This window comes from Hemitrygon akajei, chromosome 8 (assembly GCF_048418815.1).
Source record: "Hemitrygon akajei chromosome 8, sHemAka1.3, whole genome shotgun sequence".
NCBI classification, from domain to species: domain Eukaryota; kingdom Metazoa; phylum Chordata; class Chondrichthyes; order Myliobatiformes; family Dasyatidae; genus Hemitrygon; species Hemitrygon akajei.
Genome location: NC_133131.1, coordinates 137,867,920 through 137,999,684, shown reverse-complemented (window position 1 = coordinate 137,999,684; position 131,765 = coordinate 137,867,920). Strand labels below are relative to the sequence as shown.

The 131,765-nt window shown below is 41.4% G+C and overlaps 1 protein-coding gene across 4 annotated transcripts; it reads right to left on the bottom strand.

Annotated features, from left to right (window-relative positions):
* Positions 1–20,565: 20,565 nt before the first annotated feature.
* LOC140732296 (phthioceranic/hydroxyphthioceranic acid synthase-like) lies at positions 20,566–122,625 on the bottom strand. 4 transcript variants are annotated; one of them, XM_073054717.1, is made up of 11 exons: positions 121,054–122,625; positions 81,173–81,403; positions 59,600–59,862; positions 49,500–49,651; positions 42,251–44,720; positions 42,009–42,081; positions 33,968–34,121; positions 33,144–33,304; positions 31,441–31,644; positions 28,132–28,313; positions 20,566–28,021 (listed from the first exon to the last, which is right to left on the bottom strand). In XM_073054717.1, the coding sequence occupies exons 6-11, from the start codon at positions 42,073–42,075 to the stop codon at positions 22,526–22,528; spliced, it is 6,264 nt and encodes a 2,087-aa protein (XP_072910818.1). In that variant the 5' UTR covers positions 42,076–42,081; positions 42,251–44,720; positions 49,500–49,651; positions 59,600–59,862; positions 81,173–81,403; positions 121,054–122,625; the 3' UTR covers positions 20,566–22,525. The 4 variants fall into 4 exon arrangements, with proteins under 4 accessions (XP_072910818.1, XP_072910817.1, XP_072910819.1 ...); XM_073054716.1 differs by lacking the exon at positions 59,600–59,862; XM_073054718.1 differs by lacking the exons at positions 42,251–44,720; positions 59,600–59,862.
* Between the last annotated feature and the right edge of the window lie 9,140 nt (positions 122,626–131,765).

The following is a 131,765-nucleotide window of genomic DNA, read 5'->3' as shown; positions in this document are numbered from 1 at the left end:
TCCACAACTTTCTGCAGTTTCTTGTGGTCATGTACAGAGCAATTGTCAAACCAAGCTGTTATACATCCAGACAGAATGCTTTCTAAGGTGTATCAATAAAAATTGGTTAGAGTTAAAGGGGACGTGCCAAATTCTTTTAGCCTCCTGTGGAAGTAGAGACATTGGGGAGGTTTCTTATCTGTGTCATCGACATGGTTGGACCAGGACGGGCTATTGGAGATGTTCATTCCTAGGAACTTGGAGCTCTCAGCCCACTCAACATTGACACTGTCAATATACTAGAAGCACGTGTGCTGCACTTCTTCCTGAAGAAGATGTTCACAACTTTAAAAATTTAATAATATGTTTCTTTTGAATTCTTCATGAACTGTGAGCAGTGTGATTCAGAATGAAAAAGACAGAATTCTCCAAATGGTATTAAGGATGCCTACTATAAAATCATGGTTTGTCATCTTCCAGAGTATCCATTATTTCAAACAAATATGATCACCGACCAGGATGATGCAATTGATCATTCACTTCCCAAATGCTGTAATGTAGGGCACCTATGCCCCACGTTCAGCCCCAAGGTGGTATGGAGCTGGTAGAAGTTTCTCCATCATCATGCCAGCTTTGTAAGCAACAGAACAATACCTGAATTGAGTGCCATGATTATATTTGAAGATAAAGGTTGGCTTTATTAGTCAATCATACAGTCAAATTCATTGTTTTGCATCAATGGTCAACACAGTCTGAGGATGTGCTGGGGGCAGCCTCAGGTGTCAACACGCTTCCATTGCCAATATGACATGCCCATGATTTACTAATCCTAATATGTACATCTTTGGAATGTGTGAGGAAACCCACGCGATTACGGGAGAACATACACACTCTTTATAGATGGAAGCAGGAATTGTGGTCATGTGCAGAGCAATTGTCAAATTACTGATTACTGATCACTAGTGCTGTAAAGTAATTTGCATCTAATGACTGTGGAGGGTCATTGTGACACCATTTGTCTAACTTTTTCCCTGAAGTATATATTTTTTTTCATGCTGTTTAGTCAGTTTGTCACTATTCATTTCAACCAAGATTCAATGGTGGAACTGGCTTTTCAGATCTCTTATTCCAAAGAAGTGCCACTTATCAGTACTTCAGCTGCAACAAAAAAGACCCAATTACCTGTGCGCTGCTCCTTTGGTGTAACTACCTCCCCAAAGCTACTATCTATAAACACCTCATTCTCCCGAATGATCCGGAGGTCATCCAGCTCCTGCTCCAGTTCTGTAACGCGGTTTGTTAGGAGCTGCAGCTGGATGCACTTCTTGCAGGTGTCGTTGTCACAGACACCAGTGGTTTCCCTGACTTCCCACATCCTGCTAGAGGAGCATTCCAACATATTGTCTGGCACTCTCTCTGCTCTAAATGAGCAAAACAAAACTTACCGGAACCTACCCTCGCCTCTGCCTGTTCACGCCAAAGCCTGTTGAGCCAAAGCCGTCCCACTCTGACTCAGTCCACTCCGACGATGGCCGCTGTATATGGCGGTCTTTTTTTAAACCTTTGGCATGCTACGTCACATGCCTGCGCAGTCTACCCTCTTTTCCCCGATAAGTAAAAAAGGCTTCTCTCCGAGATGTCTTTAGTCCTTCACTCTCAGCCTCTTGCTTTGATTTAAGAAAGAGTGAGTTCAGCTGCAGGTTTTTAATTCAACTGTGGGAACATTGATTTTCAGGGCTCCCTGAAACCTGCCAATGATACTAGGAACTGAATATTATTATTATCTGGAGCTGAAAGTTTGATCGTCTAAAGCAGGGGTGGCCAACCTTTTACATTCCATGCATCAATTTTTTCACGCACGAGTTCAGATGTGCCATACAACTCTTGTACCCCCATTCAATTCTTGTAAAAATATGTTAAAAAAGACATATTTAGCATTTTTACATGATATATTGATTTAATATAATAACAAGATAAACATTACTTACCTTAATGAGACTTTTAACAAATATATTTTGTCTTCTTTTGATTTCTTCCTTTTTCTTAATCACATATTCTTTCCGTAACTCAGCCCCAAGCACTAGCTTCAGTTTTCCTTCTATTTCAGTCGGATGTTGTGTTTTATAGTGAGTATTAAGATCATGCTTTTTTCGCCTGTTTTCTCGGCTGAAAAAACAGCACCAAGACAACACCGGAGGACAGCGCCTTCAAGTGCAGTCGTTGCATCCGAAAACTGTCACTCCCGTGTGGGCCTCTACAGCCACAACAGACGCTGCTCTACCAACACAGACTGAAGCAAGACTTTCCAGGCACAGATCCATGGTCTCGCGAGACTAACAGATGCCATCAATCAATAATCAATAAGATCATATCTTCTATTATGTGAGAAAGTGTTTTCACAAATCATGTACAATGGTTTTCCTGATGGACCCGCTATAAATAAGAACTCATTTTCCCCACTGTTCATTGAATTCATGCTTACTATCACTTTCTGCTTTTCTTTTGCTCATTTTCTTTTGCACTGTGATGGGTAACTGAATGTAAAAACAAAGTGTAATTTTCGAAAAAGTACAAAACTGCAAATGTTCACAAAGGACGAACAAAGCACAACTCCATAGCACACGAGTGTCAATTGTAAGCTGACTGGCAAAAACCTGCGACGCACCGCTGGTGCAGACGCCTGGCGCCTCAGGATCAAACAAATATCAAACGTGTATTGAACAGTTATGGAACGACTGCAGAACAGAAGTCCTTCTTATCTAGTTTGACTCATTGAACATTTTTTTAAAAATTGAAAACAGATTAATATGAAAGAAGATAACATTCACTTAGGGATGCGCACGAAGTAATAAAATCGCTAAAAAATAATTGCTAAGTTTTAGATTTCTTTTCAGTAAAACCCATTTCTAGCTCTAAGGTACTTGAATTCCTGTTATAGATTTTTTTTCTACAAATCAGTTTTTGGTTAATACTCTTTGCATGAGTAAGCTTACTTTTTTATTATTATCACTGGGGTGCAATGCGCCACTTTTGGCTCATGCGCCATAGGTTGGCCATCCCTGGTCTAAAGCAATTAATCCTGCGCTTGAGGGACTTTGTAAATAGTTTCCTTTATGGGAACTTTGTTGGTTCTTTCCCCAGTAAATTTTGCAGAAAGTTTTGTTCTCACTTTACTTGACTGCAATAGCTCTGGTCTCTTCATTAACTTGTATGCATCTTATGTGTTGCACATACAGCAAAATGCATTGGGAGGTGGAAGTGGAATAGGAAAGGGAAGATGCATCCAGTGTCAGAAGAGCAATGCACATAGTTGCATTTACTGCTGGGGATACAATGTGGAATTCACTCACCTTTCAACCAGACCATATAATGAAGCCCACGTTTGACTTTTGTCCTTCCATCAAATAAAACAATTCCCAGAAAAATTCCTGCATACCCCCAATGATCAGTGCCAGACTAGGATTTCCAGAAACCACTGAAGTATAAATCACAATAGCCATTCACTAAGTAATTACTGCAGGTAAGGAAATATTTGATTCAAACAATGGTAACTTGACAAACTAACATATGCAATTACTTGAGTTCTCAAACCTTTCCAAGAAGTGATAATTCAGTGCTTAATATTTAATTTGAATAATATATTCTGGTATTGTTCCTGAATCCCTAACACCATGGTGAAAAGTGCACTTCACTTTTCTCATTCACAAATACTCAAAGAGGAGTCATAGACAATGACTTACTTTTACTGGCATAACAAAAGGAAAGGTCAAAGTGACTCCAACAGAATAGATTAGATACAGTTTCCACTGCAACCAGAAATTCGTGGTCAAATGCTGCAGTCAAATTGCGCACAGAAGTGGTCTCCATAAGCCGCAAACTGTAGGAGCAAAAATACACCATTCAGTCACATCTGATACTTTTTCAACCCATTTTCCTGCCTTCTCCCAGTAACCTTTAGACCATACCATAAGATATGTGCATAACCTCTGTGCCTTAAATATACCCATGACTTGACCTCCACAGATTCACCACTGCCTGGCTAAAGAAACTTCTCCCCATCTCTGTTCTAAATGGACATCCCTCTATTCTGAGGTTGTTTCTTCTAGACTCCCCCACTATAGGAAACATCCTTTCTACATTCACTCCATCAAGGTGTTTAAACATTCAATAGATTTCAGTGAGTTACCTCTTATTCTTCTGAATTCCAGTGAGTAGAGACCTAAATCCATAAAACACTCCTCATATGATACGCCTTTCAAATTGTTCAGCTGCCAATTTGCCTAAATTAACATCATTTTGGTCATTTGCACAGTGAATGCCCTATAATGCAGACTAATCAAGAGGAAATACTCCTTTCATATTTCTACATTCTACCCATCGGTATCCCAGAACAGTGAGTTGCCAATCATGCCTACCCAAGTCAAATCAAGTCAACTTTTATTGTCATTTTGACCATAACTGCTGGTACAGTGCATAGTAAAAATGAGACAATGTTTTTCAGGACCATGGTTTACATGACACAGTACAAAAAACTAGACTGAACTACGTAATTAAAAAAAACACAAAGAAAGCTACACTAGACTACAGACCTACACTGGACTGCATAAAGTGCACAAAAAAGAGGCATTACAATAAATAATAAACAGGACAGTAGGGCAAGGTGTCAGTCTAGGCTTCTGGTCCAGGAGTCTGATAGCTTGGGGGAAGAAACTGTTACATAGTCTGGTCGTGAGAGCCCGAATGCTTTGGAGCCTTTTCCCAGATGGCAGGAGGGAGAAGAGATTGTATGAGGGGTGCATGGGGTCCTTCATAATGCTGTTTCCTTTGCGGATGCAGCGTGTAGTGTAAATGTCCGTGATGGCAGGAAGAGAGACCCCGATGATCTTCTCAGCTGACCTCACTATCCACTGCAGGGACTTGCGATCCAAGATGGTGCAATTTCTGAACCAGGCAGTGATGCAGTTGCTCAGGATGCTCTCAATACAACCCCTGTAGAATGTGATGAAGATGGGGGGTGGGAGATGAACTTTCCTCAGCCTTCGCAAAAAGTAGAGATGCTGCTGGGCTTTCTTTGCTATGGAGCTGGTGTTGAGGGACCAGGTGAGATTCTCTGTCAGGTGAACACCAAGAAATTTAGTGCTGTTTACAATCTCTAATGAGGAGCCGTCGATGTTCAGTGGGGAGTGGTCGCTCCGTGCCCTCCTAAAGTCAACAACCATCTCTTTTGTTTTGTTCACATTAAGAGACAGGTTGTTGGCTCTGTACCAGTCCATTAGCCGCTGCACCTCCTCTCTGTAAGCTGACTCGTCGTTCTTGCTGATGAGACCCACCACGGTCGTGTCATCGGCGAACTTGATGATATGGTTCGACCTGTGTGTTGCAGCACAGTCGTGGGTCAGCAGAGTGAACAGCAGTGGACTGAGCACACAGCCCTGGGGGGCCCCCATGCTCAGTGTGATGGTGTTGGAGATGCTGCTCCCCATCCGGACTGACTGAGGTCTCCCAGTCAGGAAGTCTAGGATCCAGTTGAGTTATTCCTCAGTCATGTTTCTGTAATAATTGTAATATCCATACTCTGAGTTCGTCTGTCTTACCTCCGGGCTTCTTGCATTAAAATAAATGCAAGTTAATCTATCAGGTCTTCCTCATTTCCTGCCTATTCTAGCTACTGAACTTGCAAGGAATATCTTTGCAACAATTTTTCCATTTGCCACAGTTTTCCACATCTATTCTCTCGACTTGCCCCAGACTACATTAAACCTTTCCAAGTAGTATTAGCAGATCTCCCCTCCAGAATAATACTCCCCCTTTAGTTCAGATACAACACTACCCACTTGTACAGGTCCATTGTAATTACCCTCGAGCCTACAACTGTGGCATCTTTGGTTGATAGTGGTGTCTCAGGTAGATAGAGTCATACCAAATGCTTTTGGAAGGGTGAGGCCCAATTTGGAGTACTGTCTGCAGTCTTGGTCACCTACCAACAGGTCAGATGTCAATAATGTTGACAGAGTGCAGAGAAAATTTACAATGATGTTGCCAGGACTAGAGAACCTGAGTTATAAGGAAAGGTTGAATAGTTTTGGACTTTATTCCCTAGAGTGTAGAAGATTGAAGGGAGATTTGATAGAGGTATACAAAACTATGAGGTGTATAGATTGGGGAAATGCAAGAAGGCTTTTTCCACTGAGGCTGGGTGAGACTAGAACTAGGTGCAGCTCCGAAAGGAGAGAAGGACGCACCCACTAACCGCAGCTGCCATTTACTCTTGCCCACATTGCACAAGAATATGTGGATCCCAGATCGGCCTCTACAGCCACCAATAGACAACTCCATAGGAGGACATCTTACTTGACACGAATGATCATAATACAGTTACAAAGGAGAAGGTGCTTGAGAAACTGAAAGGTCTGAAAGTAGATGGGCTACACCGCAGGGTTCTGAAAGAGGTAGCTGAAGAGATTATGAAGGCATTAGTAGTGATCTTCAATAATTACTAGATTCTGAAATAGTTCAGGAGGACCAGAGAATACAAATGTTGCTTCACACTTTAAGAAGGGAGGGAGGAAAAAACTGGAAATTATACCGTAGGCCAGTTAGTCTAACTTCAGTGATTAGTAAGATTTTGAAGTTCGTTATTAAGGATGAGTTTTTGGGGTACTTGGAGGCATATGTTAAAATAGGCTGAAGTCAAGATGGTTTCTTTAAGGGTACATCTTTCATGATAGATCTGTTGTAATTTTTTGAGGAAATAACAGGCAGGACAGGTAAAGGTGTCCCCACCAAGAAGGCCTCAAAGCCCTCCACTACTTTCTTGACAATAGACCTCACCAGTTCCCCAACACCACCACACTCCTCCGGTTGGCAGAATTGGTACTCACACTTAATAACTTCTCTTTTGGCTCTTCCCACTTTCTTCAGACCAAGGGTGTAGCTATGGGCACTTGCATAGGCCCCAGCTATGCTTGCCTCTTCGTGGGTTATGTGGAACAGTCTACGCTTCAAATCTATACTGGTACTGCTCCCCAACTTTTCCTTCGCTACATTGACGACTACATTGGTGCTGCTTCCTGCACCCATGCTGAGCTCGTCAATTTTGTCGACTTTGCCTCTAACTTCCACCCAACCTCAAATTCACTTGGTCCATCTCGGACACTTCTCTCCCCTTTCTCGATCTCTCAGTCTCCATCTCTGGAGACAGACTGTCCACTGACATCTTCTATAAACCAACGGACTCTCATAACTACCTCGACTATACCTCTTCCCAACCTGACAAATGTAAAAATGCTATTCACTATTCCCAGTTCCTCCATCTCCGTCACATCAGCTCCCAGGATGATACTTTCCATTCCAGGACATCTCAAATTTCTTCAAGGATCGTGGTTTCCCTTCTGCCATCATCAATGCTGCCCTCACCTGCATCTCCTCCATTTCCTGCACTTAGGCCCTCATCCCATCCTCCTGTCACCACAACAGGGACAGGGTTCCCCTGATCCTCACCTACCACCCCACCAGCCTCCAGATCCAGCATATTATACTCCGCAACTTCCGCCACCTTCAACAGGACCCCACCACTAAGCACATCTTTCCCTCTCTACCCCTCTCCGCTTTTCGCAGGAATCTTTCCCTCCGCGACTGCCTGGTCCACACGACCCTCCCCACAGATCTCCCACCTGGTACTTACCCTGCAAACGGAAATGCTACACCTGCCCCTACACCCCCTCTCTTACCACCATTCAGGGCACCAAACAGTCCTTCCAGGTGAGGCAACTCTTCACTTGTGAGCCTGTTGGGGTCATCTATTGCATCCGGTGCTCCCGGTGCGGCCTGCTCTACATTGGCGAGACCCGACGCAGGTTGGGGGACCGCTTCGTCGAGCACCTCTGCTCCGTCCGCCACAACAGACAGGATCTCCCGGTTGCCACCCACTTCAACTCTGCTTCACATTCCCATTCGGATATGTCCATACATGGCGTCCTCTACTGGCATGATGAGGCAAAACTCAGGTTGGAGGAGCAACACCTCATATACCGTCTGGGTAGTCTCCAGCCCCTTGGTCTGAACATCGAATTCTCCAACTTCCGATAATTCCCTTCCCCCATCCCACTTTCACTCTGTCTCTTCTTCCAGCTGCCTGTCACCTCTCTCATGATTCTGCCTTCTTTTACTACCCATAGTGCTTTCCCCTTAGATTCCTTCTTCACCTCTCCGGCCTGTCCCCTCCCTGCCTCCCCTCCCCCACCCCTTGATCTTTCCTCTGATTGGTTTTTCACTTGGCACCCACCCACCTTCTCCTTCCCACCCTCCCCCCCTTCTTTATAGGGTCCCACCCCCTCTTTCTTCAGTCCTGACGAAGGGTCTCGGCCCAAAACTTTGACTGCTCATTTCCATGGATGCTGCCAGACCTGTTGAGTTCCTCCAGTGTGTTGTACATGTTGGTTTGACCACAGCATCTGCAGTGTACTTTGTGAGTTAGTGGATGTTGTTTATTTGGATTTTCAGAAGGTGTTTTATAAGGTGCCACATGTGATAAGAACCTATAGTATTACAGAAAAGACCGTAGAATAGATAGAGGATTGACTAACTGGCAGGAGGCAAATGGGTATAAAGAGCACCTTTTCTTGTTGGCTGCTGATGATAGTGGTGTTCCATAGGGGTCGGTGTTGGGACCGCTTCTTTTCACATTATACGTCAATGATTTGGATGATGGAATTAAAGGCTTTAAGGCCAAGTTTGCTGATGATACAAAAATAGGTGGTGAGCCAGGTCGTGTTGATGAAGCAGAGAGTCTGCAGAAGGATTTAGACAGATTAGAAGAATAGGCAAGAAAGTGGCAGATGGAATACAGTGTAGGGTAAATGTATGGTCATGCACTTTAGTGGAAGGAATAAAGGCTCAGGCTATTTTCTACATAGTGAGCAAATTCAGAAATCAGAGGTGCAAAGGGACTCATGAGTTCTTGTACTAGATTCCCCAAAGGTTAATTTGCAAATTGACTCAGTGGTAAGGAAGGTAAATGCAATATTAATATTCATTTTAAGAGGACCAGAATATAAAAGCAAAGATGCAACACTAAAGCTTTATAAGGGATTGGATAGACAGTACTTGGAGCATTGTGAGCAGTTTTGGGTGCTTTATCTGAAAAGAAAGATGTGCTAGCATTGGAGAGGGTACATAGGAGGTTCACGAAAAGGATTCCAGGAATTAAAGGTAATACTTTGAGGAGCATTTGATGGTTCAGGCCTGTACTCATTGGAGTTTAGAAGAATGGTGGGGTGGACTGGAGGTGGTGAGTTGGGGGTGTCTGATTGAAACCTATTGAATTTTGAAAAGTCTAGGTTGTCTGGACAAGGAGAGGATGTTTTCTGTAGAAGGTGTTTCTAGGACCAGAGTGCTCAGCCTTAGAATAGAGTGACATCCCTTTATAACAGAAATGAGGAGTAATCTCTTCAGCCAAAGAATGGTGCATTTGTGGAATTTATTGCCACAATCATTGAGCATATTTAAAGCAGAGGTTAATAGGTTCTTGATTCGTAAGGATGTTAAATGTTACAAAGAAAAGGTAAGAGAATGGGGTTGAGAGGGATAATAAAACACCCATGTTGAAATGGTGGAACAGTCTCAATGGGCTAATTATTGCATTATTACAATTGTCTATCTCCATTATTATGACCTGAATGAGGAATATCAGTGCTCAAGGTGATTTGGAATGAGGATGATAGGGGCATGGATTTTCAATGTACAGCAATTTCTTGAAATTCATTCAGAATTAGTAAGATTTTTAAATTATATTTTAGACTGATACAAACATTCACAAATGTATATGTATTTTGGATTCCAGACCTAACCAATTCCCCTCTACCACCACTCTCCTCCGTCTAGCGGAATTAGTTCTTACTCTCAATAATTTCACCTTTGGCTCCTCCCACTTCCTTCAAACCAAGGGTGTAGCCATTGGCACCCGTATGGGTCCCAGTTATGCCTGCCTTTTTGTTGGCTTTGTGGAACAGTCCATATTCCAAGGCTATACCGGTATCCGTTCCCCTCTTTTCCTTCGCTACATCGACGACTGTATTGGCGCTGCCTCCTGCACGCATGCTGAGCTCGTTGACTTCATTGACTTTGCCTCCAATTTTCACCCTGCCCTCAAATTTACCTGGTCCATTTCCGACACCTCCCTCCCCTTTCCTGATCTTTCTGTCTCCATCTCTGGAGATGGCTTATCTACTGTTATCTACTATAAGTCTACAGACTCTCACAGCTACCTGGACTATTCCTCTTCCCACCCTGTCTCTTGCAAAAATGCTATCCCCTTCTCACAATTCCTCTGTCTCTGCTGCATCTGCTCTCAGGATGAGGTTTTTCATTCCAGGATGAAGGAGATGTCTTCCTTTTTTAAACAAAGGGGCTTCCCTTCTTCCACCATCAACTCTGCTCTCAAATGCATCTCTCCCATTTCCTGCACATCTACCCTCACCCCATCCGCCCGCCACCCCACTCGGGATAGGGTTCCCCTTGTCCTCACCTACCACCCCACCAGCCTCCAGGTCCAACGTATAATTCTCCGTAACTTCCGCCACCTCCAACGGGATCCCACTACCCAGCACATCTTTCCCTCCCCCCCTCTTTCTGCTTTCCGCAGGGATCACTCCCTACGTGACTCCCTTGTCCACCCGTTCACCCCCCCCCATCCCTTCCCACCGATCTCCCTCCTGGCACTTATCTTTGTAAGTGGAACAAGTGCTACACCTGCCCTTACACTTCCTCCCTCACCACCATTCAGGGCCCCAGACAGTCCTTCCAGGTGAGGCGACACTTCACCTGTGAGTCGGCTGGTGTGGTATACTGCGTCCGGTGCTCCTGGTGTGGACTTCTATATATTGGTGAGACCCGACGCAGACTGGGAGACCGTTTCGCTGAACACCTACGCTCAGTCCGCCAGAGAAAGCAGGATCTCCCAATGGCCACACATTTTAATTCCACGTCCCATTCCCATTCTGATATGTCTATCCATGGCCTCCTCTACTGTCAAGATGAAGCTACACTCAGGTTGGAGGAACAACACCTTATATACCAGCTGGGTAGCCTCCAACCTGATGGCATGAACATTGACTTCTCTAATTTCCATTAATGCCCCTCCTCCCCTTCTTACCCCATCCCTGACATATTTAGTTGTTTGCCTGTTCTCCATCTCCCTCTGGTGCTTCCCCCCCCCCACTCCTTTCTTTCTCCTGAGGCCTCCCGTCCCATGATCCTTTCCCTTCTCCAGCTCTGTATCACTTTCGCCAATCACCTTTCCAGCTCTTAGCTTCATCCCACCCCCTCCGGTCTTCTCCTATCTTTTCGCATTTCCCCCTCCCCCCACTACTTTCAAATCTCTTATTGTCTTTCCTTTCAGTTAGTCCTGATGAAGGGTCTCAGCCCGAAACGTCGACAGTGCTTCTCCTTATAGATGCTGCCTGGCCTGCTGTGTTCCACCAGCATTTTGTGTGTGTTGTTTGAATTTCCAGCATCTGCAGATTTCCTCGTGTATGTATTTAAACATTTTGGGTTTACTTTGTAGTCAAGAAAACTACTTTTGTAAAATGTTTAACAATAATTTCAGAGCAATGTTTCAACCAGTGTGTGATATTTGGTAAAATATTAGGTGATGAGTACTATTTAAAGCATTTTGTAATATTGTGTAATTTACAGTATGGATGGTAATAACAGAAATATCTGAATAACATCTCATCATGTGATCATGCTTGTATATAAGAAAGAATATTACCAACACAAAGATTCTGCAGATTCTCGAAATCCAGAGCAACACACACAAAATTGAGTAACTAAGCAAGTCAGGTAGCATCTATGGAGAGGAATAAAGAGTCAACATTTCAGGCTGATACCCTTTATCAGGACTGGAAAGGAAGGGGGAAGAAGCCAGAATAAGAAGGTGTGGAGAGGGGAGGGAGTATGAGCTGGAAGGTGAAAAGTGAAGCCACATGAAGGGGAAGTTAGGTGAATGGGGAGGGGGGGGGGTGAAGTGAAAAGGGGGGAGGACACAGACAGATTAGGAGAATGGGCAAGAAAGTGGCAAGTGAAATGCAATGTTGGAAAATGCATGGTCATTCACTTTGGTAGTAGAAATAAATGTGCAGACTATTTTCTAAATAGGGAGAAAATCCAGGGTCTGAGATGCAGAGGGCCTTGGGAGTCCTTGTGCAGAACACCCTGAAGGTTAACTTGCAGGTTGAGGCAATGGTGAGAAAGACAAATGCAATGTTAGCATTCTTTTCAAGAGGTCTAGAATACAAGAGCAAGGAGGTGATGCTGAGGCTTAACAAGGCACTGGTGAGGCCTCACTTTGAATATTGTGAACAGTTTTCAGCCGTCATCTTAGTAAAGATGTGCTGGCATTGGAGAGGGTCCAGATGAGGTTCACAAGGATAATTCCAGGAATGAAAGGGTTATTATACAAGGAACATTTGATGGCTTTGGGTCTGTACTCACTGGAATTCAGAAGGTTGAGGGGGGATCTGACTGAAACCTTTTGAATGTTGAAAGGCCTAGACAGAGTAGATGTGGAAAGGATGTTTCCCATGGTGGGAGAGTTTGGGACAAGAAGGTTCAGCTACAGGATAGAGAGGTGCCCTTTCAAAACAGATGTGAGCAGAAATTTCTTTAGCCAAAGGGTTGTGAATCTGTGGCATTTGTTGCCACGTGCAGCTGTGGAGGCCAGGCATTGGCTGTATTTAAAGTAGAGATTGATAGGTTCTTGATTGGACATGGCATCAAAGGTTACGGGGAGAAGGCCGGGAACTGGGGCTGAGGAGGAGATTAAAAAAAAGGATCAGCCATGATAGAATGGTGGAGCAGACTCGATGGGCCAGATGGCCTAATTCTGCTATATGAATTATAGGGAATGGACCATGGAAAAAGGGAACAAGAAGGAACATCAGAGGGCAATGATTGGATGCTGATGAGAAGGGTTAAAAGGGGAGCCAGAATAGGGAATGGAAAATGAGAGAAAGGGAGAGAGGAGAAATTACCAAAAGTCAGAGAAATTGATGTTTATTGGTCAGGTTGGAGGCTACTCAGACAGAATCACTTCATTGCCAGTATGCGAAACATAATGAATTGATTGAGGTTCAGTACCAAGCATAAAACACAGGACAATACCATAACAGACAACACAATCAACAATTAGTGCAAAGGTCAATAATCAAATTTAAATAAAAACAAACATATAAACAGACTATCACCAGAACAATAAGAGCAGGAATAACCATTTAACAGATATGCAGGGACAGTTAGGACATTACAGTTGAATGAGAAACTGGATAGTGTCACTCCTCCAACCTGACAGTGGCCTCATGTGGCAGTAAAGGTTGCCATGGACTGACATATCAGAATGGGAATGGGCAGTGGAATTGAAATGGTTGGCCATCAGGAAATCCTCCCTATTGTGGATGGAACGATGTGCTTGATGAAGTTTTTCCTCAATCTACCTTCGGTCTCATCGATATAGAGGAGGCCACACTGGAACCACAGGAAGTAAATTGTGACTACCTTGCAAATTACATGTACAAGAAACCCATTCATAATTCAAATGGCACTGCATGATTTTAAAATGTCTGTACTATAGATAGATAGAAATGGAAAAGCATTCAATGCTAGAGAATTAACACTTTTTTAAATTGATTTTTAAATGCATTTTCTACAACACTACAAATAAAAAAAACCCAAAACAAAGTAGAAAATTAGTACAGTGCAAGATAAACATACAATAGTAATATAATACAAAATAAGATAATTGAGAAAGCACCCAAATTGAAGTCATGTAAAGTTAGTATCCTCCCCAAGCCCCACAACAAAAAAAACTCCAGACCAACCAAAACAAAATGTAGAAAATATAAATCAGAACATTCAAACCCCCAAAACTGTAAATACACTTGAAAACAGAAGATAATAATGCCTACTACCAAAAAAAGAGCTGAAAGCAAGGGACTGAAAAAAAAACTTAATTAAGAGGAAAATTATGAAAATACTCAATAAAAGGTCCCCAGACCTTATGAAACTTTATATCCGAATTAGGAATTGAATAATGGATTTTTTAAAGTTCTAAACAGGACATGATATCGTTAAGCCATTGAGCATGCGTGGGCGGGGCAACATCTCTCCATCTAAGGAGGATTAGACGTCTAGCCAAGAGAGAAGCAAAAGATAATATTCGACATTTAGTCAAACTCAAGCGTATATCTGTCTCACCCAAGAAACCAAACAGAGCAATTAAAGGGTTAGGTTCTAAGTGGTGATTCAGAATACAGGATAAAGTTATAAAAACATCTTTCCAAAATTTCTCTAAGCTAGGACAGGTCCAGTACATATAAATAAGAGAAGCCTTGCCCCTTTTGCATTTATCACAAAGAGGACTAATATTAGGGTAAAATCGAGATAATTTAGATTTGGACCTATGGGCTCTGTGAACAATCTTAAACTGTAAAAGGCAGTGGCGAGCACAAAGAGAGGTTGAATTAATCGATTTGAGAATCGAGTCCCAAATCTCACCAGATAAAGGGATATTTAAGTCATTCTCCCAAGCCATTCTAATTTTATCCACAGGGGCACGTCGTAAGGATACTAATTTATCATGGATAAAGGATATTAAGCCTTTACCCAGTGGATTAATAGAAAGAAAGAAATCCATAGCATTTTTCTCAGGCATTTCAGGGAAGTTGGGAATTAAAGGATTGATAAAGTGTCTGATTTGGAGATATCTAAAGAAATGGGCATTAGGAAGATTGAACTTAGCAGAGAGCTGTTGAAAGGATGCAAAACGATTATCGATAAAAAGATCTTCAAAATGTCTAATGCCCTTCCTATACCAATCATAGAATGTTGAATCATACATAGTAGGTAAAAAAAAAGATGATTATGTAAGATAGGACTAGAAAGGGAAAAACCATAAAAACCATAAAATTTCCTAAACTGGGCCTATATTCGCAAAGTATGTCTAACAAGAGGATTAACAATTATTCTAGACAAAATACTAGGGAGTGCAGAACCAAGAAGTGCAGAAATAGATAGATCTTTAGTGGAATTCAGCTCCATTGCTACCCAATTAGGGCACTCAGATTGGCTATGAAAAAAAGACCAAAAGATAGTGCAACGAATGTTAGCTGCCCAGTAGTATAAACGAAAATTAGGTCAGGCCATGTCACCCTCTTTTTTAGATTTTTGAGGATAAACTTTATTAATTCTAAAACGCTTATTCTTCCACAGATAGGACAAAATAATAGAGTCTAAGGAATCAAAAAAGGTTTTAGAAATAAAAATTGGGATAGATTGAAATAAGTATAAAAATTTAGGGAGAACGTACATTTTACCAACATTAATATGACCTACCAAGGACATAGATAGAGGTGACCATTGTGACAGACTCTGTTTTGTAGTGTATAAAATTTTCACGAAAAAGATCTTTAAACTTCCTTGTAACTGTAATACCAAGGTAAGTAAATTGATTATGAACTACTTTAAAAGGGAGTTCACAGAATGCTAATACTTGTGCTTCTTTATTAATTGGGAAAAGTTCACTCTTATGTAAATTAAGTTTATAGCCAGAAAACTGGCTAAATTGATCAAGAAGTGAAAACATTGGAGGTAAGGATGTGGACGGATTTGAAAGAAAAGTAATAGATCATCAGCATAAAGAGAAACTTTATGCTCAACACCCCCCCCCCCCAAATCCCGGTCAATTCAGGACAGCTTTGGAATGCTATCGCCAGAGGTTCTACAGCCAAATCAAAAAGAAAGGGACTTAAAGGGCATCCTTGATGGGTGCTACGTTTGAGGTTAAATAACTGGGATTGCTGAGAATTAGTTAAAACAGAGGCGGTAGGACATAGATACAGCAATTTGATCCAAGAGATAAAACTTTGACCAAAGTCAAATTTTTCTAAAATTGCAAAGAGGTAGTTCCACTCTATACGATCAAATGCTTTCTCTGCATCGAGAGAAATAACGCATTCAGGAATCCCAGCTGAAGGTGAATATAAAATATTAAATAAACACCGAATGTTAAAAAAAGAAGACGGTTTTTAATAAAACCAGTTTGATCATCAGAAATAATAGAGGGTATAACAGTTTCTAATCTATGAGCCAAGACTTTGACCAAGATTTTAACATCAACATTAAGCAAAGAGATCGGCCTGTACGAGGAACACTCTGTTGGGTCTTTACCCTTTTTTAATAAAAGAATAATACATGCCTCATTAAATGAGGGTGGCAATTTACCATAGTTAAACGTGTCAGATATTACTGAGAGTAACTGAGGAGAAAGGAGTGAAGAGAATGATTTATAAAATTCTACAGGGAACCCATCAGGTCCAGGAGATTTGCCTGAAGACAATGCAGAAATTGCAAAAGATATTTCTTCTGATGATATAGGCTCATTAAGTTTTGCTTTAAAATCAGATGAAAGCGAAGGAATATTCAGAGTATTTAAGAAAAGATCAACAGAAATATTCTCATTCAGAGATTCAGAGGAATAAAGCCGACAGTAAAACTTTTTTAAATACGTCATTGATTTCTGAGTGATCCGATGTAATATCCCCGTTCTCCTTCCGGATCTTTGTGATATGTTGTTTAGCTTTAGAATGTCTCAACTGATTAACTAGAAATTTACAGATTTGTCACCATGAATATAAAAGCGACTCTTAATTTCAAGAAGTTGACATTCAACAGGTTGAGTAGAAAGAAGGTCAAATTTAGTTTGAAGTTCTACACGCTTCTTATATAATTCAGGGTTATTCATTTGAGCATACAATTGATCTAATTCTTTAATCTGATTAATTAGGTCTAATCGATCTATACGGGACTTTCTGTTAAGATTTGCTGTATATGAGATTATTTGACCCCTCAAATATGCTTTCATGGCATCCCAGACAATCTGGGATGACATTTCAGATGACGTATTAGTGTTTAAATAAAAAGTTATCTGATCCTTAATAAATTTTAGAAAATCATCTGGTAAGATGGCGATTGTTTAGTCGCTTCAAACTTTTGCTCCGTTGTACTTCCTATTTTCGCACTATGTGTCTCCCTTTTTAAACCTTAGTTCGTTATTTTATTTGCTTTCTTTTATCTGCCTGCGAATATGTCTATCTTATAATAACTACAAAAAGTACTAAACTCAGGAAAAAAGAAACTTCCACGGCTCTGTCGGCTGAGATTCTCTCTATCCTGGAACAGCATCGACAAGATACTCTAACGGATATCAAGACTGAATATAGAGCTTCTATCAGTCAGCTGGAGTCAAAATTGGATCAGATTAATGCCAGAGTGGATGACCATGCTGAACATCCATCTCGCATCGACCTAAACTCTGAAGGTTTAGAATGCCATGTTCAACAGCTAGAAACTCTCTGCTCCAACCTAACAGAAAAAAAACAGTAAACTTACTTCCAAAATGGTGGATCTTGAAAATCGGAGCAGATGCTGCAATCTGCAAATTCTTGGTTTGCCGGAGGCCACCGTAAAGGGCTCTTCCATTGAATTTTTCTCTTCTTTTCTCTGTGAGATTTTCAGGAAAGAATTTCTCCCGACTCCACCTGAGCTAGAAAGGGCTCACAGAATTTATGTTCCTCGTGCCATTTTGGGTTCTAGACCACGGCCAATTATTTTATGTTTTCATTGATATCAGGTGAAAAACTGTTTGATTATGGAAGCATGCCGCAGAGGTACTTTGATTTTTCAAAATACAACTATTCGTTTCGTGGAAGATTATGCCCCCCCAGGTTCTGAAGATGCGTGCTGAGTTCAAAGGCGTAATGAAAATGCTTTTTGATCGTGGATTCAAACCTTCTCTTCGTAACCCAGCCGATCTTCGAATTACACTTACTACTGGAGAATATAAGTGGTTTAAATCAGTGAAGGAGGCTGAGTTGTTTGTTGGAAATCTTCCAGCCATCTTGGCTTCTTCGGACCCGGTTTGATTTTCTAAAATGGCTGATAAGTACTTATTGAATTAAAGTTTTTTTTGCGAACTCAGACTCTACTTGAATAATTCAGACATTAACTATTGAGATTCTAAGGGTTCTAGTTAGTCTCTCCCTGGACTTGGTGCGATTTTCTTAAATAGATGATTTAAATTTAATGTTTCCCTGCGGACTTTAGATTTTACTTGTGTAATTTATTCTACTTCTGAATAACTTTAACTATAGAGAACTACAATTGGTCTTAATTTGTTTTGGAGGCTTGGAGTTTCTTATTGAAGGCCTCCCTGTTGATTTAAGGTATAAGATTTGAATTTTTTAAAAACGGCTGATATGTATTCTCTTTACATTTATAATTTCCCCCTTCCCCCCCTTTTATTTTTTCTTTCAATTTTTCATAGTTTCTCGCAGGTAGGTTAGTTTTTTTTGGATTTTTTTTGTATTAAGTTTTATACCTTTTCTGACGAAGTTGTTCCTATTTGTAATTTTGCTCTCTAGTGCATAAATTAGCTAGTATTTGCTATATTATCTATACAGAGCCTATGTCAATGATACGGAACTGGAAGTTATTTTTGGGGTAACATTTTTTTTTGTAGAGCTAGCTGCTTTTTTGGGTAGCCATCTAGTTTTGGGTTGCGAGGGTGGGGTGGATTCTCTAGTTCCAACACTATTTACTGTTTTTTCTGTTTTCCCTTGTTATTCAGGACATGTTTCTGCTCTGATTTTACTGATTTATGTTTATATTTTTGCTCCCAGACTGCTATTGCAATGTTTGATTTTATGTATGCCTACTACCTTTTATGTACTAACAATTGATAATGGTTAATACACCTAAATTTGTGAGCTGGAATGTAAAGGGATTGAATCATCCTGTTAAAAGAAGGAAGGTCTTCTCCCAAATTAAGCAACTCAAAGCTGACATTGCTTTCCTTCAAGAAACTCATATTCGTAGTTTTGATAATTCTCGGCTTTTGTCAAAACGGGTGGGTCAGCATTTTCATTCATACTTCCCGGCCAAAGCTAGGGGGTTTCCATCCTTATTAATTCAAATATTCCTTTTGAACTCCATAATAAGATATCTGACACAAATGTCAGATTTGACAGACACAAATGGCCGTTTTATTATCGTTTCTGGTAAATTATATAATACTAAAGTTGTACTAGCAAACCTGTATGCTCCCAATTTTGACGATGTTAATTTGTTTGAATGTTTTTTCTCCTCACTACCAGATTTAAATTCATATTCTCTTATACTGGGTGGCGACTTTAATTGCTGGTTAGATCCCAATTTGGATCGATCGTCCCCTGTTACTAGATCACCTACTAAATCTGCTTTAGCTATTCACTCTTTTCTTTCTAATTATGGTATCTCTGATATATGGCATTTACTTCATCCTACTGAGAGAGATTATTCCTTTTTTTCACATGTTCACCATACCTTTACTAGAATTGACTATTTTAAAATTGATAATCAACTTATTTAATTTGTCCATTCTTGTGACTATCAGAGTATACTGATTTCTGACCATGCTCCAATTATTTTGTCTCTAAATTTTCCTGGTCTCCCTCAGAGGAATAAACATTGGCGTTTTAACCCGACTTTATTATCGGACGATGATTTTCTAAAATTTACACTCTTCTTAAAAAAAGATTTAATTAGTTTTTACAATGAAAAAAGAACCCATAAAGAAGAAGTTTGTACAGTGAAAAACAAAGGTATCAAATGCAGTTCATAATGGTTAAAAATAAGAGCATCCATGGTAGAATCATATATAGTTAGTTACTACCCCCCCCCCATAGCCTGACTCCAAGCCAACCTTACAATATATAGAAAAGTTAAACAGAACTTTTATCACCACAGAGCTGTATTTATAAAAAGAAGGTATATTATCTACTACCTGGACTATAATATGTTTACACATCAAAAACTGTAAATCTTAACTGAAAGAAGCTGGAAGTAAGGGATTTATATGCAAAGGAAAAAAAGAAGGGATGGACCTTTAATCTAAGCTGGAATTATGAAAATATTTAAGAAAAGGTCCCCACACCCTTTGGAACTTTATGTCTGAATTAAGGAGTGAATAATGTATCTTTTCAAGATCTAAACAAGACATAATATCTCTGAGCCATTGTACTCACCATTGCTTGTTACAGTTTAAGGCCGTACTCAGGGCTCATATGTCTAAACCTAAATTATCGAGTATCTATCCAGACATTAGCCCCTGTTGCGACAAGTGTAAAGAGGGTGAGGCTTCCCTTATTCATATGAATTGGATTTTCCCTGGCTTGGAGAAATACTGGAGAGATGTCTTTCTAACTTTATCCCATATACTTAATTACTATTTGGAACTTAGTCCTCTGATTGCTCTTTCCGGCACCTTGGGAGGGGTTGACATGCATCTGAGTCCAATTAAATGTCGCGCAGTGTCTTTTACCTCTCTTTTGGCCAGACTTCTTTGGTGGAGAGATGCTGCCCCACCCACTCATGATCAATGGCTCAGAGAATTAACACTCTTGATGTACCATTTCAATAGCTAATATTCAGAATAGCTTACTTGGTTCTTAAAGTGCAATTCATTTTGTAAAATGGATGCCACAAGAATTGACAATGTTTAAAGTTAATCAAGAACAACATATTTATTATTTTCCACTATTAAATAGAACATAGAATTCTACAGCACATTGCAGGCCCTTCTGCCTACACTGTTGTGCCAACCATGCAACCTACTCTAGAAACTGCCTAGAATTTCCCTAGAAGAAAAATTTTCCTCTATTTTTCTAAGCTCCATGTACCTATCTAAGAGGCTCTTAAAAGACCCTATAGTATCCACTTCCACCACTGCCACTGGCAGTCCATTCCTTTCTTTCTTTTTCAATCTTTTTATTAATATTAATAATATGAACAAAATACAATTGATATATTAATAAAGGGATTACAAACATACAAATTCCCATTGCACATGAAAGAATACATAAGCAATGATTACAGTATAAATGAGTTTTCCCAAAACATGAACCATACAGTATATGAACAAGGTAAATCTAAGTATTTCATAATATATGGTATAAAAAAAACAGAAAAAAGAAAAAAAATGTTTGCAAAATTAACTGAACTACTAATCTAATAGCTAATAAAGAAGAAAAAAGAAGCAAAAAAAAAAGAAAAAAAAGAAAGAAAAACTAGAAAAAGAATTAAAAAAGGGCTGTTTATAATATCTCACAAGAATACATAATCATCCGTGTCATCAACTCCGATCCTCTCAACATAAATAAGATTAAAGCTGGAAAATCAAATAAGCTTGGAACAGGGTCATATTACATCATATGAAAATATTGAATAAATGGTCTCCATATCTTTTCAAATTTAATAGAAGTATCGAATACACCACTTCTAATTTTTTCTAAATTTAAACATAACATAGTTTGAGAAAACCAATGAAATACAGTGGGAGGATTAATTTCCTTCCAATTCAGCAAAATAGATCTTCTAGCCATCAGAGTGAGAAATGCAATCATTCGACAGGCGGAAGAAGATAAATGAAGTGAGTCCATCATTGGTAAACCAAAAATTGCGGTAATAGGATGGGGTTGTAAATCGATGTTCAATACCGCAAAGATAATATCAAAAATATCTTTCCAATATTTTTTCAAAAGCGGACATGACCAAAACATATGAGTTAAAGATGCGGTTTCAAATTGACATCTATCACAAATAGGATTTATATAAGAATAAAAATGAGCAGTGCATTCCACTCATCCACCACTCTCTGTGTGAAAAACTTACTCCTGACATCCCCTCGGTACCTGTTTCCAAGTAAGTTAAAACTATGTCCCTCATGTTGGCCATTTCAGCCCTGGGAAAAAGCCTCTGGCTATCAAGACGATCAATGCCCCTCAGCATCTTATACACCTCTGTCAGGTCACCTCTCATCCTCCGTCACTCCAAAGAGAAAAGGCCAAGTTCACTCAACCTATTCTCATAAGTTTACCCTCCAATCCAGGCAACATCCTTGTAAATCTCCTCTGCACTCTCTCTATAATATTCACATCCTTCCTGTAGTGAGATGACCAGAAATTAACACAGTACTCCAAGTGAGGTCTGGCCAAGGTGTTATATAGCTGTAACATTACCTCACAGCTTTTGAACGCAATCCCACGGTTGATGAATGCCAACACACCATATGCCTTCTTAACAACATGATCAACCTGTGCAGCAGCTTTGAGTGTCCTATGGACATGGACCTCAAGATCTCTCAGATCCTCCACACTGTCAGACTCTTACTATTACTATTATATTCTGAGAGTCTTACCATTAATAAACTTAAACATAAACTGAAAATTTTCAGAATCACAAAACTGTTGTAACATTAGAAGCACTTAAAGTTTATCTGGGCATCATAGAAAACATAATCAGTGGTAATGCCAAAAATGGATACTATTTTAGGCTCAAGTAGAAATTTATCATTTCAGTCGTCAGTGTAAACATTTATAATTGTCTTAATACATGGTGATTTCATCTGGCTTAACATTTTAAGGCTTATGCATATCAGATTTGTTTCTACACACTGAGTCTAGCCAAAACTGTGCTTTTCAAGCAGAGTCACGACAGTACTTACTGTTGTTTTTGGATCAAGAAATGTCACTAATGGCAAATTAATATTTTTTTCCTCATAAATACGATTTTGCACTGTCATACTCAGCATGGAATCAAGACCAAAGCTGGAAAGGTAAGTTTCTTTAGTGAACTCTGTAGGATCAGCATTGCTGACATCACTCAACAATTCAATAACATACTCCTCGGGAGTCTTTTGTGAATTATTGGGTAAATCTGCCATTGGATTGATCTGTGATTTACTGATTTCATCCTTCATAAGGGTATAAAATCGTGTTTTGACTGCTGGATTTTGAGAAATAACGTTAATATACAAACTGGAGAAATTAAATTTACAGAGAGCAAGCTGTGGATTGTTTTGTATGAGGGACTGTTCAAGGCATTGGTTAATTTCTGAAATTTCCAAAATCATTATCCCCTTTGATTCCAGAAATCTTTGGATGCTATCCTTATTGAGTAATAGGCCAAGGTTCAGTGCACCCCAGTTGATAGACTGCCCTACCAGTCCCTGATTTCTCCTGTAATGCACAAAACTGTCAAGAAAAGAGTTTGCTGCAGAATAGTTTGCCTGGGCAGAATTCCCAATGAATGATGCAATTGATGAGTAGCAGACAAAGTAATCCAGTGGGAAGAATTTTGTTGTACTGTGAAGATTCAGAACTCCTGCAATCTTTGGATCCAAAACTTTAGCGAACAATGATTTATTTAGAGCTGGCATGAGGGCATCCTGTAATACAACAGCACTGTGAAACACTCCTTTAATTGGAATCTTTGGGGAGGAATGAAGGAAACGACGGATAGCTAACTCAACATTTGACAAGTTTGAGACATCACATGCACTGCTAGTTACAATTGTTCCAAACTGTTCCCTGAGTTTATTAAATTCTTCTTGCTTCTCAGCAGTTGGAATGCTTCGTGACAAAATAATGACATATCCTCCCCCATGTTTAGCAATAAAATTTACTGTCTCAAAGCCAAGTCCTGAAAGTCCCCCTGTCACAATATATGCTGCATCTCTATGAAAAAGTTGTTTGTGACTGTGGTACACGGGTATCTCTGAAATCTTATCATTTGTATTCAGATCCACAACTGAGACAGCTTTGCAGGTGAAGTAGGAGTCTTCCCCACGTTCACCTACAGCACCGGTCACTGAGTGAAAACTAATCCTTGGAAAATCAAGCCGTTTCCTCTGTAACCACAACGATCTCATCCACTTATAAACATCATCAGCAGATTTTTTCAGATAACACTTTTTCAGTATGTTAGTTACCTTCAAGAAATGAATTTGAACATTTTCCTTTTCATAACCAAGAATGTTCTCACAAGTTTCAAATGCCTGGTTGTTGTCAAAGAGAACAACAACATAGCCAGCAGAAGAGTTGTTAACAACCCTTGTGACTAGAGCTGCTTTAACAGGTGGCAGGAAAAGCAATGCATCGGAATGAGGATATCCTTGTGAAAAGTCACTAGGTTCTGTTTGAACCTGTACTTTCCAGCCCAGTGACTCAGCTGTCAGAGACAACACTTTACTGAAACAAGATTCTGAGCTGGAGGACAGAATTGACAAGCACTTGTGATGCTTAGGAGAAGGTAAAATGTTATGGAGTATTTCCCAGGCAAGTATGAAGTATGAGACACAGGGTGTCTGCTTCAGAAATGGAATGTTACTGCTTTGGAAACAAACGGATGCAGGAAGACTCACTGTTGAAAATGCAGCAACGGGGTAGCACATAACCACATGATCTCCTACTTTGCAGGACTTCACATCTTTGCTGACTGCTGTGACTGTACCACTGAAGTCCAGAGCAATTAGCTCATGTCCTTTAGTTGCAGTTGTGTTCCAGTACAATGTCTGTCCAAAGTTCACAGCAGAGACACTGACTGGAAAATAATCTGAAGAATGAATGCACATTGCATCAATTTTAACATAAACTGTTTGTTTTACAGGCTCCATCATTTTCCATTCTTGTGGCTTTGCGTGAAAATCTACAACTTTGTAAGGATTCATTGTGTGGAAAGTTACATTTTCATAACCAGAGTACGGTACAAAGCTGAAAATATTGTTGGAATTTATATTAGCTGCTCGTTTGACAAATGAAACATGTACCTTTCCTAGTCGAATCATTACTTCAGGGTAATTATGAGGCAGGCTGATTACGTTAGCTAAAACTGCAATATCTGCCTCATTAGCAGAGCCAATGTCTATCAGCTGAAAAGCAATCTCTTGAAGTTCTACAAGGCATGATCTGGTCATTCCCCATAAGGCAAAACCTGCAGTGATTTGATCCACTGCAGTTGCAGACGTCCTGTAGGTGATTGTTCGAACAGACTTTGAGGATTTTTTTCCTTGGACCAGTAGAAGTATTTGTCGATAGACCTCACAGCAGGTGCTGACATGGTCCACTACTGCTTTACTGTTCTGGTTAGTTATGTTTTTCACGCCCCACAAGAACAACACTTCATCAAAGCTGTTCAAATCAGTCACATTGTACTGTCGCAAAATCTGTGTGACTTCTCTATCCATCAAGGTCTCTGGATCCTGGTAAGGAACGTAAAAGGACTGCTTATGCAGGTGCTTTTGCAGACCTTTAGCAATCCCAATGTTGTCAGCAAATACTAATGATCTTGGTGTAGAACGACTATCAACTTCTTTTGCAAGCTGATCAATTTCCTCCCAAGTATTTTCATAGGAAATGTCATTAAATCCTGTGGAATTGCCTTGCCCAAGGAATGTAATTCTGACATTTTTTAATTCAGCAATTACTGTGCCCTTTCTATCTGTAAATGCCCCAGAAACTTCATAAAATTCTGCAGTGTTTTTATAGGTCCTCATGTATATTATCATTTCCTGTTGCATTGGTTGACATACCACCAAACTCCCAATGGAAGTTGGGAACCCTACTCTCAAGCCTGACATTTTCATTGCCAGAATAGCAACCATTTGCATGTAGTAATCTGAGATAACTGGATGAATGCAATATTCATGCATCTGTGGGATGAGTTCATCTGGTACTGTAACATATGTTATAGCTTCCTGTAGTTCATCTGAGCAGAACACATCTCCAAGGTTTCTGAAGACTGAACTATACTGAAAGCCTAAAGAGGAGATAGTTACATAGATATTTTCTGCCTTTATCCTTTCATTAGCTCTTTGCAAAATATGGTCAATTGAAAGAATATTTTCTTCAACCATGCATTCCATGCTTTGGTGAACTTCTCCTTTTGCGTAAGAGACAGTTGATGCCATAACAGTAAATTCAGTCACTTTGTCTTTCCTGTTAAGATGGACCTTGAGCTCTGTTGAGTTTGGCTGCACAATACAGGGATTCAAGAAAGTAATACTCAATTGGCAAAACCTGAGGGGTATCTTTGGTTTAATACTTGCCAAGGTAGATGCTAATGCAAGCTCAACGTGCATGGAGCCAGGTAATATTGGCACTCCGTTGTTCTTGTGCTCCAACAGGTACGGTGCTTTTGTTAATGTGAGGTTGTAGTCATACTCCTTGCCATCTCTGCTTGAACTACTGAGAAGAGGATGTGTTATGGATGACACTTCTTTGTCACCATGCCTAAAATCTTCAAAATTAATGTTAGGCTTAGTGTGATCAAACTTATAACATGGATACAATGTTGGAAAAATCTCACATTTCTCAAAGATATTTTGCCAATTAGGATTGTATCCCATTTGGAAAAGCCCTGACAAAACTGAAAGCAGGGTTTCATAATCTCTTTGTGGCTGCACTGCAGGGAAAACCTGAGCCCCATTTCCTACAATGTCTTGAATGTATCTTTGTAAGGCCCTTCTAGGTCCTATTTCAATAAACACAGCATCTTTTACCTCCGCAACAGCAGCTCTAACGGCTTGTTCAAAAAGAACAGGTTTTTCTATGTTTCTGGACCAATACTTCCCTGTCACACAGTCATTTCCCACAACCAACTTTCCAGTAACAGTGGAAATTACTTTAACTTTTGTTTCATGTTTCTCTAAGTTAGTGATACTCTCTTCCACTTGGTTTAATATTGGTTCCATCAAATGACTGTGATATGCTGCAGGGACATCCAGAAAGCGAAGGAATACATTTTTGTCACCAAATGAACTCTGTAAATCTGTATGCAATCTGTCTATTGCATCGGCATCTCCTGACACTGTGCATGACGAGGGACTATTGAATGCAGCAATGCAGAGTCTCCCTGAATAGGAATCAAGCTTATCTGACACTTTTTTCACAGGCAAATTACTAACCACCAACATTTTCCCTCCTGTTACTGTTGATTGTAAAGCACTTCTGTGGTAAAGCACCTTTACAGCATCTTGTAATGAAAGTATTCCAGCACAATATACTGCAGCTACTTCCCCAACTGAGTGTCCAATGACAATGTCAGGCTCAATTCCCCAAAACTTCAGAAGAGTCACTATTGCTACTTGGATGCCAAAGAGTATTGGCTGTGCTACGTCTGGTTTTGTGAAGTCATCACAGTCATTCTCTATTAACTCCATTAAGTTGATGTCTGTGTATTGTTGGAGCATCCTGTCTATCTCATTGATCTGTGCCCTGAACCTCGGTTCTATTTGTAGAAGCTGTTTGCACATACCTTGATATAAAACACCGTTGCCACAAAACACAAATATCAATTTAACATCAGCTTTGGTCTGAGCCACTTCACTATCTACAGCTGATCTAAGCTGCTGTTGGAGATGCCCAAGGGAAGAAGCAATAAATGCTTTCCTGTATCTGTAATTCTTATGGCTTCTTCTACATGCAGATGTGTACGCCAGGTTGTGAAGAATTACATCTTCACTTTCCCTTATTTGGTTACTTGTATCCTTTATCATCATTCTCACTGAATTCTGGGAGACAGCGGAAAGCACAAATATTTCAAATGGTTTTGATACAGAGTTTTGACCAGAATCTTGCTTGAAATGCCTTACAACTACATGAGCATTTGTCCCTCCAAATCCAAATGAGTTGATCCCTGCCATCTTCCCTTTCTCCCCGTTTCCTTCCCAGTTCACCACACTAGTTGGAATATGTAGGTTCAAAGCTTTTGTATTGATGCTCGAGTTCTCCTTGGAGTAGTGGAGTGATGGTACAATCTTTCCATGATGCATCATGAGGAGAACTTTAATTAAACCTGCAGCTCCTGCGGCTGATTCTGTGTGACCAATGTTTCCTTTGACTGACCCCATTGTAAGTGGAGGGAAATCTGAGTGTCTGGATTGTGCAATAACACTTGATATGCTGGCTGCTTCAGTCGGATCACCAGCTGGTGTTCCGGTTCCATGAGCCTCCACGTACTGAATCTGTGAAGGGTCAACACTTCTGGGGTAGATGCTCCTCAGTAATTCTTCTTGCTGCTTTTGGGAGGGTCTGGTGATAGGTGTGACTGCTCTGCCATCCTGATTGATTGCACTACGGACTATTACACCCCAAATATGGTCGTGGTCCTTCTGAGCCTGTTGATAGGATTAATGAGTATGTCAATATTAAAGAAATAGTTTTCCAATAAACACCAATATTTAAATACACTTTGTAGATTTAAAAAGAATCTGATTAAATGTGTTACCTTTGTGAGCGGCTTTAACAGCAAAATGCCACAACCTTCACCTCTTCCGTACCCATTGGCTTTGTTGGAAAATGGTTTGCTCATTCCATCTGGAGATATCATTTTTGCTTTGCTGAGTGCTACGTTGATTCTCGGCTCAATAATACAGCTCACACCCCCACAAACTGCCATCTCACAATCACCTGAGACACAAATGGGAATTTGAACAGAGTCCATGTGAATCAAAATGTACAAGGAAAGGTTTGAATAAAATAATTTGTGATAAAAAATTGTTGAAGAACAGTTCAGACCCTTAACAGTGTTGCTGAGCAGAATGATCATGAGGTCCAAGTTTATACCTCCTTGAAAGTGGCTTCACAGTTCAATCCGGAGGTTGAGAAGTCTTATGTAATACTGACTTTTATTAGTTGTGGCACTGAGTTCAAAAGTCAAGAGGTATATAGCAACTTTATAGAACTCTGGTTGAACCACTTTCTGAGCATTTATACAGTTCTGGTCACCCTAAGACTGGAAGGATGTTGAGGCTTTGGAGAAGTTTACCGGAGGATGCTGCCTGGTTCAGAGGGCATATGCAATCATGTGAGGCTGGACAAACTTGGATTCCTTTCTCTGGAGCGGTGGAGGCTGAGAGGAGATCTGGTAGAGGCATAGATAGAGGAGACAGGGAGTATCTTTTTCCCAGGTTAGAAATGTCTAATACCAGAGTGCTTACGTTGAACGTGAGAGAGGTTAAATTCAAAGGGGATTTGACTCGCGACCAGTCTGGACATTGGAAGTTTTTTGGTGAGGGGATTTCTCTCTGGTCCACTGGTGAGTAGAAAAGGGAGTAGTGGGTTGCTGCAGCAAAAGGGAGTTTTGACCAGCTATGACAATAGAAACCCCAGGCAGGATAGTGGATTGTTCCTCTTGCGGCATGTGGGAAAACAGAGTCCCTAATCATTATAACTGTGTGAAATGCATCCAGCTGCAGCTTCTAACAAACCATGTTAAGGAGTTGGAGCTGGAACTGGATGAACTCCAGATCATTCGGGAGGCTGAAGGGGTGATAGATACGATATATAGAGAGGTAGTTACAGCCAAGGTACAGGACGTATGAGACTGGCTTACAGTCAGGAAGGGGAAAGTAGTTAAGGACCCAGTGCAGAGTACCCCTGTGGCCAACCCCCTCAGCAGCAAGTATATCACTTTGGATACTGTTGGTGGTGTTGACCTAATAGAGGAAAGTCACAGTGGTCAGGTCTCTAACACTGGGTCTGTCTCTGTGACTCAGATGGGAAGTGGGGAGCAAAGACACGCTCTGGTGATAGGGGATTTGTTAGTTAGGGGAACAGACAGGAGGTCTGTGAGCGAGAATGAGATTCCCAGATGGTATTTTGCCTCCTGCGTGCCAGGGTCTGGGATACCTTGGACCAAGTCCTCAGCATTCTTTAAACTGGAGGGTGAACAGACAGAAGTCGTTATCCATGTAGGTACCAATGTTCTGCATAGGGAGTTCAGGGATTTTGGTGCTAAGTTAAAGGGCAGGAGCTCTAGGGTTGTGATCTGACGATTGCTACCCATGCCGCGTGATAGTGAGGCCAGAACTAGGAAGATTATGCAGCTTAATACATGTCTAAAGAGTGTAGGAGGGAGTACAGAAGATTTTTGGATCATTCAGTTCTCTTCCAGGGAAGGGATGGTTTGCGCCTGTACTGGAGGGGGACTAATAACCTAGTGGGAAGGTTTGTTAATGTTGCAAATTGGGGTTTAAACAAGAGTTGCAGGGAGATGGGAACCAGAATGCTAGAACAGTTAGTGGAGAGATTGTGGAGGAAGATGTTAGGAAGACTTCAGACCAAGTTAGGATTCAAAGAGTTGAGCATGGTGTGACTAGTGTCCTGAGCTGCCTATATTTCAATGTAAGAAGTATCATAGGAAAGGTGGATAATCGTGCTACAGATGAGGTAACTGGTTTATAGAGGCAATGTGTAGCAAGGAGAGGCTGTTGATAGGGCAAAATTGCCATCAACAGGATGAATTGCAATGTAACTGTTGAATCATCATGGATAGAGCTAAGGAACTGCAAGGGTAAAAAGATCCTGATGGGAGTGGTATACAGACCCCCAAACAGTAGAAAGGATGTTGGCTACAAATTACAACCGGAGATAGAAAATGCATGCCAAAAGGGCAATGTTACAATAATCATTGGAGACTTCAGTATGCAGGTAGATTGGGAAAATCAGGTTGGTGCTAGATTTCATGAGGGGGAATTTCTAGAGTGCCTATGTGATGGCTTTTTAGAGCAGCTCATGGTTGAACCCACTAGGGAATTAGCTATTCTGGATTGACCATAAGACCATATGATTTGGAGCAGAATTAGGCGATTTAGCCCATCAAGTTGGTTCCGCCATTTCAGCATGGCTGATCCAATTTTCGTCTCAGCCCCAACCTCCTGCCTACTCTCCATATCCCTTCATGCCCTGACCAATCAAGAATCTATCAACCTCAGCTTTAAATATACATAAAGATTTGGCTTCCACAGCAGCCTGTGGCAAAGAATTCCACAGATTCACCACTCTCTGACTAAAGAAATTCCTCCTCATCTCTGTTCCAAAAGGACAACCCTGTATTCTGAGGCTGTGCCCTTGGGTCTTAGACTCTCTCACCATAGGAAACATCCTCTCCACAGCCATTCTATCAAGACCTTACACCATTCAATAGATTTCAATGAGGTAACCCCACAATCCTCTGAATTCTAGTGAACGCAGGACCAGAGCCATCAAGCACTCTTCGTATGACAAGCCATTCCATCCTGGAATCTTTTCATGAAACTTTGAAACCGTCTCCAGTTATAGTACATCCTTTCTAAGATAAGGGGCCCAGACCTGCTCACAATACTGTAAGTAAGGCCCCACCAGTAAAGATCAACATTACATCCATGCTTTTATATTCTAGTCATCTTGAAATGATTGCTAACGCTGCATTTGCCTTCCTCACCACAGACTCAATCTGCAAATTAACCTTCAGGGAATTCTGTACAAGGACTCCTAAGTCCCTTTCGATCTCTAAATGGAGAGAAAATACTTAAAAGTTAAGGTGCAAAGTGACTTGAGGTTGGTGGCAGTGGATGGGAGATCCCCAGAGCTAATAAGGTCAGTGATGGTGTGGGAGACAATGGCCTGGTGTCAATTGACTGAAGCAGTTTGGTAAGACTCCATTCAACTTTCTTCAGATGGAGCTAAGTGAAGCTACAGTATGAACAATTAAATTTATTTCATCCATTATCGTAACAAGAGTAAAAGTAACAGAACAAAAAAAAATCCCTTGTACCTTGCTTGATAGCCTGAGCAGCATAATGTAAAGCAACAAGCGATGAAGAGCACGCTGTATCAATAGCCAGTGATGGTCCGGTAAGGTTGAAAACAAAAGAAATCCTATTTGCCGCAATACTCATTGCTGACCCTGTCCCGTTATAATGGGTGATTTTGTTAGCGTCACTGTTTGAAATCCCCTCAAAATCACGATTCATGAGACCTAAAGAGAAGACAATGTTAAAGTGTCAAATGAAAATTGCATATACGTTTGCACAGGTTATGCAATGTATCACACTGTGTAGAAATTCCAACACTCATTGGGAATCACTAATAAAATTACTTCCATAATCAAGCAACACACACAAAATGCTTGTGGAATGCAGTAGGCCAGGCAGCATCTATAGGAAGAAGGAAGAAGTACAGTTGATGTTTTGGGCCGAGACCCTTTGTCAGGACTAACTGAAAGAAAAGATATTAAGAGATTTGAAAGTATGAGGGGGAGGGTGAGATCCAAAATTTTAGGAGAAGACAGGGGGGGAGGGGTGAAGCTAAGAGCTGGAAAAGTGATAGGCAAAAGGGACACAGAGCTGGAGAAGGGAAAGGATCATGGGATGGGAGGCCTAGGGAGAAAGAAAGCGGGAGGGGAGCACCAGAGGGAGATGGAGAACAGGCAAAAAGTGATTGTGACAGGGGCAGAGAGAGAGAGAGAGAAAAAAATGGAGGGGGGAATAAATAAATAAATAAGGAATGGGGTAAGAAGGGGAGTAGGTGCACTAACAGAAGTTAGAGAAATCAATGTTCATGCCATGAAGTTGGAGGCTACCCAGATGGAATATAAAGTGTTGTTTCTCCAACCTGAGTGTGGCTTCATCTTGACAGTAGAGGAAGCCATGGATAGACATATCAGAATGGGAATGGGACATGCAATTAAAATGTGTGGCCACTGGGAGATCCTGCTTTCTCTGGCGGACAGAGTGTAGGTGTTCAGCGAAATGGTCTCCCAATCTGCGTTGGGTCTCTGTCCACCAGAGACAGGTCTCCATTTCAATTCTGGCCCTCTCTTGCACACTTTCCATCAGCCTCATAAAATACAGACAACTGCTAAAGAAATGGCAAGTTGCCACCCCTTGTGCCACAAGGTGCCAAAAGGAACATCAACAACATCTCTGAAGATCTATACTGGGTCAGAAGACATGCCAGTGGATATATTTCATGAGGAGTTTGAGGAGACTTGGTATGTCACTGAAGCTTCTAACAAATTTCTGCAAATGGAGAGCATTCTGACTAGTCCCATCATCATCTGCTATGGAGGTACCAATGCATAGGATGAGAAAAAGCTGCATAGGGTTGCAAACTCAGTCAGTTCCAATATGGATAATCACCTCCCCACGATCAAGGACATCTCCAAAAGGCAGCCTCAAGAAGGCATCATTCATCATGAATGACTTGCATCAACCAAGACACGCCCTCTTCTCATTGCTACTATCAATGAGGAGATTCAGGAGCCTGAAGACACACACTCAATATTTTAGGAACAGCCTCATCCCTTCCACCATCAGATTTCCGAAGAGTCCCTGAACCATCAACTTCACAATTTTTGCACTATTTATATTTTTATATACAGTATACTCTTATTGTAGCTGAAATACAAATAATGAAACAAGTTTGAGGGTTTAAACAACTCACTCTGGTTTACATTGTCTGGCAATGTCTACTCACCAATAAAAACACCTGTTTTACTCCCACTGATGTTTTCCATGGGCATCCCTGCATTCTCAAACACTTTGTACGTGCACTCCAACAGAAGTTTCTGCTGTGGGTCCATACTATTGGCCTCTGTTTGACTTATGTTAAAGAGCTTGTGATCAAATTCATTAAACCTGTTAGTTAAACAGAAAGTCTGTGTTAACTGCCAGCTGGTGATATTCTGCGGTGCTCAGCTGTTCATGTACTGTAACTCCATCTGATGATTTTTGAAGAAAACAGAAGTTATGAAGGTCACCTAAACAGAAGTTTACTACAGCTGGTTCTTCTGCTGATTTTTTACATTCTGGAAAAGTTTTAGTGAAATTCATCTGCAATTAATCTGCTTGAAAATTATTTTAATAGAGAAATGTAAAGTTATGCATTATTTTAAAAGTTTGATCAATGAGAAGCAATAAAGTAAGGCCAGCATAATTTGAGGGCAAATGTCAGATCAGAGGTATTTCACTTAAATGTCATTTATAGTCAGGCTGAAAATGACTTATATTTGTTTCCAGTACCGTTGTCTCTCTAACTTTGCTTTAACTCACTACTTTAACCAACCTTCGCTGATTCAACCGTTCTGCACCGATTGTTCCATCCACTTCCTTACTGGTAGATTCTACTGATGACTTTCACCTCTGATTCATGGTTAAAATCTTTGTATAGCATTGTGATGGTGATTTACTTGTGAATTCAAATAGACCTCAAGAATATTCCATCACTCAAAATTGATTTATAATTATTAATATTTTGATCATTCAGTTTGTCATTTTGTGAAATGCTTCATACTTCATTACCCTTCAATTAAACTTGCTCGTTTTGTGATCATTTTTCCTGTTTTGTTGTCGTCAGTATCATGCCAGAAGTTTGTATCAAAACGATTTGCTGGAATATCATCCACACAATTTCTTCCCTCGAGAAGGACTTTCCAGAAATTATCAATGCCTTCTCCTGGAATATAAAGAAAAAACTTTTAGATAATAACCATTTTGTAATTGATGAGCCAGGATATAATTGCTCATCCTTAGTTGCCTTTGAGGAGGTGGTGGTGAGCTGTCTTCTTGAATCACTGCAGTTCTTCAGGTATGGGTATACTCAAAATGAGTCATTGTTTGAATAGTGAGTGAGACCGTGACATTGTACAGGGAAGGAGTCATTTGAAAACAACTTTTGTCAGGAGTGAGTCATTGTTTGAAGTAGCAAGTGAGAGAGAGAGAGACATCTTACAGGGCAGGAGCCGTTTGAAAGCATCAAGTCTCATCAGGAGTGATTCTTATTTGAGCCAATAAGTAGAAGGGACATGTAAGTGGAGTGGGCATTGTCAGAGCAGCCATTGTTAGGGTGGTCTGGCTTCAGCTCTACAGGCTTTGATAAGAAAGGGCATAGACTAGAAGTGCTGAGTCATTTGGAGTCATTTAGTTGGTTGTAGAGCATAAGCTTAAGGAGTTAGAGCCAAAGGTGTAACAAGTATAGGCAAGACGATTGTTAAGCCTGTGGAATGCTCCTGTATGATGTGAGATTTCAAATTACCTAATGGTCTCCCTGATGACTACATCTGTAGGAAGTGCTCCCAACTTCAGCTCTTGACTGATAAGGTCAAGGAAATTGAGCTAGAGCTGGATGTTCTCAGGACCATTTGGGAGGGTGAAAATCTCATAGAAGACTTTTATTGTGGTGGTCACACCCAGAGTTCAAGCTTTAGATAGTAGATGGTGACCACCAGGCGATGTAAGCAGACAGTGCAGGGTTCCCCAGTGGCCAGTCCCCTCAGCAACAAGTATACCCCTTTGGATACTGCTGGGGGGGTGACCTACCATGGCACAACAGCACCAGCCAGGCCAGTGGCACAGCGTCCAGCTCTGAGGATCAGCAGGCCTCTGAGGCTAAAGTCAGGCAGAATGATCGTGACAAGAGACACGAAAATTAGGGATTCTTTGGCTGTGTGTAAAAGACACCAGAAGAGGGATTTTGTAGAATGCTGATGAGGTGGTTTTTTAGAGCAGCTTGTGGTAGGGAAAAGCATTTGGGAAAATATCATTCTGGATTTGGTGTGGTGTAATGACCCAGATTTGATTGGGGGAGCTTAAGGTACAGGAACCCTTAGGAACTGGTGATCGTAATATATTGGAATTTACCCCACTGTTTGAGAGGGAGGAGATAAAGTCAGACATATTAGTACTACAGTGGAGTAAAGGGAATTACAGCGACATGAGAAAGAAACTGGCCAAATTTGATTGGAAGGGGACTGTATCAGGGATGCACACAGAACAGCAATGTTGCAAGGACAAGGGTGAGGATGAACCCAAGTGCAGGACACAGTCATGGAGGCAGAGTCGTGAGGCATTAGCACCATTGTAAACGGGGAACCGGTACCCAGGAGAGTCTTTACACGGAGACAAGTTTTATGTAGAGTAACCAGGAAATGATACAGAGCTTAGAACTGACAGTCCTAAGGAATCAGGAAATGAGGTTTACTCACACTAGAGTCAACCAACGAACTGGCAAAGCTTGGCTATGACGCCCGAGTTTTATCCTATGTTCGCTAATGGGAACCAGGTGCACTGTAATTAATGGAACTAGCAATCATTGGGAATGAAGCAACAGGAATCAAGGCACAATCAATGAGATAATAGCAAGATGGAGAGTTGCCAGACGGGACCATGACAAGCAATGGTTGGGGTTTCTGGGAAAAATTGGAAGGTGCACGATGGTTACATCACAAAGATGAAGAAGTACTCTAAAGGGAGGATGAGGCAACCATGGCTGACAAGGGAAGTCAAAGACAGTATGAAAACAAAAGAGAGGGCATACAATATAGCGAAAAATAGTTGGAAATCAGAGGATTCATAAGCTTTTAAAGCCAACAGAAGGGAACTAAAAGAAGCCACAAGGTGAGAAAAGATAAAATATGAAGGTAAGTTAGCCAACAATATAAACGAGGATACCAAAAGTATTTTCAGATACATAAAGAGTAAAAGACCGACAAAAGTGGACCATTGGAAATTGATACTGCAGAGTTAGTAATGGGAGACAGAGAAGTGGCAGATGAATGTAATAAGTATTTTGCAACAGTCTTCACTGTGGAAGACATTAGCAGTATGTCAGACAGTGTCAGGGGGCAGAAGTGAGTGCAGTTGCTATTACTAGAGAGAAGGTGCTTGGGAAGCTGAAAGGTCTGAAGGTAGATAACTCACCTGGATTAGGTGAACAACATCACAGGATTCTGACAGAGGTAGCTATAGAGATTGTGGAGGCAATAGTAATGATCTTTCAAGAATCACTAGATTCTGGAATGGTTCCGGAGAACTGAAAAATTGCAATTGTCACTCCTCTTGAAGAAGGGAGGGAGGCAAAAAAAAGGAAAGTATAGGCCAGTTAGACTGACCTCAGTGGTTGGGAAGATGTTGGAGCATGTTATTAAGGATGAGGTTTCAGTATACTTGGATGCACGTGATAAAATAACCCAAAGTCAGCATGGTTTCTTTAACAGGAAATATTGCCTGACAAATCTGTTGGAAATCTTTGAGGAAATAAACAATCAGGATAGACAAAGTAAGTGGATGTTGTTTACTTCGATTTTCAGAAGGCCTTTGACAAGGTGCCACATGTAAGGTGTTTCAAAAGATAAGAGCCCATGGTATTGCATGAAAGATACTGACATGGGTAGAATATTGACTAACTGCCAGGATGCAAAAGGTAGGAATAAAAGAGGCCTTTCCTGACTGGCTGCCGGTGGTGTCAGTATATGGATTATTTTTTTCATGTTCTATGTTGGTGATTTGGATAATGGAATTAATGGCTTTCTGGCTAACTTTGCAGATGATACAAAGATAGAAGTAGGGACAGATAGTGTTGAGGAAGCACGGTCTCTGCGGAGGACTTATACAGACTGGGAGAAGGCCCAAAGAAGTGCCAGATGGAATATAGTGTATGGAAGTTATTCCTGTTGGTGTAAGGAATAAAATCAGAGGTGCAAAGGGACCTCGGAGTCCTTCTGCAGGATTCCCTAAAGATTAACTTGAAGGTTGAGTCAGTGGTGAGGAAGGCAAATGAATTATTAGCATTCATTTTGAGAGAACTAGAATATAAGTGTAAGGATGTAATGCTCAGATTTTAGAAGGCATTGGTCAGACCAGACTTGGAGTATTGTGAGCAGCTTTTGGCCCTTTATCTGAGAAAAGATGTGCTGGAATTGGAGGGATTCAGAGGAGGTTCATGAGAATGAATCCTGGAATAAAATGGTTAATATATGACAAACACGAGAAAATCTGCAGACACTGGAGATCCAAAGCAACCTACACAAAATGCTGGAGGAACTCATGTCAGGCAGCATCTTTGGACAAGAGTAAACAGTCAATGTTCCGGGCAGAGACCCGACATCAGGAGTGTTATCAGAAAGAAGGCATGGCATCACCTCTTCTGCCTTAGACATTAGTGCGGATTCAGCATGTCATCTAAAAATTCAAAAACTTCTATAGATAAAAGAGGAGGGTATCCTGACTGGTTGCATCATGGCCTGGTAAGGAACAGAAAAGACAGCAGAATGTGGCTGTCACAGCTCAGTCCATCACAGACAAAGCCCACCCTAGAATTGAATACATTTACAAAGAGTGCTGTCTAAGAAAGCAGTGAAGATTATTGAAGACCCCCACCATCCAGTCCATGCCCTCTTCTCACTGCTACCATTATGCTGGATATACAGAAGCCTTAAGGCCCACATCAACATTTATTGCCCTACAAGCACCAGGCTCAAGAACCGGCACAGATAACTTCAATCACCACCACTCTGAACCTACAGTCTCATTTTCAAAACTCTTTACAACTCATGTTCACAGTATTATTTTTTTATGTGCACAGTTTGTCTTCTTTTGCACATTGATTCTTTGTTAGTCTTTGTTTTTCCCTTATTAATGCATGCAATGAAATGAATCTCAATGTAATACATGGTAAAATGTACATACTTTAATAATATATTTATTTTGAAACATAAGCGGGGTTTCATTGATAGTGGACTGGTCTTTGCCTGCAGATTTCAGGTTCTGGTTTCACACCAGATAACTGAGCACAGAAGTCTCAGCTGGTATTTCCAGGAAATGTCACAGCACTAGGAATATTGTTTTGGGATATGATGTTAAACTTAGGCTCTAATTGCTCTCTCAATCAGCCACAAAATGTCTGACCGGCTGAGTTTCTCCAGCATCTTGTGGGTGTTGCTTTGGATTTCCAGCATCTACAGAATTTCTTGAGCTCCTGAATGTACAGATTATGTGTGACAAAATATGGATCTTGCATGTGAATATGGAGGTGCTGCTACTTGCCACAATGCATTATGATTTAAAACCCCAGCTGTCCATGACCTCATAAATAAAAAAATGAAAACTGATTCAACATATGTTCATGTGAAAATGGCAAACCACCAGCTTTATTAATAATAGCCCAACCAAGAGTTTTCCAGTGAAAGCGGGGATTGATATGGTAACTGCTCTGCCCAAGGACACAAGAGAATTGTGGACACAGCTTAGTAGATCACGAAAAACAATCTCCCCTCCATGGATGCTGTCTAAACCTGTTCACTACCCTACGGAAGCCAACAGAATAAACGATCCCTCCCACCCCAGACATTCTCTCCTCTTCCCTTCCAATGGGCAAAAGATATAAAAGTTTGAAAACAGGTACCACCAGGCTGAAGGACACTTTCTATACCACCATTGAATGATTATTGAACGGACCTTTGGATGAAATTGACCTCACAATCTACACCATCATTTGCCCTGCACCTTATTGGCTTCTTGCAATGCACTTTATCTGTGACCGTAACACTTTATTCTGCATTCTGTTGTTGATTTTCTAACTCATATGCACTTTCTCCCTGTGATTGTGTGGGCTTTATTGACAGGCTTCAGTTTCTGTCCAAAGCATGTGAGATAACACACACAAATGCTGGAGGAACTCAGCAGGCCAGGCAGTATCTATGGAAAAGAGTATGGTGGACATTTCAGGCCAACCCCTTTTTAGGACTAATCAGGACCACAGGATGTGTGTGGGGTTGTAGGCTCATTAGTTATTACAAATAACCCCCAGAGTAAGTGGGAGAGAACAGATTACATGGAAAATTGACAGAGGAATAGACCATAAGAGCATAAGACATAGGAGCATACTTAGGCCGTTTAGCCCATTGAGTCTGCTCCGCCATTCCATCACAGCATGGCTGATCCTGGATCCCACTCAATCCCATACATCTGCCTTCTCACCATATCGCTTGATCCCTGGACCAATCAAGAATCTATCAACTTCTGCTTTAAATATACCCACAAACTTGGACTCCACTGCAGCCTATGGCAGAACATTCCATAGATTCACCACTCTTTGGTTAGAAAAATTCCTCCTTACTTCTGTTCTAAAAGGTCGCCCCTCAATTTTGAGGTTGTGCCCTCTAATTCTGGATGCCTCCACTAGAAGGAACATCCTCTCCACATCCACCTATTCCTTTCAACATTCCGTAGGTTTCAGTGAGATCGCCACGCATTCTTCTAAATTCCAGTGAGTACAGGCCCAAAACTGCCAAACCATCCTCATATGTTAACCCTTCATTCTGGGAATCATTCTTGTGAACCTCCTCTGGACTCTCTCCATTGACAATATATCCTTTCTGAGATACGGGGCCCAAAATTGTTGACAATACTTTAAGTGCGGCCTGACTGATGTCTTATAAAGCTTCAGCATTATCTCCTTGCTTTTATATTCTATTCCCCTTGAAATAAATGCCAACATTGCATTTGTATTTTTTTTTACCACAGAATCAACCTATGAATTAACCTTTTGTTAGTCTTGTATGAGAACTCCCAAGTTGCTTTGTACCACTGATGTTTGAATTATCTCCCCATTTAGATAATATTCTGCACTACTATTCCTTTTACCAAATTGCATCATCATACATTTCTCAACACTATATTTCATCTGCCACTTTTTTGCCCATTCTTCCAATTTGTCTAAGTCCTGCTGCAATCATATGCTTCCTCAGCACTACCTACTGCCTCACCTATCTTCGTATCCTGCACAGACTTTGCCAAAAAGCCATCAATTCCACTACCTAAATCATTGTAAAACAATGTGAGAAGTGGCGGTCCCAATACTAACTCCCGAAGAACATCATTAGTCAACCAGAAAAGTTGCCTTTTATTCCCACTCACTGCCTCCTGCCTGTCAGCCATTCCTCTATCCATGCCAGTATATTTCTTGCAACACTATAGGATTTTATCTTGTTAAGCAGCCTCATGTGAGGCACCTTATCAAATGCCTTCTGAGAATCTAAGTAAATGACATCCACTGCTTCTCCTTTGTCCATCCTGCTTGTTACTTCCTTGAAGTATTACAGAAACCATGATGACTTTGACTTATTTGATCATTAGTCTCCAAGTATTCCAAAACCTCACCCTTAATAATGGACTCCACCACTTTCCCAACCATTGAGATTTGTATAACTGGCCTATAACTTCCTCTCCTTTGTCTTCCTCCCTTCTTAAAGGGCAGAGTGACATTGGCAATTTTCCAGTCCTCCAGGACCATGCCAGAATCAAGTGATTCTTGAAACATTATGACCAATGCATCAGTTATCTCTTCAGCATCCTCTGTCAGGATTCTGGCATGTAGTCCATCTCACCCAGGTGACTTATTCACCTTAAGAACTTTGAGTTTGCCCAGCACTATTCCCTTTGTAAGAGCAATGGCACTCACTGCTGTTTACTTACACTCATGGACCTCTGGCATACAACTACATGTCTGCCACAGTAAAGACTGAAGCAAAGTACTTATTAAGTTCATTGGCCATTTCTTTGTCCCCCATTACTACCTCACCAGCATAATTTTCCAGTGGTCCAATATCAACAATCATCTTCCTTTTACTCTTCATATATCTGAAAAAAAACTTTTAGTATCCTGCTTTTTTTTTTGGCTAGTTTGCCCTCATATTTATTCTTTTCCTTTCTTATAGCTTTTTTATTGCCTTTTGTTGGATTTTTAAAACTTTCCAATCATCCAACTTCCCTCTCACTTTACTACCTTATATGCCCTTTCCTTGGCTTTTATGCAGTCCTTAACTTACCTTGTCAGCTATGGTTGTGTAGCCCTGCCGATTGAGAACTTCTCCTGTGGCAGATATGTATCCTGTACTTTGTGAACTTCAGCCATCTCTTGTTCTGCTGTCACCCCCACCAGTATCCCCCTCCAATCCACCTGGGCAAACTCCTCACCCATGCCCTTTATTCCATTCTGATGCTGATACATGTGACTCATGCTACTCCCTGTCAAACTGCAGTACGAATTGAATCATATTATGATCATTGCCTCCTAGGGTTCATTTACATTAAGCTGACTGATTAGATCTAGGTTAATACTCAACACCCAATCTCAGATAGCCATTCCCCAAGTAGGTGCAAGCACATTTCGCTCTAAAAAGCCATCCCATAGGCGTTCAACAAATTCCCTCTCATAGAGCAGACAGAATGTATCTGCTGTATGAGCCAACACGTTTGATGGGCCAAATGGCCTTCTTATATGATAGGAGATATTGGAAAATTATGGTGCCTATCCTATTTTCAGCATATAAAGAGGCCCAGGCTTGGATATAGCTGGGGTGATAGGTGAAGCGATAAATTAAAGCGATAGTAAACAGACGTCTCATTGTAGATATATAATTCATATTTGATTTTTCTTTTCTGTTTTCCATGAATGGGCAGATCTTTTATGTTCAAACATAATAAAGGGAAAAGTTACCCTTATTTGTCAGTCTTATACAGACAGTTTCCTAAAAGTTTAGTTTTCAATCTTTATTGGTCTTACCTCCAGGAAAATTACATCCTATTCCAACAATAGCTATATCTTCATCGTTGTTTCCCATTTTTGGCATTCAAGCCTGTTATTAAAATGAGAATGAAACAAAATATATCTCTTTATCATATTCAGTGATCACTTGTAGTTTTTTGGAAACAAATAGCATTGTCAGAAAGACAACATATCCTTTTTTTGAATCACTCATTTACCAACAGCAGAATTATAAAAATAAATGGTTGTTTATACACTACCTGGTTGTGTCAAAAATATGTTGTGTGCTTCATTAATGATAAGAGAAAAAAAAGCTGTTATCCTTTTGCAATGAATTCAGATAAAAATCCCTGCCAGTTCATTAGTCACTGGAAATTAAACATTTAACCTTTTTATATTTGTGTCATAAAAATCACTATTTGAATGATCAACAATCATCTAAAATGGAAAGTATTGGAAAGACTGAAGTAAATTAAAAAATAATAAATTCTTAATTTCTGTTCTTGTGCAAAAAAAGCAAAATTAGTGCATTCTCTGTTAAGTACATGTGAAGTGTTTGCAATTAGTTAATTAAAGCAATTTAGGCATTAGCTTCAAAGTTGTGTTGCTTACAAGAAAATGGAAACCATTTATAAGTTAAAAATTGCCTAGAATAAACACTGGTTTTTATTGGTCATTTTAGAAAGCAAAACACACCCTTTATGTAAAGCCACTTGGTGAGACTAAGGTATGCTGAATAAGATATGAAGTATTTTTTTTGTTTTTTGCACTTGACGATAATCTGAAGGAGTAACTTGTAGAAGCCAACTGATTTATAGAATCCAGAAGCCACTGTTCAACAGGATCTGTGACAACTGAACCTGATCAACAATGGTTTGATTCATCATGTAGCTCAATGTATAAAACAACTCACACTTCCAGTAAAGGATTCACTGTAATTCATACCTTGTTAGCTATAAAATAGTGCAAGCTGGTTAGAGCCAAAAGTCACAACAGCCTAAGCAGGTTCATGTAAATGGAGTGGAATTTATGTAATTGTCTCAATTGGTGATTCATCATCTCAGGTTTAAACCATCATTATTTGTTGGATATAAAATCATTAAAATTAATACACCTTTCATTTGAAGTTATGAAAATGAAGAGATTTTATTTTCTCTGCACTTACGAGAAAGACCCTTGGGCAAACCGCTCAGGCTCATCTGACAAAGCTGAAAATTCAATCATTCAGTCACCAATAACCGCAAACAAGTTCTTTCAAAAATTATTTAATATAAGGTTGTTGAACTAATCTTTACAGAAACATTTGGTGGAAATACTTTCAAATAGGATGATAAGAAATGTTTTACTTTTAAGTGAGAAATGTTACTTATCTCATTTCTATCTCTCGTTTCTCTCATTTGTTTTGAGAAAATTTTGGGATTTCCCTCATAACGTTAGAAATTAATCAATTTAGTAAGAGAAAGTAAATCATTTTACTTTGAATTAAATCTCTTTGTACCCGTTATCAACAGGGAACAATGGAATGATTTGATTCATTATTTGGATTAATTATTAAAGCTGCTACAAAATATTGCAAGGTTGCTTACAGCCCAAAGTCACAATAAACTTATCAGATTGGTGTAAATATGCCTGAATTGATCTGACTCTGTGGGAGGATTAACATCTGGGTTTAAAGTCAAAATCAAAATCATATTTATCGTCATAAGCAAAAATGTGTATATGTACAGCTGCAAGAAAATCTTTACCTACAGCAACATCAGGGGTGTACAGTGTTAGATATGCAGCAGTCACAAGAAAACATAAATGTAAGTTATAATTTTTATAGAAAATAACAAAATTAAAACTGTCATGAATTGATAGAAATACAGTGCACATGCAGCAGAAGTGCTAAAGCACAGGTCCGGTGAAGACTTCTAAAGCAGGAGGTTTTTCAATGGGAGTCGTTGATTGGAGCAGCATGCAGACATATCAGAAGCATTCCCATGCAGGTCCGGCAAAGAGCTTTTAAAACCCCTTCTCTATAAAAGAGAGTACCCCCAAGTGGAGTCAACGTGGGAGTGGTCGTTGTCGGAATAGTCTGAGGCAGATAGTAAGGCTTTGACTCAACAAGGCTTCGGCGAGTACAGGCAGAGGCAAGGCAAGTAGGTAAGTTCATTCCTTATCGTTTATTTAAATCTTGAGAGAATAACGGTATGTCTACTGAGCCAGTGTTCTGTTCTGGGTGTCAGATGTGGGATTTCCAGGAGACTCCCAGCCTCCCCAATGGCCACATCTGCACCAGGTGCTTCGAAGTGCAGTTCCTTAGAGACTGTGTTAGGGAAGTGGAGCTGCAGCTGGATGACTTTCAGCTTGTTAGGGAAAGTGAAGTGGTGAAAGACAGGAGCTACAGGCACGTAGATACTCCAAGGCTACAGGAGACAGATAAACTGATGATTGTCAAGAGACGGGAGGGAAAATGTCAGATAATGGAGAGCACTCCTGTGGCCATCTCCCTCAACAATAATTACTCCATTTTGAGTACCATTGTGTGGGATGAACAACCTGGGGAAAGCAACAGCAGCCTTGTTTCTGGCACTGAGTCTGGCCCTGTGGTTCAGAAGGGTAGGGAGCAGTAACATGGACACTATAGTCAGGGGGACAGATAGGCGATTTTGTAGACCCAAAAAGGAAAAACGGATGGTAGTTTGCCTCCCAGGTGCCAGGGTCCACAATTTTTCTGGACGCATCCACCTAAAAGGGGAAGGTGAGCAGTCAGAAGTCATGCTACATATTGGTACCAATGAAAAATAGAGGAGATCTGAAAAAGGAATACAGGAAGTTAGGAAGGAAGGTAAGAAGCAGGATCTCAAAGGCAGTAATCTCGGGATTGCTGTCTGTGCCACTTGACAGTGAGGATAGGAACAGAATGCAGTGGCATTTAAATGTTTGGCTGAAGAATTGGAGCAGGGGGCAGGGATTCAGATTTCTGGATAATTGTGACCTCTTCTGGGGCAGGTGAGACCTGTACAAAAGGGGAAGGTTGCACTTGACTCCAAGATAGGCCAATATTCTTGCAAGCAGGTTTACTAGAGCTGTTGGGGGTGGTTTAAACTAATATGGCAGGGGGATGGGCACCAGGATGATAGAGCTGAGAATGAGCCAGCAGGTTTACAAGTGGATGATGGATGCAACATGAATGTAAGGAAGGACAAGCTATTGATTGGGTTGCAGACAGAGCAAAGAGTTAAATTGTACCACAAAGGCAAAATTCAAAATGCAGAAGAATGCAGAACAGAAGGTGCTGTATTTAAATGTGGATAGCATTTGGAATAAGGTGGATGAACTTGTGGTGCAATTAGAAATTGGTCAGTATGATGTTGTGAGCATCACTGAGTCGTGGCTGAAAGAAAGCCAAAGTTGGGAGTTTAACATTAAATAGAAACAAAAAAACATAGAAAATAGGTGCAGGAGTAGGCCATTCGGCCTTTCGAGCCTGCACCGCCATTCAGTATGATCATGGCTGATCATCCAACTCAGAACACTGTACCTGCTTTCTCTCCATACCCCCAATCCCATTAGCCACAAGGGCCATATCTAACTTCCTCTTAAATATAGCCAATGAACTGGCCTCAACTGTTTCCTGTGGCAGCGAATTCCACAGATTCACCACTCTCTGTGTGAAGAAGTTTTTCCTCATCTCGGTCCTAAAAGGCTTCCCCTTTATCCTTAAACTGTGACCCCTCGTTCTGGACTTCCCCAACATCAGAAACAATCTTCCTGCGTCTAGCCTGTCCAATCCCTTTAGAATTTTATACGTTTCAATAAGATCCCCCCTCAATCTTCTAAATTCCAGTGAGTATAAGCCTAGTCGATCCAGTCTTTCTTCATATGAAAGTCCTGCCATCCCAGGAATCAATCTGATGAGCCTTCTCTGTACTCCCTGTATGGCAAAGATGTCTTTCCTCAGATTAGGGGACCAAAACTGCACACAATATTCTAGGTGCGGTCTCACCAAGGCCTTGTACAACTGCAGTAGAACCTCCCTACTCCTGTACTCAAATCCTTTTGCTATGAATGCCAACATACCATTTGCCTTTTTCACCACCTGCTGTACCTGCATGCCCACTTTCAATGACTGGTGTACAATGACACCCAGGTCTCATTGCATCTCTCCTTTTCCTAATCAGCCACATTCAGATAATAATCTGTTTTCTTGTTCTTGCAACCAAAGTGGATAACCTCACATTTATCTACATTAAATTGCATCTGCCATGAATTTGCCCACTCACCTAACCTATCCAAGTCACCCTGCATCCTCTTAGCATCCTCCTCACAGCTAACACTGCCGCCCAGCTTCGTGACATCTGCAAACTTGGAGATGCTGCATTTAATTCCCTCGTCTAAATCATTAATATATATTGTAAACAACTGGGGTCCCAGCACTGAGCCTTATGGTACCCCACTAATCACTGCCTGCCATTCTGAAAAGGTCCCGTTTACTCCCACTCTTTGCTTCCTGTCTGCCAACCAATTCTCTATCCACATCAATGCCATACCCCCAATACCGCATGCTTTAAGTTTGCACATTAATCTCCTGTGTGGGACCTTGTCAAAAGCCTTTTGAAAATCTAAATATACCACATCCACTGGCTCTTCCCATCCACTCTACTAGTTACATCTTCAAAAAATTCTATAAGATTCGTCAGACATGATTTTCCTTTCACAAATCCATACTGACTTTGTCCGATGATTTCACCTCTTTCCAAATGTGCTGTTATCACATCTTTGATAACCGACTCTAGCATTTTCCCCACCACCAATGTCAGACTAACCGGTCTACAATTCCCCGGTTTCTCTCTCCTTCCTTTTTTAAAAAGTGGGGTTACATTAGCCACCCTCCAATCCTCAGGAACTAATCCAGAATCTAAGGAGTTTTGAAAAATTATCACTAATGCATCCACTATTCCTTGCGCTACTTCCTTAAGCACTCTGGGATGCAGACCATCTGGCCCTGGGGATTTATCTGCCTTTAATCCCTTCAATTTACCTAATACCACTTCCCTACTAACATGTATTTCCCTCAGTTCCTCCATCTCACTAGACCCTCGGTCCCTTACTATTTTCGGAAGATTATTTATGTCCTCCTTAGTGAAGACAGAACCAAAGTAGTTATTCAATTGGTCTGCCATGTCTTTGTTCCCTATGATCAATTCACCTGTTTCTGACTGTAAAGGACCTACATTTGTCTTGACCAATCTTTTTCTTTTCATGTATCTATAAAAGCTTTTACAGTCAGTTTTTATGTTCCCTGCCAGCTTTCTCTCATAATCTTTTTTCCCTTTCCTAATTAAGCCCTTTGTCCTCCTTTGCTGGTCTCTGAATTTCTCCCAGTCCTCAGGTGTGCCGCTTTTTTTGCTAATTTATGTTTCTTCTTTGGACTTGATACTATCCCTAATTTCCTTTGTCAGCCACGGGTGCAGTACCTTCCCTGGTTTATTCTTTTGCCAAACTGGGATGAACAATTGTTGTAGTTCATCCATGCGATCTTTAAATGCTTGTCATTGCATATCCACCGTCAACCCTTTAAGTATCATTTGCCAGTCTATCTTAGCTAATTCACATCTCATACCTTCAAAGTTACCCTTCTTTAAGTTCAGAACCTTTGTTTCTGAATTAACTATGTCACTCTCCATCTTAATGAAGAATTCCACCATATTATGGTCACTCTTACCCAAGGGGCCTCACACGAGAAGATTGCAAACTAAACCTTCCTCATTGCCCAATACCCAATCTAGAATGGCCTGCTCTCTAGTTGGTTCCTCGACATGTTGGTTCAGAAAACCATCCTGCATACATTCCAAGAAATCTTCTTCCTCAGCACCCTTACCAATTTGGTTCACCTAATCTATATGTAGATTGAAGTCACCCATTATAACTACTGTTCCTTTATTGCACACATTTCTAATTTCCTGTTTAATGCCATCCCCAACCTCACTACTACTGATAGATGGCCTGTACACAACTCCCACCAGCGTTTTCTGCCCCTTAGTGTTATGCAGCTCTACCCATTTTGATTCCACATCCTCCAGGCTAATGTCCTTCCTTTCTATTGCGTTAATCTATTCTCTAACGAGCAATGCTACCCCACCTCCTTTTCTTTCCTGTCTATTCCTCCTGAATATTGAATATCCCTGGATGTTGAGCTCCCTCCCATCCTTAGTCACCCTGGAGCCATGTCTCTGTGATCCCAACTATATCATATTCATTAATAACTATATGCACATTCAATTCATCCACCTTGTTACGAATGCTCCTCGCATTGACACACAAAGCCTTCAGGCTTGTTTTTACAACACTCTTAGCCCTTATACAATTATGTTGAAAAATGGCTCTTTTTGCTTTTTTGCCCTGGATTTGCCTGCCTGCCACTTCTACTTTTCACCTTACTACTTTTTGCTTCTACCCTCATTTTACACCCCTCTGTCTCTCTGCACTTGTTCCCACCCCCCTGCCACATTAGTTTAAAGCCCCCTGAACAGCAGTAACAAACACTCCCCCTAGTACATTGGTTCCAGTCCAGCCCAGGTGCAGACCGTCCTGTTTATACCAGTCCCACCTCCCCCAGAACTGGTTCCAATGCCCCAGAAATTTGAATCCCTGCCCCTTGCACCATTTTTCAAGCCACGTATTCATCTGAAATATCTTCCTATTTCTACTCTGACTAGCACGTGGCACTGGTAGTAATCCAGAAATTATTACCTTTGTGGTCCTACTTTATAGTTTATCTCCTAATTCCCTAAATTCACCTTGTAGGACCTCATCCCATTTTTTACCTATATCGTTGGTACCTATGTGCACCACGACCACTGGCTGTTCACCCTCCCATTCCAGAATGTCCTGAAGCCGCTCAGAGACATCCTTGACCCTTGCACCAGGGAGGCAACATACCATCCTGGAGTCTCGTTTGCGGCCGCAGAAATGCCTATCTATTCCCCTTACAATTGAATCCCCTATCACTATAACTCTCCCACTCCTTTTCCTTCCCTCCTGTGCCGCAGAGCCACCCATGGTGCAATGAACTCGGCTGTTGCTGCCTTCCCCTGATGAGACATCTCCCCCAACGGTATCCAAAACAGTATATCTGTTTCGGAGGGAGATGACCTCAGGGGACTCCTGCAGAACCTGCCTACTGCTACGCTGCCTAGTGGCCACCCCTTCCCTTTCTGCCTGTGTAGCCTTTACCTGCGGTGTGGCCAACTCACTGAATGTGCTATTCACAACTTTCTCAGCATCGCAGATGTTCCAGTATGAATCCAATCGCAGCTCCAGATGCTCAATGCGGTCTGCCAGAAGCTGCAGTTGGACACACTTCCTGCACACATAGTCGTCAGGGATACTGGAAGTATCCTGATTTCCCACATGCTTTTGGATGACCAAACCACGGGGCCAATCTCAGCTGCCATGACCTACCCAATTACTTGCCTCAACTTTTGAAACTTTCTCCTTTGAAAGGATCTTACCCGGCCTTACCTCACTCGGAGTGAAGCTCGTCCTCAGCCTCTTCTCGTCAAAGCCTCTCAAGTCAAAGCCTCAAATCTTCACTCCTTCACTGGCCCACTCACTCACTGGGCAATGCTTTGAATCGAAAGGACAGGCAGGAAGGCATAGATGGTAGTGTGGCTCTGTTGGTAAGAGAAGGAATTACATCTTTAGAAAGAGGTGACATAGGGTCAGAAACAGTTGAATCTTTGTGGGTGGAGTTAAGAAACTGCAAGTGTGAAAAAAACATTATGGGAATCATATATAGGGCTCCAAATAGTAACCAAGATGTGGGATTGAGATTGCAAAGGGAGCTGGAAAAGGCATGTAATACGGGTAATGACACAATTGTAATGGGAGATTTCAATAAGTAAGGGATTGGGCAAATCAAGTTGTTGTCAGATCGCAAGAGAGGGAATTTGTTGTATGCCTATGAGATGGTTTATTAGAGCAGTTGTACTTGAGCCTACTCAGGGAAAGGCTATCTTAAATTGAGTGTTATGCAATAACCTGGATCTTATTAGGGAGCTTAATGTAATAGAACCCTTAGGAGGCAGTGATCATAATATGATTGAATTCATACTGCAACTTGAAAGGGAGAAACATAAGTCACATGTATCAACATGGCAATGCAATAATGGGAATTACAAAGGCAAGAGAGAGGAGCTAGCACAGGTGGAATGGAGGAAGATCCTGGTGGAGATGATGGCAGAGCAGAGATGGCTGAAGTTTCTGGGAATAGTTCACAGGCCACAGGATAGATATGTCCCACAGAGGAAGATGTTCTCAAATGGCAGAGGTAGGCAACGCTGGCTGACAAAGGACTGCATAAAAGCCAAAGAAAGTGCATATAAGGTTGCAAAAGTGAGTGGGAAATTTGATGATTGGGAAGTTTTAAAAATCCAACAAAAGGGAACTAAAAAAGGTATAAGGAGGGAAAAGATGAAATATGATGGTAAACTAGCCAAAAAAATAAAGCTAGATACTAAAAGTTTTTTTCAGTTATATAAAGAGTTAAAGGGAGGTGAGAGTTAGTAATGGGGGACAAAGGAATGGCAGATGAGGTACTTTGCTGCTATCGTCACTGTGGAAGACACTAACAGTATGCCAGGTGTCCATGAAATTCAGGGAGCAGGAGTGAGTGCCATTGCTATTACAAAGGAAAAGTTTTTAACAAATTCAAATGTCTTAAGTTGGATAAGTCACCTGGACCTGATGGACTACATCCCAAAGACTTGGAAGAGGTTGCTAAAGAGATAACAGATGCATTGTTCTTGATCTTTCAGGAATCACTTGGTTTTGGCATGGTCTCGGAGGACTGGAAGATTGCAAATGTCACTCCACTTTTCAAGAAGCAAGGAATTGAAAAGAAATGGAAATTGTAGGCCTGCTAGTGTAACCTCAGTGGTTGGGAAAGTTTTGGAGTCTATTACTAAGGATGAGGTTTTGGGTACTTGGAGAATAATGATAAAAAAAAATACAAAGTCAGCATGGTTTCTGTAAAGGGAAATCATGCCTAACAAATCTGTTAGAGTTCTTCAAGGAAGTAACAAAGTAGACAAAGGAAAGGTAGTGAATGTCATTTACTTAGATTTGATAAGGTGCTTCACGTGAGGCTGCTTAACAAGTTAAATCCGATGGTGTTACAGGAAATATACTGGATGGATATAGGAATGGCTGACAGGCAGGAGGCAGTGAGTGGGAATAAAAGGGGCCTTTTCTGGTTGGCTGCCAATGACTAGTGGTGTTCCTCAGGGTTCAGTATTGGGACTGCTACTTTTCACATTGTTTGTCAATGATTTAGATAGAAGAATTGATGGTTTTGTAGCAAAGTTTGTGGATAATGCAAAGATAGGTGGGGCAGTAGGTAGTGCTGAGGAAGTAATATGATTGCGGCAGGACTTAGACAAATTGGAAGAATGGGCAAAAAAGTGGCAGATAAAATACATTGTTGGGAAATGTATGAAAATGCATTTTGGTATAAGGAATAATAGTGTGGACTATTATCTAAATGGTGAGAAGTTTCAGACATCAGGGGTACAGAGGGGCTTAGTCTACAAGTCTACCAGAAGGTTAATTTACAGGTTGAGTCTATGGTAAAGAAGACAAATGCACTGTTGGCATTTATTTCAAGGGGAATAAAATATAAAAGCAAGGTGATAATGCTAAAGTTTTATAAGACACCAATCAGGCCGCAATTGGAGAATTGTCAACAGTTTTGGGCCCCATAACTCAGAAAAGATCAGTTGTCAATGGAGAGAGTCCAGAGGAGGTTCACAAGGATGATTCCAAAAATGAAGGGGTTAACCCATGAGGAGTGTTTGGTAGCTTTGAGCCTGTACTCACTAGAATTTAGAAGAATACTGGGGCATTTGATTGAAACCTACTGAATACTGAAAGGACTAGATAAGGTGCGAGTGGAGAGGATGTTATCTATGGTGGGGGTCTAGCAGGCACAGCCTTAAAATTGAGGTGCAGAGGACCAGTTTTGTCCCTTGGAATCTTGGCCTTAACATATCGGTAGAATCTCTTAGAATTCTCTTTCACCTTGTCTGTTAGGGCAGCTTCATAACTTCTTTTTGCTGCCTTGCATGTCTTATACTCCATAAGTATGTCATTTGTTGCTGCCTGCCAATACCTGCTATTCAGTGAAACCTACCAAATGTTGAAAGGTCTAGATAGTGTGGATGTGCAGATAATGCTTCCTATGGTGGGGTATCCAGAACTAGAGGACACAGACGCAGAATTGAGAGGCAACCTTTTAGGACAGAGGTAAGGAGGTATTTTTCAGCCAGCGAGTAGTGAATCTGTGGAATACTCTGCCACAGACTGTGGTGGAGGCCAAGTTTATGGGCATATTCAAAGCGGAAGTTGATTGTTTCCTGAGTGGCCAGGGCATCAAAGGATATGGCAAGAAGGCAAGTGTATGGGATTGGGTGGCATCTGGGATCAGCCACGATGGAATGGCGGAGCAGACTCAGTGGGCCAAATGGCCTAATTCTGCTCCTATATCTTATGGACTTACGTACCTCCTTTTTTTTTCAACCAGAGCCTCAAAATTTCTTGAAAACCATGGCTCTCTAATCCTGTTATCCAGGCCGTTTATTGACAGGAACAGACAAACTCTGTACTCTCAAAATTTCATTTTTGAAGTTCTCCCATTAACAGACCAGTAATGGCAGGAATTTCTGGAAGCAATTTGGAAAGCACCGGATATACACATCCCAAAGATTAAGAAGTATTCTAAAGGGAAGATGATACAACCGTGGCTAACAATAGAAGTCAAAGCCAACGTAAAGCCTAAGAGAAGGCATATAATAGATCAAAGATTAGTGGGAAGTTAGAGGATTGGGAAACTTGTAAAAACCAATAGAAGGCAACTACCAAAGTCGTTAAGAAGGTAAAGATGGAATACAAAAGTAAGCTAACCAATAATATTAAAGAGGATACCAAAAGTTTCTTCAGGTACATAAAGTGTACAAAAGAGGCAAGAGTGGATATCAGAGCACTGGAAAATTATGTGGGAGAGGTAGTAATGGGAGACAACGAAATAGTGGATGAACTGAAAATATATTTTGCATCAGTCTTCATTGTGGAAGACACAAGTAGTAAGATGGAAATTCATGGTGGCAGGAGGCATGAAATGTGTGAAGTTACCATAACTAGAGAGAAGGTTCTCGGGAAACTGAAAGGTCTGAAGGTAGATAAGTCACCTGGACAAGATGGTGTATATCCCAGAATTCTGAAAGATGTGGCTGAAGAGATCATAGCGACATTACTGATATCAGTCAAGTGTTCTGCTACACAAACTTCTGTCACATAATCTGTCTTATTCCCTAATAGATCAAGTATCAGACACTTTCTCATTGGGTCTTCTATGTACTGATTAAGGAAACTTCCCTGAAAACATTTAATAAACTCCAACCCATCTTGTCCTTTTACAGTATGGGTACCCCAGTCAATACTTGAAAAGTTATAAATCACCTACTACAACAGCTTTTCTTGCAACAGTATGTGCAACTTCTCCTGCAACTATCCAAGTCTGGCATCCATATTGTTCTAACAGTGCAAATGTAAAGAAGGAAAACAATAAATAAACTGGGGGAAAAATCTACCTACAGCTTTTCTCTTCTCTTACTGAAGCCGTGAACAGCTAAAGCCTCAGAATCCTTACTCTAGCTCTGTCTGCTCCAACAATGGCCATTCCATTTGTCCCCAGCCTTATTTTAATTTGTACTTGACAGCGAACCCATGTCTTGTATACTAAATTGACGAACCTAAGTAAACTATGTCTTCTCAGGTTTTGGATTGCTGACTGGCTACTACTCAAAAATGGATTTCATGTAAAAAAAAATAAACCTACTACTCACTGTGATAAAGACCCTCATACAGTCACGAATGTAGCAACATTCAAGGATAAACACATGTTTGCAGGATTTTTGTATTTTTGGAATGTAGTTTGAAGTTAATGTTTTCTAAACCCAGTGTCAAGAGGTACAAGTGGTTCTGTTATAGAATCACATGCTTTGACTTAACTCTTTAGTAGAACCCCAAGGTTCCCAACATGGAGGCTTTGTTGATATTTTTCTAGAGTGCAGCGCGAACAAGAGAATGTGGAAATGATAAACAAGGAAATCTGCCAGGCAAAGGAGAAAGCAGATAAAAGATTGCATTAGGAAAGTGCATCCAAAATCATTCAGAAAGCTATTCCTCCACGTGCACCTCTGTGGGGATCGATGTCTAAGGAATCTTTGTGTATTTTGGGAGCTCCTGACACATGGTGTGGGCATAGGCATCACCATAGTGCAAAAAAAAGAACAATGGTGGATGTAGCTGTAATGTGCTGAGAGAACATCCCTTTTTTACACTCAACATCTCTCCAGGTTGGAGCAGGAGATACATAAAACATAGAGCATACATGTATCGAGCCCTGATAAAAGAGAAAAAAAAAATCACATCATAATCATTGTGTATCATATTGGTGCTAGTCTTCCTCAGATATTTTTTCCAGTATACCTCTGCAGGATCCCCTGTGACTGCAGAATGGCTAGTGAAGGGGTGAATTTCATGTGAATAATTTTTATTTCAGTCCCATCCGCTTGCACTCCCTCATCTCTGATTCTGGTGCATCAGCAATGAAAGCATTGGAGCTGCCTCCTGTATTCCTGCAAAAATCAACAATTTCACTGAGTTCCTTTGACCTTTTTCACCCTAGCAGAATCCACATTCAACACTCATTGCAATTTCTGCCACCCTCAAGGAGATTCTACCACTAGACATATTTGCCTCGTTCCTCCACTTTCAAATTTTGCAGGAACTGTTCCCTTTATGATTGCCAAGTCAACTTTCATACTCGCAATTCTACCCCACTTCTTAAGGTCCTTTCACCTGAAACCATGGGTGTTGCAACATTTGCTTTCTTCCCTTCCCACCATCTAGCATTGCAAGTCTGCTTTCCAGGAGAAGCTGCAATCCACTTGCACTTTTTCCAAGCTAGTATACTGCATTCAGTTGTCTCCAATATAGTAGAGAATTTAAATGCAGACTTGATGACTGGTTTGTGGATCACTTGTGTTCAGTCCACTGAGTGACCCCTAGCATCCTATTGTCTCGCACTTCAATTCTCCATCTTTCTTCTTCTCTGTCCTATGGGCCTGTGACCTCCTGCACTGTTACAAGAAGTTCCAATGGAAGATAGAAGAAGATAGAAGAAGAATTCCTTAGATTCCATTTGAACATATTTCAGGATTCTGGACTAAATATTCATACCAGACCTGAAAGTGTAATTCAACTTACCAAACTAACTTGCATCTACTTGATTTATGTGGTCAGAGCAAGTTTGTTCGTAATTTGTGCATTTTAGTCGGCATGGATCAATTGTGCTGAAAGGCCTAATTCTGTGCTGTGTGACTATGACTCCATGACTGTGACTTACTGAGAAGAAGGTTGCCGTTAGAATTAAACAGCATTGATGAGACTTTTCCCACTTTTGTCCAGCGAGGTTCACATAGTGACCTTGCTGTCAGGCTTTGTGTTGAATTTTGAGCTCATTTGGAAGTCAACCCAGGTGATTATTCAGGGTGGCATGATAGCCTAGTGGTTAGCATGACACCTTATAGTACAAGTGACAGGTGTTCAATTCCTATCGCTGCCAGTAAAAAGTTTGTACATTCTTCCTGTGACTGTGAGTGTTTCCTCTGGGTCCAAAGACATACTGGTTGGTAGGTTAATTGGTCATTGTAAAATTGTCCCATGATTAGACTGGGAATAAATGGAAGGATTGCTGGGCGGCATAGCTGCCAACACAGATGCCTTGTGCAGGAAGGCACAGAGTCGACTGTACTTCCTTAGAAGGTTGGCGTCATTCAATGTCTGCAGTGAGATGCTGAAGATGTTCTATAGGTCAGTTGTTGAGAGCGCCCTCTTCTTTGTGGTGGCGTGTTGGGGAGGAAGCATTAAGAAGAAGGACGCCTCACGTCTTAATAAGCTGATAAGGAAGGCGGGCTCTGTCGTGGGCAAAGTACTGGAGAGTTTAACATCGGTAGCTGAGCGAAGGGCGCTGAGTAGGCTACGGTCAATTATGGAAAACCCTGAACATCCTCTACATAGCACCATCCAGAGACAGAGAAGCAGTTTCAGCGACAGGTTACTGTCGATGCAATGCTCCTCAGACAGGATGAAGAGGTCAATACTCCCCAATGCCATTAGGCTTTACAATTCAACTGCCAGGACTTAAGAACTTTTTTTTAAAAGCTATTATTAATGCTTTTTGAGTTAGTGATTTAGATGCATATCATATTATGACTGAGTTAAGTATTGTATGTAATGAGTTTTTGCTACAACAAGTGTATGGGACATTGGAAAAAAATGTTGAATTTCCCCATGGGGATGAATAATGTATCTATCTATCTATCTATCTATCTATCTAGCTCAAAGGGCCGATGTATCTCAATAAATAAATAAAATTATGTTGACAGTATTTCTCACAAATAGGTCAGACTTTTATCATATTGATTGAATTATTGTCAAATTATCTTCCAGTTTTATTGAAGAAATATCATTTCCAATTGCAATAAAATTCTCATAATCTTCTATCACTTTGTTCAGAGATTCTTGCCATTTGGCAAGCGGTTCACCTCTTTCTGTAGCCCCTGTTAACTTAACTGAAGGCTTTGTCTTACATTCACTTCTAATTTTGGAGGCTCTATCTGTCCTGACTCCAATGTTCCTTTTAAACACATTGGGGCCATGCTCCCCACAGTCCCTTTACATTCACCAAACCCAATTTCTTTTCATCCATCTAAATTCACAAGTGCCTATTTCTTTTTCAGTCTTTCCTTGCTTCCCCTTTTAATTTTCTGTGGCTCCCAGTTAAGGACAAGCACCATAGTCAGAAAATATGTAGACACAGTTACCATTTATTACAAACAAGGACCAGATTTCAAATTGTCCTCAAATATAAGCTACAAACAGTATTCAGTTTTGTAATTACAAGGTCAGCTGTATAACAAGCACAACAGTGGGAAGCCACTTTATAGATATGTTTTGGAAACTAGCATAATCATGTGAAATTCTTGTATGCCAAACATACAAACATAGAACTATCTTAATTGGCCTGCATCAAATCAAGTGTTTACGTGCATTTAAAGGAAGAAGAGGAAATGGGGTGTTTCGATATATTGTACCCTTGTAACAAAGAAGATTGCTAGTCAAAGAAGTTTCCAGAATGGGTATTTTGCCACTTAGCACATCAAACATGATCATAATGATATACTTGTGGTGGCTGTGTATCAAAAAAGCTATCCATCAAAGAGGAAAAAGAAGGTTGTTTCAGACATCTGAATTATGCAGAGTTTTTCTGATCAGTAGAAATGACTTCTTGTTGTAAATATCGAATTCCATGGAACCAATTTTCCACACCCAAAATATTGAAGTAAACTAGGAACTTATATACATTGAAAATGCATTTAACCATATGTTGTTATGTTTATGATTTAAAGAGTTTCAAAGCTCAATACACTTTGAGTTTGGGGAGATTCCATCAGAAGGTTCTTCCACCATGTCTCCACAGTGTGTCTGCTTGTGCTGAGTAATAACCTTTTACATTGACAACTCTGGTTTCTGGGTGGCTCATTCAACAATACAACATTCCCACAAGCCTTTTAAAATCACCAGTGCCCATTTCCATGCACCCTTCCAGCTCACTGACATCTTGTTTCCTGTACTCCCTCTAAAGTCACCAGGATTCCATTTCCCATGTTCCTTTTAAACACGCACTGGCCCCATTTCTTCAACTTCATTTTAATACAATTTTGGGTCTGTCACCCAAACTCCCTCTAAATTTACTGGATCTTCAGGAAACTTCAACGTTCTTGTGTATAATATTTATCTGAATTAGAATTGTACAGCATATTAAAAATTGCATTAAAAGGGGTTTGGGATATTTGTACAGTATCAAATAAATCAGTCTGCCACTCTAGAATCACCAAATGTTTGAGGGATTGCATCATTAGAGCTTTACTGCAGTCAATCCCAATATTTTGATTATATTGATCATTCCTCTCAACTCTTTATTTCAGGTGTGTTGTCATTCCAGAGTAGAAACTCAACTCTTCCAGGTCTTCAAATTTGGTGATAAAGTGTTCAAGGGCTTGGGTCTTCCAGCTGTCTAAAGTCATACTCCAGAAACACAGCAATTCAGGTCTCTGCCTCCACAAGTGCCGGTCTGGTGGAAGCAAGTACAGATATTCTAGCAATGAAACATACATTTGTATCAGTTTGTACCATTTACTCCTTCTAGACCCATGACCTCTTCCAGCTAGAAGGACAAGGGCAGCAAAAGCATGGGAACACCAACACTGGAAGTTGCTCTCCAAGTCAGACATCATCCTAACTCGGAAATGTATAATCATTCTTTCACTATTAACATCTTGGAAATCCTTCCATAACATCATTTTGGCTCTGACCACATCTCAAGGACCTCAGCATTTCAAAAAGATTGCTCATTATCCTCCTCTCAAGGGCAACTAGGGGCAATTAAATGCTGCTCTGCCTCCAAAGGCCACATCACTTCAATGAATGTATAGAAAGAATGAATCACATTCCTCTCACCCACTTTCAAACTGTGGTAACAGTAGTTCTCTTTTTCTTTCAGAGCTTTGGGGATTTATCAAGTAGACAATGAGCTGGTCCAAAGGTGAGAGGAGCACCATTTTCCCCAGCAGAATAAGCTTCTTCACCTTGTTTAATCAAAACATTGTTAGATGCAGTAGATACACTTTGAAATTATGTGGAGTAAACATTGTAGACCACAATAACTCAAATGATAGAAACCAAGAGACACATGAGACCACAGATGTTGGAATCAAGACCAAAAACCAAGCTTCTGGAAGAAGTCATAGATCAGGCAGCATCTGTGAAGATAATTGGGCAGTCAATGTTTTGAATTAATACCTTTCATCTCAACAGATTGAGGCCTATAGCTCTGCTCCCTTTCTGAATCGTAGCCTCTCCACTGTCTTTTTTTTCAAAAATCCATTTCCTTTCCAAATCTAAAGTAAAAAATAACCAGTGCCACTGAGCGCTCCCTAACTCATTCTAAGAAATCACCTGGCACATTTCTCCTTTTCTAACCTCATTGAGTTTACAAGTCACAATAATTTCTTTGTGGAAGATTAACCAATATTCCACAATATTTCAATTAACTTAATCATTTAGGTAACATGGTTGCATGATATACAATAGCAGACTCAATAGGGAGGTGGAGACACAGGAGACACAAGAGACTCCAAATGCTGGAATCTGGAGCACAAACTAAACCATGTGGCTGAACTGAGTGGCTCAGATTGCATCTGTCAAGGCAAAAGGAACGGTCAGTGTTTCAGGTTGAGACCCTGCATCTGGACTGAAAGTATAGAGAGAAGATAGTATTAGGATTGAGAATGTAAATGGAATATAGAGAGGTGCCAATATAGCAGTAATATCAAAAATTACTAAGATTATTTTGAATACAGATGATGTCATAAAAATTCCAATTGAAACTTTTAACACCTGCTGTACTTGTTCATTTAACCTCTTACAATTTCAGATACCTTTTAAATCGAGAAGCCACTCCTCCAGATTTGATCAGTCAATATCCAGCCATTTCGCACATCCACTCTTCCTCCTCCATGATCCTAAGCATCTGGACTTACACCTCACTGATTGCTAATGATCACATTATATATGTAATGTTCTCGCGCAGGTGTAAAAAAACTCTGAACTAAACATGCAGTATACACTGAGTCAATGAGGCGCGGTCCCAGTAAGATTAACCGTTTACTGTTCTCTCTTCCACATTAACGTATGGTGAAAACTGTTGATAAAACAATACAAAATATATACAGTATTTGTTTCCTTCTTGACATCACATTTACATCATAAATACTTGCAAAAGTAAAACTACAACAACTATATTACATTACAGTGCAACATACAGTCAGAATCTACCTACGCCATCAACTGGCTTTAAATACATCAACACAAACTATCTGCAACTCTTTAAATAACAAAGAACATAAACTTTATCAACCATCATTACTTTTAACAGAATCAGCATTAACATTACAGTGAAAAGGCATTGCTTCTCTGATGTTTCTAGTGCGTAGAAAGAAAACTTTTCTCGTGCTGATCCTACACACATAAGCCCCCTCCTTCCCGTTTCTCCAAACCAATATTTTCCCACAAGACGCTGTTACGAAGGATGAACAGCTTTGATGGGCAGAACGGTGCAAGGTTACCCATGTCCCCCTCCCTTGGCAGAATTACAAACCGTTACTGTTGCCAGGCAACTAATGGGAGAGAGACACAGATAAGAGGAAAACAAGTTGGAACATCTGCTGCTGATAACGCTGGGGGAGAGAGACCATATTATGACTCCTGTAAGACTCACAGCTCCGGAGAGGGCTGTTTACTTGGTACTATTCTGTTCATTAAAATTCCTCAGTGGACAGCTGGAGTGGGCTGGTTTGATGGACTAAGCCATTCAAAACTGATTGACACCTGAGACCCCGTGAGTAGGGATAAAAGTGAGGTCTGGGGAGACACCCCTCAGACACACTAGTGAGCACTGTTTAAGTGTTGGAACCCATGAGAAGGTGTGGGGGCATCGGAGACTGAACGAAGGACCTCAACAACTACCTCAGCCTACATGAACTGAACTGAACTTTAGACTTTCCCATGATAATTCATTATCCCCTAGACAACTATAGAGCTTGTTTATTATTGATTATTATTATACCCACACTTTTAGGTTTAGTATTGCTCACGTGTATTATCTGTATATTTGCATTGTTGATATTGATTTGTATATTTTACTAATAAACACTGTTTTGAAAATAGTACCAGACTCCAACGGATACTTCTATCTTTACTGGTAAGACACCCAGTTACGGGGTACGTAACAAATTGGGGCCTTGTCTTGAGATTTGAAACCAAACTGGGGGGGGCAGTGAATCGGGCTATAAGTCCATTATTTGTTCTGGCTACATGGGTAACCAGACGAGAAACCAGCAAAGATGGATGTAGATGAATTTATAGAAAACCCAACTTTGAAGGCGCTAGAGAGTGCCAAAAAGACGGACTTGGTGAATATTGCGAAAGGTTTAAATCTCACAGAGGTGAAGTCGTCAATGAAAAAGTGGGAGATACAGAGGGCCATAGCCCAGTATTATATATCCGAGGATGTGTTCACGCCGGTGTATTGGAACTTATCCCTGAAAAGAAACCAGTTGTTGGGGTGGTTCAGTTAGAGTTGGAAAAATTAAGGTTGGACGCAGAACAGAAGGAAAGGGAGTATGAGCTCCAGCTAAAGGAGTTAGTGGCGAAAAGGGAGCGGGAAAGAGCTGCCTGGGAGGCACAAAGGGAGAAGGAGAAAGCCAAAAGGGAGATGGAGGAAAGGTAAAGGGAGAGAGATAGGCAGCATGCGCTGGACATGGAGAGGTTAAAGGTACAGCAGGGAAGAGACCGGGCGGCAGATTGAGAGGAGATGTTTAATGTTAGTAGGGAGTTTAGGTTAGTACCTCCGTTCGAGGAGACAGATGTTGATAGTTACTTCTTGCATTTTGAAAAGGTGGCAGTGAATCAGAAGTGGCCCAGAGATCAGTGGGTGGCATTGTTACAAAGTGTATTAAAAGGGAAGGTTCAACGGGCATTTGTGGCGTTGTCCGAGGGGGAGTCTGAGGATTATGAGGAAGTAAAAGAGGCTATCCTTCAGGCCTACGAGTTGGTATCTGAGGCATATAGACAAAAGTTCAGAGATTTAAAGAAACTGTGGAATCAGACGTATGCAGAGTTTGCCTATGAAAAGGGTGTGCTCTTGGATCGCTGGTGTGCTGCAGAAAAGGTGCAGGAGGATTTCCATCGTTTCAGAGAGTTAATTCTGATTGAGGAATTTAAAGGTTGTGTTTCGGATAATATCAGGATGTAGCTGAATGAGAAGATGAATAAGTCTATATCGGAATTTGCCAGTTTCGCAGATGAATATGCCCTAACCCACAAGTCAAGGTTTTCCTCTAATAAGAGTTATCAGAAAGGCAGTAGGGACGGTAGAGAAAGTCCACCGGCTAAGGTTGAGGATAAGCCGGGAGCTAGTGGAAAAGGTGAGGAGGAGGAAAAGCAGGCTGGCAGGAAGGTTCCTGGCTTGACCTGTTATAATTGTGGAAAGGTTGGTCATATTACATCTAAGTGCTTTGCTCCAAAGAAGGAGAGAGGAAAAGGGAAAACGGCAGTCCCGACAGGGTGTATTGAGTCGATCAGCAAATCGACGAGGAAGGCAAAGGTAGATAGAGTACGACAGGGGCGTGAGAAATTTATTTCAGAAGGGACGGTGTCTGTGAAAGAAGGAGAGACCCCAGTTCCAGTGAGAATCTGGAGAGATACTGGGGCTGATCAGTCATTGATCCTAAGTAAGGTGATCGATTTTGGTCCTGAGACTGGAGAGGTAGTTTTAAGAGGTATAGGAAAAGGGACAGAAGCTGTGCCTTTGCATGGGGTCATTTTAAAATGTGACCTGGTATCTGGACTAGTCTAAGTAGGGGTGCGGTCAGAATTACCGAGAGATGGCGTGGACGTCCTTCTTGGTAATGATTTAGCAGGTGGTGACGTGTGTTCAGCAATGAAATTAACGAGCAAGCCTGTGAGTGCTGAGGACACACCCCTGGATTCTAAGATCTATCCCGCATGCGCGATCACTTGCAGCATGTCGAGAAAGGCAGCTGAGAAAGAGGACAGTTTAAATGAGTCCAGTGTTGATTTGGCTGAGACGTTTTTACCAACCCTGTACCAAGAGGAGTTAGGGGATGGTAAAGGGGAGAATAGGGAGGTGAAAGAGAGTATAGGAGAGGAGGTAGACCTACCCTTAGCCAAGACAGAATGTATGGAGGCACAGAGTAAAGATGAGAAACAGATAAGGCAGTTAGAAGGTCCAGGGTTGGACATGGATGATCTGTCTGGCTTGACAGAGCAGTTTGAAGTTGAAAAATTTAAATGTGTCCCCAATAATGATATAGGGGCAATCCAGGATGAAAAGGATGCCATTACCTTGAAGGAGTCTGCTGGGTTAGCGGATGAAATTGTTTTAACCCGCAGGGTTGAGTTTACTCCGGATGGGAGTTGCCCAGAGAGTAACTGGGAGGATCAGGGGAACTTAGAAGTTGAAAAAGGGACTGGTATGGAAAGCCTGGGAGAGGTAGATGTCCCGTTTGAGTGTGTTCAGGGTGTGAAGGGTGTGGAGTCACAGGGTACTGAACCTAGTATTGAAACTCAGGAAAAGTCTGAGGTATCTGATTTAGTTGAAAAGGAATGCAGTCCTTTTGGGTCAGATGGACTTGGTTCAGTGAAGAAAGGGTTAACCTTGGTACCAGTGGAAAGTGAGAATTCTCAGTTGTTTGTGTTAGAAGGTGTGTTAAAAGTTAATGATGAAATGAAAGCTGGTGATGTGAATATTATTGAAGGAGAAGGGAAAGGTGTTGTTCCTAAATTCAATAAAGAAAATTTAAAGTCTGAATTGGTTTTAGAAGCAGTAACCAGGCTGAAGGAACAATGGCTTGTTAACAAGGTGCCTGTGAATCAATTACAGTTTGTTTTGGAATTTAAAGGTAAACAACTCGCTGATGTTATTCAAGGAGGTGATTTGGAGGGACAGAAACAAAAATGTTGTTTTGACAAAGAGGGATCACTTGCAGATGTTAAACTAAAAACTAATAGAATGAAGGGTCCTGAAGATAAAATTACTGACTTGCTCAAAAATAAAGAATTGTGTGGAAGTTCAGAAAATGGGCTAAGTTTGGAAAACATTGGTGATAAGATAACTCCTATGAAAGGAGTATGTGAAAGCCTGTTCCACACTGGTGAGCAAGCTAACCATGTGAGAGTTAAGTGGAAAAGGGGCAAAGGTTGACAAAATGCCACTTTGAATAATAGGATCTGGTTTTTAGGGAATTTGACAAAGCATGTAAATAATAAAGAAAACATCATGGAAGATTGCCTGTTAAGTTTAAAACTAAAATAAAGATTAGTATTTGCACAAACTTCTGTAATGTACCACAGTATAATCCCACATGTATTGGTTCACATTTTGTAATATACATTTAAGCTAAGATCACAACCCTTTAGTTTTTTTTGCTGATGAAAAGGAAAATAAAAACAGGCGATTATTAAATTGGAGTCTGATGCTACAGGAATTTATTAAGATACAAGAATTTGATATTCAGCTACAACATATTAAAGGAAGTGACAATGTAATCGCTGACTGTTTACCTAGATGCTAAGTGAAGGTATATCTGTATTGTTGTATAGTTAAGAACACTTCTGTATTTTTTTGCTAAACTCTGTAATCCTGTAAAACGCTGTACTAGTTAATTTTCCCCTTTGGTGAAAATTTCTAGAAGGATGGGGGTGTTACGAAGGATGAACAGCTCTGATGGGCAGAAGGGTGCAAGGTTGCCCATGTCCCCCTCCCCTGGGAGAATTACAAACCATTACTGTTGCCAGGCTGCTAATGAGAGAGAGACACAGATAAGAGGAAAACAAGTTGGAACATCTGCTGCTGATAACGCCGGGGGAGAGAGACCATATTATGACTCCTGTAAGACTCACAGCTCCGGAGAGGGCTGTTTACTTGGTACTATTCTGTTCATTAAAATTCCTCAGTGGACAGCCAGAGTGGGCTGGTTTGATGGGCTAAGCCATTCAAAACTGATTGACACCTGAGACCCCGTGAGTAGGGATAAAAGTGAGGTCTGGGGAGTCACCCCTCAGACACATCAAGAGACACACTAGTGAGCACTGCTTAAGTGTTGGAACCCACGAGAAGGTGTGGGGGCATCAGAGACCGAACGAAGGATCGGTCAATTTTAACTCACAGTGTTTATAGCGAGGCCGGTGGGGGCTTGTGTGTGTGTCCACCCTTGCCTGGGTGACGAGTCCACCATAGAAGAACGGTCTAACTAAAGGACAGAGGGGTCATACCTGAATGGCCACAACAACACATCGACGGATCAAGAAAGTAAAGGAAGGTTTGAATGACTGTAGCTGTCACTGTTTGCTCGCCCTCTCTCTCTCTCTCTCTCTCTCTCTCTCTCTCTCTCTCTCTCTCTCTCTCTCTTCCTCCAATGGTTACAACAAAAGAACCAACAACTACCTCAGCCTACATGAACTGAACATTATACTTTCCCATGATAATTTCTTATCACCTAGACAACGATAGAGCTTGTTTATTATTGATTATTATTATACCCACACTTTTAGGTTTAGTATTATGGAAAATATTACGGTCAATTATGGAAAACTCTGAACATCCTCTACATAGCACCATCCAGAGACAGAGAAGCAGTTTCAGCGACAGGTTACTATCGATGCAATGCTCCTCAGACAGGATGAAGAGGTCAATACTCCCCAATGCCATTAGGCTTTACAATTCAACCGCCAGGACTTAAGAACTTTTTAAAAGCTATTATTAATGCTTTTTGAGATAGTGATTTAGATGCATATCATATTTTTTTACTGAGTTAAGTATTGTATGTAATTAGTTTTGCTACAACAAGTGTATGGGACATTGGAAAAAAAGTTGAATTTCCCCATGGGGATGAATAAAGTATCTATCTATCTATCTATCTATTGCTCACATGTATTATCTGTATATTTGCATTGTTGATATTGATTTGTATATTTTACTAATAAACACTGTTTTGAAAATAGTACCAGACTCCAACAGATACTTCTATCTTTGCTGGTAAGACACCCAGTTACGGGGTACGTAACAACGCGGCGAAACCGGGTGTGACATCATCGCATGCCGCGATATATCACAGACAACAAATTTACTTTAAACAACCTTAACTTTAACTAAAAAATAATGACAAATGAATTACTAAAGCGAAAATAATAAACTAAACAAATGCCTTAAAGGCAACACACTCCCCGCCTGACCTTTGTAAAGTCACATTGAACATAATACAAAACTTCAGTCTCTAAATCAGTCCTTAGGTAGAAGTAGAATGACTTCTGCAACTGGCCTTTGGTAAGTTTTCACATCACCTTGGTCAGAAGTTTTTAACTCAAACTTCCTGACATGTCCATCCCTACCAGGGAATGTGGCACTGATCCTGGCCATTGGCCAGCAGTTGCGGGTGATCTGCTTGTCCCTGAGCAGGACTAAATCTCCAACTTGAAGATTCCTGCGAGGTTCTGTCCACTTTTGTCTGTTGCAACAAAGGTAGATATTCATGGCTCCAACGAGACCAGAACCGATTTGCCAGAGCCTGGACCTGTCTCCATTGCTTTGTGTACAAATCCTTATCAGAGAAGTCTCCAGGTGGAGGGGGAGCTCCTGTCTTCTGTGTAAGGAGCATTGATGGTGAGAGTATGAAGGGGCTTTCCGGGTCAGAAGAGACAGGTAGGAGTGGTCGTGCATTTATAATGGCTGTGACCTCTGCCATTAGTGTGCACAGTACCTCGTGGGTCAGTCGGGTGCGTTGCTGCAGAAACATTGAATCAAGAATTCTTCTGGCGATACCAATCATCCGCTCCCATGAGCCTCCCGTGTAAGAGGCGTGTGGTGTGTTGAACTCCCAGTTGCATCCCTGCTGACTGAGGTACTTTTGTACTGTTTTGTCCATCCCCAGCTCCTTTGACGCTCCAACAAAGTTCGTGCCGCAATCAGACCTTAACTGTTTTGCAGGGCCTCTTAGTGCAAAGAAGCGCCTGAGTGCGTTAATGTAGCTGGATGTATCCAAAGATTCGATGACCTCAATGTGTACCGCTCTTGAACTCATGCAGCTGAGCATGATGGCCCACCGCTTGCTCTCTGCTCGTCCTCCTTTGGTGCGTGTAGTGGTGATAGTCCAGGGACCAAATACATCGAGCCCCACATACGTAAAAGGAGGGCAGGCTTCAAGGCATTCTGGTGGGAGGTTCACCATACATTGAGCTTCCAACTTGCCTCGCAGTTTCCTGCAGGTTACACATTTGTGGGGTACTGAATTGATCAGTGTTTTACCTCTTGATCCACAGTCCCGCTGCCCTGATTGCTCCTTCCGTCAGGTGACGGCCCTGATGCCTTACCTGTTCGTGGTGATGGCGAGTGAGCAGTAAGGACACATGGCTGTCTTTGGGCAGGATTACTGGGCTCTTTTCTGTAGCTGGAAGGTGAGAGGATGTTAACCGGCCTCCAATGCAAATGATATCATTTTTCAGGATCGGGTTGAGTTTCCTCAAAGGGTTGTCCTTTGGTATTGGTTTATTAGTTTGAAGAGCCGAAAACTCCCTTGCAAAAGCTGCTCTTTGAGTTGCTTTAAAGATGACGTCCTTTGCCTGGGCCAATTCGTCCACAGTGCGAGGTAAGTTACATTTGTGCCATCCCTTGCATTTACTATTTCAGGATGAGTGTTTGTGAGATCTGGCCATGTGAATGAGGAACGCAAGTCCTCTCACTAAAGAATTCAAAGTGGAGAACCGCTGAAAGCGTTCGTTAGTACGTATTGATTCTTCCAGGTAGGTGACTCCTGTTTGTATTTGCGGCCGAATTTCCAAGTCTCTTTCAGGTTCGATCAGCTCAAATGTCTTGCTCATTTGAGTTTTTTCTGTTGGTGGCTGATACAGAAAGGGGGGGCTGGTGAACCAGGATGTCTGAGCCAGACGGGATGCAGGTAAGGATCTCGATGCATGGTCTGCAGGGTTATCCTCTGTATGTACATAATGCCATTGTTCAGGCTTTGATGACAGGCGGATACGTTGAACTCTATTATGAACGTACACATAGAAACATTTTGATTCATTATAAATATAACCAAGCACTACTTTGCTATCTGTGTAGAATTTGATATCGTCCAGCTCTAGGTCCAGCTCGTCCTGGATAAGATCCACCGTTTTCACAGCCAGGACAGCTGTGCACAATTCAAGCCTTGGAATTGTCGGCTCGGACTGAGGAGTGAGCTTCGCCTTACCAGTTACAAATCCTACTTCAACTTGACCATCCTTCCCGACTACTTTCAAGTAAGCCACAGCACCGATGGCCTTGGTGGACGCATCCGAAAAAACACACAATTCTGTGTGCGTTGCCTCGGTAGGTGAGGTCGCAGTGTACCTATGTCAGATATGAAGCTGTTTTAGATCTTGAAGTGAATCTCTCCAAGCCTCCCATTTGCTTAGCTTGTGTTCTGGTAGGGGAGTATCCCAGTCGGAGAGCTCAGCGGTAAGTTCTCTGAGAAGGACTCTTCCCTGGATCGTAACTGGTGCCAGTAGACCCAAGGGATCAAAAACACTGTTGACAGTGGAGAGAACTCCATGGCGGGTAAATGGCTTGATCACGGTCAGCACGGAGAACGTGAATGTGTCAGTTGTAATCTCCCAAAGGAGGCCCAAACTCCTTTGTGTGGGTATGGTTTCTCCATCTAGATCGAGGTCTTTGATTGCCGGAGCACAGTCATCGTGTGGAAAGGCCTCCATTACTGCCTGACAGTTTGATGCGAACTTGTGCAAGCGGAGGTTTGACTCAGCGAGTGAGGCTTGTGTACGTCGGAGCAGATCGATTGCTTCGTCTTCTTTCTGTAGCGATATCAAGCCGTCATCGACATAGAAGTGCCTTTCCACAAACTTAACAGTGTCATTGCCATGCTCCTGTGCGCCCTCTCTGATGGCTCTTTGCAGCCCATAGTTGGCCACGGCAGGTGATGGACTATTGCCGAAAACGTGGACTTTCATCCGGTACTCAATGACTTCCTTGTTAATGTCCTTGTGCCATAAGAAACGGAGGAAATTGCAATGGTCCTCCTGTACCAAGAAGCAATGGATCATCTGCTGGATGTCTGCTAAGATTGCGACCTTCTCCTTCCGGAAGCGCAGCAGGACCCCAAGAAGGGTATTGTTGAGGTCGGGGCCTGTAAGGAGCACGTCATTAAGGGAGATACCAGTGCACTGAGCACTGGAGTTAAAGACCACCCTGATCTGATTGGGCTTTTGTGGGTGATAAACCCCAAACGTTGGGAGGTACCAGCACTCCTCGTCTTCTCTCAGTGGCGGTGCTACTTCAGCATGTCCATTAGCGAAGATCTTCTCCATAAATGCTACGTATTGTTGCTGCATCTCAGGTTTCCTTTTCAGGGTTTTTTGCAAGGACGCGAACCGCTTGACTGCCTGCTCTTTGTTGTTTGGCAAGCGCTGGCGTGGTTCTCTGAAAGGTAATGGGACGACCCAATTATTTGCTTCGTCTCTGAAGACCTTGGTATCCATTATTTTTAAGAAGATGGCGTCTTGTGCTGATGGAGCAAGTTTATTATCATGCTCAGTTTGAGCGAAGACTGACTGTCCCAGCGTCTTATCGGTTACTTTACATTTGTTAAAGCCTTGTCGTGCTTCCTTGATACACATAAAACTTGTGCAGGGTTGAAAAATTGAATGGTGGCCACTCTCTAGCACATTGGTCTTGAGTGTGTTAACTGTCGGTTTGTGTACATTGCCAAGGCACACCTCTCCTATCACCACCCAGACCAGATCCAGGCGTTGGGCAAAGGGGGTGTTGTGTGGTCCATTGACCTGCTGCCTAACCTTGTGCACCTGGAGAACATCTCTTCCTAATAGCAGGAGTATTTCTGCTTTTGGATCCAGTTCTGCGATGTGCTTGGCAATGTGGTGGAAATGCGGCTGGTGTAGCACTGCACTTGGCGTCGGGATCTCAAAATTTCATTGCACTCTAAGAGTGGAGGGAGACAGATGACAACTTTACCATCCAGGGACTCGAGCTGGAAGCCTTCTGCCTTCCTTCCATAAGTTTCCACGCTGCCTGAGCAAGTTCTAAGGTAGTATGGGAACTGATTACTCTCAAGGTTGAACAAGTCAAAGAACTCTGGTCTGACTAGTGAGCGATTGCTCTGGTCGTCCAGGATTACATAGGCTTTGATGGCCTTGTCTTTGGCTCCCTTAGGGTACACCTTAGTGAGGCAGATCTTTGAACAAGAATGGCTTGACTGACCTTGACCGCAAACTTCTGTGCAGCTCGAGCTGACAACGGTTGTCCTGGAGTGAGCCTCTCCCTCCCCGCCGTCCTCTTGTGAGGGTGAAGGAGCTTTGTCGGTTTGCAGTAACGGGCCGGGATGCATGGCCCCATCGTGATTAGTGCTATTACATTCCGGGCACTTCACAGGGATCGTACACTCTCTAGCAAGATGAGAGGTAGAGGAACAGCATTTAAAACATATTTTTTTCTCCTTGAGAAGGGCCATCCTCTCTTCAAGGGTTTTTTTTCCTAAACGTTCTGCATTTTTTGAGGGGGTGGGGTTTGTTGTGCAATAGACAATTCTTGCTAGGGTCATTGTTAGTTGTAGAGACTTCAGTTTTACGCACTGAGACAGGATTATTGATGTTAAAATTATTCGAAGTGGATTTGACTGGCTTGGTGTGAATTGTACTGCTACCTTGACTCATGAAACTAGGGTCGTTTCGATTCTTCGCCTCCTTGCACACAAACCTAGTGAAATACTCAAAGGGAGGAAATTGACCATCGTTATCTTCCTTGTACTCTGAGCCAACAGACACCCACCTTTCCTGCAGCTCAAATGGAAGTTTGTCCACGATTGGTCTAATCCCGTATGAAGTATCTAGGTATGACAGGCCAGTTAAATAGCCATTTTGAATAATTTTAACATCAATAAACCTGTCTCAGTGCATAACCCGTGACATTAGATTGATATGCATGTGTTTGTATGTCAACACATTGTTGTAATTTCTGTGTGCTGACAGAACTCAAAAATCATCGGCTGTTCATAAGGTGCAGGCTTCAGCAGGCAAATGCTTGTCTGCACTACTAGACATCAGTGCTAAAGAGGCTGATCTCATTGAAAATAGTAGACCACTGAATGGGCAAAGATTAAAAGTAAACATGAGAATCAAAGAAAAAACTGAAACGATGGATATTTAACATAAAACCAGAAAATGCTGGGGCACCCAGTAGGTCAGACAACACCTGTAGAAAGAGGAACAGGCAGTTTATCAGAATTGGAAAAAAAGAGAAAGCAAGTTAGCTTTCAGTGGCAGAGAAGATGGAGGAGGGATGGGTAGAATTGGAGGCAATATCTCCGATAGGGCAAAACCAAATGACTTAGATATTATGCTCCTGTGTTTACCTCATGTGTTGTTACTGGTAAGACTATAGGGCATGCCTAAACAGTCAGGTAATACTGATAGAGAAAAGCAGCCAAAATGGTAACAGGCAGAAAGGGTCAAGTCTGATACAGTCAGAAATAAAGTATGAGTTGCTTAAAGTTGGAGAATTCAATATTCAGTTTGAAACTAGACATTGAAAGGTGTGCTTTTTCAGGCTTATATTGGACCTAAGGAGCACATGAAGCACAAACAGCTCATTCAGAGTAGGAGTGAGATGGGAATTAAAGGTCAGAGTGTGGATGGGGGAAGCTACTTCAAACATTTTGAAGGCTAGGCTAAAGATCTTGACTAGAGACATGAAACAAGAAATGCTATCTTGTGGGACGGGCAATATGGGAAGCTGCTTGACCCCCCCAAGTGCTTGCTCTGTAAACTGTGGGTGGAGAATATTCAGTGATTAATGCCTGAGTTATAGCCCCAACAACCTACTGTATGTATCTTGTAGTGAGGTAATTATTTAGAACATACACAAAAAATGCTGGAGGAACTCAGCAGGCCAGGCACCATTTATGGAGATGAGTAAACAGTCAACATTTTGGATTGTTCATTGTTATGTTTGTTCTTAATAAAGACAAATCTGTTGTGGGTAAATGCTAGCACATCTCATTAACAGAATGGCTGTAGCTCAGTATTGTTCAGCCAGCATGCATGCCATCAGCACACCATGGTCACTTCTGGCTCCGGGGTGAACTGCTCACATAGCCCCCTAGGAACTGAAGTTCTTTATCATGTACACACATAATAACACATCTTCCCCCTTTAAAGAAGAAGAAACACAATATTAGGTCCTCAAAAACCTGCATGGAACAATAATCCTTTCCAAATATTTTATTCACTTTTCACTTATCTATCAGTCTTTGATGTGGTTTGATTATCCTTCTCGGTCTGCTTTTTGTTTCCTCAGATATTAACAGATTTGTTCTGTTAATATTTGTGTCTTTCTGAGAACTATAATCAATATGTTCTTTTCTTTCACATCCTTCTGCTAAGATCCTATTTGTTTGTCTCTGTTCTTGTATCATACTGATATGTACCGTGGAGAGCATTCTGACAGGCTGCATCACTGACTGATATGGGAGGGGTGGGGGGGCTACTGCACAGGACCGAAACAAACTGCAGAGGCTTGTAAATCTAGTCAGCTCCATCTTGGGCCCTAGCCTACAAAGTACCCAGGGCATCTTCATGGAGCGGTGTCTCAGAAAGGCAGCATCCATTATTAAGGACCTCTAGCACCCAAGGCATGCCCTTTTCTCACTGTTATCATCAGGTAGGAGGTACAGAAGCCTGAAGGCACACACTCAATGATTAAGGAACAGCTCATTCTCCTCTGCCATCTGATTCCTAAATGGACAATGAAACATTGAACACTATCCCACTTTTTAAATATATATTATTTCAGTTTTTTTGCATCATTTTTAATCTATTCAATATATATAGTGTATTTGATATACTTATTTGCTTATTATTATTATAGTATTATTTTTCTTCTATATTAGGTATTGCATTGAACTTCTTCTGCTGAGTTAACAATTTTCACAACATGTGCTGGTGATAATAAATCTGATTCTGATTCTGTTCTTGCTATGTGCCCATAATTTGCTCCATGTGCTCCATAAAGGAGCCTGGCACTGCATCCATGTGACCAGTGAGTCTTTGCACAAGTTCCAACTTGTTGTTGTTAAATGCTATGAGTCATCATTGACTCACGGCAACCCTATGGATAGTTGCCTTGAATGAGTTTTGATCCTCACCAAGACAGCTCTTTGTAGAAAACGTTGTGATCATAGCTGTCCTTGTTGTGTCCATCCACCTGATTGTTGGCCTTCCTCTCTTCCATTGTCTTTTCATCTTGTTGAGCATGATATCCTATTCCTGGAAGCTGTTTCTTCGCACAATGTGCCCATAGAACGATAGGCGGGGTCTTGTTATTTGAGCCTCCAGGAGAGACATGGTTTGATTTTGTTGAAGACCGATTTGTCTGTTCTGTGAGAGGTCCATGAAATGTGCAGTAGTTTTCTCCAGCACCACAGTTCAAAGGCATCGATATGCTTTCTAACCTATGTCATTGAGAACAGAATTGACTGCACAAGTTGAATCTTTGTTATGTGGAGGTAGATTCCTGTTCCCAAGGACCTTCTCTAAATCCTTCATGGCTGCTCTGCCAAGTGGATTCTTTGTTGGATTTCTTGACTGCTTACTGCATTGGGCGTTAATCATTGATCCAAGTAATCTGAAATTATCAACCACTTCATTTTCCTCTCCATCAAGTTTGAAATTTGGAGTGCTTCCAGCAGTCATAATGTTAGGTTTCTTCAGGTTAGGGTGCAGACCCATCTTGAGGCTACGTTCCTTGATGTCTGATGTCAGGTCTTCTTCTTTTTCAGCTGGTGTTGTCGTGGCATCAGCATAATGAAGGTTATTTGTGATTCTGCCACCAATTCTCACCCCTTGATTCTCCTTGTATACTCCTGCTTTTGAGGATTTGTGCAAATTACACAGGCAGGGGGAAATAATACAGCCTTGACGTACCCTTTCATGGATGCTAAACCATTCTGTTTCTCCTTGTTCCATTTAGACTGATGCTTCTTGATTGATATAAAGATTGCAAATAAGGACGATCAAATGCTCCAGTATAGCCATGTGTCTTAATGTGACCCATGTTTTGTTGTGATTAAAGGCTTTGCTGTAGTCAATTAAGCACATGTAGATGTGCTTCGGGTATTCTTTTGTCTTCTTGAGAATCCATGTCACATCTGCAACGATGTCTCTTGTTCCCCTTCCTTTCCTGAAACCTGCTTGCACTTCAGGAATCTCACACTCTAAATAAGGTTGAAGTCTTTTCTGAATGATGTTTAGTAATATCTTGCTGGCATGAGGAATGAGGGTGATTGTCCTATAATTTCCACACTCCGTCAGATAACCTTTCTTCAATATTGGTAAAAGGAGTGACTTCCTCCATTCTCTTGGCCATGACATTGGTTTGCAAATCAGATGACAGAGCATTATCAGTATTGCAATAGCTATGTCTTATGGCTACCTTTTGTCTGTAAAGCCACTACACAACTCTTTTCACCAGGCTGAGGCTATCACTCAGACCTAATATTGGTTATATTTGCTTTTCTTTTTTCAGTAGTTGTGCCTTTGGGGCTGCCCCTTTTGCTTGATCATGATACAGCCTCCTTTTACTGGAACATTCTCTCCAGTATAGCATGTCATTTTAACTTCACTGGGTAAATCTTGCTCTTTACTTTGAGAGTCTTGTAATCATCCATGGATAACAGATTTACCTGGGCTCCAGTATCAAGCTTGAATGGAATTACTGTCTCATCCACAGTCACTGGAATGATCCATTTTGTTACACCAGCACCAGCAGTCTAGAGAATCTACAAAGACCAGGCAGTCTGTAAAGAATCCACAAAGACTTTCTCCAATTCCTCAGCAGCATTGTGCACATTTCTCTTGGTAGGCCTGCTTTGCAGCACTTTGCAAAAATGATTTTTCCCTCAATTGTTGCACAATTCACATAAACAGGACACATCTTTGTAATGTACCTGCATTTGCTGTTTCAACCTAAATCACTTATTTGCTGTTGCTTTGGGAAAGTTGTGCTCTGGCCCTCTGTTTTCAAAGTATGCACTGTTGAATCGTTGTTTGAAGCATTTCCAGTTATCTATTAGATTGCTGGTGTTACGAATGAAGGGAGCAAAGTCGCCCCCCCCCCTTTTGAGAATCGCAAGATCGCTATTATTTCGGGGTCTGATACCCAGGAAATGAGAGAGATACACATCATGTCAGTGATGAGAGAGACAATGCAGAATACACAACAAGGTGGAATGTCTCCTATTGACAAAGAGAGGGATTACTGCTATTGTCTCTTGGAGAAGGAATTGTGTATTAAGTACTGTACTGTTCATTGAAACCCCTCAGGGACAACCAGAGTGGTCTGGTTGAGGGATTGCATCATCCCAACCTGATTGACATCTGAGACCCCGTGAGTGAGGATAAAAGGAGGGTCTGGGAACACCCCTCAGACGCACCAGGAGAAACGCTAGAAATTCAGTGACAGCATTTTATAGCGAACGCTGGTGAGAGCTCGTGTGCGTCCTCCCTTGCCTGGGTGGTGGGCTCATCACGGAAGAACGGTTTAGCTAAAGGAGAGGTCATACTTGAATGGCCACAACAATGAGACACCGACGGATCGAAATCATAAAGGAAGGTTGGCAAAAACAATAGCGGTAACTGTTCCCATTCTTCTATCTCTCTCTCTCTCTCTCTCTCTTCAACAATTGCAACACAGTGACAAACAAACACTGGAACCTGTGTGAACTGAAATGAACTTTATATTTCCATCGGACAATTCATTATCCCCTAGACAACAATAGAGCTTATTTCTTATTGATTATTATTATACCCGCACCTTTAGGTTTAGAATTGATGACGTATATTATCTGTATATTTGCATTGATATTATTTTTGTGTATTTTTACTAATAAATACTGTTAAAAGTAGTATCATCAGACTCCAACGGATGCCTCTATCTTTGCTGGTAAGACACCCAGTTACGGGGTTCGTAACACTGGTAAACTGCATAGTGCAGAAGAACTTACCTTATTCATGACAGGAATTTTTGGTCTCTCGCCTGAATTTCTTGGTGAATCCAGTGAACTTAGGACAATGTCCCCTGTTGCCATTGTGGCCGTCCTTTTTCTCTCCATAAGAATTAGCATCTCTTTCTCAGCTGCACATGTTATTTGTTTGTTATCTGTGTTTAGACTTCACACCGACTTCTGGCACAATGTTATATTTGTTCTTAATAATGACAAACCTGGCATGAGTTAACACTGGCACGTTGTATTAACAGATCGCATCGAGCTCAAGACTGTTCAATTAGTGTGAGTACAACCTGCTCACTTCTGTTCTGATGAGAACCATCCGCAATGCCCACTGAGAACTGAAATCCTTTACTGTCTACACATATAACATGTTCATTAGGATGGGAAAAGAAAGGGGAAGATGCCAAAATAAGGAGGTGGGGGAGGTGGAGAACAAGCAAGAAGCTGATAGGTAGAGCTAGATGAGTGGGAGAGGAAACATTAGGTAAGAAGCTGGGAGGTAATAAGTGGAAAAGGCAAAAGACTGGAGAAAAAAGGAATCTGATAGGAGAGGAGAATAAATCATGGGAGAAAGGGGAGGAGGAAGGGCACCAGGGGGAATTGATAGGTAGCTATGGAGAAGTAGTAAGAGGCCAAGGTGAAGAAATAAACAAGAAGGAAGGGGGAGGGGAAAGGGATAACCGGGTTGGAGAAATTTCTGTTCATGATTGGAGGCTACAACGTTGGCATATGAGGTGTTGCTCCTCCAACATGGCAGAAGAGGAGAGCATGGGCCAACATATCAGAACGGGAAAGGGAATAGGAATTCAAATGTTTGCCCACCAGGAAATTCTCCTTTTTGTGGATGGGGCTGAGGTACTTGACAAAGCAGTTCCCCAATGTATGTTGGGGAATAATATTAAATACTGTTAAAATAATTTTTTAGTCTGACTTTTAAGGAAATACACTGAGTAGGTGGAAAATGTGACATAGGAGGGCCTACTGGAGACAATATCATAATTAGATTATATTTGGCAGTTATGTAAAGCTACAGTGATAAACTGTACACCATCTTCTAAATCAGTGAAAGCTAGTTTCACAAGAGTGACTGGTTTGCAACCTAGTGGACGTGAAGGGAATAACTAGATGGAAACAGGTATCAGTTGGCAAGAAATAAGCATAAACTATCCAGTAACAACCAGACTTGCCTTTACATGTATAACTTTGATTGTTCTATGTCCACTGGAATGTATGGGAGCCCCCTGTGGGAGAGGGGACCACATCTGAATAGGTGCACGGGAACTGATGTTGAGGACTCCAACTTCAAAACCAAAGCAAATAGAGGCGGTGAACTTGTTAAGTCTGAATCAGGGACTCTGGTGTCTGAATGGACCAGACATAGTAGCAAAGTTTGTAGTAACTGTGTGCATGTTATTGTAAGATTTCCAAGTGAAGTGTGGAAACTAGAGTTTGTGGAAATTCAGGCACCAAGATGTGACAATGTCAAATACAGGATCTTTTGGCACCTTGACTAATTATTCACTTTCTTCCATTCACAAGCCAAACCCCTATCACTGTGGGGTACAAGGAATCGACTATACCGATGGCAGGAAATTTTACTGGACAGCAGAATGATTCAGGTAGGTCTTTGAGGAGATTCATCAGGACTGAGGTGTCACAAACTCCTCACCTCCATGCAGATTAGAGAGCATTGCAGAAGGAAGGTGGGAAGGTGGTTCTTGAATGCTTTGAGAACACAACACAATTCGGAAGCATGGCACTGAAGGAGATGATATTCTCAAAAGATAGAATTGGTGAAAAGGGTGTGGATTTGGGGACTGAATGATCATGTGCATCTATGGATTAAGATTATTTTTTTTTAGAGATACAATGTGGAACAGGCCCTTCCACTGAGACACACCACCCAGCAGCCCACCGATTAACCCTAGCCTAATCACAGGACAACTTACAATGACCAACTAATCTAATTAACTAGGCCTCCTCTCCTGCCTATTAACCTTTTAATACTTGTTTATTTATTCCTATTTCGGTGGAGTAGAAAACAATATAAAAAGCTGAAGACCTTGATAATTGTCAGGCAGCTGGGAGGTGAGTAAAGCCATTGCTCCCAGGAGGAGCATTAGGTGGTGTTATTTAGTATTGCTCCCTCAGGTGGGACCAAGGGCCAATAGACAGAGACTGAAGAAGGAATCCCTAGAAATGATGAGAAAATGGCTGAGGTTTGTAATAGGGTCAAAATAAGCATCTTCCTTACAGAAAAAGGATAAGGAGAAGTTAAGCCAAGACAATGTTGTAGCTTGAAGGCAACATTAGTATAATAATTAGAGAAGCAAAGGGATGTGTATTTAATATTTCAGTAATATATGTTATATTGGAAACATTGTTTGATTAAGCATTCTTTGTTGCTTATTTGGAATTGGTTCTTTTTCTTATCTTTTAATAAGGTACTAGTTGAATTAATAAAGAAAAAACTGTAGTTTTTATTAATATTTTAAACTGGTATTTGTCCACGATATGTCGTGTTTAACTCCAACTACTAGTGCCATTTACAGAATGGTTTATTATCTTTTCATTTTCCATTGACTAAATGTTCACAAGTTACACACATGCTATGACTGTGTAGCTTTTAGTTGAACCTTTGCTGAGGAATTTTCCTTACTCAGTACAAAAGTGTCAGTCTCTGCAAAAATAGAAAATTACCATCTTGTCTTTTCCTGTGTTTCTCTTCTCTAGTTTTGTATGCTCTGTATCTGTTCCTTTGGTGAAACTTCAAATTAACAAGCACAAACCAACACATTTTCACTTATTCTTGCACTCCTCAAAGAACCCATTTATCAAAAAGTCACCAGATCCCACATTTATGTAATGCATTGCTGGTTATCTGTAAAAGTATGTAAATAGCATATGTCATCACACCACCATGTGATACATGCACATCTCACTTAAAGTAAAAACAGAGTTAGACTTGCATTCCCAGCTCTCTTGTTCTCCTTTATATTAGTTTTTTGTTTTGGACTTACAAAACATAACAGTGGTGATGTATTTTTAAAATAAACTCAAGATGATCACCTGTGCAGCCTGTGCTCTTCAGACAGACATCGTTGAGTCAAAAAAGGCAGAAAAATGGAAGAATTCACAGCATCATAAACAGTGATAATAATTTTATTTATAATTATTTTTCAAAGAGTTGGCTGGCTGCATACCAGCCATCTTCCTTTGATTACACACAGGTAACTGGATGCCGTACGTGGAGTGAATTGAACAGCATTTTAAAGCAACTGAAATAGCTAATGAGAAGAGTGCCAATTTTGCTGAATGCATTGGATTTAAAGGCATACCATTTGTTTAGAGATTTGACTGCTCCAACCAAATGTTATGGGCAGACATGGGATGGACCCAAATGCAGGACGCAGGCACTGAAGTACTAGGGGCAGGACAGGATGGGGATGCTATGACATGCAAGGGGTAATACAGGCAGGGCTGGATCCCCGAGTGCAGGCGAGGCAGAGCCGGATCCCCGAGTGCAGGCAGGGCAGGAGAGCCCCCTGGAGTGGGCGCATAACTCCTGGGCAGGGCCGGCTCCCAGGCCGGAACACACAGGCCTGGGCAAGATGCGGAACACCTGGGCAGATGCGGGCAAAACCCGTAGAGAACAATGGGTGGAAAGGGTTGGAGTCCTCAGGGTGGGCCACGTGGATCCCAGGAAGGGCTGCCTCCCAGGCAGAAACACAGAGGCCTGGGCAAGGCACGGAAGCCTGGGCAGGTGTAGGGCACAACCCATCTGAGGTGAGGGGTAGGAAGGGGACCGAGACCCCCAACAGGCAGCAGCAGACAGCCTGGCTTCCCCGACAGAGGAAAGGAACAGGAAGGGACAGAACCACCCAAGGGGTAACAGTGACAGCCTGGCTTACCCAACAGAGGCAAGGGACAGGAAGGGACAGAACCACCTGAGAGGTAACAGCAACAGCCTGGCTTACCCGACAGAGGCAAGGGAACAGAAGGGAGCTGAGTCCAGGGTGAGCAGCAGGACAATCGGTCTACAGCAGTAAATAGGGAGAAGCAAGCAGACAGGGTGACAGCACAGGCAAGGCAAATACAGCAGAACAGCAGGACCAGTGTACACAAGAGAAGCAGGAAAACAAGATGAACCTAGCCAGAACCCAGGCAGAGCAGGACAACACCCCAACTAGGCTCAGTCCCTGTGCCCCTTATAAACACCTGCCCCCTAATAGGCAACAGGTGTACCTCCTTAAGCCAAGATGATCCAATGGCTCCGGGTGACAGGAGGGCTGGCTGCAAGGCTCGGAGTCCGGAGTCCACGGACTGGAGCAAGACCCAGAAGGCGGGCTCCGGACTGGACCCTAACACCAAATCAGTCAGAATGAGCTTTGCTGATATCATGAAAGTAATACTGGAGCATTTAGAATGAAATGCTTTAGGTTTCATAAATGGAATCAAAAGGAGCGGAGTCCATTTCAGCATATGTGGCTGAATGGAAGGGTTTGTCAGAGCATTGTCAGTTAAGTGATGGGCTTTATTATGCATTGAGAGATCATTCAGCTTGTGGAATCCTACAAGAAAGCATTCAAAAACAGCTCCTAACAGAAGCACAACGTACACTTTAAAGAGCAGTTGAAAATGCTGTATCAAATGACAAGCAGAAAAAGACAGATCTGAGTTGTGATCAGGAATGAAAGTGAGCATGAACAAGATCAGAACATCAAAACAGAAACCTGCCTGGCTGAACAAATTGTGTTACCATTGTGGCAGGGGCTCACATATACCAAACTGTTGCAGGTTAAAGAAGAGAAAAATGTAAGTCAAGTTGCAGTTTCAAATCAAAACTGCATTTAGTTAATGAAAAATATGGTAATTCAAAGTCCATTTATTATCAATGTGTGTATATGGTATACAATCCTGAGATTTGCTTTACCCACAGACAATCACGAAACAAAGAACAATGAAATCATCAAAGAAAAAATCAAACCCTTCTCACACGCCACATGCAAAAAAAATTCACACAAATGGCAAGAAAATAAGGAGTGAAAATTCAGAATATGAAACACAAAATCAAAAGGCATATGTCAATGCAGTTCAGCTCAGTGTTCATTATCTGCAGGCTGCCCCTAGAACTAGAAGCTAGAACACATCAAAAACCTGAATTCGAGTCCAAATATACAATCCTCGTTGATTTTACCTTGATCTGGCCCCAACTGCTGAGAGCATCGAGCAAGAGAGTGAGATCACTTGAAACCAAAGACCTACCCTCGGGATCAGCAAATGAGTGAGAATGAGAGACACCTACTCCAGCATCAGCAACAGGAGGTTGGTAGACCAGGTTGAATGTTCACTAACCTTCTGCACCCAACTCGATGATTTCAGTCTTCCTCGTCACTTTAATCGACAGGAGATAGAGTCAATATTGGCCCATGCCCCGTCTCCAGGCTTCCTGGCTTCCATGCCGCATGGTTTGGTCACAGCTTCGAGGATCACTGTCAGAGATGGGAAAGCATCAGATCTTCTGATCGGCCCAAAATCACACTGCCAGAATGTCGATAACAGGCTCTAACAGTAGCAGAACCATATCTGAAATAAAAAGATGTAAATCAAGTGAAAGGAATTAATGAGAGTGACACAAGACTGTGTAGACTTGAGATTTACTATGTGAGAAGTGAATGTTAAATTAATTGAAAAGAAATTGGACACTGGTTCGGCTATTTCAGTCATTCTACAATATGAGTTTGAATGATATTAAATTGAAGCAGGCAGATATTCAAATAAGATCTTTCACTAGAGAAAAGATAACTCCATAAGATCATAATGTAGGAGCAGAATTAGGTCATTTCACCCATCGTGTCTTCTCCGCTATTTCATCACGGCTGATCCCTTCTTCCTCTCAGCCCCAATCTCATGCCTTCTCTCTGTATTCTTTCTTGTCCTGACCAATCAAGAATTATCAACCACTGCCTTAAATATACATAAAGATTTGGTCTCCACAGCTGGTTGTTGTAACAAATTCTACAGATCCACCACACTCTGTCTAAACAAGTTCCTTCTCATCTCCTTTCTAACATGACACTCCTCTATTAATAGGCTATATCCTCTGGTCTTAGACTCTCCTACTATAGGGAACATCCTCTCCATATCCACTCTATCAAGGCCTTTCATGATTCGATAGGTTTCAGTTAGGTCACCCCTCATTCTTTTGAATTCTAGAGAACACAGGTCCAGAGCCATCAAATAATGTTCACATGGCAAAACATTCAATCTTGGAATAATTTTTGTAACACTCCTTTGACCTCTTTCCACTTTCAGTACATCCTTTCTCAGACAAGGGGCTTAAAACTGCTGACAATATTACAAGTGAGGCCTTACCAGTACTTTATAAATTCTCAACATTACATCCTTGTTTTCATATTCTAGTTCTCTAGAAATGGTTGCTAAAACTGCATTTGCCTTCTTCACCACAGACACAACCTGCAAACTAACCTTTAAGGAATCCTGCACAAGGACTTCCAAGTCACTTTGGTCTCAGTTTTATGTATACAGGTGTTCTCCATTTTTTGAACATTCGCTTTACGACACCTCGCTGTTATGAAAGACCTACATTAGCTATCTGTTTTTGCTAACAGAAGATGTTATAACTGTAACGAAAAAAAGCAGCGCACAATAAAAGGCAGCGCGCGCCCCAAGCAGCCAAGCTCCTCCCCCAGTACTGCATTCTAGCCGGCATTGCTTAAACACGTGCCGGTGATCATCTGTGCTTTATGTCGATTTATTTTGTGCATCCGTTAGCAAGATAAATTCTAAGGTATTGGAAAAGCCTAGAAGAGCTCGTAAGGGTGTTACACTTAGCGTAAAACTAGACATAATTAAACATTTCGATCATGGTGAATGAAGTAAGGACAAAGTGAGTTTGGCTTGTGGAAATTGACAAAAATGATGTTGAAGAGGTTTTGGCATCCCATGACGAAGAACTGATAGATGAAGAGCTGATGCAATTGGAAGAGGAAAGGATAACAATTGAAGCTGAACACAGTAGCAAACGGACCAAAAGTGAAGTCGTCCAGGAACTGAACGTGAAGCAACTGAGATTTTTGCTGCAATTGACAAGGCTACAATGATTGCAGAAAAGTATGACTTTAATTTTGAAAGGGTACGTAGGTTTAGGGCATATTTGCAGGATGGTTTGAGTGCTTACAAAGAACTGTATGAAAGAAAAATGCGCGAGGCTAAGCAGTCATGCATACTGTCGTTTTTCAAGCCTTCCACATCAGCCACAGTAGATGATGAACCTCGACCTTCGACATCGAGGCAGGCAGACATAGAAGAAGATGACCTGCCTGCCCTGATGGAAACAGACGACAATGAGATGACACCCAGTCTCCTCTACCTCCCACCACCCAACCTCCAACAACTCAGCCTAACACACCATCATCAGTGTGCTCGCTGTCTTCCCGATTCCGGTAAGTGAAACTACACTGTACGTACATTATTTCTACTTTAAATAGGCTGTGTATTTTTATGTGTTATTTGCTACAATCTGTTATTTGGTATGATTTGGCAGCTTCATAGATTAAAGATTACTGGAGAGGGTGTTTCTGCCAAGAGCACTTGCGCAGAGTGTTTCTGCTGAGAGTGCTTGCGTGAGACTTTTGCTACAGTGGACAGTGCTGCAATGATTGCAGAAAAGTATTTCTACTTTATATAGGCTGTGTATGTATCATATCATTCCAGCTTTTACTGTATGTCACTGTTATTTTAGGTTTTATGTGTGATGTGGCATGATTTGGTAGGTTATTTTTTGGGTCTGCAAATGCTCACAAATTTTTCCCATATAAATGGTAATCCCTTCTTCACTTTATGACATTCCAGCTTATGAACCATTTCATAGGAACACTCTACCTTTGGATAGCAGGGGAAAACCTGTATTCTCTTCATTTAGAAAATAGTCCTCCCTTTAATTTCTTTCAACAAAGTGTCTGACCATACACTTCCCGACACTGTGTTACATACCAGCAGCAATAGATCACAAATTGAGTCAGGTTTTGATGTTAAAACCATTATCTTTATTAATAGCTACTCATAATATAAGAAATTAAATGAAATAATCTCTCTCTCTCTCTCTCTCTCTCTCTCTCTCTCCCTCTCTCTCTCCCTCTCTCTCTCTCTCTCTCTCTCTCTCTCTCTCTCTCTCTCTCTCTCTCTCCTCTCTCTCTCATCTCTCTCTCTCTCTCTCTCTCTCTCTCTCTCTCTCTCTCAAAATCCCAGAAGTCCGACGCAGCTTATTATACTGATATCATTGTGCTGCCTCCCCCAGGCATTTCTCACAGTAAATGAAACCTGTGAGCATGTAACACTCCCTCCCCCCCAAAAAAAGGGAAAATTTTGATCTGGAAGGGCAAAATTTTAACTACAAAATGTGCAAGAATACATGTCTGGTTAACGTATAGTATGCTACAGACCTACATATTGCAGAAGCGCATACAAATAATAAATTCCACTCCACTGTTAATAATACATTGCAGGCTTAACATCTAGAAAGACAATCGGAAATTATGTTATCCTTGCCTTTAATGTGAGTTATCATAGTCTCATACTCCGGCAAAATCAAACTCCAATTTAACAACCTTCTATTTTTGTTTTTGCCTTTACTCAAGAACACCAGTGGATTATGATCTGTATAAATCACAAGTGGTTTCTGAGCTGGGCAAACATACACATCAAAATGTTACAAAGCCAGAATAAGTGAAAATAATTTGTTCTTGATGGTGGAATAATTTCTTTGATGCTCATTAAATTTCTTTGAAAATTAAGCCACAGGATGTTCAACAACATCATAATCATCCCATTGTAGTAACACTGATCCTGCAGCTTCATCACTGGCATCCATAGGTATGGAAAATGGCTTTGCAAAGTCAAGTGACCTGAGCACAGTTTGGTGACCTAAGATAGCTTTCAATTTATCAAATGCCTCCTGACAAGGCTCTGTCCAATCAAACTTTTCACCCTTCTTCAAGAGGTTAGTCAATGGGAGAGCAACATCAGCAAAATTCTTACAGAATTTGCAATAATATACAGCTATTTCCAGAAATCTTCTCAGAGCTCAACAGACAACACCATTGCCATCACCCTCCACCTGCCCCTAACTCACCTGGACAAAAAAGAGATGTACGTTCGAATGCTATTCATAGACTTCAGTTCAGCATTCAACACAACCATCCCTCAGAAACTGATTGGAAAGCTGAGCCTACTGGGCCTGAACACCTCCCTCTGCAACTGGATCCTAGACTTCCTGACTGGGAAACCTCAGTCAGTCCGGATCAGGAACAGCATCTCCAACACCATCACACTGAGCACGGGGGCCCCCCAGGGCTGTGTGCTCAGTCTACTGCTGTTCACTCTGCTGACCCATGACTGTGCTGCAACACACAGATCAAACCACATCATCAAGTTCGCCGATGACATGACCGTAGTGGGTCTTATCTGCAAGAACAACGAGTCAGCTTACAGAGAGAAGGTGCAGCGGCTAACGGACTGGTGCAGAGCCAACAACCTGTCTCTGAATGTGAACAAAACAAAAGAGATGGTTGTTGATTTCAGGAAGGCACGGAGCAACCACTCTCTGCTGAACATCAATGGCTCCTTGGTAGAGGTCGTTAAGAGCACCAGATTTCTTGGTGTTCTCCTGGCGGAGAATTTCACCTGGTCCCTCAACACCGGCTCCATAGTAAAGAAAGCCCAGCGGGGACTTTACTTTCTGCGAAGGCTGAGGAAAGTCCATCTCCCACCCTCCATCCTCATCACATTCTACAGGGGTTGTATTGAGAGCATCCTGAGCAGCTGCATCACTGCCTGGTTCGGAAATTGCACCACCTTGGATCTCAAGACCCTGCAGCAGATAGTGGGATCAGCTGAGAAGATCCTCGGGGTCTCTCTTCCCGCCATTACGGACATATATACTACACGCTTCATCTGCAAAACAAACAGCATTATGAAGGACCCCATGCACCCCTCCTACAAACACTTCTCCCTCCTGCCATCTGGGAAAAGGCACCGAAGCATTCAGGCTCTCACGACCAGACTATGTAACAGTTTCTTCCGCCAAGCTATCAGACTCCTCAATACCCAAAGCCTGGACTGACACCTTACTGCCCTATTGTCTTGTTTATTATTTATTGTAATGCCTGCACTGTTTTGTGCACTTTATGCAGTCCTGGGTAGGTCTGTAGTCTAGTGTAGTTTTTTTTCTGTGTTGTTTCATGTAGCGCCATGGTCCTGAAAAAGTCTCGTTTTTACTGTGTACTGTACCAGCAATTATGATCAAAATGACAATAAAAAATTGCCTTGACTTTTTTACCGGTTGGAATTGGAACCTCAGAAACTGCCTGAACTTTTGCCTGAACAGGAGACAACCTGCCCTGAGCTACAACATAACTAAGATAGGTCACAGTGGCATGGCCAAATTCACTCTTAGCTAAGTTCACTATAAGGTTGGTCTTTGAGAGTCTATCAAACAGCTTTTCCACTGCAGAGATATGGGCTTCCTATATGTCATTTCCTGTGATCAAATCATCAATATAGGCATCTGTGTCTTCTAACCTTTGAATTACAGAATTAATCATTCTCTGGAATGTTCCTAGAGCATTTTTCATTCCAAATGGCAGATCATTGTACTCATCCAACCCAGAAGGTGTTACAAATGCAGAAACTTCTCTACCTTTATCCGTTATTGGAACACACCAATACCCTTTCAACAGATCAATCTTTATAAGAAACTTAGCCCTTCCAACCTTACTTACACAGTCATCCACTCTGGGGATGGGATAAGCATCTGTTTCTGTTATAGCATTCACCTTTCTGTAATCAGTGCAAAACCTGATACTACCATCTGGCTTAGATACCATAGCACAAGGTGAACTCCAATCTGAAGTACAATGCTTAATAATACCATTTTCCAACATATACTCAATTTCTTGTTCAGCAAGTCTACATTTCTCAATATTCATGTAATATGGATGTTGCTTTATAGGTTTGCCATTGCTGACATCTACAGCATGTGAGGCTATTGTGGTTCTTTTTGGGACATCAGGATACAAATCCCTAAAGTTCACGATCAACTGCTTCACCTGCTGCCACTGCTGTGGCTGTAAATGAGCCAATTTCTCATCAAGATTTTACAAAATGATCTAATTTGTCAATCTGGCTGAAATAATGTTTCGTTTAAAATGAATCTGAGATGGATCAGCTACTACGTTCCCAGCGAGCTCAGACTCATTGTTATTGACAACAATGGTCACAGCTGCCGTTTGTTTTTCATATTATGGTTTAAGCATGTTTATGTGACAAAGCTATGTTGGCCTATGTCCATCTGGTATTTTGACTACATAATCCGCATCATTGACTCTAGACACAATCTCATAAGGACCATAGAATTTTGCTTGCAAAGGGTTCGTTTGCATGGGAAATAAAACAAGCACTTTATCTCCCACCTGGAATAACCTCATTTTTAGCTTGTTTATCATACCAAATCCTCATTCTTCCCTGGGCTGATTTAAAAATTTCCCTTGTTAAGTTGCAAGCCGGTTTCAATCTGTCCTTGAATTTCAAAACATAGTCTAACAAATTAATATGCACATCATTCTTAATCCACTGCTCTTTTAACAATGCCAAAGGTCCTTGGACCTGGTGTTCAAACACAAGTTCAAAGGGTCTAAAGCTTAGGGACTCTTGCACTGACTTCCTTACTGCAAATTAAAGCAAGTATACTCCCTCATCCCAATCCTTCTCATTTTCAATACAGAATGTCTTAATCATGGTTTTGAGGGTAGAATGAAATCATTCTGAGGCCTCTTGGGATTCTGGATGGTACGCAGATGATGTAATTTGTTTGGCTCCCAGTTCGTAAACTACCTGCTGGAACAATCCTGACATAAAATTACTTCCTTGATCAGATTAGATTTCTTTAGGCAGACCAAATAAAGTGAAGAACTTTGAGAACCTTCAACACAGTTTTAGTTTTTATATTCCTGAGAGTTATTGCTTCTGGAAATCTAGATGCTGTACACATGATAGTTAGCAAATACTGATGGCCAGCTTTAGTCTTTGGCAATAGGCCTATACAATCCACAATAACTTTAGAAAAGGGTTCATTGAATGCTGGAATAGGCTGCAGTGGGGCCATTGGGGTGACCTGATTAGGTTTATCCACAACCTGACAAGTGTGACAAGTCTGGTAAAATGTTGTAACATCTTTCCTCAAACCAGGCCAGAAGAATTGTTTCAAAACTTTTTTCACACTTTTATTCACACCTAGATGGCCACTCAAGGGCATATTATAGGCCAAAGTTAAAATCTCATTCCTATAGACATGAGGAACTACTACCTGGTGAAAAATTGCCCATTCCTCACTTGCAGGAATATCAGGTAGTCTCCACTTCCTCATTAACACTCCATCCCTGAAATAATAACCTATTGGCACTTTCTGAATCTCATCACCTGGGAGAGCTTTTTCTCTCAAAACTGCAATCCCAGGGTCTCTGCTCTGTTCTACTATAAACTCCTTCCAAGACAGAGACAAATCTTTATGGTCAGCCCTACTACAAGGATCCTGCTCAAACAGTGAAGGCAGGAAAGTCCCTGACAAGTCATCAAAATCTGAATCCCAATTTGGGCTATCATAGGTAGCAGAACCAGCTGCATTGGCCATAGCTCGAGTTACTGCGCAGGATGGATACGTGTCAGAATCTGTCTTTGGATCATCAGTGATTGGCTTAGTCATCAGCTGCACTGCAGGAACAACTTTGCCACCTACTAGGTCATTCCCTAACAACAAAGAAACACCTTCCACCAGTAAACTGATCCGTAGTCCTATTTTAACCGGTCCTGAAACTAACTGACTTCGAAATCACTTTATGCAGAGGCACTGAAACAATGTTGCCTTCAATGCCTTTAACAAGGTTTACCTCACCAGTGGCTGTCTCATCACTAAACTTTAGAACATTGTCTAACAAAAGCGAATGAGAAGTCCCAGTATCTCGAAGAATTTTCACTGGTTCATGGGTTGATCCTTCATTCACTGACAGAAACTTATCTGACATAAAAGGAAGGAATTCTTTTCTAACCATGCCAGACATCTTAACCTTTGACAGAACTTCATCAGAATGTCTGGAACCCCGTGGGTTCACAGGTGTTTCAAAGCACTGAATACAGGCATCTGGAACTGCCTCCTTTTCCTTCTTCTGCTTTAGGAGGAAGCAATTTGCCATAACACGACCAGGTTTCCTACAATAGTGACAAGTAGGACCAGACGGCTTCTCCTTTAATTGCTTTGCTTCATCCTTACCTCTGTCACCAGTCCCAGATTTAATTTCTGGTTTACCCTGACTATCCATACTACTCTTTTGGAAGGTCTTACTTGGGTAAACTTAAACTTGTGGGTTAGAGCAAACTCATCTGCAAGCTTAGCAGATTCTTGCAAAGTGGCAGCATCCTTTTCATCTAAGTATGTCTTTATTTCATTATGGACACACCTTTTAAATTCTTCAATTAAAACCAACTCTTTCAGTTTGTCAAAATCACCATCCACATTTTTAGATGTGCACCATCGTTCAAAACACATAGACTTCTCATAAGCAATTTCCACATGAGTCTGGTTCACAGATTTCTTCAAATTCCCAAACCTTTGCCTATAGGCTTCTGGAACCAGCTTTAAGCACAGTCTCTTGTACTGTCTCATAATCAGCTGCATCATCAACTGATAGGGCAGAATAAGCCTACTGAGCCTTACCCTTAATTACATTCTGTAACAAGAGAGGCCAGTCAACTTTTGGCCACTTTAGGCTCTGAGCTACTTTCTCAAAATGCTGAAAGTATTTATCAACCTCGGCTTCATCAAATGGAGGGACCAATTTAACTTCCCGACTGGCAACAAGCTTATCACCAGAGTCAAATGCTAGACCCCCTTGCTGCAGTTTCTCTATCTTCTCTAGTTCAAACTGTCTTTGTTTGTCTGCTTCTTCAGCTTCAAACTGCCTTTGTCTATCTGCTTCCTCCCTCTGTTCTTCTGCCTCCTCAGTCTCAAGCTGCTTTTGTCTTAACTCAGCCTTGAGCTGTTTTTTGTCTTAGCTCAACCTCGAGCTGTTTTTATCTTTCCTCAGCCTCAATCCTTAGTTTTTCCAACTTGTACCGGAGCTCAAGATCACTGGGTTTACTTTCAGAAAACAACCTTAACACCTCGTTGTCAAACTTCCCCAAAGAAATATAGTGCTCAGCTATTTTCCTCTGAATCTCTACCTTTTTCATAGATGATTTTATCGAAACAAATCCCAGCTTTTTAGCAATAGCCACCAAGTCATCCTTTTTGGCATTCGTTAATGTCTCAGGGGTTGGCGATGTCAGAAATTCATTAATATCCATTGCTGCTGGTTTCCACACACAAGTCAATCAAAAAGGAAGTAACCAATCAGACTGATAATCAATCAATCAATCAATAAGCTCCAATTCTGTTCATGTTGTGGGTGAGCCCCCAGTACAACTGTATTCCATTTACCACTTCTTTGGCCATTCTCCAAATCTATCTGAGTCCTGTAGCTCTCTGCTTTCTTAAAACTACCTGCTTCTCCATCTATCTTCATACCTTCTGCAAACTTTGCAACAAAGCCATCAATTCATTCATCCAAACCATTGACACAATATAGAAAAAATTGGTCCCAACACAGACACCTGTGGAACACCACCAGTCACCAACAGCCAATCAGAATAGGTTCCCTTTATTCCCACTCTTTGCCTCCTGCCAATCGGCCGCTGCTTTATCCATGCTAGAATCTTTCTTATAATACCATGGACTTGTAACTTGTTAAACTGCCTCATGTGTGGCAATGTCACCGTGGTTCGGATATGGCCCAAGTGCGGAGTAAGAGACACAGAAGCAGGTTGATAGTTCACAGACTTTAAAGCGAACAGTGTTAAAGAGAAAATAAAACAATAAACAGAAGGCCAACAGGGCCGTTAACTATAACTCAAATGGAAAATGAAGCCTACCCTGCAACTGAAAACAACAAAGAATAAAACGAATACTGCTAGTCTTCAGAGTCAGTTGAACAAACAGTCTAATTTCTCAGTCAAGGCAGAACACAAGCAGGCAGCGAAGTGTTGCTGTGTCCAAGTCTCAACAAATACAATGGAATGAATGGAGTTAAATACGATCACAATGAAATAATAATTAGCTGACACGTGCATATTCACAAGCACAATTGCCTTATTTATTGCACTGTCGAACCCATGGTTGTGACAGGGCCCCCCTCTCTAGGCGCAGCCCCTGATCCACCACAGACCTGTGGCCGCTGGAAGTCCCAAATGAGGGACTTGGCCAAGATATCCTTCAGTGATGCTGGTAGATAAGTGCCATGGTGTGCACTGCCAATATCGGAGTCAAAGACTTCTATGTAGAGACAGAAACAAGAGCTTATGCAGAGGTAGCTCGACCAAGTGACACTGTGAAGTGAATCATTCTCAAACTGAGGACCCTCCGATTGGAGCTAATCCAGCATCTGCTTCAAGATTAAAACTAACACAGAATCCCTGAGCCTATCAAAATAAACTTAACGAACTTAAACAGAAAGCACCAGGAAACCGCATTACAAAGAACAACACACAAAAAATGCTGGTAGAACATAGCAGGCCAGGCAGCATCTATAGGGAGAAGTGCTGTCGACGTTTCGGGCCGAGACCCTTCGTCAGGACTAGAGCGAGTTACAAAGAGCGAGTTGCCCGAGAAAATCACAGGGAACTCTTAAACCACTAATAACTGTTAGAGCAACGATTAATCAGTTCAGGTACTCTTAAAAACCTTAGAGTCCAAAACTCTCTGATGCCCTGCACAGGCCTGAAGAAGTCACTACACGACCACCCCCCTCCCTATAGCTGACACCTGATGGCCCAGGAAGACCTAAAAACATGAGATCCAGGGATGACTCGAGAGACCTGGGGAACTTGAGGAAGGCATGGGGAACTTGAGAGGCAGGGAGACTTAGGGAGCCAGAGAGACTGAGAGACCTGAGGAACCCCAGCAGACTGAGAGACTGGCAGACATCCCACCCTGCAAAAACTCATTTCACCACCACCCCTGCCCCCTGCAACCACATATTATCCCCCCCCCCAGTCGACCTCCAATGGTGCATGTATAGAGGACATTTGATTATGAAAGAACACGGCAATTTATTTGATCACATATTGAAACTATATATATATATATATATTTCTTTTGGAAACTTTCCTTGTACTCTGATGTGGCTTACTTGGCAGATTTGAGCATTTTGCCGGAAGTTTCAACCTTATAGCAATCTGCATCAATGAATTTGTTAATTTTGCAAGACATCAGACTCACAAGTGTTTTGTGAGACAGCTGACTTCTGAATTCTGTCTTAATGTGACGCACCATGCTGAATGCCCTTTCTACATCACAATTAGAATTTGACAGCACCAAAAGCAGCTTCATCAACCGGCAGATCTCTTTGAATCTCAACTGCCCTGTGCTCACAGATTTTACTTTGGACAGCTTCCCCCAGAACTCATCAACTGACAAACTTTTGTAGTTTGGCACCAGTCCTTCAAGGTTAGTTGAGACATAATCCAAGAATTCCAAGTGGAGCTGTTCTTTTGCATCTGCCATGTTCACAATAACTGCTGTCTTGGTTGATGAGCAGGCGTAGCTTTTTGCTATTTCTGAATCAGGAAACATTTTCCTGAATAGCTTACCTGTGTGCTTACACACCTGGAAAGGCAGGTTATGCTCAACAATGAAAGACACCTCCGCTCTAGTGACCTTCTCTATCAGATTTTGGGTTTCTGCTGAAAAGAACTGTGAAATATCTGAGTAGCCTTCCCTGCACTTAGCCTCCCTAATATGTTGTGGGCCCTAAAAGAAATAAAAACATAAGATGTATCCTTATTATATTGTCTTATGCAGAAAATGTGACATTAAAATATGTACTTATTGTATATTATCATGGAGTCATTTTTTAAATTCTATTACAACTTTAAGCAAGTCTACAGGGTGTTTGGCCTCATCACCTAGGACATCAATAGAGTAGCTCCATAGCAGCTGGCCAGCTAGTTTAAATACCTTTAGCTATGTTAATGAATGAATGACACCTGTTAAACCCACCTCAACATGTCTTTTACAGTCATTGAACCCACCATGGGCATTAGAAAAGTCACTGTTGCAAACAGTGCAGCCAGCAACACTGTCATTATTTTCGACCCCTATTAGGCAGGCGTACTCTTTAGTGTAGTCTGAGGTGAAGTACGTTTATGTTTTCTGTTTTTGGAACACTCTGCCATGGCGCAGCAGGACACTAGGACACTAAACTTGACTGATAGACAATGAAAGAGAGAGGTTGACTGTAAAGCCTGCCCACAGAGAAAACTGATAGGTCTACTTTGCATAAAGAGAGACCAATCACACACACACACACACACACACACACACACACACACACACACACACACACACACACACACACACACACACACACACACACACACACACACACACACACACACACACACACACACAATTTCCAGATTTCCAGGATAATATTGTATATAATTTGCGGGCGTCAGGAAGCCACTATAGGTGGGATGTCTGGACTGGGGAAATCCTGAGAGACCTGGAAACCCCAACAGACTGAGATTAAGAAACTTCGGGCAGGGTCGGGAGGGAGGCTTGGAAGTCCTCGAGATGCGGTGGACATTGAAAAACCCTAAACACATTGAATAATCCTTGGAAACAATCGGGAAAAATAAAAACTTTGGGAACATAGAGAAAAGTTCTTGGGAAACCTTGAGAATGTATTGAAATATTTTTGGAAGTCTATTTTCTCTACAATTTCTAAAGCTTTAAAAATTAATTTACAACCTAATAAATTAACAGTTTTATTTGGTAGAATCCCTCAATATATTCATGGTATTTCTCCATCAGACCAATATGTAATTGCATTTGTTACATTATTGGCCAGAAGGGCTATTTTGTTGAAATGGAAATATACTTCTGTTCCGTCTTTGATACAATGGTTTTCCCAGATAAGGTTATGTCTTAGTTTGGAGAAAATCAGAAGTCGAATTTTTGATCTTCGAATCGATTTTGAGAAAAGGTGGGGTTCATTCACCCGCTACTATCATCTGATTTGTGTTATTTAATATGGTTTCCTTCTGATTTTTCTTTAAGTGGATTTGAGTTGGCGGATTGATGTTTCTTTTATGGAAGCTTGTATGATGTATAGCTCCGCGGTTGTGCTCCCAATGGGTTTTTGTTTTTGCTTTTTTTTAAGTTAGTAGGGGTTCTTTTATTCCTTCTTTTTCTTATAAAAAATATTCTTAACTACTTTTTTATTATTATTCATATATTCCTTAGCTTTGTTAATCAGTTATTGATAATTTCATTCCTTATTGCACATAATGACATATTGACTTAATGTATCTTTTTTGTCAATCTTCAGTAATAATTAATAAAAAAGATTTTAAAATGAAATGAAAATGTGAACCTTGAAACCTAGAGAAGCAACCTTTTCAATTCTTGCTCACAGTGTTTTATCTCTCACAATGTTTCCAGAGGCAAATAGGATATACTCTCAATTTTACAGATCAAGACAGCATAGATAGGTTCCTTTCATTGCAAAGCAGGCTGGTTCTCTGTGGATCTGTTCAATTTGCTACATGAAAGTTTGATTTTCCCTGTCTGTACCATGATTTTCATCAAGAGGTTACAAATACTCTTAATAGGGTTACCTTACTTGTGTATTTACACAGTCCAGCCAGGGATCAGCTTTTGGAGTAGGGCTGTTCCAGAATTTACACTATTGACTTGAATGATGATTTGTTGGATCAATGGATAAGCTTGCTTGAAGCATTCATTTGTATGCAGACCTGAGTCACAGGACCATAAAGCTACAGACCTGAGTCTCGGGACCACAAAGCGGGGAACCTTAATTTTCATACATGTTTGCCCTTGGAGTACATCTACAGAAAATAAAATGTCCAACAGCATAACTATATTAATTAAAATAAAGACTGGACTTCAACCAGGGTTTTAAAAAGCAATACACACACAAACCTGGAGAAACACAGTAGGTCAGGCAGCATCTATGGAAATGAAGGAGTATGTAGGACAAAGAGCAGAGACAAATTGAGGGCTTCTCAAACAAGGAGGTTCGATGTTACGCTCCTGGACAAGCAGTTCTGGTGAGAGATTACAGTGCACTGAAAGACTAAGGACAGAACTGGACCACTCTCCTACACAGTGGAGATTGTATCTGATAGCATCTGGAGAAGACACATCAATCAGTTGAGGAGAGCAAAGGCAATTGTTAAAGCAAAAAGATGGTCAGAGCTGTCAGAGCCACTTGCTGTAGTCCCAGAATCAACTCCAACAATCGCCACGGAGGAGGCCACAAGTCTCAACTGCCAAACAGAGTGACACCCCCCCCCCCACCTTGTCGGGAAAGCATCCACAGTGATTAAATTTTCATGTCTGAATAGGACAATTTGAAAATTTACTGTGCTTTGGATGTCTATGTAGTAGTTGTATAGTATACTCTGTATATAATGTGTGTGTGTGTGTGTATATATATATCTATATATATACATACACACACATATACACACACACACACACATACACACATACACGTGAATCATTTGAGATACATTCTATATTGATTTGGAGTTTATAGCTAAGGAGAGCGAGAGAGAGAGAGAGTGAGAGAGAGCAAGATGTCATACATCCGAGGTGGATTCGGATTCTCTGGAATATGCAGATGAAGATGAGGAGGTAAAAGAAGAACAACAGGAAGAGACTGGAGGTGGAAGATATTCTGGAGACATAAGAGAAGCTTTGGTGCAAATAATGCATGAATTAAAAGAATTAAAAAATTTAAAAATAATAAAAGAAGATATTAAAAATATGAAGATTATGTTTGATATAATGGTGAAAAAACAGGAGAAAATGGACAAGAAAGTTAAAAAGCTGGAAGAAATAATGGGAGACACTACTGATAGAGTGAATAAAATGGAAGATAATATTCTTGCCTGGACATCAGAATGAAAACGACTGTTGGAAAAAAATAGATGTGCTTGAAAATTTTAGTAGACAAAATAATATTAAAATTGGTGGTCTTAAAGAAGGGCTAGAGGGAGAGGATCCAATAAAATTTTTTCAAACATGGATCCCAGAAAATTTGGAAATGGAAGAGGGAACCCAGTTGATTGAAATTGAAAGGGTCCACAGAGCCTTAAGACCAAAACCTCAACCTGATCAAAACCCACGACCAATCTTGATAAAATGCTTAAGATATCAAGATAAAGAAAAGATCCTGAAGGTGGCTGCCCAATGTGCCAGAAAGAGAAATGAGCCATTGATGAAAGAAGGGAAAGCAGTTCTTTTCTATCCTGATATAAGTTATGACCTTTTGAAGCGAAAGAAGGAATTTAATCCAGCGAGAAAAGTTTTATGGGAAAAGGGTTATAAATTTATATTGTGCCACCTGGCAACACTGATAATTTTTTTGGATGACGGAAAAATAAGATTTTTTACTGATCATTGGGATGCAGAGGAGTTTGCAGAAGAACTCCCAAATATTCGCTAGACACAGTAAAGATTTAAAAGTGAAACAGATTAAAGATGAAGACAGGGACAGTAAAATGAATTGATGGACATTAAGGACAGAAGGATATTTAAATATACTTTTAATTATATGATACGGGGGAGAAAGGTAATAATTTGAGAAATATTAATCGAGAGTAGTGATATTATTTTTTCTTCTCTTATATATACTTTTTTCATGTTACGGGGGAGCTGGGGGAACTTCGGATCGATCACTACGGGATTCATGTGTGTAATCATGGCTTTTGCCATGACCCGCACAATGGAGGGGGGTAATGTGTTTTTTTTCATTCACAACATTAGCAGGGGTTTTTTTTGTTTTTTTTTCTTTATAATTTGTTTTTCTTTTATCTTTCTTTCTTTGCCTGGATGATCAGAGGGGAGACACATAGCAACATGGAGAATTTTAAAATAATTCCCCAAGGTACTATTGTTGAAATATTATATATTATTATAGACTGGAGTAATCTCATTAAAAATAATGACTAATTTACTGAATTTTTAAAGTTTTAATGTTAATGGGCTTAGTGGACCCGGTGAAAAGAAAAAGAATTTTAACATACATTAAGAAAATGAAAATAGATATAGCTTTTATACAAGAAACACATTTAACAGAGATAGAACATCAGAAATTAAAGAGAGACTGGGTCGGAAATGTTATAGCAGCTTCATTTAATTCAAAAGCGAGGGGAGTTGCAATTTTGGTCAACAAAACTTTACCAATTAAAATACAAAATATATTAATTGATTCTGCAGGAAGTGATGTAATTATGCATTGTCAAATCTTTTCAGAACTATGAACTCTTATGAATATTTATGCACCAAATGAAAACGATGTAAAACTTATACAAGAGGCTTTTTTGAATTTGGCTGACGCACAAGATAAAATATTAATAGGTGGAGACTTTAACTTTTGTCTAGACCCAGTTTTAGATAGGTCAACAAAGGTTGTTACAAAACCAAAAGTAGCAAAATTAACTTTATCATTGATGAAAGATTTAAATTTGATTGATATATGGAGAAGAATTAACCCAAGAGAAAGAGGTTATTAATTTTATTCAACTAGACATAAAACTTATTCAAGGATAGATTTTTTCCTACTATCAGTGAATATTCAAGACAGAGTGAAAAATATGGAATATAAAGCAAGAATATTGTCAGATCATTCCCCCTTGATAATGACAATGATAATGATGGATAAGGAGGAATTGATTTACAGATGGAGATTTAATTCAATATTATTAAAATGTCAAGATTTTTGTGATTTTATGAAAAAACATACAGTTTTTTTTAGATACAAACTCACATTCAGTTGATGATAAATTTATATTATGGGAAGCGATGAAGGCATATTTGAGAGGCCAGATAGTAAGTTATACTTCTGAAATTAAGAAGGAATATATGGTAGAAATAGGTCAATTGGAAAAAGAGATTACAAAATTAGAAAAAGAATCTCAAAGATATATGACAGACGAAAAACAAAGACAACTTGTTAATAAGAAGCTACAATATAATACACTTCAGACATACCGAACAGAAAAAGCAATTATGAGAACTAAACGGAGATATTATGAACTAGGTGAAAGATCACACAAGATTCTTGCTTGGCAGTTAAAAACAGACCAGGCTTCCAAAACGATAAATGCAATTAGAACAAGTGTAAATAAAATTACTTATAAACCTTTAGAAATCAATGAAACTTTTAAATTTTTTTATTCTGAACTGTATCAATCAAAATCACAAAATGATATTGTTGAGATAGAAAGGTTTTTTTCACAAATAACTCTCCCAAAATAGAATTCAGAAGAACAGAAGGGATTAGATTTGCCTTTTACATTAAAAGAGGTCGAAGAAGCTCTAGGATCACTTCAGAGTAATAAATCTCCAGGAGAAGATGGTTTTCTGCCTGAATTTTACAAAAAGTTTAAAGATTTATTAATTCCTCCTTTTATGGAGCTAATACACCAAGTGGAAAGAATGCATAAACTTTCAGAATCTTTTTCGACAGCTATTTTAATAGTATTGCCAAAAAAGACAGAGATCTTTTAAAGCCAACATCATATAGACCTATTTCTTTGTTGAACACAGACTATAAAATAATAGCAAAGATTTTATCTAATAGATTACCTAAATACTTACCAAAATTAATACACATGGACCAAACAGGATTTATTAAAAATAGACAATCGGCAAATAATATAACTCGGTTACTTAGCATAATTCATTTGGCACAAAAGAAGGAAGAAATGAGTGTGGCAGTTGCTTTGGATGCAGAAAAAGCATTTGATAGATTGGAATGGGATTTTTTATTTAAGGTATTGGAAAAATATGGATTAGGATTATCTTTTACAAAATGGATTAAAACCTTAAATACTAACCCCAAAGCTAAAGTGGTGACGAATGGCCAAATTTCCACATCATTTCAGTTAACAAGGTCAACTAGACAAGGTTGTCCATTATCACCTGCTTTATTTGTGTTGGCGATAGAACCATTAGCTGAATTAATTAGAACTGACTCAGATATTATGGGTTTCAGAGTTAATCAGGAGGAACATAAGATTAACTTATTTGCTGATGATTTCCTGATTTATCTAACTAACCCATTGCATTCGTTGCATAAATTATCTTCTAGATTGGAAGAATATGGGAAAATATCAGGGTACAAAATAAATTGGGATAAAAGTGAAATTTTACCCCTTACTAAAGGAGATTATAGTCAATGTTGATTAATAACTCAATTTAGATGGCCAATAAATGGTATAAAGTATTTAGGTATAAGAGTTGATAATGATATAAAGAATTTATATAAACTAAATTACTTGCCATTATTGAAAAAAATTCAAGAGGATCTTGATAAATGGATGATGTTACCAATAACATTAATAGGTAGAGTCAATACTGTAAAAATGAATATATTCCTTAGATTACAATATTTATTCCAAACACTACCAATACAATTACCGCAGAAGTTTTTTCAAGAGTTAAATAAATGTGTGAGGAAATTCCTTTGGAAAGGTAAGATGTCAAGAATATCATTGGAAAAATTGACATGGAAATTTGACCTAGGAGGGTTACAATGACCAAATTTTAAGAATTATTACAAAGCAAATCAACTTAGATTTATTGCATCTTTTTTTGATGAAGATAAACCGGCATGGATTAGAATAGAATTAGATAAAATAGGAGAAAATATACCAGAAGATTTTATATATAAATGGGAATCTAAATGGATTTGGGAAAAGAAAGAATCTCCTATACTAAAACATTTGATTGATTTATGGAATAAGATAAATGTTGATGATGAGATAAAGAAATCTTTATTAGCAAAGAGACCTTTAATTCAAAATAAACTTATCCCTTTTACAATGGATAATCAACTTTTATATAATTGGTTTCACAAAGGGATTAGCTATATAGGAGACTGTTTTGAAGGAGGTATATTAATGTCATTTGACCAATTAAAGAATAAATATAAAATATCAAATAACACTCTTTTCTGTTATTTCCAATTAAGGGCTTATTTAAGAGATAAACTGGGTCAAACAATGTTATTGCCGAAACCTAATGAAATAGAAACTTTAATTCATAAAGGAAAAATTTAAAAAAATATTTCTGGTATGTATAATTTGATTCAAAAACAGACAATTAAACAAGGAATTGATAAGTCAAGACAAAAATGGGAAACTGATTTGAATATTAAAATTGATGAAACAAGTTGGTCAAGATAATGTCTTGACAGTATGACAAATACAATAAATGTTCGACTAAGATTAGTACAATATAACTTTTTACATCAAATATATATTACACCACAAAAAATAAATAGAATAAACTCAAATTTATCTGATCAATGTTTTTGATGTAATCAAGAAATTGGTACTTTTTTACACTCTACTTGGTCTTGTTTTAAAATTCAACCTTTTTGGACAAATTTAAGAATTTTACTGGAACAAATTATTGGAATACAACTTCCACATAATCCAACATTATTTTTACTAGGCGATATTGAAGGGATAAAATCGAAATCCAAACTGAATAAATATCAGAAAGAATTCATAAAAATTGCATTGGCAGTAGCCAAAAAGGCTATTGCAGTTACTTGGAAATCGGAAGAATGAAATTTTTAGCTGCATTCCACTTTAAAAAATTACTTATAATTTAAGAGATAAATATGAAATATTGTTGAAAATTTGGCGCCCTTATTTACAAAAGATAGGATTAAATATATAGGTGCTTTGAAGATAAAATTACTGGTTATCTGGGGAAAGAATTAAATATACATATTAAAGCTATTATGAACTCTATGGAGCATGTGGGGATCTTCCACTATCCAGGCATTCTTTCTTTCTTTCTTTCTTTCTTTTTTCTTCTCTTTTTTTTCTATAGGGATATGTTTGGAGGGAGGGGTTAAGGGGAGGGGGGAAGGGTTGACAATCTTTTTTCTTTCTGTAACTTATTTGAAAATTCAATAAAAAAATTTTTTTAAAAGATGTCGTGCATTTTATATTTAAGTGATATTTGAATAATATTGCTAATGTAAAGGGGGTTTCTTCTTTTTCTTTGTTACTGCGTATGTTAATCAAAATGGCTTCTTTGTTTTGTTAAAAGTAGGAATGCTTCTTTGTTGCAAGAGAGTGCTGGAAGCTTGTTTGGGTTAAAATTTACTGATAACGAGAATTGTATTCCTTTGTTAACCAATTGGGATTAATGTTGTTCTTGCTTCTGAGTCTGTAAGCTATTGTTGGCGGGCTTTTGGGGAGATCGGAGCGAGGGGGGAGAGAGACAGGACACGATGCTGTAAACTGGGCGAGGAACGGACCCCAAGTGGGGGTTTGAGGCCAGGAGGTACCCCGAGGAGAGGAGATGAGGATAGATGTGCTTGGTTGACCACTTCGGGTGGTCCTGAGCTGGGAGTCGAGGAGTTCAGAGAAGATCGGGAGATCTGGTGGCCAGAAGACTTCGGTAATTGAGCTCCAACGGTTGTGCATGAAGTGGTTTGGACTTTGATAAGTTTGGCGCCTTTTCTTTATTTTATTTTCCTTCATATATACTGTATCGTTATTTACTTAGTTATAGTAATCTTTATAAATTGTAATCATTTAATCACATATGGTGTCCTGTCTGATTTTTGGCAAGTTCGGAACATCACACAGCATCCACACCAGCTGATTACCCAGTTTGGCGGGGCCAAAGGCTGCTCCCCCTAGACGAGAACAAGCTAAGCGAGCCTGAGGCGACCCAGGGGTTACACTAATATATTGTTTGATTAAGCTTTCTTTGTTGTTTACATAATCAATTGCAGGTTATCTGCAGAAGCAAGCAAATAGCATACATCATCGCTCTACCGTGTAATATGTGCATGCCTCACTTATAAAATGAAGGTAGACTCACCTTACCAGCTCTCTTGTTTTCCATTCAATTACTTTTTATGTTTTGGAGGTACAAAAACATACACAAAGTGCTCAGACTACAAGGCAGTATTAAGATAGCCATTTAGGGGGATTTAGAATATATGATTATGAACAGAAAATCAAGTGAAATTGTATACATCTAGAAGGCCAGGGAACAGTTGTTATCTTCAAGTATAAAATCAACCATTAATGATTGCACACCACAGAGAAAACAGCCCTCTGATGACTTCAAAATCCATCAATAACTAAAGTAAAGTAAAAACTATAAAGTACTGGAAATATTTTGAGTCACTGAAGCTTTTTTACTAAAACTGCTTCCCAGTGTACACTGTAACTTACAGCGGTGTGAGTTTTCCCCAGGGTGACATCTCAGTCCAAGCTGGATTTAAGAGGATGACTGGGCTCCATGTGAAAGATAGACCATAAGTGTGGGTACACACATAAAAATCTTAGGAGAAATAAAATGAACCATGCACTTGCTACTTCTGGCCAAACATGAATGTAAATAATTCTGTCTTCTCCCTAACACACGCATATTCACCATTGATGAAGGTCTGGATGTTCTTGGACCCTGATCCCATCAGTTGTTGAACTTCCACTAACATTCATGACTAAGGTGGACAGACCACAGAGATTTCATCATATCCATTGGTAATGAGACACATTAGCTTCATCTGTCACATGTACCTTTTGTCATTTATCAGCTTCACCAGGTTGATATTTGTTCCTTTGTTGTCCAACAAAGATCACTGATTTTTCACTGAGTGTGTTATATGAGCGAGGCAGTGGACAAACCCAAGTGCAGCACATGGGCGTGAAGGTAGAGTCAGGAGGCATTCCTGATGTAGCGAGTGTGGAGTCGGTATCCAGGAGCGATGCTAGACTTAGAACTGGCAGTCCAAAGAACCATGAAATGAGGTTACTCATACCGGAGTCGACCAACAAACTGGCAGCTCCTTGTTGTAATCACAGGGTCTTTATCCTGCATTTTCTGCTGGAAAGCAGGTTGTGTAGTTAGTGGAACCTGGGAATGATTGGAAACTAAACGAAGGGATTAAGGCCCAATTCCTGAGGTAAATAGCCAGGTGGGTGTTTGCCAAAAGGGACCATGACAGAGGGAGAGTGTAATCAGGATGGTTTTGTGTTTCTTATATGAAAAATTGCTGGGAAAGAAAACATTTGATTTAGAGTAGCGAAGGACTAGTCTTGTGGTGCTCAGCATGATAGGATTTAAAAGAGTGGGCAAATAATATAATTTTGTTTTAGTTAATATTTACCAATCTATATTGATTCTGAACTACAGGAAATTAGGAGATCCAGATTGAATTAAAAAATGCTTAATATAAATAAGAAGGTGATTCTTGATTCAATACAGTGACAATGCAAGACAGATGAGTAGGCAAAGTGATAAAATCAATTAACTACAAATGTAGTAATCTGAAATGAAACAAAGTTTTGGAAATATTCAACAGATCAGGCAGTATCTGTGGAGGAAGAAAGACACTGAACATTATAAGTCAATGACCCTGAGAACTATTTAGAGTGGCATATTTGGAACATATGAAGGATATTTAAAATACTTAATTCTTGATATTTATATGTATTCAAAATATGTGTAATGCTCTGTCAGAGTGTGGTGAGCTGTTTCATTCTACTCCCTGCAGGTCCACTCTTTATTTTCTTTTGAGTATCTAACCTTAGAGAAGTTTTGATAAGATATGAGTTTCTGGGGAAAAATGTGTTCTGAGTTAAGTTCTTTATGCCTTTAAGACAGGAAATGTTGCTATAGATCATACTGAACAGACTTCTTTAAGGTATTTCTGTTAATTCTTTTGTAGCTTCTGCATTTACTTTATAATGATGAACATACTGATGGGCATGAGGATTTTGCCCTGGCTTATCTTTTCACTCTGTTTAACTTCACTTGAAGTATCAATATTTTGAAAGCCACAAATGTGATAAAAAATTATAAACATCTGCATAAATGTGATGTCATGCACAGCACCAAAATATAATAAGAAACATGACCTTAAAACAGTGTTCTGAATATGTAACTTATTGCCACACCCAATATTGCTGAAAATACCCACTACACCTCTAACTGGATATATCACACTAAAGGGATGTTTCTGAATTCAAACAACATGATTTTTTTTTAATCTAACGAATCACTGGCAATCACAATTTGAATGAAAACCCTTGATGCTCTAATGTTCATTTTATCTTGTTAGAACTCAATGTCCTGTTGAAAAGTAGGAACAGACTTAAATAATTTAGTTAAATTTCCATTAATGTGCTTTTCTCTTTTATATATGGATATAGCTTTTTCTGTGTTCAAAGCCAGAATTCTGACAACTCACAGTCTATGTATGAGTTTTCTGATCTATCCATGCAAGTTTCTTTTTCATCCTGACTGGTAGAACTTTAATAATAGACAGATTCAGTGATAATCATCACGTTTCCTTGTCTATACTTTGAGCAACAATCTCTTTCAGCATCATAGAATTTAATCACATATTTTCAAAGAAAATTAAGCCTGAGGTCTAAGTGTTAACACATTCTTGGGGACAGTGAGATAAGCAGTGAAGTGAGGTAGTCTTACTTGTATTTACTAATGATGGCGTGTGGCCAAGTGGTTAAGGTGTTCGTTTAGTGATCTGAAGGTCGCTAGTTCGAGGCTTGGCTGAGGCTGCGTGTGTGGCAAGGCACTTAACCACACATTGTTCTGCGACGACACCGGTGCCAAGGTGTATCAGCCTAATGCCCTTCCCTTGGACAACATTGGTGGCATGGAGAGGGGAGACTTGCAGCTTGAGCAACTGCTGGTCTTCCATAAAAAAAAAACCTTGCCCAGGCTTACGCCCTGGAAACTTTCCAAGGCACAAATCCATGGTCTATCGAGACTAATGGAGGCCTACACACATTCACTAATGAAATCCCTTTTTGCTGGGCAACTCCAGAAACCCAGCTGGTTAGCCCCTCACTAACAAGCCAATGGACTCAGCAGTGGGTAAACCACGTTTGTTGGACTCTGTACATCTAGGGTTGATATGACTTGGGTCCCAACAGAATGGGAGAGATCAGATGTTTCGACCACTCCCACCCCAATCTGAACAAATATGTGTAAATGCTAGCAATACACACCAAATGCTGGAGGAACTCAGCAGGTTGGGCAGCATCTATGAGAAGAAGTATAGTTGATGTTTCAGGCCGAGACCCTTCGGCAGGACTGGAGAAAAAAAAATGAGGAGTAGATTTCGGGGGGGGGGGGGGGAGAGCAGAGAGAAACCCAAATGATAGGTGAAACTGGGAGGGGGAGGGATGAAGTAAAGAGCTGGGAAGTTAATTTGTGAAAGATACGGGGCTGGAGAAGGGGGAAATCTGATGAATCTGATAGGAGAGGACAAAAGGCCATGGAAAGAAAGAAAAATGAGGAGGATTACCAGAGGGAAGTGATGGGCAGGCAAGGAGATATGGTGAGAGAATGGTGAAGGGGGGACGGCATTACCAGAAGTTCCAGAAAGAGATGTTCATGTCAGGTTGGAGGTTACCCTGACTGAATATAAGGTGTTTTTCCTCCAACCTGAGTGTGGCCTCATTCTGTCAATAGAGGAGGCCATGGATTGATGTGTTGGACTGGGAATGGGAATTGGAATTAAAATGGGTGGCCACCGGTTTGTCCTGGTGGATGGAGAATAGGTGCTCGATAAAGCTGTTTCCCAATCTACGTCGGGTCTCACCGATATAAATGCTGCCCACTTGCAATTACCGTAGATTTCGCACTACAGAGCGCACCTGATTAAAAGCCGCTGGCTCTAATTTTAGAAAGAAAATCAATTTTGTACTTGTACAGGCCGCACCGGATTTTCGGCCGCAGGTGTCCCACGTTGTAATATGAGATATTTACACAGAAAGATATTACACGTGAGGATTTTTTAACTTTTAATTAAATCCATATGGTAACATAAACAAATACATATTGCAAATGCTTTTTTTCGAACCGTGCCTGTAACGCGGCTACTTTTAAATATACATACGTATCGGTAACACAAATTACGTTGCGTATACTTTTTTACTGAACAACATTCCAATATCTCCTAACGACTGGTAAAAAATATATATACTGCAGCCTACCAGGAAAAGTTATTGATCGCCTTTAACTTAAAAGCAGCGTTCGCTCAGATCCAATGCCGCTCGCCCCCCTCCTTCCCGTTTATCGCAAACCGGTATTTCCCACAAGACGTGGCGAAACCGGGTGTGACGTCATAGCATCCCGGGATGTAGTACAGAAAACAAATATAGTTAAAACACTTCTAACTTAGAAATTACTAACAAATGAATTACTAAGCGAAAATATTATAAAGTAAATAACTGCCATAAAGGCAGCACAATGCTTTTCTTCGAGTGTTTTCCATGTTGATGAGGGTGAGTACAAATGACTGATTTACAATAATTTAATTGTGAAAGTGCGCTTGATTTATCGTACAATTTCATTGGACCTCTGTGAACTACTCATCAATTTTATTGGTCTACTGTTATGAGGCAAAATCATGCATTAGCCGCACCGTAGTAAAGGCCGCAGTGTTCAAAGCTGTTCAAAATGTGGGAAAAAAGTAGCAGCTTATAATCCGACATCTACGGTACACATCAGCAAGAAATACCAATGTATGCTGCATACAATTATAAAGAAAATATATTTACAAATTTCAGCTTTATCGAACAGTTAGTAGGAAAAAGTAAAGAAAAAAAATAAAAGGGGCCCATTACAGTTAAGCCAGTCCAAAGGTGCACATAAGTTGGTGCCCATCTTGAAGTAGTCTTTAACTCATACGCTGGACCCAAAGACTGTGTGAAAGCACACACCACCTTCCGAATGTCACTCAAAATTCATCTTGAACAAATAGGCTCCCCCATGGGAGTACTGGTCCTTCTTCCTTGTAGCTATTCATCTGCACAAAGCACCTTGTGCAACAGGGATGGCATCCTCAGCCATCTTCTCTCTTGACTTCTCCCAGCTCCCGCCATAAAGAACTTGACCCCCAACAGTGTTGTCACCAAAACCTCTCTGCCCAGCGTTCTATAGAATCTTCTCCCAATTCTACCATTGTGATTGGCTCTTACAGAACTGCTAAAATTAAATACCTACAGCATAGCAATAAAAATCTTAGCCAGGGCGTTACACTAACAGCGGAACTTGTGGTTAATGAGGAACTGTTGACCTTCTGCCAGGAAGACTTCATGACTAATGACTTGTTTCCGTGGTTAACTGGGGAACTGGGTGTGTATGTGAGGATCTGAAGTCTAATTTTGTGTAAAATATGGTTGCATCAGGAAATTTGCAGACATCTAACAGGGCTGAATGGAAACTGCTAAACTGAACGTACTCTGATGTGTAAAAAACATTGTAAGGAATGTCTCTCCATGATCATATAATAAAATAATTAAACTGAGTAATGGGGTCTAAATCTTTGTTTGCATTTAATTGGCAACAGTAATTTTCTCTGACAAATTAGATGATGGGTATGGGATTCCTTTGTTATGAGATTCCAGCAAACCCATCCCTGAGACTTGTTCTTAAGATAGAAGTCAAGATGGGACCAGGGTGCTGACCCGTGAGGCTGCTTTTAAAGAAAGGAGTCAAGACTGGGATCAGAGAAAGGGAGTCATTCCAGACTGTCTGGTGACCAGTCCCTGAGTTTGGGTAAGGAACAAGAAGGTATTAGGAAGAGGGGACAAGACGCGATAGAGAATGAAATAGTGAACATGGTATTTGGTATTTGGTTGGCAAACTAATGAGGAATTCTAGATAATAAGGTGCCAGGGTCCAGGATGTCTCTGATCGCGTCCACGATATCCTGAAGTGCGAAGGAGAACAGCTAGAGGTCATGGTACTTATTGGTACCAATGACATAGGCAGGAAAAGGGAGGAGGTCCTGAAAGCAGATTACATGGAGTTAGGAAGGAAGTTGAGAAGCAGGACCACAAAGGTAGTCATCTTGGGATTATTGTCTGTGCCAGGTGACAGTGAGTGTAAGAATAAAGTGAGGTGGAGGTAAATGCATGGCTGAGGGATTGGAGCAGGGGTCAGGGATTCAGATTGCTGGATTATTGGGACCTCTTTTGGGGCAGGAGTGACCTGTACAAAAAGGACGGGTTGCACTTGAATCCTAGAGGGACCAATATCCTGGTGGGGAAGTTTGCGAAGGCTATTGGGGAGAGTACAGGAACCATGGTGTACAAAGGCTGTTGTAAATCTAGTCAAGAAGAAAATGAAGAGCTTGTGAACTGTTCAAAAAACTAGGTAATGATAGCAACCTAGAAGATTATAAGGCTAGCAGGAGGGAGCTTATGAAAGAAATTAGGAGAGCCAGAAGGAGCCATGAGAAGGCCTTGGCAGACAGGATTAAGGAAAATCCCAAGGCATTCTACAAGTATGTGAAGAGAAAGAGGATAAGATGTGAAGGAATAAGATCTATCAAGTGTGACAGTGGAAAAGTGTGCATGGAACCAGAGGAGATAGCAGAAGTACATAATGAATACTTTGCTTCAGTATTCACTACGGAAAAGGATCTTGGTGATTGCAGGGTTGATTTACAAAGTACTGAAAAGCTTGAGCATGTAGATATTAAGGAAGAGGATGTGCTGGAGCTTTTGGAAAGCATCAAGTTGGATAAGTCACTGGGACCAGACGAGACGTAACCCAGGCTACTGTGGAAGGTGAGGAAGGAGATTGCTGAGCCTCCGGTGATGATCTTTGCATCATCAACAGGGATAGGAGAGGTTCTGGAGGATTGGATGGTTGTGGATGTTGTTCCTTTATTCAAGAAAGGGATTAGAGATAGCCCAGGAAATTATAGACCAGTGAGTCTATATGAACATTTGGAGATGCATAATATGATTAGGAAAGGTCAGCATGGCTTTGTGAAAGGCAGGTCATCCCTTATTAGCCTGATGGAATTTTTTAAGGATGTGACTTAACACATTAATGAAGGTAGAGCAGTAGATGTAGTGTATATGGATTTGAGCAAGGTATTTGACAAGGTACTCCATGCAAGGCTTATTGAGAAAGTAAGGAGGCATGGGATCCAAAGGGTATTGCTTTGTAGATCCAGAACTGACTTGCCCACATAAGGCAAAGTGTGGTTGTAGACAAGTCATATTCTGCATGGAGGTCAGTCACCAGTGGTGTAACTCAGGGATCTGTTTTGGGACCCCTACTCTTCAAGATTTTTATAAATGACCTGGATGAAGAAGTGGAGGGATAGGGTAGTAAATTTGCTGATGACACAAAGGTTGGGGGTGGAGGGTGTCAGAGGTTACAGTGGGACATTGTTTTGATGCAAAACTGGGCTGAGAAGTAGCAGATGGAGTTCAACTCAGATAAGTGTGAGGTGGTTCATTTTGGTAGGTCAAATATGATGGCAGAATATAGTATTAATGGTAAGACACTTGGTAATGTGGAGGATCAGAGGGATCTTGGGGTCAGAGTCCATAGGACACTCAAAGCTGCTGTGCAGGTTGACTATGTAGTTAGAAAAGCATGTGGTTCACTGGCCTTCATCATTGGTGGGATGGAGTTTAGGAGCCAAGAATTAATGATCCAGCTATATAGGACCCAGGTCAGACCCCACTTGGAATACTGTGCTCATTTCTGGTCACCTCACTTTATAGGAAGGACATGGAAACCATAGAAAGGGTGCAGAGGAGATTTACAAGGATATTGCCTGGATTGGGGAGCATGCTTTATGAGAATAGGTTGAGTGAACTTGACCTTTTTTCCTTGGAGTGATGGAGGATGAGAGGTGACCTGAAAGAGGTGTATAAGATGATGAGAGGCATTGATCCTGTGGATAGTCAGAGGCTTTTCCCCAGGGTTGAATTGGCTAGCAAGAGAGCAGCTCCCTGATGGAAATAATAGAGATGGCTGTGGTCGTGTCTCAGCATCGTAACCGCCAGCAGCAGAGGCAGTAAGCAACAACTGCCATAAGTGGGGCCGGGCTCAGAACTGGAGCAGGGGTTAGAACAACTTGGCTCCAGAACAGATAGGGAGGATCTAGGTGCTTCGGCGGGGTCTGGAGATGGTCCCGCTAGCAGAACTCGATCAAAGAACTCGACCCCGCCGACTCCAGATCAGGGTCAGTATCCCGTGCTGTGGTAGGAAATATGCCTATATTGAAGCCCTGGATCCTGGCTGAGGTACGAAACGTGGAAGGCAAAGCCTCCAGTCTGCTACGAAAACCAGTGATTTTTCACAGCTGATTGGTCCAGACCTGTCAAATTTTTAACCACTTGCCAGAAGACATATGGGCACTATTAAAGATGGTGTATTGGACCTCGTGACAGGGGGCAAAGGAGTCGATTTCCTGAGATTCTCAAAGGATCGCAAAGGGATTGGGCCCCGCGGCTGGGTGAAAATTGGGATGAGGATGATGATAAATCCTAATATGGAAAGTGACGAGTGTTTAGAAAGGCTGCCATTCTTGTGTGAGCTATACAGCACAGTGACCCTGGACCTTGGAGTGATCAAGGTGCAAACAGAAAAAGGGAGAGACCATTACCAGTTTCATTGTGATATTTACAGATATCTAGGAGTCCAGTGTGGGGATCCCCTCGTTGTACAGACTTTCCTGAACAGTCTCCGGTCAGAGGTAGCACCCTCCTTTAAGATGGGCCAATTTAGGATGGCAGAATAGAACACGGAAAAAAGTCATTACATTCCTTGTTAATATGGATAGAAACAGGTTATTTAAGAACCAGGGAGAGAACCAGGGAGATGAGGGAATCAGGTTGAGACCTGTCGCGTTTGTCACCCAGAGTTTGTCACTTTCCGAGAGAAACTATCCCACCCATAAGTTGGAGTTCCTGGTGTTGAAATGGGCAGTGGTGGATGAGCTGAGTGACTATCTCTACGGAGCCAAGTTTGAGGTGAGGACTGACAACAATCCACTTACTTATATCCTGACTTCGATGCTACAGGCCATCGGTGGTTGGCAGCTTTGTCGGTATATGATTTCAGCCTGAAGTATTGGCCGGGAAGTAAGAATGTTGATGCGGATGCTTTGTCATGTTGGGAGCATGGGGAACAGAAGAAGGACGAGGAGTGGGAGAGGATTCCTGCCCCTGGGGTGAAAGCCATGTGTCAGTTTGCTATCACCGTGAAGGCTAAAGAAAAGAGGAGGCCAGAGCGAGCAGGGGACCCATTGGGGGCTTCTGATGATGTCCTACCCCCCCCAGTTTACTGTGACCTGACTGCGCTGAAGACTAAACAGTTGCCGGAACTAAGTCCGGGGGAAGTGGCAGCTGCTCAGCGAGATGACCCGGGCATTGGCACTGTTTGGAGCATGGTGGAGAAGGGGGATGTGGCGTGGTCAGAGAAGAACGAAACATGCTTCAGTGCCTCCGTTATTGAGGGAATGGCCTCAGTTGAATTTGAAGAAACAAGTCTTATATCGGCTTACGTCGCCCTGGACCGACCATGGTGTTGGCAGCTGGTCCTGCCTGAGAAGTATCGGAAGACTATGTTGGAGTCCCTGCACGATGATTCTGGACATTTGGGGGTGGAGAAGACCTATGGATTGCTCAAAGGCAGGTTTTACTGGCCCAGAATAAAGGCAGAGGTCGAAGAGTATTGCAAGTCGTGCATTCTCTGCATACGCCGGAAGACGCTGCCTGTGCGGGCTGCTCCATTGTCACACTTGCAAAGTGAGGGGCCTTTGGACCTGGTGTGTATGGATTTCTTGGCAAAAGAACCCAATGCCAGCAACATGGCGAATGTCTTAGTTATCACAGACCACTACACCAGGAATGCTCAAGCATTTCCTACCAAGGATAAAAGGGTGACTATGGTGGCGAAAGTGCTATGGGAGAAGTATTTTGTGCATTATGGTCTTCCCCGGTGGATACATAGTGACCAAGGATGAGACTTTGAGAGTAAACTCATCTATGAGCTACTGGGTATGTTGGGAATTGAGAAATTGAGGACTACACCCTATCATCCGCAGGGCGATGCCCAGCCGGAGAGGTTCAATTGGATGCTGCTAGACATGCTTGGAACTCTGGAGATTAGCAAAAAGAGCTGATGGAGTAAACATATTGGGCATCTGGTTCACTGTTACAACTGTACCCAAAATGAAGCTACTGGATACTCGCCCTATTATTTGATGTTTGGGTGCGAGGCAAGGTTGCCCATTGAACTCTGTTTTGGGACAAATGAGGGTGAAATATCGCCGAAGCCCTACTTGAAGTATGCGTCTGATATGAAGGAAGAACTACAAAGAGCTTATGAGCTGGCTAGGGAGGCGGCCGCCAAGCAGAATCGGCGAAATAAGAGGTATGACCAGAAGGTGAAGTTCTCCCAACTCCTGCCAGGAGATCAAGCCCTTATAAGGAATTTGGGATGTCCTGGGAAACACAAGCTGGCTGACCACTGGGCGGGCACGCCCTATGTAGTAGAGGGTCAGATGCCAAATCTACCGGTTTCCGCGTGAGGCCCGAGGATGGGAGGGGGCCTGTCAAGATTCTCCATCAGAATCACTTGTTTTCCCTGGGGCGAGATGTACAGGTAGAGCAGGAGCGTGAGATGCCGGCTGCACCTACTACCAGGACTCTGCGTCCACGCAGGGTGGATGAAGAGCCCACACTGGGAGAGTCGGGCCCGGGCCCAGCCCCTGTGAGGAATACTGACTTGGAGGAAGATGACTCATACGATTGGTACATGCTGCCGTTCGCTGACGCCCCCGTTACGGCAGAGGAGGTGGCTCCTGGCCCTTCTCCCACTGGGTTAGATGTGGTAAGGAGGGCTAGTGGTGGGCAGTTGGGGTTACCCCAGGGCATTGGGGAGGAGGATGTGGGACCCAAGCAAGAGATGCAGAGTTCTGAGGTGCAGAGGGGTTTGGGCGACTGCTCACGGGAGGGTTCACCTCTTATTTCCCATGAGTCTCCTGTATTGTCCGAGGTGCAGGAAACAGAAGAGGGAGTGCGCAGGTCTCAGAGAAGTAGGCAACCCCCAGATCGGTTGGCCTATGTGGCACCTGGGGAACAGGGTGTGATATCTACTGTTTTGGGGAGTTATGCCACTGCTTTCTTCAGTTGGATTGGGCTGTGTGTTCTGCAGGAGGAGCTGGCAGATTATCTGAACGTCATGAGGGCATGACTTGATTCAGTGGGGGAGAATGTAGGGTTCTCAGATTATTAACTGTATGTTAACTGTTAACTGCATATATAAAATGGTTTCTCTGTAGAGTTATATAGCTCTTTAGAAGCTAATTCCATCAATAAATTTTCTATTATTTCTCTTCTTGGATCCTCACTTCCTTTATCTGTAAGTAAACTAACAGATAATTTAATAGTTAAACATACTCTGAGGATCTGGATAGAATTTAGAAAACACTTTGGTTTATTGAGATTTTCCCTTTCAAGTCCCATTTATTCTAATTTTTTTAAACCCTTCATGACTGATTTATTTTTTAATGAATGGGACAGGCTGGCATTAAATGTTTTCGGAATCTTTGTTGGAGGAATTTTTTTTTTCATTTGAGCAATTGTCAGCTAAATATAGCTTAACCAAAACTCACTTTTTTTAGATATTTACAAATCAGAGACTTTAAGATCTCAATTATGCACATTTCAATTAAGCTCAGTTAAGAACTTACTAGACAGCTTTTCATAATGGTTCTATATCTAATATTTATGTTATTTTACTGGAGATGAGAAATGTTCCTTTAAACAAATTTAAGAATCTCTGGGAACAAGAATTACAGACATCAATATCTGAGGAAGCTTGGAATGAAATTCTTAAATTGGTTAATACTTCATCACTGTGCGCTTGACAGTCCCTCATACAATTTAAGGTGGTACATAGAGCTTATATGACCAAGGATAAGATATCTAATTTTTATTCAGATATATCTCCCTACTGTGACAGATGTAGTAATGGAGAAGCTTCATTAATTCATATGTTTTGGACTTGTCTGAATCTTGAAAAATATTGGAAGGAAGTCTTTCAAACTTTTTCCTTACTTTTTAAAGTCAATTTTAAGCCTAACATTTTGACGGCCCTATTCAGAATTGTTGCTGGACAAGATATTAAGCTGAAGGCATCTGATTTACATATTTTGGCCTTCAGCTCTCTTATAGCTAGGAGGGCGCTTTTATTTAAATGGAAAGATGCTTTTCCTGCTACTCATGCTCAATGGTCATGCAACGTTATGTCACGTTTAGGTTTAGAGATTTGTTGTTCAATTTCTGAATCTTGGCAAGACTTCCAAACATTGAGGGGACCTTTTCTGAATTACTTTCAAAACCTTCAATTCATTGCTTAAACTCAGATGTTGGCTATTATTAATTCTTATTACATGAGAAGGTATTTTACCTTTTCTCCTTAATAAACAACTTTAGTCTTGGTAAGGGTTAGATTCTTTTTTTGTAATAAATTAGTATATTTTAATATAACTATTGATTTACTTACATGAATATGTGGTAATGAGATTGTTATTATGAACAGATTTAATGTAATTAATAGTTAAAACATCCTTTTTGACTTTTATATACACTTTCTCGTACTCTGTACTCTATGTAGAAACTAATAAAAATATTAGAAAAGAAAGGAAAGGCCAGGTGATGCAAATTTTAAAGCTTTATATATACCCTGACTCCTCAAACCTTGTCCCAACAATCAGCAGCCATGGGCTCCTCTAAGCAGCTGCCTAGCACTCTGAAAATTAAAATAAATGATGCCCACAAAGCAGAAGGCTACATGAACATAGCAAAGCATTTTCAGGTAGTCGTTTCCTCAGTTCATAATGTATTAAGAAATTGCAGTTAACAGGAGTGGTGGAGGTCAAGTTGAGGTTTGGAAGACCAAGGAAAGTTTCCGAGAGAACTGCTCGTAGGATTGCTAGAAAGGCAAATCAACACACCTGCCCCCCCCCCCCCCCCCATTGACTGCAAAAGACCTTCAGGAAGATTTAGCAGACTCTGGAGTGGTGGTGCACTGTTCTACTGTGCAGCAACACTTGCACAAATATGACCTTCATGGAAGAGTCATCAGAAGAAAACCTTTCCTACATCCTCACCACAAAATTCAGCATCATAAGTTTGCAAAGGAACATTTAAACAAGCCTGATGCATTTTGGAAACAAGTCCTATGGACTGACAAAGTTAAAATAGAACTTTATGGCCACAATGAGCAAAAGTATGTTTGGAGAAAAGAGAGTGCAGAATTTCATGAAATAAACACCTCTCCAACTGTTAAGCACGGGGGTGGATCAATAATGCTTTGGGCTTGTGTTGCAGCCAATGGCATGGAGAACATTTCACTGGTGGAGGGAAGAATGAATTCAATTAAATACCTGCAAATTCTGGAAGCAAACATCACACCATCTGTAAAAAAGCTGTAGATGAAAAGAGGATGACTTCTACAACAGGATAATGATCCTAAACACACCTCAAAATCCAAACCTTGAGGACTACCTCAAGAGGCGCAAGCTGAAGGTTTTACCATGACCCTCACAGTCCCCTGACCTAAACATCATCGAAAATCTGTGGATAGACCTCAAAAGAGCAGTGCATGCAAGACAGCCCAGGAATCTCACAGAACTAGAAGCCTTTTGCAAGGAAGAATGGGCAAAAATCCCCCAAACAAGAGCTGAAAGACTCTTAGCTGGCTAGAGTAAGTGTTTAAAAGTTGTGATTCTTGCCAAAGGGGGTGTTAATAAGTACTGACCATGGAGGGTGCCCAATCTTTTGCTTTGGGCCCTTTACCTTTGTTATTTTGAAACTGTAAAAGATGGAAATAAAAAAAAAGGTAATCTTACTTAAAATATTAAAGAAATGTGTCATCTTTAACTTTATGCCTTTTGGAAATCAGGTGATCTTGTACTCGCTTAGCTATTCATTGTGAGAGAAATTTTGACTGGGGTGCCAAAACTTTTGCATGCCACTGTATACTGACATGGATAAGGAATAGCTGACAGGCAGGAGGCAGTGAGTGGGAATAAAAGGGGGCCCTTTATGGTTGGCTACCAGTGACTAGTGGTGTTCCTCAGAGATCAGTATTGAGACCACTGCTTTTTACATTGCTTGTCAATGATTTAGATAACGGAATCGATGCCTTTGTGGCACAGTTTGTGAATGATAGAGGGAGGTGTAGGTGGTGCTGAGGAAGCAATTCCACTGCAGCAGGACTTGGAGAAATTAGAATAGGCAAAAACATTGCAGGTGGAATAGTGTTAGGAAAAGTATGATAATGCTTTTTGGTAAAAGGAACAATAGTGCAGAGTATTATCTAAATGGGAGAAGGTTCAAACATCTGTGATGCAAAGGGACTTAAGAATCCTCGTGCAAGGCTCCCAGAATGTTAATTTACAGGCTGTGGTAAAGGAAACAAATGCAATGTTGACATTTATTTCAAGGGGAATAGAATATAAAAGCAAGGAGATAATGCTGAGCCTTTTTAAGACACTAGTCAGGCCATACTTGGAGTATTGTCAGAAAAGATGTGTTGTCATTGGACAGAGTCCAGAGGAAGTTCACGAGGATGATTCCTGGTATGAAGGCATTGACATATGATGAGCGTTTGGCAGCTTTGGCCCTGTACTCACTGGAATTCAGAAGAATGTATGAAGATCTCTTTGAAACCTACCGAATGTGTAAATGACTATATAGGATGTTTCCTATGGTGGGGGTATCCAGAACTAGAGGGCACAGCCTCAAAACTGTGGGCAACCCTTTAGAACAGAGGTAAAGAGGATTTTTTTTGCCAGAGAGTAGATCTGAGGAATGCCCTGCCATAGACTACAGTGGAGGTCAAGTCCTTGTGTATATTTAATCATTTCGTGATGTGTCAGGGCAACAAAGGACATGGTGAGAAGGCAGGTGTATGGGATTGAGTGTGATCCAGGATCAGCCATGATGGATTGGCAGAGCAGACTCGATGGGCTGAATGGCCTAATTCTGCTCCTATGTATTCTGGACTCAGAATGAAAAATAGTGAGTCCTTCAGAGGGTCGGCTCCTTTTACTATGTGAACCCCCTTTGGGACCTGTTATGAGTGATGAACAGACCTGATGGACAATGGGGTGAAGGGTTAACCATTCCCAACCCCCCTCCCAAGAACCACGAACTATTACTGTTGTTATGTTGACCATGAGAAAGAGAGACGGAAAACAGGCAAGAACATCTGCGACAGGTAAGAGAGAGGGGGAAATTGCTGATTAACTGTATTGTGACTCTTTTTTGAATTATTTACTGTTTCGCAGCAAGGACAATAGTTTGCTCAATAACATTCCTCAGTGGACTGAAGGAGTGGCCTGATTTGATGGACACAGTCATTCAGGATTGATGGATAGCTGAGACCCCGTGAGTAGGGATAAAAGACAGGTCTGGAGAGACACCCTCCAGACACGCCAGTGGACACTGATTGAGTGTTGGAACCCACAAGAAAGGTGTGGGCTTTGAAGACCGAACCAGGAGGTCGGTCATTAAGGCTATCAGTGTAAAAGCAGGGCCGGTGGGGGCTTGTGTGCGTGTCCACTCATGCCAGAGTGACGAGTCCACCACAGAAGGACAGAGAGGTCATAACTGAATGACCACCCCAATACCATGGATTAAGACAGCAAAGGAAGGTTTGGGCTACTGTAGCTGTTACATCTCACTGGCTCGCTCTCTCCCTCTCTCTCTCCAAAGATTACAATACATTAACCATAACTACATCAGGATTCATGAACTGAACTGAACTTTATACTTTTCTATGACAATTCATTTACCCCTAGACATCGATAGAGCTTGTTTATTATTGATTATTATTATTCCTACACTTTTAGGTTTATTACTGCTAACTTGTTTTATATGTATATTTGCATTATTGATATGGTTTTGCTTATTTTTGTTAATAAACACCTCTAGTTTGGTACCACCAGACTACAACGGATTCTTCTTTCTCTGCTGGTCTGACACCCAGTTACGGGGTACGTAACAGACCCAATAGGATGGGCGATACAGTCGGCAAAGATCAGACTTTCAGAAAACCCCCCGAAGAAGAGGACCGTGGAAGAAAATTAAGCCCGAGGACTAAGGGTTAACAGAATCATTGGGATAATGTGATAAGAAGTAGAGTGGGTCTGTTTTACCTGTGCTAACAAACAACAGATCTTGTAATTAATGATGAACCTTTGAATTTTGCCCGGAAGGCCTCATGATTAGGCGCTTGCTTTCGTGGTTGTAGGGTGTTTATGTGGGGCTGATAACGAGCAACGCTGAACGGAAACTTGTGACCTCTGCAAACTGCTAAATTGTACATCCTCTTATGTATAAAATGCTTATGCTTGCTTAGGCAGAGGCGTAGACCTTGTAAGGAACGGCTCTCTGTGATCACGTAAAGTAATTAAATGGACTACCGGGGTATGTCTTTGTTAAACTCTAGTTGAAGACACTAATTTTCTGACACATGAATCATCAAAGACCAGACTTCTGAGATCAATTCCTTTTGTAGTGTGTAAACAACCATTAATACTGCCCGCTAAGAATCCTAAATGAAAGAATACAGGTTACAGAATATTGAGTGCAGGTTTGTCTGACAGATGAGACATGAAGAGTCAAGCAGCATAGAAAAAGGCTTTTTCGCCCAACTGGTCCACGCTGACCAAGCTGCCCATCCAAGCTAGCCTCATTTGTCCATATTTTACCCAAAACCCTCTAAACCTTTTCTTACCACATATTTAGCCGTCAGCGCTGTCCATCCGTAAACCATTTTTCTAGACTATCCCAGTCCTGCTTAGCTAACTATGCCCTGAGTAAATGCACTTTAATCCAGCATCCTTTCCTTGCTCTGCCATGCTGGCGCCTGTCTTCTCCTCCAGCTCAAGTGCAGCAAGTCCCACATGAACCATTTTTGCACTAGAACAGATCGCAATATTCCAAAAATCTAAATCCCTGCCCATGAAGCTAAATTCCTTAGCCATGCATTCATCTGCCATACGGTTCTATTATTTTCTTTGGAATTCAAATGCTTGTCCAGACGTTTATTAAATGCTTTGAGAGTGCCTGCTGAGTGGCATTCCACATTACAATCACCCTCTGAAAAAAAATCTTCCTCAGATATCCTCTAAATCTCACAAATCTACGCATGCTGTCATGTACCTTTTGTCGGGTCTTATAACAAAGAACCAAAAAAAAGTTTGATTTGTTTCGATAATTGGGAAGAAGCGGCCAAAAGGCATCAACTGCCAAAAGCGAAACCCAAGATGGAGGAGACAAAACTACAAAATAAAAATGCAAGGAGATCCACCTCGCCCTCTCACTCTTTCTCTGCCTGCGGGTCGCTGCTAAGATTCGAGATGGCGGGCCGCCTGAAGATCCTATTATGGAAATAACAATGTTTAGCATGGCCGCATCACAACATAGAGCCCGACAGCAACAATGACGAATACAATATCCTCAGTCCCATCGCGGGAAACAGCTTCTCTCATATGAACAGACTCGCCCACACAGAGCCTCGAGCACAGCGGGCTCTTCCGTTCCCATGGAACCGGAGGCGTCATCACCTGTGGACGTTCCAAAGGGTCCAGGGGTATAAACCCGGTCAAGAACAAATAGTGAACTGCAAAGGCATCGGACAGCACAGGACAGCGACGGTGAAGATAATCAACCCGACGGTACGACCGACATACTGACATCCCGAGTAATGGTAGGAAGTGTACCAATTCTCGAGCCCTGGACTCCAGCAGAGTTTAGGACTATGATCAGTGAAGCCCCTAACCCAACAAGAAGCCCACAGCTTTGCACCATTGTCTGGTACGGACATGAGATGTTTAACTCTTCGCCAGGAGACGTGCAGGCTCTCTTGTGAGCCGCTTAAGGCACCGCCTGGTCAAGCATCAAACAACAATTCGCTGTACCCTGGGGAACAGATAGCGATTGGGCCCCAAACGATGGGGAAAGTGCAACGGGCAGCTTTGGCAGGCCGACATGGTTAGAAAAGACAAGAGAGATCATCTTAGCGGGAGCCAAACAGCATAGTGATTCTGAGGAGGTCACTAGGTGCCAACAGAAAAGGGGTGAGCCCAGAACAGATTTAATTTCCTGGTTTAGAGATGCGTGCGTAAATTGTGCTGGATAGCGCTGGAACCAAATGGATGTTCAGCTGTGCAAACGTTTCTAAATTGTCCGAGACCGGGGTGGCGTATTCATTCAACCTGGCTAACCTGCAGTGGCAGAATCGGACATAGGATCAAATAATAGCTGTCCTTGTAAATACGGAACGTTTTGGATTGTTGAAAAGTACTGGAGAAGCCTTTCTAATACACTCCTAGAAGACCCAATAGCCGAAATATGAACACACACAAAATGCTGGTGGAACACAGCAGGCCAGGCAGCATCTATAGGGAGAAGCGCTGTCGAAGTTTCGGGCCGAGAAGCAAAGGGACGGTGTGTGCAGCAGGATAGAGGAAAGGCTGATATGGGAAACTACTGAAAGGGTGGCGATGAAGGTAGAAGGGGAAATAGAGGGGTAGAAGTCAGGATGTACGTAGAGATTGTGGGAAAAAAAGGATACTGGGCATGCGAGTGTCGTACACGATTGGAGGGGATTGAAGGCAGGGAGATCGCAAAGAAGACAGGACAGAAGGAGAGAGAGGGGCCCGTTAGCCTCACGTACCCTTTTTTCAGAATCAGCAGTAGTGGGGCCACCAGCAGTGGGCAATTCAAGCAGCAATAATCAGCCTTTCTAATACACTCCGAGAAGACCCAATAGCCGAAATATGAACACACACAAAATTCTGGTGGAACACAGCAGGCCAGGCAGCATCTATAGGGAGAAGCGCTGTCGACGTTTCGACGTCTGGACAGGGAACTTCTTGATGAGATTAATTGCAATTTAAGAATTGTTACTAAAATTACATTGGATCGTAGTCTTTCGGTTTCATAATAAATATCGACAAGCCACGACTCTCGCAGGGGTTTATCAAAGCATACAGTCCATGGGTCGAATCTTTTTAAACCCTGAACTACGATTATAACCTTCTCCGTTTTTTTCCATAGAAGGAGAGAAGTGTGTCAAAACTGTGGGGATAGCCGGAATCCCCATGATGGAGCCCTGTCCGAACCTGTAAATGTTGAACTGGGAGAACACACAGTAGAAGAGTCATTAACGGTAGCTCAAAACTCACCCGTCAAATTGTTAGGTCGAAAAGCCTTGTGCAACTTAAATGCCAGGACCCACTGCACCTCTGAAGCCGAAACCAAAGTTATTCAGCTTCACGCAATGCTTTAGCAAGCTGAAGCCCGAAACGAATCGTCCACCCTTATACGTTTGTAGTTGCAGTTAGAGGGGAATTTCCCGGAAAGGGACACGATAAGCCTTAATTGTAAACGAAACTAGACAGGAAACTTCTTGATGAGATTAATTGCACTTGAAGAATTGTTAATAAAATTACGTTGGATCGTAGTCTTTCGGTTTCATCATAAATATCGACAAACCACGACTCTCGCAGGGGTTTATCAAAGCATACAGTCCATGGGTCGAATCTTTTTTAACCCTGAACTACGATTATAACCTTCTCCGTTTTTTTCCATAGAAGGAGAGAAGTGTGTCAAAACTGTGGGGATAGCCGGAATCCCCATGATGGAGCCCTGTCCGAACCTGTAAATGTTGAACTGGGAGAACACACAGTAGAAGAGTCATTAACGGTAGCTCAAAACTCACCCGTCAAATTGTTAGGTCGAAAAGCCTTGTGCAACTTAAATGCCAGGACCCACTGCACCTCTGAAGCCGAAACCAAAGTTATTCAGCTTCACGCAATGCTTTAGCAAGCTGACGCCCGAAACGAATCGTCCACCCTTATACGTTTGTAGTTGCAGTTAGAGGGGAATTTCCCGGAAAGGGACACGATAAGCCTTAATCGTAAACGAAACTAGGCAGGAAACTTCTTGATGAGATTAATTGCACGAAGAATTGTTACTAGAATTACATTGGATCGTAGTCTTTCGGTTTCATCATAAATATCGACAAACCACGACTCTCGCAGGGGTTTATCAAAGCATACAGTCCATGGGTCGAATCTTTTTTAACCCTGAACTACGATTATAACCTTCTCCGTTTTTTTCCATAGAAGGAGAGAAGTGTGTCAAAACTGTGGGGATAGCCGGAATCCCCATGATGGAGCCCTGTCCGAACCTGTAAATGTTGAACTGGGAGAACACACAGTAGAAGAGTCATTAACGGTAGCTCAAAACTCACCCGTCAAATTGTTAGGTCGAAAAGCCTTGTGCAACTTAAATGCCAGGACCCACTGCACCTCTGAAGCCGAAACCAAAGTTATTCAGCTTCACGCAATGCTTTAGCAAGCTGACGCCCGAAACGAATCGTCCACCCTTATACGTTTGTAGTTGCAGTTAGAGGGGAATTTCCCGGAAAGGGACACGATAAGCCTTAATCGTAAACGAAACTAGGCAGGAAACTTCTTGATGAGATTAATTGCACGAAGAATTGTTACTAGAATTACATTGGATCGTAGTCTTTCGGTTTCATCATAAATATCGACAAGCCACGACTCTCGCAGGGGTTTATCAGAGCATACAGTCCATGGGTCGAATCTTTTTTAACCCTGAACCCTGATTATAACCTTCCCCGTTTTTTTTTCATAGAAGGAGAGTATTCCGCACATCGTGTCTTTGGGAATAAAACCCACGTCAAACCTGAAGACCTGGGTCCGATGGTAAAACGATTAAGGGAGGGAACCCAGGACTCCTTTTCACAGGCATAATTTATCTTAGTCCGGATACTGGAGCGACAGTAGTAGACCCTTACAGGATCCCTGTTTTTTTTTAAACGTGATAACACACCCCCTCCTCTCCAGTATGATCTTCCACTAAAGAGACGTAGACCCGCCCCCATGGACATTGCGTAAGAATCGTATGGGTATTTACGGCACACCGCCGAGTCACAAGAGAAACGTGAGAATCCTCACCATTCGTCAGTACCGTTTATCTCCTGAAGCTGTTAACGCTATTAAACCAGTTATCAAGTCTCTTACAACAAGGAGTGCTACGCACGGCGCAAATCCCTTGCAATAACCCATATTGCCAATCCCCGACACCGAACAGACCGGCCGAATGGCGGTTTGTGCAGGATTGGAAGGCTGCCAATCAGATAGTACAGCCCATTTCCCCTGTTGCACCGGACACAAAATTTCAGCCTCAATACCATCTGAACCTCGATGGTGCACGGTGATGGACCTCTGCTCCGCCGCCTTCTCGATCCCTCTGTACGGGGACAGTCAATATGGGTTCGCCTTTACGTATAACTGACAGCAATATACCTGGACGAGGTTGCCTCAGGTGTATATACTGAGAGTCCACTGGTTTATGTAGCTGCCGTACGAGACAAGTTGAGTACGTTACAGTTGCCAGGCATTAGTGTAATTGATGCTAACGATCTGCTGCTGGCCTCCAAGACACTGGCAGATTGCCGTAAGACTGATACTGCCAAACCACCTGTGAACCGATGGACCGAGCCGAGCCTCATTCTCTAAGCTATAGTTTCGCCATGCAACTGTTACCCATTTGGTCTATATTGTGCAACAAGGCACCAGAAGACTTGGTCCTGAACGCGTGTCCGCAATCGCACAGTCTCCTGGACCAGAAAATAAGAAGTAGATGTTTGCATTCCTTGGAATGACAAATTACTGACACTGGGCTCCGGAATACAGAGACTTTGATGCTGTGTTAACGAACAGTTGCACTACGGGACGCACCATCTCAAATCCAACTGAAACCCAATTGGAACAGCCACAAGATGCTCCGAAGGCCCTGGGCATTCCTGACTACTCTAAATCCTTCCAGTCACATTCTAATGAAAAGGAGGCATTTGCTGACTCGGGAACATGGTGGCTCGAAGAGTCCGGTGGCACATTTCTCCACTCGGTGATGCGTGGTTTGCCTACGAGCTGTGGCGGCAACAGCAGTGATGGTTAAAAGGCAACGCCTGTAATATTGAACAATTCCTGCACAGTATTGACTCCTCACGCTGTGATAATGCTACTCCTCAATTCCGCGGCTACACCACACTTGACAGCATCAAGGCGAACAGGGCAACGCTGTGAATATCTATACAGATTCACGATATGCTTTTGTGATTTCGGTACCCCGGGGCAATAGAGGATTTATTATCTCTTCCGGGAGACCTTTACAGCACGTCCAATTAATAAAGAATTTACTGCAGACCATTCCACTGCCCCAACAGGCTGCTGTGATTAAGTGTGAAGCCCCATTCTGACAGCTCAGACCCAAATGCACAAGGTAACACTGACGCTGATGCAGCGGCCAAAACAGCAGCCACCTCCCCTGGAGTACAGTAGTGATGGTTTCTACGTGCTTCCTGCAAACTGTATCTGAAATTACTGCCTTTGAATCTTTGTTAGCAGCACAAAAGGCGGCTAGTGCAGCAACACATATGGAAAAATAAAAAATGCACCCGCGAAAATAATGGGCTGCGCCTGCACCCTGACTGACGTCCCGTCTGTCCTCGTAGCCTCTTACATGCCCTTGGTAGAATAGCGCAATAGCCAAGGACATGTAGGAAAAAGAAGGGTAACACAAACAGTTGTTTGCTCAGGGCTAGCAGTACCAGTAGAAGAGTTGGTTAGAACTTGTGATATTTGCCAAAGAAACAATCGAGGGAAGTCTCCCGCCAAATTTGACTATTTGCCCACCACAAGACACCATTTATGAATCTGCAAATAGACTCTGTACATGTACGAGGAAGTGTGTGTGGGGGGGGGGGGGAGAGGGGGTTATAATTAGTATCAGTATCTGATAGTTATTGTGAAAATGTTTTCAAAATCAGTAGAAGCATTTGCTAGCCTATGTCATAAGGTGGGCGCTGGGAGTAGACCCAAATACAAGACACAGACACTGAAGTACTAGGAACTGGACTGGACTAGAGTTAGGGATGGGACAGGACACAGACTAGAAGCTGGGACAGGACACAGACTTGGGCTAGGACTTTGGCTGGGAAAACAGGACCAGGGCAAGGAACTGGGAACTAGGAGCCTGGGCTTGGACTCCAAGCCAGAGACTGGACAAGGAACCAGAACTTGGGTCTTGACTCAGGCTCAGACCCCAGAACTAGGCGAGGACATGACATGGCAACAACACTGGACATGCCCTGCTCCTGAGAGCAGGAGCACAGAGCCCAGACCCCTCCTTAGGAACAGGACTTGGGGATAGGGCTCTACATAGAGTCAGGAACCCTCCTAGGGAGGAGGACATAGGGCCAGGACTCATACACAGAACAGAGAGACAGTTCCTAACACTAGGTAGCAGCAAACAGCCAGACCTACCTAGCAAAGGCAAGGACACAGAGACAGTTCCAAACAACAATAGACAGTTCCTTATCTAGACACAGCAAGGTCCAGTCTTGCTCCAGCAGTTGAACTTGACAGCAATAGAGGCAAGGTTGCAGGCAAAGGGTTCAGTGGGGAGGGAACAGTCCAGCAAATGAAGCTCTCTCTGTCTTGTTTTACGGCGGTTGGCACCCAGCTTAATGGTGCATTACTGCCACCTTCTGCTCCAGAGTGTGCGATAGACTCACATATAAAAATCCCTTCACCCAATCACACACATACCCTAATCTACACTTTATCCTCCCATCTTTGACCATCCTAGTTCCCTATTCCTGTTTATCCATCATATCCTACAAAAATCCCTGTACCCCTTAAGAAAGCTAAAAATACCCTAACCTGTGCTCTCTCACACATGCCCAGCAACCCTTTTAATGTGAATTCCTGCAACCACAATTCCCTTAGATTAATTCTCATCATTTCTCTCTCTGTATCCCATAATTCCTGCAACTTAGAACTACATGTTCTACTGACTCCTCTTCCTGAAATTCCTCACATAGTCCTGTCTGGTGTTTCCCTGTCAATTTCAGTGTTTGGTTTAGTGCACAGTGCCCCAACTTTAACCTAGTCCACACAATTTCCTCTCTTCTCTATCTACTACCTACCCTAGTACCTGCAACACTTCTGTATTTGATATAAATGCCTCCCTTTCCCCTCCCTGTCCCATCTTTCTTACCACATTTGGTTGATTTTTTCCCAGATTACACACTTAACCTCTGCTTTACTGATACTAATGTGCATTTCTATATTTTCTTTCTTTAACACCCTCTTTGCCAACTCATCCACCCTATCATTCCCCTTCACCCCTACATGAGCTGGAACCCATAGAAATTTAACCTGACCTCCCTGATTTGCAACTCTTGTGACTGACTGAAGGACTTCATGAAGTACATCTTGCCAGCTGTTTGAGTGAGAAGACCTTAAACTTGCTAGAACTGAAGATGAATCTGAGCATATCAACACTTTGGCTAGTCTAGCTTTCTCCACCCAACACAACACAACCAACACTGCCATCATCTCCACTGTATACACCGCTAACTTATCAGATGTTCTTCTGCTGATTACAATTACTTTTGCTGGTATAGCCATCCCAAATCCTGTCACTCCTGTTTCAGGTTCCTTAGCACCATCTGTATAGACCTGAGTATAATCACTATACTTTTCCATCACATGACAGTTAAATGCACTTACCAAATCAGTTTTACATTTTCCTTTCCTTTTTACCTCTAACAAATGCCAGTCTACATCAGGCCATACCAGTTTCCATGGAGCTACAACCAGATAAACTATTGAAGGGCTTATCCTTAGATCTAACACTCCACATGATCTAGCAATATCATTCCCTACCCAACTAAAGCTTTCCCTCTGAAACCTCCCATTTTCCCAGGACACCTGCAACACTCCTTTAGTAGGGTGAGAATCATTGTGTCCCTGCAAATTAGCCCAGTAGTTTGCCATCAATTGCATCCTTCTTAAATCCAAAGGCATTACTCCCATTTCTACCTGCAGGGCTGATACTGGTGATGTTTTAAAAGCCCCACTGTACACTCTTAAAACCTAAGCCTGAATCACATCCAGTTTCCTGATAAGACACCTAGCTGCAGATCCATATGCTACACTTCCATAATCCAACACAGATCTTACTAAAACCATATACATTCTCTTCAATGCTGAACAACTTGCTCCCCATTCCCTACCAGTCAAACATCTCATCAGATTTATTACTTTTTTACATTTCTCCTCAACTTTCCTGATATGGTCTGCCCATGTTAATCATGAATCAAATATAACTCCCAGAAATTTAAATGATCCAACCCTTTCTAATTCAATCCCATACATCCTTAACTTCTTCCCTACCTCAATTCTTTTCCTAGTGAAAAATACAGTTTGAGGTTTTTTTTTCTACTGAAAATCTACATCCCCACTCTACCACTTCAAGCAAATGAAGCTGAACCCAGGAGCTATTTATGCAGCCAACCCAAAATGAGAATCAGGTGCCTCAATTAGAGCATCCAACAGAATAAGTGTAAACCAGAAAACCTGGAATAAGGAATTATGGACCGGACTGTGAACTGGAATGCGGACTTCATGGAATGGACCATGACAGCCTAAATGTGATACTAGGAGAGTAGTTTAAATACCGATGTGGAAAATTATTTGCTAATTTGAAATTTCTTGTAAATGTAATAGTGATAGAGAAACTAATTTCATAGGGAAACTAAAGCATTGGCACGGAGCCTATCAATCTCAATTTTCATAGCACTTCTGAAAGATCTCCATGTTTACTAAATGGCACAGGCTGGATATGTGGGGATTGAGCTTACCCCTGCTACCTTTTAACTGCACCGGGTGCTGTCAACCTGGATTTGTGATACCTAAAGTGCGTAACTCTTCTGACCTAGCCCCGCTTACCCTCTTGCAAAATAAAAGGGCGATTACGAGTATGGAAAGGTTCTGGATGATAGCCTTCCCTTACTATTGGACAGGGAAAGCGACACGGGATCTGATTAGTATGGTCTCAGCCATTGAGAAATTAGCTAATGGAACTACCTCATCTCTGGACGATACGCAAAAGTAGATAAAAGTCTTAACCACTGAAGTAGTAGCCGCATGAACTGTGGCTCTGCAAAACAGAATAGCCTTAGATTTCATCGTAGCTGAGAAAGGAGGAGTGTGTACCATTCCAGGACAGGAATGTTGTACCTCTTTTCCTGATGAATTTGAAAATGTAACCCACCTGGCTGAACATATCCAGAGAAGCATAGAAAAGATGCGTATGACCAAAGAAGAATTACATAACTACAGCACTCCCAGAACATCTTTGATGGTTGGTGGGGAATGTTCTTACATTCCGGAATTATTGTCCATGCAATAATAGTATGTGTTTTGTCGACTCAACTCATATGTGCAACCCTACCCTGCTTAATCAATTTCTTTGTACACTCCAGTTAACCCTGATGATTATGACCCACAGTGTAATGAAGAAGAATGTTTAAAAGTGAGACCCCTGTCCCGGGTTATGAGGCCCCCATTTGTGAATTCTGATATTTATGGTTAAAGGGGAGATTGTGGAGGAAAAATTTGAGAGTTGAAGATTTTGATAGATAAAGGGTTAATATCAGGCTTTTGAGTATGGAAACCAGTTTGCAGCTAAGTTTGTTACACATATGGCTTTGGCTTTTAGCAGAGACGATTATTGGAATAAATACTTGCAGTAGCTTATCTTGTAAGAATTAGCCTCTAGGATATGAGACGAGTGTGTGTGTGTGTGTGTGTGTGTGTGTGTGTGTGTGTGTGTGTGTGTGTGTGTGTGTGTGTGTGTGTGTGTGTGTGTGTGTGTGTGTGTGTGTGTGTGTGTGTGTGTGTGTGTGTGATGCATTCTACAGTTGTGTTTATTCATTTAGTTTATTATATTTTCGCTTTAGTAATTCATTTGTAATCATTTTCTAGTTAAAGTTAAGGTTGTTGAAAGTAAATTTGTTGTCTGTGATATATTGTGGCAGGCGATGATGTCACACCCGGTTTCGCGACGTCTTGTGGGAAAATACCGGTTTGGAGAAACGGGAAGGAGGGGTTGTGTGTGAAGGATCAGCGCAAGAAAAGTTTTCTTTCTACACACTAGAAACATCAGAGAAGCAATGCCGTAAGTTCATAAGGTAATTGATATGTTGAAGTAAAAATGTTAATGCTGCTTGTGTTAAAAGTAATGAAGGTTGATAGTTTATGTTCTTTGTTATTTAAAGAGTTGTGGACAGTTTGTGTTGAAGTGTATTTAAAGCCAGTCGATGGCATAAGTAGATTCTGACTGTATATACTTTGTATTGTTTTATCAACAATTTTCACCATATGTTAATGTGGAAGAGTGAACAGTTAATCTTACTGGGATCGCGCCTCATTGACCTGTTTATACTTGGTGTTTAGTTCAGAGTTTTTACACCTGTGCAAGAACACTACAGTGAAAAGGCGGCATTACCAGGCGTTTCAAGTGCTACGATGGCATCACAATCCAGCATCAAGTCTTTGCCATCCAGCGCCAGGAGCAGTAGGGCATCAACAAATAAGACTGCCCATGCAAGAGCTAAAGCAGAAGCCGCTAAGGTCCAGGTGTCATATGCTGAACAGGAAGCATAATTGAAAATGGAAGCGGCTGCCAGAGAAGCTGAAAACCAAAAGGAAGCGGCTGCCAGAGAAGCCAAAAACCTGTTGGAAAATGTAAGGATAGAGTCAGAGTTAGAAGTGCTGATGCTACACTGAGAAGCCGAAGCTGCCAGGGTGGAAGTAGAGATAATAGAAAATGCCGAAGAAATGCATGTACTGGATGATGTAAAATCTACTTCAGAAAGGACCAGATTGGAACGCACTAGTGACTACATCCGATCTCAAATGGATTTGAAGATTCATTCTTCCTCTCCATACTTATATGCTATCGTCCCACTTCATGAGGAGTCTCAGAGAGGCCCAATTGCATCACATCCATCCGAGGAAGACAATTTACCCTTGCAACTCCGTGACGAATTCAAGAATGAAAAGGCTGATGACAAATACTTCTTGACACCAAACTTACCAGCTTTGGCAAGAGAAGAGGCAACGGCTGAATTCAGAACAGCAAATCCCATAACAAATGTACACCCTCAGTCATATACCCGCCGACATATTCCCCCAACCAGCATGCCACTTGCAGCTGAACCCATGGCACAGTATTTAGCACGACGAGATCTCGTCACTTCAGGACTATACCAGTTTGATGATAAGCCTGAAAATTACCATGCATGGTACTCCTCATTCGCCAACGCAATCCACGGAGTCCAGCTCGGAGCAACCCAAGAGTTGGATCTTATGACGAAATGGCTGGGAAAAGAATCATGCGAACAGGTGAGACGCATACGTTCAGTGTACATCAACAACCCCAAGCTAGCCTTACGCAAAGGATGGGAGAGACTTCGGGAGTGCTATGCGGCCCCTGAAATAATTGAAACGGCACTATTTCAATGCCTGGAAAATTTTCCTAAGGGGTCTGCCAAAGACCACACTAAGCTAAGAGAGCTCGGAGATCTACTCATGGAGATCGAAGGTGCTAAAGAAGATGGCTATTTAACAGGCCTGTCATATTTTGATACTTCATATAGAATTAGAAGAATCGTGGACAAACTTCCATTTGGGCTGCAGGAAAGGTGGGTGTCTGTTGGCTCAGAGTATAAGGAAAAGAACGATGGTCGATTTCCTCCCTTTGAGTATTTCACTAAGTTTGTGTGCAAGGAGGCGAAGAATCAAAACAACCATAGCTTCATGAGTAAAGGTAGCAGTACAATTCACACCAAGCCAGTCAAATCCACTTCGAATAATTTTAACATCAATAAACCTGTCTCAGTGCGTAAAACTGAAGTCTCTACAACTAACAATGACCCTAGCAAGAATTGTCTATTGCACAACAAACCCCACCCCCTCAAAAAATGCAGAATGTTTAGAAAAAAAACCCTTGAAGAGAGAATGGCCCTTCTCAAGGAGAAAGAAATGTTTTAAATGCTCACACAAGGAAATCTGCAGATGCTGGAAATTCAATCAACAACACACATAAAATGCTGGTGGAACACAGCAGGCCAGGCAGCATCTATAGGGAGAAGCACTGTCAATGTTTCGAGCCGAGACCAAAGGGTCGAAATGTCGACAGCGTTTCTCCGTATAGATGCTGCCTGGCCTGCTGTGTTCCACCAGCATTTTGTGTGAGTTGTTGTTTTAAATGCTGTTCCTCTACCTCTCACCTTGCTGGAGAGTGTACGATCTCCGTGAAGTGCCCGGAATGTAATAGCACTAATCACGATGGGGCCATGCATCTGGCCCGTTACCGCAAACCGACAAAGCTCCTCCACCCTCACAAGAGGACGGTGGGGAGGGAGAGGCTCACTCCAGGACAACTGTTGTCAGCTCGAGCTGCACAGAAGTTTGCAGTCAAGGTCAGTCAAGCCATTCTTGTTCAAAGATCTGCCTCACTAAGGTGTACCCTAAGGGAGCCAAAGACAAGGCCATCAAAGCCTATGTAATTCTGGATGATCAGAGCAATCGCTCACTAGTCAGACCAGAGTTCTGTGACTTGTTCAACCTTGAGAGTAATCAGTTCCCATACTACCTTAGAACTTGCTCAGGCAGCGTAGAAACTTATGGAAGGAAGGCAGAAGGCTTCCAGCTCGAGTCCCTGGATGGTAAAGTTGTCATCTGTCTCCCTCCGCTGTTGGAGTGCAATTAAATTTTGAATAACTGCACCGAGATCTCAATGCCATGTGCTGTGCGACACCAGCCACATCTCCACCACATCGCCAAGCACATCGCAGAACTGGATCCAAAAGCAGAAATACTCCTGCTACTAGGAGGAGATGTTCTCCAGGTGCACAAGGTCAGGCAGCAGGTCAATGGACCACACAACACCCCCTTTGCCCAACGCCTGGATCTGGGCTGGGTGGTGATAGGAGAGGTGTGCCTTGGCA

Excerpts from the sequence above, each read along its gene's own strand:
- LOC140732296 (XM_073054717.1), bottom strand. The coding sequence starts at position 42,075 with ATGCCAAAAATGGGAAACAACGATGAAGATATAGCTATTGTTGGAATA. Across the intron at positions 28,314-31,440 it reads TGCTCAGGCTATCAAGCAAG|GTGATTGTGAGATGGCAGTT; the intron begins GTACAAGGGATT and ends TTTGTGTCTCAG. Across the intron at positions 28,022-28,131 it reads TGTTAAAGCCGCTCACAAAG|GCTCAGAAGGACCACGACCA; the intron begins GTAACACATTTA and ends TCCTATCAACAG.